The sequence below is a fragment of the Cupressus sempervirens genome, chromosome 1, assembly GCF_028749045.1.
Source record: "Cupressus sempervirens isolate cs-2001-9-10 chromosome 1, ASM2874904v1, whole genome shotgun sequence".
In the NCBI taxonomy this organism is placed as follows: domain Eukaryota; kingdom Viridiplantae; phylum Streptophyta; class Pinopsida; order Cupressales; family Cupressaceae; genus Cupressus; species Cupressus sempervirens.
In genome coordinates, this window is record NC_143118.1 from 33,905,920 (window position 1) to 34,050,098 (window position 144,179).

The 144,179-nt window shown below is 35.3% G+C and overlaps 1 pseudogene; it reads right to left on the bottom strand.

Annotated features, from left to right (window-relative positions):
- Positions 1-38,503: 38,503 nt before the first annotated feature.
- Positions 38,504-110,542, bottom strand: LOC149576035 (kinesin-like protein KIN-14E; annotated as a pseudogene).
- Between the last annotated feature and the right edge of the window lie 33,637 nt (positions 110,543-144,179).

The following is a 144,179-nucleotide window of genomic DNA, read 5'->3' on the forward strand; positions in this document are numbered from 1 at the left end:
TCAAATAAAATGTAGGTCGACCATATTCAACTATTGCTCTGTACTTTTCTTGCTACCTGATTGGTTGAGGACCCTTTACTTTCCAGCTTGAACAAGCAAAGCTCTTTATATTTTCAATCAACCCTGGACTCATGATCTTATGATCATTGAATGAAGTCAAAACCCTTCATATTGCCTTTTAGATTGTAGCCTTGACTTTTATGATCTTACGATCACCAATAAGTCATAGTTTCGATCCCATTATTTCCTTCCTTGGGATCTTACGAACAAAGCCCAAACATATGATCTTATGACAACAACATATCATAACATTGCCAGTTGAAAACCTAGCCTTTACAATCCTTCAATCATTGATTGCCTCATAACATTGAACGAGTTTTTGTTTTGGCTCATGATCTTATGACCATTATGATGTTACAGTAATATGATCTCATGTAAAACAATCTATTATAGCATCATAACTATCCTTAAACTACACCTCCTCTCATAATGTCTTACCCTTGACCATCTTCTACTACAATCTTATGATCATTGATTGTCATTGAACCCTTGAAGACTTCAGAGGGATAATTTGATAGAGTATTTAAAGCTTCATACAATGCAAATCAACACCATGCAATGATGCTAGAAGGGGGCCATTTGAAGTTTTGACCTAATTGGACACATGGCCACCACTCACTTCCTTACATTCATTACACACTACCCATCTTTATAAAGTGGGAAAACACCAACCCTTGATCAATTGTCATCAATGGCTCAGATTCGACTAGAATCATGATGCAATCATTTGACCTGAGTAGTACCCTCAACCAATGAGAAAATATCCACCTAGATAACACCTAACATATCCTTCTTTCATCTTTTGTTCCCTCATGATGTTACAATGACATGATGCTATGATAACCCCTTTATTATATGGTCACAGTCCTTGGAAATTTGCCTTGAGATCTTAAGATGACTGCATATCATTAGATTGTAACATTTTAAGATCAAAAACCCTCCATTTGGCATAGAATCTCACTCTTGGTATATTAACCTGATGATCTCACGATAAAAAAGCCTATCGTGAGATCATATCCTCATATGATCGAAAGCCAAAGGAAACAACCCCTTCCTTTATCATATCATCTTAACTTTTACCACTTCCATCCACAATCTTATGATCATTGATTTTCCTCATAGCATCGAAAAAGCCTTCATTTTGCCTCATGATCATACGATCAATAACTCATCATATTGTCATAAACATACCTTTTTTATTTTAGCTTTGGGGCTTAAACACTTAAGGCATAATTCCTAAAATGAAATACTAGACTTGGGATAAAACAAAATAAGCTAAGGTCAAACCATTTCAAATATTTGAAATATTGAAACCTTTGGTGACTGTTGGTTGTGTTGCTATTTTAAAAACTACTAGGTACCTTAAACCCAATACCAAAAAACATAAGACAAAAACCAACCTAAGCATTAGCCAAATCTTATATTTAGTATGATCAGTCTTAGCTTCTATACCAACTTCAATAGAGTATACAAATACTCCCTTTACTTTAGGCTCTATAGGGCCAAGATGAGAAAACCTTAGGAATTTATGTAATAAATTTTATGATACTCTTCTTTTCAAGATTATCCCTTATAGCAAAAAAATGGTCATAATATTTTTCTTAGATTTGTAATAAAATTTTTGATGACAATGGCTATTTGTAATCAATAGGAAAGCAATTACAAATAAGGGCTAACTAACAACTTTAGTTCTTCATTACTTGAAATGGAAAACTGATTTTGATTGATGTAAATATCTTTCAATTATACAAATAATCAACTTGCAACTGAAATTAAGTGATCAGTGCAATATCCATCATTATAGAGTCAATACCAATAGTCTTGGACCTATTTAACTGACTTCCAATTAAATTTGTCAACAATGAACTTTGAACTTCATTCTTATCATATCCCTCTCATATACCCAAAACTTTACCTCTTATTGAGAGTAGCTACTTAATTCCTTGAACTAAATGCAATTAACATAGAAGATATATAATCCATTTTAATTATAATAAACTGAAAGAACATTTCTCATTTCAATCTCAAAATCATAGATATGTAAGAAATGAGACAAAAATTAGATACATAGATATGCATAAATTCTCTCTTGTATTAATTTCCTTTGAAAATACATACAACACTAGATATAGACTCACAATATAGCTTATAACTTGGCCATTTAATCATTCATATTCATTATTCTCTCAAGTTCACAAATTTGAGCACATTCATACAATTACAAAAGACTAGATGGATTATAAAATAACATAAACTAAAAAATGTACAGACTTCCAACCTCAACTCCTCATCTTAGAAATCCTTAAATAGGATTGCAACAAGCTATAGATGGAAGGAGGACACATGTCATCACTTTAATAAAAAAGAGAAAGGCAAGACATAAAAAATAAGATAATAATAAACATTCTCATGTGCTTGATCCAAAATTAGCAGGGTAGTTGAAAAGTCAGTAGGTGGCACTTTACTACAACAACTTTATCTTTACTCTACTTTGTCTTTTTCTGCCATCCGCTTCCTCAAAAGTTTTAAAATTTGATAGACCTATTTATGAGAGTTTTATCCTTCTGATAAAGTGATCAGTGTATCTAATCTTACCTTTTAATTTCTTATTTTCCTTTAACCTTAATAATGTTTCAACTGCTTCTTTTTGGTAAGGCCTTTACTTCTCCCACCACTTCCCACACATAGATCTCTCACTTGGTCAGTCATTCTGTAGTTTTGATCTCCTCTAGGTCTTTAGTGGCTTTAGTCCACTTGACATCTATAATGGCTTTAGACTCAACAAAAATTTTGTTCAAGTCTATTTTTGCTCTAGACAGGGAGTCAATCAACTTATTAAAAGGGTTATCAGACTTATCTTCAACAATTGCCACAGTAGCCTCCTGAGTCAAAATGACACCAAAGGAATTAGACAATTCCTACCAATCCCTCACTGTATTAGTGGCATCCAAATTTGGTGGTATGTGGTGCTGAATTCCCTAAGATAAAACTTTTATCTTCCCTTGTATGAATTGTAGTTTGCTGGTGAAAAAGCCAATTAGTTCTTTGATTACCTCTAAGCCCTCCTTTACTCTGATTATTTTATTAGGAAAATTTGGCTTTTTAACCATCAATACAATAAGCCTCTCTAAGAACTATGTATATGGTCCACATAGATTGAATATGGGTGATAGCCATGAAAGTGCCTCATTATAAAATTGCTTAGCAGTTTGTAAAGAAACATAAAAAATATGAACCTGTTATGATATATTCTTTAGGGTTTCAACCTTGTGGCTCATGAAAATCTTAAGGATAGTTGTCCTTGTCTTATCTTCTTACTGAGTTGGTGGAGCATCAATGCTCATTCTACTAGGTTCTACTATATCTTTTGCCTCCAGCTCATCTATTTTTGTTGGGGCCTTAGTTGTGCCCTTAGCTGGTTGCTCTTGATCTTTCTATTCTTGGCTCTACTCTGTAGTAACCACTTACTCTACATTTACAAGTTACTCTCTGAGAGATGTAACCTTAGCCTCTAGTGCTTGGACTTTAGCCTCAAGCTCTTCAATTTTCTCTTTGTATACATGGCATTTCCTAAGCTCATCCTCATAGAGCTTCCTCACATCAATGTAATCATGTATAGACTTGGAAAGCTTGGTCTCTATCTCTTCTACTTTTGCCTCATTCATGAAAAAAAATGTTTCATGGCCTTTGAGATTTATGTGCCTAATGTGCCCTATAAAGTCCACACAACCATGTTGCCCTATTTTGTGCTCTGCATATCCATCAATTTAGGCCTATTTGATGTAGGGGCCATTGTTAGAATTTCCAAAGACTTGGTGTCAATGTTGAACCTTGTTCCTCTTTGTAATCCATCAGTACCATACACCTCATATTAGATGGCATTTTCTTGTCTCCTTATCTGATCAAGCATAAATGCTTGCTCCAAATCCCAACTGGGTACCAACAACATTCCACTCCTTTGCACAAGGTATATTTCCTCCTCTAGAGTCATGAATTCACTCTTAGGATCATAGGCCTATAGCTTCTCAACTAGTTCTAATTTTTGCTCATCTGACTCTCTTGGTTTCATCTTCAATACCAACTCACTCTATTTTATTTTATATGTACAAATTTTGAACTTAGCTAATTTAATGAAATCATCATCTTCCATAAATTTTTGGGCTTGGATGATCCTATCATCCAACCTTGCTACTACTAGTTCCAAGTCTAGGAGTGTGCCCTCAGCTGCCTTGGTCTTGCCTTGTATATAAATTTTCCTTAAGTCAGCAAAGTACCAATTATTATGAGGTAGAATTTATAGTGTTCTTTGTTTTACATCTACAGTGATATGGAAAACCTTTTGCCTCTTGTTCCCTTTTGTGACCCACGATGCCTCAACATGCTCATCTTCCTCTATTTATGGAAACACATCAAGTGTTGGCAATATGTCCAATCAATTAGATAAAGTAAGTTATGGTTGTCATTTATGGAAACATATTTTTTTTGTAGATTAGCCTTATTCATTTGCAGAAGAAAATTGTCTAAGTATCAGATAGTGTTATAGCAATAGGAAAATTTTGATGATAACAGAATATTCCCTTTGATATTCTCTTGCATTGTTAACTAAAGATGCATGAAATCATAATAATGATGTATACTAGTGTGCATGTTCATACAGTCAACTGAGTTTGAGTTATGAAGGAACTAGTGATGCAGTGATTACACAACGCAGAACAAAGCATATCAACAAAATGTGTTTAACAACTTGATTTATTGCTTTAATAATTATTTCTTTATGAGCCAACTCTAATGATGATGTGTGAGCTAACTAAGGGAGAATTTAATAGTATGTTTGGTATAAGAAAATAACTTCATTTGCAAAGTTAGAAGAGTGGTAGAGATTGATGATAATGATGTATGATCAGTGATTATGAAATTGATATGATCTTGTGAAATGAGAGTAACAAGTGAATGCGACATCGTGATATATGATGTGAAGCATTGTTATGCTAAGATATGAAGCAAATTAGGTTGTGTACAGTCACTCTTGTATGAAGAATTGTCAATCAAAAGATTTGTTTAGTACAACAAGTATCTTAGAATTGTATGTATACTTATTTCTTGAATATCTCATTGTATAGTTGCATGTTAGGGCAGTGAGCTCTACTTGCACACATTTGTATATGATCCACCAACTCCTAATAGGGTTGAGGCTTCTAACAAGGCCTAGTCTCCTAACAAGGACTTGAGACACTATACATGCTTCATAGACTCCTAACAGGGTCAATATCCTTAACTGGATTCCTTATATTGTAAATCATCTAGTGGGTTTCATCCCCACCAGGGTTTTCCCTTGGCTAGGGTTTCTATAGTTAACAAAATATGGTGTTATGATCTCTCTTTGTGTATTGTTGTGTATATTTTTTAGCATTATTGGTTTACTTTCTTATGCAAGTGGTAAAGTAATTAATAGTATGTAGTTGTAGGCAAAAAGATTAAAAATAGTGATTCACTCCCCATCTTAGTATTATCTATTTCTAACATTAGGCTTGAGGTTGTCAAGACATACCATCTCCTCTTCTCCCATGGGTCCCTCTAGCATTTGAGTCATGATTTTAGCATTGTCAATGACCATCTTCATAATCCTATGAGGATAGGGGATATCCATATTAAATCCCTTAAAATTAGGATCCACTCTCTTCCACTCCCTTTCTACCCTCAAAACATCATCAAGTTTTGCCAATTTATCTGCTGCCTCCCCCTTTACAACAATATTAGGAATAAAATCCTCATGGGGTAACTCCTTGGTACTTGGCAACACATAATTTATAATTTCTTTTAGGGTAGTCCTCATCCAATTATCAGGGTCATAGATTCTATATGGTGCTATTGACAAATTTTAATGGTGGAGGAAAGAATGAATATGGTCTAGGGATTCTTTTCCAATTGAAAAGTCTCCCACCTTAAAACATCTGCACAGAAAAGTGCCCCTATGCACCTTGGGCCCTAAGTACTCTTTGTTTACCATAAGTAGTTGCCATATGAATTCAATAATATCCAACCTAGGAGGAATGAATTTTTGCAATATGTGGGGTGGTTGGGGACAACCTTATACTCTCATCAGGGAAAAGGTTAGAAATAAGAAAATTTCTCCCTAATTATGATCTAATCTCTTACCCTTAGGGAGTAGGGCTAGTCTCAAAAGACTCTTCAGAATATCAGGTGCCCTAAAGTAACCTAGATCTCACATTTTCATTATAACAGTACTAAAATGATTAAAAAATGAGACCGGATTAGAATAGTGATAAGAAGTGTCCCATACCTGTGTTCATAATTGAACTGGAAGCTCTCCATTAGCATCAAGGGTGTGATCAATGAAATCTAAACTAAACTATCCCACATTCTTGTATAGGATCAGATGCATCAACAATGAGTAATGAAGGAAATAGGAATTCTTCATTTCTCCATTTTGAACCATCTTAATATTCTCCTTCATCTTTGCTAGAATGAACTTAACATAATCATATTCTCCACCATGTTAGGAGTCTTGCACATCTTTGGCAATAATAAATTCAACTCCATACACCATGTTTGATCGCTCTTTTCCAACCACCTTGTGGACAGCATACATTGTTTTCAAAAAATAATTCTTGAATTTATCCAAAGGCATCATATTTTCTACTTTTTAAGGGCAATCACCCACACTCTTTAGGTCCATGGGGATATATTGTAGCATTGCTTTCCTGTGTATGCCTTGGTGTTTCTATCAAATTTCCTTTGTAGATCCTCCAAATCTGTTGGCTTGCTCATAACACCATCCAATCCAAATGCTTCAATGAATGAGGCATGGTCCAGAGTGCACAAAATAGTTCCATATTTCCTATGGAATGATTTGGTAGCTAGATTATATGACTTTATTAGGGATTTCATCAAAACCACATCAACCAAGACCTCTGGAAATATCAATTTTGCCATGTTTTTCTTCCAATGGTTGCAAACAAGGAACTTCTTCTCTTTGTTATGGTAGAAATACCTAAAGAGCTCAGAACTTATGAATCCAAGACATGTAGCATCTTTGTAGAATGTGTACAGGTCAAAGAAAGCATGATCATCTGTTGCATTTACATTTGAGGATTCTGGGAATAATTTTAACCATTCTTCAATAAACTAGTTTGGTTTCTTCTGTCTTATTTTTCTTCCCTTGCAATTTCCATGTCTATTATTAGGATCTCTTCAACCTCCTTATTAGACATTTTGAACTAGCTGGAAAACACCATATGAACTTGACTCTCAGGCACTAAAAACCATTATCTGTATGCATTGAAAACTCTACAACTACTCAAAAACTCTTTCTTTATAAATGGTAAACTGTAACTGATTGATAGGATATCTTTGTAGCTCAATGTATATTATCAACATTCATCTTTTGCATTGATTCTCAACATGCTCAAGCCATAAAATTAGTTTATTCTGTCACCTCAGGGGGTGGGGGGGTCGTCATTATTATACAATGTTGCACTTTTTGTTTATTGCTTAAATCTCATTGGTCGAGAACCCTTTGTCATTTCTAGTTAAAAAATTAGAAAACATAATGTCAACTTAGGGTTTACAATCCTATGATCAACCCCTAAGTCAAAACCCTTGTAATATCTCAAGTGGCAAAGAAATGCCCTTCAATCTTACATCACTTGAAGTCAAAAAAACCTTATCACACTATCACAAGGCTTGGAAAAAATCTTTACGATCTCACGAAAGGCAGTTTATGCTGCACATGATAACATCTCATCTCATCTTTCTTTGGCTTATGATCCTATGATCGGGTTCAACTGACTACTTTGTGACTTTGATATTCATCTTCTTTACCCCTATGATGCTATGAGATACTATTACCTCCCCTTTACCATAACATCATCAGCCTCAATTTTTACTTCTACTATTTCTTGATGCATTGCCTATCATAGCATCACAACACCCTTCTACTACTCTTAAGATCTTACAAGACATTAATTGTTGTAAGATAAAAAAATGAAATCTATCAGATTGCAGACATATGTAAAGATATTTTTGGTCCCACTGCTTGATGTGGCATCCACCTTGTACACTTTGCATTATTTGACCAATCAAGATAGAACACCTGTCACATTTCTGACTTGAACTACCAACTTGTTTTGTGATTTTTTGCTTTATGATCTTATGACTACCATCCTTGTAGCATCATGATCCTTAAAATCCCTTTCCTTGATCTCATGGCTAGAGCATTGGTGTAACATTGGAACATCCTTCAAAAACCATTATGATGCCACAATTATCTCTTCATTGTAACATTGTGCCTTCCAAGTTAAAACTTTCATTAGAAACCTATGATACTATGACTGTAGCATAACTTAACATTGGGGAACCTAAATGATCACTTTATAATCATCTGCTAAACATTGTATCATAACATTGGGAGTAGGAAAAAGCAAGCCTACGATTAGATGCCAAGGCCATAATTGTAAGACTGAAGCTCTAGGATTTGAAAAGAGATAAAAACTCTTGCCTAAAAACTTAGGATAAGGGAAAAAAGGTTGCTATTTTGATTAAAATTTTAATGGCTAGATAATAATACAACCTTAAGATACCAAAACAAAACCCAAGGGCAGAATTTTCACTAGTTTGAACTCAGGTAGAATGAAATTTGCTAGGGTTCCTTTTAAAATTTTGAAATACATGAGACACAAAACCCTAACACTGTGCACAACTTCATATCATTTTCACAATGAGGATCAAAACTTTAGTATGGTGCAAAAGAGAGCTATCAGGGAGGGCTAGTCATTAAATTTGAATTGTTTGGTAGTAGGGCATTTTTGGCCAATATTTTTGGTGACTCAAGGGGAATTCAAGCCTACTTGGCATCTGACCAGTATCCATTCATCATCCATTAGGATATGGAGTCTCTAAATCATGAAAATTTTGTCCATCTCATCACCTTTGTTGCATCTTGAAATCATAAGAAATGCCCTTTCTGCCTCTGCAACTTTGCAAAAATCTCCTCAAAACTATATTCCAGAGGAAAAACAACATGTGCACCTTGCACTTCTTGGAAAATAGGAAACAAATAAAAGAAAACTACTCTAACTATATACATAAAAACTTCATCCTTTCATCAAAAGCAAGGTTTAAGATGTATTCCATTGACTAGAATAGATAGAATTTTGCCATTGGGCCTACTTAACTAAAAAGCATTTGACTTCTTGCAACTAATTATCACATAGGGACCACTCCATAAGGCATAAAATTTTGAATGTCTCCCTACCTTTTCTCTATTTTCATCCCACTTTCACACAAGATCACTCTCTCTAAAAATTTTAGCCTTAGCTTTCATATCAAAGGTTTTCTTCATTTGCTATTGATGTGTCTCCAAGGTCTACATCACTCCATTTCTCACTATCATAGCATCATCCTTAGCTAACTCAAGTTGATGAGCCAATTCAAGAGTAGGAAATTCTAATGAAATAGGAAGCCTAGCTTCTTTGCCATACACCAACATGAATGGAAAATTTCCTATAGCTCTCTTAGGTGTTATCCTATCAGCCCAAAGTGTTGTTTTCAACCTCTAATGCTAACACCTCTAATTAACCTCTATGGTTCTTTTCATTATTCTGATCAAACTCTTGTTGGATGATTTAGCTAATCTATTACCTTGAGGATAGTAATTGGAAGATGTACTAAGGTATATACCATGATCTATAACCCATGAACAAATTTTTGCTCCTATAAAATATTTAGCATTATCTGAGATAATGGTAGAGGGAATGCCAAACCTTGTAACAATTCCATCCAAGAACTTGACAATTGAATTCTCAGTGGCATCCTTTAATGCAACTTCCTCTGTTCATCTGGTGAAATAATCTATAGTAGCCAATATCTATTTGTAATCAAAACTAGATGGAGGATTAATAGGACCTACGAAATCCAAACCCCATTGGACAAAAGGATAATCCACTTGAATAGGATGAAGTCGAAGGGCTGCAAGTCTCTATTTACCTAAGAAGAAGGCACATTTTCACACTTCCTCACATATCTATGACAATCATGGAATAGGGATGACCAATAGTAACCTGCCCTCATTATTTTCATCAAAATTGTTCTTGTTGAAAAGTGGCCACCATCAGGACCATCATGTAATTCTTTAATCATCCATTCAGCTTGCTCTGAATCTATGCATCATAGCAAATTTCTATTGAAGTCCCTCCTAAAAAGAATACCATCAATTATGGCGTAGGGAATTGACTACAATCTAATCTGTCTTCTTTTAGCTCTATCCAATCCTTTAGGATATCCATTTCCTAATAAGAAGGTCATCATGTCATCTATCCAACTGTTTGGATTCTCATCTCTTACTTCTTGCTAATCTATCAATACCAAGGCAACTTCTTCATCTAGTTCTTGATATGAGACCACCTACTTGCACAATCCTTTCCCTCTTACCAACTTAATGATTTGGATGTCCACATCATATTCCATTACTTTATTAATCCAACCTACTCTTTTCTCATCGATGTCTTTGCTCAAAAGGAAATCCTTAACACTTGCATGGGGCACTAGCAAGTGGATTTTATTTTAGGATAGAATATGCCTAAATTTCTTCAAAGATCTTATGAATGTAAGGGATTTCTTCTCCACATAACTATAGTTATCCTCATATCCTTTAAGCCTTTCACTAAAGAAGGCAATGGGTTGCTCCTCACTTTTATCATTCAATTGAGTCAAAACAATAGAAACACTTGACTCACCTCCTAAGGTGTAAAGAATGAAATCTCTCTCAAAATTTGGATTGATGAGAGTAGGGGCCGATGCTATGGATACTTTGATTTCTTCAAAACTTGCTTTCCTTTCATTGGTCCATGCAAATACCATGTTCTTCTTGAGCATAGTTGTAAAAGGATTCACCATGGTAGCTAAATTAGGAATGAATCTCCTCACAAAATTTATCCTACCAAGAAAATTTTACATCCCTTTCTTGTGGCTAGGAAGGGAGAGAGCAAGAATAGCCTTAGTTCTTTTAGGATCAATAATTAGACCATCCTTAGATACAATGTGTCCTAACAACTTCCCTTGGTTAGTGGAAAAAAATCACTTACTTGGATTTAAGGACACACCAAACTCTCTGCATCTTAGGAAGAAATGTTTGAGATGACCAAAGTGATCTATCACACTCTTAGAATATACTATAATATCATCAAGATACACCAATACAAAATTTTCAATCATATTCTTAAAGGCCATCTATATTACCTTTTGGAAAGTGGAACTTGAAATTTTTAGCCCAAAAGGCATCTTACTATAAGCATAGGTGCCCTACTTTGTGGTAAATGCAGTCTTATATCTATCCGCTTCTTTGACCAACACTTTAATTATAGTCTAAAATTCCATCTAGGAATGAGAACCTCTTTGAACCACTAACCTTGGACAAGATTTACTCCATGGAAGGAAGGGGATGATGATCCTTAAGGGATGCTTGGTTAAGGTCCCTCAAGTCTATACATAATCTGATTTCCCCAGTCTTCTTCCTAATAGGGACAAGATTTTCTACCCATGATGAGTGTTTGACTGGGAAAATTATATTGGCTTCAATCAATTTGGATAGCTTCTTCCTCATTAATGGATCAATCCTAGGATTCACTGGTCTTTGCTTTTGTCTAACTGGTTGAGCATTTTCTTTTAAGTATGTGGTATGCTAAAATAGGCTTGAGTCAAAACCCTTTAGGTCATCATATGTCCATGCAAACACATCACTAAATTCATGATATAGATGAATGAAATTTGCTTACTCAACTTTAGTACATACCTTTTCCATGTTTAAGGTCCTTCCATTAGCAACCATGAATGGTATATGATCATCCTTACTTGCAATAAGGTTCATGCCTCTATCTTTTTGTTAATCATCAAGGGTGAAAGTAGTTAGCGTGAATGCTGTTGCTGATGCTATGGGGGAGCATTGCAGAACATTGTTTGTCATTGATGACAACATTGAAATAAGATTTATAAGATTGTCAGAGTAGCTGACTAAGACTTATGTATTATAGACATCACATTGTGTATTTGCCTATGCACAGTTATCAACACATACCAAAATATGTATTTGACATGTGGGCAAGTGCATAGAACCTGAATTGACAACATACAAAAGATATTGATAATTTATAGAGAACTATAGAAAATAGAGTAGTGGAAAATAGTTTTTATTGTATGACCAATATAGAGCATTTTATTTGGAATTAAGGGTTATGCAATTAACTGGAGGTAGCACACTAACTCCTGATGACATCAACAAGTGCGCAGGTACAAATATTGCCCATGTGAAAGTTTGTGAATAAAAATGAGACGACAAAATTAATTAAATGTTTATTTCATTTAATTAACTTATAATAAAGAAAGGAATTAATATTGAGTGTAGTATAAAGGAAAATTGTTTTCCAAGTTTTAATTATGATGATTGTGATCAAGAAGCAGAGAGAACTTGCAAATTGCACAGTAGAGGAGCAGAGCAATCTACTATTGCATGTAAGTGACCTCAAGGGTTATTGTTGATGGACACATAGTTCCAGATCTGATTGCATGATCTAAAGGTGAAGTAGTGTGATGTACTAGATAGGGGAAGAAGCAAAATACTATCACACATCTATTATTCTAAAAGGAGTAGTATCGAGATCAATTGGACAGTGGGTTCATTGGTCTTATCCCGAAGCTATTTGGACAATAAGTTCAACTGCCTTCCATAACTCCTAAAGGGTTGGAATCTCCTAACAAAGATTCAAAGTATCCTAACAGGGACTCTTTGTACTAAGTATTGTAACAGACTCCTCACAGGGTCCATCCTCTAACAAGGAATATTTAGATTAGTACATTATTTTGTGGGCATCATTCCCACCAAGGTTTTCCCTCTAATCAAGGGTTTCCCTAGTCAACATATCTAGTGTAATTGTGTATGCACATTTATCTATGGTTGTTATTTTCTTTGGTTGAATGATTAAGAATTGTTTAAGAGGTTTAATTTTTATATTACGGTATAAATGATTCACCCCCTCCTCTCATATATATTGGTGGATTACTATTTCTAACAATTGGTATCAGGGCATCAGGTCCTTGAAGGGAAGTTTAACAACTTTAGGAGATCCATGGTGAATCTATTTAGGAAGGAAAGTCCTATATTTGATGGCACAAACTATGTTAGTTGGAAAGATGAAATGAAGACTCATCTCTTGTGCATAGGTCTAGGATATGGGCTTTTAACCAAGACATCTAAGAACATTGCAAAAAAAGATAATCTTGAAACCTACACCAAGGATCAGAGAGAAGTGTTCATGTGAAACATAAGGGAAAGAGAAGCAATATTGCCAGTGTTACCTAAAAGTGAGTACAGTCAGGTAAAACAACTTAAAACATCTCATGAAATTTGGAAAACTTTAGAGGCTAATTATGAAGGTGATAAACGTGCAAAGAGGGTTAGATTGAAAAATCTGTATTGTGCATTCCAAGATGCTAAAATGATGGAAGATGAATCTATAAGAGGTTATGTTGGAAAGTTATCTAAGATTGTTGCAAGAATCAAATCTCTTGATGGAAAGAATTTGATGATGAAGTAATATGGAAGATCTTGAAAAGTCTAACACCACCCTTCAAGACAGTAACATAGATGATTTGAGTAGTATTACCTTACACCACTAACTTCATCAAAGAAACATTGCTTGGGAGATTGGAATTTGAAGAATTTGATCTAAAATAATCTGAAGAATTAGCAAAGGTTGAGATAGCATTTAGTGCATTAAACATCAAACCTGGTTTAGCAAGGAACACAAAAGTGCAAGGAGACATTATCAGCAGTACCAAGTCCATTGAGGAAAAGATCCCAGAGGGAGTAGCTCTTCTTGTGAAAAGAGAAAAAGATGGTAAGAATATCTTCAAATGTTGGACATGTAATGAATATGGTCATTATGCATCTAAGTGTCCTAAAAGAGATAAAGTTTAAGGGAAGGTTCAAGTCAAGAAGATCTAGAAATTGCTTATATGCTAATGAAGAAGAAGAAGAAGAGGAATCTGATCAAAACATGAGCAAAGACAAATTATGGTTTGTAGCTATAAAGGAGGATGATATTGATAGAGAAATTAGAGAAGAAAGTGCACTGATCTCATAAGTTGAAAAGAAAGATTGGATCATTGATAGTGGTTGTTCACATCACATGACTAGCGATATGAGCAAGTTTGTCAAATTCAAAAACTATGATGGAGGAATTGTTAGAGTAGGGAACAATGTAGCCTATCACATTACAAGAATTGGATCTATCACTCTTGATGGTAAAACATACACTGGTGATATTTACTTTGTTGATGGACTGAAGCATTACTTGTTAAGTGTTGGACAACTTATGGACAAGGGCTATCAACTACAGTTTGATAATGACACATGTGTAATCACCTAAAAATGGTCATCTAGACTATTAGCCCCCTTTTCAACATTTTGGCTAAATTAATTTAATCACTTACCTAAGCCAAATTGCTAATAATCAATTTATTTGATTATAACCTATAGTTTGACTATGCTATCCTAAGTTCATTATTTGATTAAAAGAACATGTCCCCTTTTAATTAAATAAAACACCCCATTCTTATAACCCACTTAAAGTGCACACATAAAGTCCTTTTTCTATTTTGCAATTAAAAGAAAAGGCTTTGTGACTTTTGTCTTATATGACAAGTTAACTTATATTCTATTGGTTGACTTCTGTGTGCACATGGATCACTCCTCTTTTTGAATTCCACCGTTGATCATCCACCATCTTCATCTTGATCTCTACCGTCCATACATCTTTAAAAGGGAGAGAGCTTTCCCCCTCAATCAATCCATATTTGAATATTGTTATGCTGCAGGTTTTCTAACAGGTTTCTTTGGAGCTTTGTGGAGAACTTCTATTTCTTGTCTACATTCTCTCATACCATAGCATCTTAGCTTAGCTTTCATTTTTACATGTAGCTTAATCTCACATAGCTTAATAATGGTATTGTAACACTCTCATTCATATTCTAGCATAGCTGCATTTGACATTCTCATTCTAGCTTAATCTTCATTTGCATTGCATCCTTGAGGAACTCCTTGGGACATTTGCATTCTTGCATCTTGTCTTTGGAACCTCCCATTGCATGGTTTACTAGCAAGAAGCACATTTCTAAGGCTTGGCTGAGAGCCTTCATGCTTGAATAACTAGCTTCTTGCACTCCGTGGATAGGGAGCTCTAAGCCGGCATCTAAGCATTCCAACTCATGGAATCGTTTGGATAGAAGGGTTTAGAGTGTGACACTTTCGAGTGTACATTTTTGGCGCCCACCGTGGGGCTTGAATCAAATTTTCAGCTCCATTTGCTTTCATTTCTTATCTCTGGTTTTTTTACAGCAGCATATTGGGTCTAATCAAATGCTTTTGTAGAATTTTCACTTTGGTTTTAAGGCCAAGCCATAAGTAAATTGGTTTGAAGGCCAAAAACTTAGTTGGTTTAAAGATTTGATCATATCTTTTAAACCGCTTAGAATTTGGTTCTGAAATTTTGTTTGCAGGTTGCGTATATGCTCAAAATGTCTCAGTCCAATTTTCAGAGCATTTTGACATGATTTTCGGAAGTTATGATATTTTCTTTATTTTTCATAAAAAGCCGTTTTTGATCGCAAATCAGCGCATTTTTTGAAAAAACTTACATTTTCAGAAAGCTTTTCGAATTCTAATGGGGGTTCTTTCTTTGTGTTTTTAATTTTGAGATCGTATTAAGAATAAAAAATTCGATTTGATAAATTTGGCCTGTTTTGACAAAATCAATCTCTAGGGAGCAAATGAAGAGATTTTTTAAAATTTCTTGCATTTTTGGAAAGCTCTCTGATTTTTAACAGGGGTCTCTTTTTTTCATTTTCATTTTTGGATACGAAATCATAGCAAAAAAGTTCAATCTTGTTGACTAGGTCAAAACCAAAGAGTAAAAATGAAAGCATTTGTGATTAACTTGCACTTTCTTTGCATGTACTTGGTTGGAGGATAAATTAGATTTTTGAAGCAACTCACCAATTTTTATTGCAGATTTTTATGTTATTTCACACTAAATTTTGTTGCTAACAAGTTGTGATTTCAGGTTGCCATCCTTGTGAAAAAAATTAAAACATTGCATAAAAAGAACGCATGTCAAAGCTTCAAATGCACAAGGGCTACTAACGATTGTTTGCAGGGCTGCCCAAAGCATAAAAACCCAAATTTCTTGCTTTTTTGTTTTCATGTGTGGCATTGAATAATTGTTCATTTTTCATAGGCACATAAAACTTGTGATTGGAGTCTTTTGGTAATAGGAGAGTATGCTCTTCACCCTTGTGGTGAATCAGAAATCTTGACTTGCCATTTGGTTTCAAAAGCAAGGGGTAACTGAATCTTCTTGGCGTGTTTGGGAGAAAATGATTGGAATAGGAGAGTATTCTCTTCACCCTTGTGGTGAACCATAAATCTTGACTTCCAAAATTTGATCCACTTTGTGTAGTTAGAATCCTTTAGAGGGCCTGCTCTCGGACAACCTGAGAGGAACGACCCAAGTGGGAACAAGCCGATTACCTGGCTCTTCCAACCCACTATAAACTCAAGGCTATCAAGGACACAAAACTTTGATAGACGTAGTGTTTGTCTTCGCCTAGTGTGATTGCTTATGGGATTTCGACCATAGGGAGATCACTAGGAAAGAATGCTTAAGGTACTCTTGTGATCGCGAGATCGGTTACTCATCGCAAGGTGAGGTGTCCCGTAATTGGGAGCAAGAGGAACACTATGAACGGAAGCCCTATCTAAAAACCCCAAGTTAGTAACTACCTTTTTTAGCCGCTCAACTTCTTGGTGCAAGGATTGATCCTAGTGGACTACCCGGATCACCCCAAGATTTACACTCACCATATGTGTTCCCTTGGTTATGCTTATGGCATTTCCATGACAAAGCCAATATCTCTTGTGGGAAACCACTTGGTGTGAGGCAAAGGAGCATCAAGCGTGGGCCAAGTTGTTGAGTAATGAACCATGACTTCTAGGTAGATATTGCTTGATGTGTTCTCGAATGTGGTATACTTGTGAAAATCTTTTGAACATACACATGACGATAATTCTAGGGAATTCTTTTGAGACGTCACATATGATTGTATCATGCAAGGTTGCTTTGTCCCTTGCTTGATTGTTTGAAGACTACTCCATGTGTCACTATCTTTCTTGGAAAGAAATTGCTTTTGAACATCAAACTTGCTATGCTATCAACTATTGTCAAACTTTATCAACCAAGTCAAAACATCAAATGCAAACATTTTCTTGTGTTGCTTGCTAAGGGGAGTCTCATCATTTGACTTTGATTTTCTATGTCTCTAGTTTTTGAACATGCTTAAAGTGGCTCTTTGGTCTTAGTGCTCTTGATCTTTTTTTCTTCATGGTCTATGTTTGCTTGCTAGTTATTCTTTTGCTGAAATGGTTTCCTTGATTTCTTGACTACACTCTTGGGTTGGAGAGTTGTTCACTTGTCACCCCGCTTGCTCTATCTATTTGGCTATTTGGGCATCTTGCCTAGCTATTGACTTGAGTCATTCATGTCGTAAGTTTCTTGGACATATTGTTTGACAAGTCGCTTTAATCTCTCTCTACTATCTTGGCAAGTGAACACTCTACCTCCTATAGTTTCAACATCAAGTTATCTTCTAGCCTCTTTTATGCTTGGCTTTGCATCTAAAACTATGGGACCTAAACCTTGTGCTACCAAACTTCAACAAAATCTAGATGATCATGATATCATCTATGTCACTAAAGATTTTCAAGATCTATATGCACAATACAAAGAACTAGAAGAGACAAATGATCTTTCTTACCTTCATCTCTCTAAGCGCATGATGGAAATGAAGTCTAAACTTGAGAAAAGGTTAGAGGAGAAGATTGCATCATTACATGAATCTTCCTTAAGGTCTTTACATGCATGTGAGTCACCTTCTTTGAGATCATCCTCTTCTTCTAGGTCTACATGCTCTACTTCAAGACATCAAATGTCTTCATCTTCTAGATCTAAAGACCTCTTCAGAGAACAAGCAAGTCATACCTTCTTTGAGCCTATGCCAAAATTTCATGATGGACCTATCTTTGATGAAGATAATGATGAAGACATGAATGCATTCTATTCACTTGAGAAACAAACAAAAGACTCTAGACATACTTCTAATAGAACTTTTGCTCCCTTGGAAGATTCTTATGATGACACTTTGCAAAAACTTCTTGGCAATAAGATCATCATGTTACCTAAATCTAGTTCCTATGGAAATCCATTCTTGGATACCTATTGTGCCTATCATCGATCTAATGACCATGCTACTTCATATTGCATTGAGCTAAAACATAAAATCCGAGATCTTATGGATAATGGAATTATTGGAACCTCTAGTGACCCATGTGCTGAGGATACTTCTCTTGAGCAAGATTATGTTGATGAACCTATGTCTAGTAGTGGCTCCATTACATCTTCCACTTCTTCCAACACTCATGCATCTCCCAACACTTCAAAGCTTTCCAACATGCCTCCATCAAATAAAGAACCTAACGCTTTCCACATTGACTATGTGTATCCTCAAGGGCTACCTCTAAAAGAAACTCAAGCTAACCTTCACTTGGCTGCAAAGCTTTTCCATGCTACTAATCCTAAACATCCTCAACCTTCATGCACTACTATGCCTAATCCAAGCACTACTCCATTCACTCTTCATTCTCCCTTGTCCTTAGAAGTGGCTCCATGTCAAGAGGACTCTCAAAAAGAAAAAGTTATAAATGTCAAGAAAGATCAAGATCAAGCACCCGTTCATCTCTTTCAAGATTTTTCCCCTCCATATCCTATATCTTGTCCACCTCCTAAGTATGATGAAGATACCACTTCCATTATCTCCCTTGAGCTTACTGAAAATTATGAGAAAATTTCTCTTCATATGCTATCCAAATCTACTTGTCAAGATCAAAGTGTCCCCTCATGTTCTACTTCTCCATATCCATTTCAAAATTGTGCTCAAGCTTCAAGTGCTCCTATTAAAAATGGTGTTCTTATCAAAGGTACTCATGAGTCTATTGATGGCTTTGACCAAATTGCTCACTCTAAAGATGTTGATATCCCTTCCCACTATCCTTTTGCATCTTCTAAATCTATCCTTGGTCCTTATCCATCTAAGCTAAAACATTCAAACCTTCCATCCATTTTGGGGCCTTATGTTCCTCCATCTCCTACATTCACTCCTAGCTCATTCCCTAGCTCTCCCATCATACCTCAAGATCAACAAAGACAATCATCCTTGATGACTTTTCACCCATCTATCCATCTAAACCAGTCATATCATCCTTATTCATCCACAAATCCCAAGTCCTTTGGAAGTGAGATTAAACATAAGAATCCATTGAAAAAGAAAGATCACTATGTCCCATCTAATCGACATATGAATGCTAAGAAAGAGAATGCACAAAAGAGACCGCAAAGGTCCACTGTTAAGAGAGCTAAATCAAAGCAAATGTGGGTTCCTAAATCCATCATTGAAGAAATGCAATCTCAAGCACCCAAAGAACGAGGAAAATCTAAAGCTATATGGATTCCCAAGTCTATTTTAAAAGACTTGAATATTGAGAATACTTCAAAGTTGACATTCAAACTTCCGAAGGCTTCCATTCCATCTTCTTCCAAAAATATTTCTATAAATATTCCAAAGCCTTCCACTCCACTTTTTTCCAAATCTCTTCTACCACCTCATACATCTAAATCTCAAGCTATTTCATCCATGATTCCTTCGTTGTTCAACCACCCTTCAAGGTGTGTGTCAATGTTGATCTTGTCCAATATTTCAGCTACCCATATGAAATCCTCTAAAGCTTACACCTCCTTTCTATACATGAACTCTTATCCTCCATATATTCTTCCTACTACCATTTCCCTTTCATCACCCTATCAACATCTTTGAGCATACCTTTCTATGGTCTTGGCTTATCATGGCTTATCTTTCCTATAGGAGCACTATCTAAATTCAAAAAGCTTGAGCTCTTTCTAAAAATTCAAAAAAAAAAAAAAAAAAAAGAAAATGTGCCTTGGTGAAAACCACTTCTTGTGGCACCTTGGTAGCAAAAGTAAAGAGAAATAAATGCATCCTATGGTGAAAACTACTTCTTGTGGCACCTTGGGTAAGTACCATGATGAAAACCTGGCAAACAGGCATCATGCGTGATTCTTCCATCATCCATCTATCCCTTCTTCTCTCTTTGATCTTGACAATGTTGAGCTATCTTTGCATATTGGCTATCTTATCCACCAGATTTTCTATTGTACTCTCCCATTCACTCATAGCCTTTATCTTGAGCTTTATTCTTATTGCTCTATCCCATTGCTATCCTATCTAGTTGACCCCTTGGTCTTGATCATAATAAATGAAACATGGTTCTCATAGGTCTCTTGACATGGTTACTCTTTTGGACTACACGCTTTCATGCTATCTTACTCATTAGCTTCCATCGCTTATCTTATATGCTATCACACTTGTTGGCTTCACCACTTATCCTACATGCTATCTTGCTCATTACTTCCATTGCTTATCCAAAACATGCTTCAGATGAGTATTTCACCTCTTTCCCTAGCTTGGGTACTCTTGAGGAGTCAGTCCTTGAGGATCACTTTCACTTGCTTCACATTCCTTTCTTATGCATCTTTTCTCATCTATCAGCTTGTTTCTCCATTGTGTCCTACACCGTGCTAGACATTGGGAGAAAATGACGTGATCTTGCTTGAGAACTAGTGATCTCTAAAACCTTCTAAAAAATCCAAAAAATCATATATGATGCTGAAAAAATCTTAAAAATCAAAAAATGATCATCTTAGTGAAAACCTCACTTTGATGTATCACCAAAAAAAAAAAAAAAAAAAAAAAAAAAAAAAAAAAAAAAAAAAAACTGTCAAAGTGGTGAAAACCTGGAAACAGGCGCTACTTGAAACCCTTGCACCTATGTCTATCAATCTCAATCATCCACTTTGCTACACATTTCCTAGCTTGGAATTGTTTCTTGTCCTCATCTTGGGGGCATAGCTACTTAGCCTATTGAGGTATTCTTGTGGATTAGGGTTTCTTTGACAACTCACAAAATAGTGTTTCTCAACACTTCCCCCACTTTGACATCAAGTGTTTTTTAACACTTTACAGATAGTTTACCTACGGTCTCCGATGTCGCAATATCTCACTATCAGAATCAAGTCTGGAAGAAATGGCCAAGTGACTTACACACACGCACTTTAACACTTAAACGAATGAGCTATGCTGATCTTTATCTACTTTGTGTGCTGTCTATCATGATTTCTTTGCCAGGTGTTCCCTCCCTAATAGTCTTTCAAGGATGTCATTGACTAGAAGACTGGGGGCATGGGACATATTTTCTTGATTTCTGCTTGTGGGTATACTTTTGTTTGTCTATAGTGTTGTAAGCATTCATGCTTGTCCTATTCAACACTTTGACTTATAAATGTATCATCCTTGATTGTTTTTGCAAGATCGCACTCAGGGTTTATCCTGGCGCTTATGCCTTGATATAGGTGTAATCTTGCTAAATTAAACTTAGGGAATCTAATCGTGTAGTTATCTTGACTTACATGTCTCTGATGCTTAGATTGGATTTCCACATACCTATCTAATATCGATCATATTCATATCCTCATAGTTATACTAGTGATGGTTGTATGATCTCATGATGTCCCTAATAAATGCTCAATGATGAAATTAAGAGTCTAAATGTTATGCACTTCTTGCTGGTAAACCACTTTGCATATTAGCTTGCATTTTAGGTTCATTTTCTAGCTTAGTCTTGCATTCTTGCATATGGAGAGAGCTCTCTCTTCATCTTTTTGTGGACATATCAGCTAACTCCTTTCATATATTTCTTTACTTTCTTCTTGTTCATGTCTTTTCACCTTCTTAATCTTTCACTTCATCTCTTTTCTATCTTGTCATCACATTATATAAAGTTTTGACCTCTTAAATAATTTTGATGTCCTAGATTCATTTTCGGGATCGAAATCCAAATTCGAGTTCATCTTGATGGTCAAAATTGTCTTTTAAAATTCTACTTTCTTCTGAGCAGTTAGCTGACCGTTTGAGGTCTAATCTTTGAATTATCGCTGGGGCATTTTCATTTCTTCATGTCTTCATCATTTCTATGCTTCATATCTACTTCTAGTCACCTTTTCACATCTAAATCATCTTTCTACTAGATTCGACCTAATTTTTATGCTATATCCTTCAAGGTCAACTCTAGTCAAACTGGGGCATTTTATCAATTTTTTTCTATAGTCATTCTTGGGTTCTAATCATCTATCTGTCATCTTGGACATTGCTATATTCTAATTTTCTCATTTCTAGCCAATTTTTGCATCCCCTTACCTCATTTCAATTTCGATCCCGAGGGGGCAGAAATAATCTATCACTACTTAGGAGCATTTGTTTGATCTTCTCACTTGCTCTCACTCTATCTGCTTTTCTAAGTGTTAGTATTCTTCTTGAATTCTAACATCATCTCTTCCTAGTGTTCAGTACTACTGCTATCAGGCTGTGCATTCAGGACTTGCTATCTATTTCTGCATTTCACTCTTCGGAATTAGACATCTATATCTATCATCGCCTACTTGGCTTCAATTTTCTTTGACATAATTTGTTCCCAGATCGATCACGCATTAGTCAAAGAGGGGCAAATGTAATCACCTAAAAATGGTCATCTAGACTATTAGCCCCCTTTTCAACATTTTGGCTAAATTAATTTAATCACTTACCTAAGCCAAATTGCTAATAATCAATTTATTTGATTATAACCTATAGTTTGACTATGCTATCCTAAGTTCATTATTTGATTAAAAGAACATGTCCCCTTTTAATTAAATAAAACACCCCATTCTTATAACCCACTTAAAGTGCACACATAAAGTCCTTTTTCTATTTTGCAATTAAAAGAAAAGGCTTTGTGACTTTTGTCTTATATGACAAGTTAACTTATATTCTATTGGTTGACTTCTGTGTGCACATGGATCACTCCTCTTTTTGAATTCCACCGTTGATCATCCACCATCTTCATCTTGATCTCTACCGTCCATACATCTTTAAAAGGGAGAGAGCTTTCCCCCTCAATCAATCCATATTTGAATATTGTTATGCTGCAGGTTTTCTAACAGGTTTCTTTGGAGCTTTGTGGAGAACTTCTATTTCTTGTCTACATTCTCTCATACCATAGCATCTTAGCTTAGCTTTCATTTTTACATGTAGCTTAATCTCACATAGCTTAATAATGGTATTGTAACACTCTCATTCATATTCTAGCATAGCTGCATTTGACATTCTCATTCTAGCTTAATCTTCATTTGCATTGCATCCTTGAGGAACTCCTTGGGACATTTGCATTCTTGCATCTTGTCTTTGGAACCTCCCATTGCATGGTTTACTAGCAAGAAGCACATTTCTAAGGCTTGGCTGAGAGCCTTCATGCTTGAATAACTAGCTTCTTGCACTCCGTGGATAGGGAGCTCTAAGCCGGCATCTAAGCATTCCAACTCATGGAATCGTTTGGATAGAAGGGTTTAGAGTGTGACACTTTCGAGTGTACAACATGCATTATCAAGAACAAGGAAGGTAAACTACTTGGTACTAGTACAAAAATTAGAGGTAATGTATTTTAGTTAAACTCCACTGAAATAACATGTTTAGTAGCAAAGATTGACAACAATTGGTTATGGCACAGAAGATTTTGTCACATTAACTTTGATAACATTGTGAAGGCTAGTAATACACTTGCTATAAGAGATTTACCCAAGATCACTAAGTCCACTAACACTATTTGAATAGAATGTATCTTTGCTAAGTAGAAGAGAGTCTCATTTCCTAGCAAGTAGTTTTGTACTACACAAAAGTTGGAATTGGTTCATACATATCTGAGTGGTCTTGCAAGAACAAAAGGATTTTATGGAGAAAGTTACTTTATGATTTTTGTTGATGATTTAACTAGAATGATGTGGGTAGCTTTTCTTAAAGAAAAATTAGAGGCATTTGAGAAATTCAAGATATTTAAGAACAAAGTTGAGAATGAATTTGGAGTTAAAATCAAGAGTTTAAGATTAGATTGAGGGGAATTCACCTCTAGAGAATTCAATATCTATTGTGAAGAGCATGACATCAGAAGACAACTATCCTCACCCCATACACCTAAGTAGAATGGGATTTTTGAAAGAAGAAACAAATCAATTGCTGAAGAAATAAGAGCCATGTTATTTGAGAATGATGTACCAAAGACCTTTTGGAGAGAAGTAGTTAATACAACAATATACACACCGAACAAAGTGTAGATTAGGAAAGGTATGGACAAAACACCCTATGAATTATGATTTGGAAACTCACCATCAGTCAAGTACTTCAAGATATTTGGAAGCAAATGTTACATCAAAAAAGATGATGATATTGGTAAGTTTGATCCAATGAGCAATGAAGGTATGTTTCTTAGCTATTCATTAAAAAGTAAAGCCTATAGATGTTACAACTACAAAAAAAAAACTATAGTAGAGTGCACAAATATTAAAATTGATGAAAATTTTGGCACCAAGGAAAGGATAATGGATCATAACTCTGATGGAGATGATTACTCTGGAATGACTAACAAAAGTAATGAGCTATTTTTCAAGACTAAAAATGACTTGCATAATAGTGTGCAAGTTGAAGATGTGAGAGAAGAATAGAGCGTAGTACTAGAAATAAGAGTTAAAGTAACAACTCCTACCTCAAATAGGAACTTGATAAGAAATCATCTTATTGATTAGATTATAGGAAGCAAGGAAAAAGGAGTAATGAAATAGAGAAAAATTAATGAAGAACTATGTCTAATATGTCAAGTAGAACCAAGTAGTATAGATGAAGTAATCAAATATGATCATTGGATAAGGGCAATGAAGGAAGAAATCTAGTAGATAATTAAAAATGACACATGGGAATTGGTTCCTAGACCTAAGGACAAAAAAGTGATTGGCACAAAATGCGTATTCAGAAATAAAATGAATGAACTGGGAGAAGTAATAAGGAACAAAGAAAGAATTGTATGCAAAGGTTACTCTCAGCAAGAAGGAATTGATTATGAAGAAACATATGCACCTGTAGCAAGAATGGAAGTAGTTAGAATGTTACTAGCATATGTGGTAAATAAGAATTTTAAGGTATATCAGATGGATGTTAAGTCAGTATTCTTGAATGGAGAACTTGAAGAAGAAGTTTATATTGAACAACTAGAGGGTTTTCCTTTAACAAAAGAGAAGGATATGGTTTGTAGACTAAAGAAAGCATTGTATGGATTAAAGGAAGCACCAAGAAGCTAGTATGCAAGGTTGGACAAATACTTAACAAAGCTTGGATTTTCTAAAGGAACAACAAATAATAACTTGTACTTGAAGAAAATAGGAGATGATTTGATAATAATCATTATATTTGTTAATGACATAATTTTTGGTGGAAATGATGAAGCCAATAACAAATTCTTAGAAGACATGAAGAATGAGTTTGAGATGAGCATGATAGGAGAAATGAAATTCTTCTTAGGACTATAGATTATTTAGAACAAAGAAGGTATCTTAATCTCTCAAACCAAGTACTTAAAAGATTTGCTGAAAAGATTTGGTTTAGAAAATTGTAAATCTGTTGGAACTCCTATGGTAACTAGTCATAAGTTATCAAGAAAAGATGAGATCCCTACTATTGAACAAAAGAAGTACAGATCTACAATTAGAGGATTGTAGTATCTGACTCATAGCAGACCAGATATAGCTAATGCAGTTGGAATGGTGGCAAGATTTCAAGTTGATCCTAAAGAATATCACTATGCAGTAGTAAAGAGGATATTTAGATATCTAAAGGAGCATCAGATTATGGCATTTGGTATGACAGAAGCAATGAATTTACTCTTTGTACTTATACAGATGCTGATTAGGTTGGAGATAGGGATGATAGAAAAAGCATTAGTAGAGGAGCATTTTTCCTTGGAGGAAGACTAGTTTCTTGGCTTAGCAAGAAGCAAGATTGTACCTCACAGAGTACTATAGAAGCAGAATATGTTGCAGAAAAAAACAACTATAATCAGTCATATGGATGAAACAGATGATGAAGAAACCTGGTATTATTTACTGTGATAGCACAAGTACTATTAGTATGTCTAAGAATCCTATTTTTCACTCCAAAACTAAGCACCTAGCAATAAAGTATCATGTGCTAAAAGAGAAAGTCATAGAAAAAGAAATCAGACAGGAGTACATTAATAATAAGGAATAGATTGCAAACATTTTCACAAAGGCCTTACCAAAGGATACCTTTGAGTACTTGAGAGGTATGCTTGGGGTTATGCCCCTACCTAGCTCAGAGTAGAAGATGTAGAAGTGCATCAGTCCAAGGTACATAACACCATTATTAGACTGGACTAAATGTTGATGCTTCCTCTATGGGGGAGTATCTATGATGAACATAGTCAACAAGGACTCTTGGTAAATGATAATTGGTGCACAACAATGTGTTCAAACACTTGTGTTGTTTATAGAATTAAATGCAAAAGTTGTAAAGCAACATACTGGCTTGTGGTCATGTTGATAGATTGTTATATTTTCTATTTATATGCAAAAGTTGTAAAGCAACATATTGACTTGTGGTCATGTTGATAGATTGTTATTTTTTATTTTTGCACTACCTTTGACATTGATGTCAATGGGGGAGAATTGATGGCAATAAAAGATTTGCATGAAGATTTGATTGATGAAGAAAAACTATTGGTATTCTTGAAACTAGATATTTTTCATCTATGTTGCCATCAATGCCAAAGGGAGAGATTGTTAGCATGAATGTTGATGCTGATGCTATGGGGGAACATTGCAAAACATTGTTCGTCATTTATGACAACATAGCAATAAGATTGTATAAGATTGTCAGAGCAGCTAATTGAGATTTATGTATTATAGATATCACATTGTGTATCTGCCTATGTGCAATTACCATCATATACTACATGTATTTGACATGTGGGAAAAAATGCAGAACTTGAATCGACAATGTATGAAAGATATTAATAATTTATAGAGAACTGCAAGAAAACAGAGCAATGGAAAAATAATTTTTGTTGTATGACCAACATAGAGCATTGTATTAGCACACTAACTACTGATGATGTTAGAAAGTGCGCAGGTACAAAAGTCACACATGTGAAAGTTTGTGTATAACTGTGGGCTGAAAACATTAATTAAATGTATATTTCATTTAATTAACTTATAATAAAGTATGGAGCTGACTCAAGAAATTAATATTGAGTGTCGTATAAAGGAAACTTGTTTTCCAAGTTTTAATTATTATGATTGTGATTGAGAAGTAGAGAGAACTTGTGAATTGTGAAGTAGAGGAGTAGAGCAATTTGCTAATGCATGTAAGTGACCTGAAGGGTTAATGTTGATGGATATATAGTTCCAGATCTGATTGTATGATCTAAAGGTGAAGTAGTCCAACATACTAGACAAAGGAAGAAGAAAAAGACCATCACACATCTATTATTCTAAAAGAAATAGTACCGAGATCAATTAGATAGTGGGTTCATTGGTCTGATCTTGAAGCTGTTTGGACACTGGGTTCAACTGCCTTCCACAACTCTTAACAGGGTTGGAATCTCCTAACAAAGATTCAAAGTCTCCTAACATGGACTCTTTGTACTAAGTGTTGTAATAGACTCGTCATAGGGTCCATCCTCTAGCAAGGAATATTCAGATTAGTACATTATTTTGTGGGCATCATTTCCACTAGGGTTTTCCCTTTGAGCAAGAGTTTCCGTAGTCAACATATCTGGTGTAATTGTGTATGTGCATTTCTTTATGGTTGCTATTTTCTTTGGTTGAATGATTAAGAATTTTTTAAGAGGTTTAATTTTTAGATTACTGTAAAATTGATTCACCTCCCTCTTAGTTATACTGGTGGACTACTATTTCTAACAAAAGCACTATTGCCCTACTTTTTACCCTGTAACCATTTTGCAAAAGTGGAAAATTTTGTGTCTTAGTTAAGCCTAGGTATGTCTGGGTCTAGTTTTAATTCCCCTTAGGTGAAAAGAGTCTCCATCTTTCCCTTCTCCCATATTTCATGGCCAGGTGGTTTTCCTTGATGTTGGGAGTTTATGGGTAGCTTAGTACCTAATTCGATGGGGATTCTTGCAACATGCAAAGGTTATTTAGAAAGCTAGGCTTGTTCGCATCTTATCATGTTTTTTTTATCAATAAAAGAAGGAAGCTTGTAGAAAATTGAGCATCAGTTTCTCCTCGACGAGTTTTCAACACATGAAGGTGATTTTCTGGAAAGAGCAATAAATGATGTTTATGGGCCTATGTAAGAAGATGATGAGATTTCTTATGGAAAATATCTATTTTAACTATAATATTCTACCTTAGGAAACATTCAAGATTCATCATGGCACCCATAATCATCTTAGGCAAAAAACTCAAAACTAACTTCTCCTCGGCGGGTTTTCAACCCATGAGGATGATTTTCTGCATTCAAGAGAAAATCAACTTTGTAAGTAGATTGGGCCCACAAATTACACACAAAACATCTTAAGATGATAATGAAAACAATCTAACCATTATGAGAAAGGTATATTGAGAAAAATTCAATTAGGTAGATATTTCCTTATGGGGTACTCTATTCATAATTCTCCAAAACTTAATGGAGAATGGAAAAGTAAGTATGAAAGAAAGGAAAGTTACCATTGGGCCAACAAAAATAGTGAAAAGACACCAAAATATTTGTTAGAGATCCTACATTTACTATTTTAATAGATTTATCCTTTAATTCATTCATGTGGCACAAATCCTAAAGATCAATAGATGGATTGAGACTCCTATATAGATGGAAACATAACAGTTATTCAAACTATCACTTTTTCTTGAACTGATATTCTGTTAAATTGCACAATGCTTTCAAATTATTTGTATTTGTGAATTCAAAATCCTATTCATCATCTACAATTGAAATTTCAATTTACTTCATTCTCAGACATAATGACAACCAGATATATGGGGTTCAATGGGCTAAATGGAATCAAGTCCACATTGCAAAATTTCACAGATACTTCACTCCATTTTTATGATATGCAAGATTTCCAAAGGAGGCTAAAGTTAGAGCTAATTCATCCCATAACTGAGAAACTCTGAGGAACTAGACTAGTAGATGCGGCTAGTTTCTGAGTGGTAGTCCAAGCTCCAAAATTGATTTATGAATGCATAAATTACTACAATCTAGATACCTATCAGATTGTGTTAACTGATCATACAATATTAATCTCCATTGATAGGAAAACTGTGGTGAATTGCCTCCAAGTTCTAGAATGGGAGCAGTTTTCAGACTTGACATTAGGAGGAGCGTTCTCTGAATTCTCCATGAAGAAGATGGTGTGGAGGAGGGAAATTATGCAATCTTAGATTCAAAAGCTATAAAGCTCCAAGAGTAGGGTACCAAAAACTCTATTTGGTACTAACCTCAAACTAGATATTGTAGACATTTTAGTTCTCCTACACAAACTGAAAGGTGAGGTAGAGGCTCTAAATTTCATTGAATAGTATTTCTTTCTAGTACAAGTTATTTTTTCAGATATGCAATATATTGATTGGGCCCATGAGGTAAGTGAAAATCTTTCCAAAGCTCTTAGTGCTACGAAGTTCTACAATACTTTCTATATGTTTTCCTTTCTGATTTATATGCTAGCATCTCTACAATTATGGCCGAGCCTTCCAAGAATAGAAAACTTTCTTGATGATGTGAAGTGTTGAGTTCTATCCATGTTTGCAATTACAAAACAGTTATGCAAAGTATGTCAAATTTAATGACACATTCACAATGAGAATTTACAGGGAACTCCAAGGATACTCGGAGAGGAGATTCAGTCCAGAGGCAATGGTAGCTATTAGTTAGTTTAGAAGCTATTTTATCCAATTCTCATCTTTCTCATATTTGCATCTTGCAACTTTCAATGGATTCCCCCTAAAGCTGCCCAAGTATCCGAGCGACATGATCGTGCTGATAGAGATCATGAGGTAGGTGGTCCAGGTGAATGTGCTAAGCAAAAGCTTGAAGAAGGAATATGATTTCACTATGAAAGTAGGAGCTCACAATTGCAAGTCTTGATCTGATGCAAAAAATATGCTCAGAGTGTTCGAGATGAAAAAAAAATTGGAGATGTATGAGGTCTTGAGACCTATGTTTGATCTGAATGGATATGCTAAGGATGTGTTGCAGATTGGGAGTGTGATCAAACACATTACCACTATTGAAGACTATTGGGCAGATTATAAAGGTGAATTTGAAAGTTGAGATCGTGCTTTTGCCAGGCTCACAGTAGAGTAAATAAAGACATATAATATCAATCTTAATGTTGAAGGATTGGAGGATGATGGGCAATATATGTATAGTAATACATATTTAACTAAGTTAAGAAACACTCCTATAAGTTTAGAGCCTTATGAAGGTGCTGAGGAAGATTTAGACACTGTGATAGCCTAAATCATCAATAGGACTAGGAAATGGGTCAAATGGACGACCAAAAGAAGTTGGAGTAAACGCAAAACCACTCAAGATTCTCCAACAACTAGAACTCTCTCTTCCTCCCAAAGTGCTACACCAGGCATAACACTAACTATCACTCAAGGACCAGCTCAACCTTTAGGATGAGGTGACCAACCCTGAGACAAGAGCATTCCCATAGCTAAGACTTGTCTTGATGGCTCCCTCCCAATTATTGGAACCCAAAATGGTACTAAAGAGAAGAATATAAGGGAGCTAAAGGATAGTGTTGTTACACCAGTTCCATCTCCTCATGTTACACTAGTCCCCTCTCCTCATCATAGCCCAGTTTTTCCAGTAAGTGCTACACTTCTGCAACCAAGTGGATCCCCAATATAGATAGTAGATTTGGGAGATGGAAAGAGTGTTAGTAGTGAATCTACTAAATCTGATGAGGTAGCAAAGAAAACCTCAGAGGTGGAGAAATGCCTGAGCTCTTCCAAGCTCATTTCTCAGGCCCTAAAGAATCCCTTCTCTTCAACAGCAATGACAATCACTCCAGCTAAGAAGAAGATGTTTAGCATAGAATCACTTGAGATGACCTCCGAAGTGATAGGCACTGATTCTTGGTTAGAGGATACTCTGGAGAGAAAGAGAAAAAGGAAAGATGAAAGTGCCCCTGCCAAGGATACTATATCACTTGTAGTTCATTCTGGATATGCATTAACCAAGGTAAAGAAGTAGAAAAATTTGTTTATACTTGGGAAAGATCTAGAAATAGGGCACCTAACAATGGAGATAGCCAATCCCAACAAAGAAGGAAGAATTGAAGATATGACAATTGATGGTTTTACTCTACACTCGGTGGACCTTGGAGAGGCCAGACATGACATCAAGGTTGGCTTGTGGAAGTCAACCAATGAAATAATTAAGGGACAATTGGAAAACCTAAAGTTGTCAAAAGCTAAAAGATTTATCAGATAATTGGTCACCTCATTGGAAACTATCTTCGAAGTATTAGTAACAAGAAATCCTACTACTGTCAAAGTTCAAGTCCTTATCTCTCAACTTTAGGAAGATAGGCACTTTGGCCAAATTGGTAAAAACTGCATTGGGAACCTCAAATTAGAGGGAGTCACTATTATAGAACAAATTGATAATGTTATCTTAATATTAGAAATAGAGAAGGATAACATCTTAGCAAATAGTAGTACTCTAGCCAGAGAAAGAATGAAGTGTGATGATTGCAACTCTCTTCTGAAGATGATCATTCAAATGAAGGCAAAGGACACCATTGAAGCAAAAATCTTGCCAAAGGGAGACAAACCTCTATTCGAATGACTTCAGAGCATGTAGTTCAAGTAAGAAATGATCCTATTAGTAGAAAAAGGACTTAAGGAAACAAAGGATAAATTGAAGAAGACCCAAGATAAAGGAGGGGATACATACAGATTCATAGACTAGTGGCCAAGGGAAAGCACTCATTGGGATAAATGTCATGAAGGAAAATTTCTCCAAATTCTTAGATAGTCTAACTAATGTGTCTTCCAGTAATCAAAATAGAGTTGCAAAACTTTAGAAACTCAGTGGATACATACACGTGGCTACAGAAGAATTGCCAAATCAATTGAATGTTGTGAAGGAGTTGGCCAGGGAGCATTCCAAGTGGCTCTTGAGATATACCAATATACACGTGCCTAGGTATGAAGAGCTAATCCTAATCATACTTACTGCTAAGGCTTATAGAAAAAAAGATGAAAAGGGGAAGAAGATGAAGTGATTCACATTCCACCCCCTTTTCATTTTCTTATGTAATTATTTCAATATGACAAACTAGTTTCTTGCCATTTGTCATTCTTTGAGGAGATGAACCGATTGAGCTTCTATTGTAATGGTCATCTCAAAATTTTATATGTATGAAATTAAAAGATTAATAAAAGGTTGAAGTTGTTTTGGTGTGAAGTACTTGATGTTGTAGAGTCAATTGAATGGTATTTTGTATCAACTATTTTCTGTTCCATTTCTGTTAGTTGTAGTTATATGTTTTCTCTTTTGTCTAGATTGAGGTAAGGAAAGAACATAATTTCATTCCCTTATTTCAAGGTAGTGAACAAATATGATATGTAGTGTCATTGTATGTTCAAAGAGGAATCCCTTAAACATTTTTTCCTTTAGTTAACCTCTTCTTCTCTGTAGTTTAGATTCTAATTAATTCAGTTCAATATTAGTTGTTATGCTATTAAGCTTTGTGGGTCCATAAGATGTGTGGGTTCATAAACTTAATCGATTCTTTAGAAGTCTTTTCTACCTAAGTTAGATCCTATTTAGGTTTGGCTTGGTTTTACCTCTACTGTTCTTAGGTCAAGAACATACCCCCATATTAGTTTTAGAAATAAAAAATAATTCATTGCAAATCTACCATAGGGAGCTGTACCTATCAATTCAGAGAAAAGACAGTCTATCCATAAGAGGCTTTTCAACTATTTGTAATCATATATTGTTCATAATTTGGGTATTCGAGAGTCATAATCAAAGAAGAACAAATCTATTTACCAATATATTTTTGGTGACTCTCTTGGGGAATACGAATAGTCACTTGACTAATAAGCCTACATCATAAGGAAAAATTATAGTACCTAATCAGAACATTTTTCCAGTGCTCCAACCTAACCTTGGTTTTCAAGATGACCAAGAAGACATAATTTCATCCCTTAATACATTTGCTTGGAGACATAGGAGGAATGCTAAACATTACAGGAATGCTAGCCAAGTATTGTAAGAGGAAGAAAGAAGAGCCAAAGCTTTAGAAAAAGCTATTCAAAGGAGTGATATCTGAAGAGGAGAAAGACAATTGAGACGAGAAGCTCAAAGAAAAAACTAACCTAGCACCCTAGAACAAACAAGGTTCCTCAGAAGTACCAAGGAACAAGGTGGGCAAGACCCTATTTTTGATAAACTTATAGAGCTTGGTTTTCCCATCCTAGTTATTCCAAAATGGAAAGGTAAAAATAAAAGCCAAAGTAGACCACCTTCCCCTATTATGAATCAAAGCACTTTGCATACTACTTGCCAGGTACTAGCCCTGCACAGAATCACTACTCCCCTAGTTGTTAATTTCCCACCATACCCTGCCAGAACAATTATGGTTGCTCCATGGGCTATAGCGACAAGACCATTTGCACTAATGACTTATCATCCACTTCCAACTACTTCAAGGAAGAATTTCCCTAAATTTTTAGGTAATGGGAAGGTTACTACAAATGAACACATTAAAGCCTTCTTTTCAGCTACTCACGTCTTAGGAGTTGGACATGAGGATGTTTTCGTAAGATTATTTGTGGAAACCTTGATAGAAAATTTAGTAGACTGGTTCTATCATCTGGATGATGGCTCAATCACTGATTGGGATACAATGAGAATGACCTTTGAGACAAGATTTAAGATTGTGGAAGATGAACATGTTTTGTTGACATAGTTGACATCTATTAAAAAGCAACCTACCATAAGTATGAGGGATTTTGTTGCTAATTTCAATAAGATTATTAGTAGAATTCCAACTACTAATAGACCCACTGCTAGTAATCTCAAAACCTTCTTCATAAGTGCGATGCCCCCAGATATCAATTACGACTTAAGAAGGGCACATCCCATAGATTTGGTAGACACACAAAAGAAGGCAATTGAATTTGAAGATGAATCGATTTCTGTGGGAAAATGGAAGTGAGAACTTCAAACTAAAGGAAGTTCCAGTAACACCACATCATCCGATCAAATGATTCAGAAATTGTCAAATGAGTTGGTAGTAGTAAAAAGGAAATTACCCGGATTCAATAATTCCTACCAACAAAATTATCAAAATTTGCTAGGAAGGAACAATGGTGGAAAATTTCCATAGCTTATAGGCTCACAACCTAGGTTTAAAATTGAAGTAGCACAAAAGAAAGGAAATATGTGTGTCTTTCATTTGACAACAGATCATGATAGTGAGAGCTATCTAGAAATTGCTCGTATGATGTAGTTATTATCCACCAAAGAGTTGAAAAATGCAACCCCTAGTTAAGAATCAGATTCATACTCAAATGGTGACTCTAGAAATTTATTTTTAGAATATGAGTCAGATTGTAAACCAAAGGCTAAATGCTATGCAACTATTGATGGAATTTCATACATAGTATTGACTCAAGGTCAAAGGAAAAAGAATCAATCACTAGTACAAAAACAACAATATATTACTAAATAAGCTACTAAAAATTGTAGATATGTGACTAATTTTGATCATGTGACCAATGGTAGTTTATTGCCAGACATTTATCTCTCGACCAAATTTATGACTAAATTATTTTGATCATTGATTTAGTCATTCATTCTTGTTAGCCGGTAGTCTATTTGGTAGTTTATGCTATAATTTTGGTAGTATATCTAATAGTTTATTTAGCAATTTATTTGATAATTTATTTAGCAATTTATTTGGTAGTTTATGTGTTAATTTTGGTAGTATATATGATAGTTATTTGGTAGTTGATTTGATAGTTTATTTAGCATTTTATTTGGTAGTATGTTTGGTAGTATAATTGATAGTATATTTGGTAGTATATTTGGTATTTTATTTGGTAGTTTATTTAATCATATTAGGGTACAATGGAATCGAACCACCATCCTCCTACTTGTAAAGCAGGTGCTCTTCCATTGAGCTAGTACCCTTTAACGAATAGTGATGTTATTAAATGCATACTATAAAGATCAAGATAATTTTTTCATTATCAAATTTATTACATGTGACTTGTTCCCCTTATTATAATAAAATTGTGGAACAAAAAAAGAATAACCAGTAGTAGTTAAGTGTAAAAACCAACCAATTCATTTCATAACCAACAACTACACTACTCAGATTGTGAACTAGTTTATTTAGTAAATTATTAAGTGTTTATGTAGATGATCTTCATGGCAACACCTTCTTTCCTAAATACTAGCCACCCATTTGTTAGCCTAGCCTTCTTTCTTGATCATTGTTATGGTGGTCATATTCTTCCAAATGACATCTTAGAGGTACAAATACAAATACAATGCTTCTTATTTTATAGAGCCATGATTTAAAAATGAATTAAAAAACCAATTTGAAATGCTTCCACACAATCTTCAACCAGTTCAATTCTTGATTATATTATTCTACATCTTGAAAGTCATCTATGCATTGAAATGAATGCACGACTCCACAATCCATCATTTTCTATCCTCTATTTGATGACAACCACAAAATGTGATTCAAAACACTAATACAAGAATTGTTCAATCTGCCCAAAGCATTATGATATACTTTTGGACTGTCAAAATATTATTTCCTAATAGTAATATCATTGGCACTTTGATGTTTTCCTTTATAGGCACACTATGGGACATACAAACCCAAATGTTTATGTTAAAGCACGAAAACCAATTATAGCATACAACTCCAAAGTGAAAACTAAAAAGCCAAAGGAAGGAGCATACCTTTTTAAGGTTCCCAATCTCATTAGGGATGATACTAATGTTATTTCCTAATAGTGATAGGTCCTCTATATTTTAAATATAGAATAATTCTCTAGGAACTTCACTTAATCTTGTAATATTTCATTGTGTAAGCTAAAATCATAGTCATATATGCCCAAACAATTGCTCCAACTTAAAAAACATTAAATGAGAAAATAGCCATACATGTACTCTTTTGTCATAATTATTATCCATTTATAATGTCTTCATGTGCCCTATAGGAGTTCAAAGACCCTACAGAAGGTGAGAGAGTAAAAGTTGACCCACATATAGGACTTACTAATTTTTAGCATTCACGTGTTGTGTAAGGCCATTATTCCTTCTCCTCTATTGTTGAAGGACATATTTCTCTAACTTATTTTGTAGGTTGACTGCAACATGTACAAGAAATGGTTCCAAGGGAGGAGCCACTTATTTAAAAGATAATGTATTGAGCATGGAAGCCATTATTGTGGTATTGAAATTGCCATATTAGTCGACACTTGGCTCCTTCACCATGTATTTCTGCCCAGAATCCTACACCTAGAAAAGGAGATTTATCAGTCAAGCTCTTGTCTACTTTCATTTTTTTTCAATTTTCTCAAAGGAATTGACATTCACAGGTGGGTCTCATGTAGGGGTGAATTATTCGATAAAAATAGCCTCTTTTTTAGCATTTTTATCATATATATATACCCATTTAATCAAATATGATTTCTGTAATTTCTCAAGTGAGAAAAAGTTTGTTAAACATCTCATGTCAAATGTTGTGTCACATTATGTATAATTACTGATTTTTTTAATGACACTTGTGGATTTGATTTTGCTTGTCACCTTTTGTAGCAAGATAACGAATTCACATGCTAATTTTCTTTAGCACTACAAAAGCAATGATTCTATCGCAACATAATTCTGAGGGAGACTTCATAACTAAGGTGAGACAAAAGATAGTATACTATCAACATCTAGAAGAAGCACAAAATCTCAATTAACACATGTGACACGAGAAGAACAAACAAATCTTTTTCTGCAGACCCTATACATTATGTTCTTCTTATAATTCTGTGGCAGCCATTGTTGGATGCAAATCCATCAGTTACACATGTGCAATATCAAGCTTTGGATACAAATATAGTTTTGTATGTGCTCGGGTAGAGAAGACAAAATGGATGATTTCCAAAGCAGAGGAGATGGTGGGAGAGTCAAAGGCTACGAGTTGACTCTATGGTTTGGTTTTAAATGTTTGACATTTTGTCAAACATTTTGCATGCAAGATCTGTTTACTCATAAGTTTTATATCATCCACTGAATATATACTCATAAGGAAAAGATTCCCCTATGTTATCATAAATAAACGTCTACAGTAATGGTTCATCTTCAAAATTTTCAAAATTTCAATCTTTAAAAGATAGGCAAAGAAAGAAGAATTTCCTAACTCAAGTTTGGCTCTGAGGTATTCAATCTATAAGGCTTTAACTATAAAATGAGATCTTGTCAAAACAAGAAAATACTCAAATGATTCAAAGCTCTGCTATTAATTGAATAGTCAAGTAACAACTACAAAGGAAAAAGTGAGAAAACACATACACAAAGAATACATTATTTGTGGCCAGTGCTATTTCTGAAAAGTTAGTGTTGAAATTTTCTATCCATACATTTCTTTTAGAGGAGTACACTCTTGGATGGTTTCCATTCTTGTCTATGGTTGCTTCTTCTCTTGATTCATCCTCTTTATACTTTTTCAATGGTAAATAGCTCTATGGGGTAGCGAGAAGATGAGTTCCCATTCCATGCTACCTACTCATTTGGTGAGCACATTTGTAATTTACAATTATTTTACTTTATTACCACAACTTATAACTTTTTTTCTTTACATCTAGATAAACTATTATGTAGAACTCATAATGTGCCCACTGATCTAAAAGATGCAATTTTTAAAATATAAATTTTGAAATCTTGTTTGATTAATTTTTTAGCAATTTATTCTCCATTTAAATTTTAAAACTGTATGCTTATTAGGTACTTGAGCAGGTGGTCATTAATATCAGGGATATTATTTGGTTTGTTCAAATAGATAACCAAATAAAGAATTACTGGAACACTCGTTTGAGCACAAACAAATAATTCCAAACTATTGGATTAGAAAAACTATGAATATAAGAAGTGCAAGAAATAAGAAAAAACATTATTGCGATATCGCTTCCGAAAGTGTAACACATATATAACTTTAAAAGCATCAAATAACACTGATTAAATAAGTGACATAACTTTAAAAGCATCAAATTTTCACAATCTATAAAAGTTGTATTCTCTGGAAGCATTTTATTTATAAGCCATAAATAGGGAATACCATCTGTTTATACTTCAAAAGCTCAGTTGGATCAATTTGTTTCCAAGCTGCACCAAGTTCTATGCCTTAAACTCTATTAGGCATAGTGTTTCATTTATATCATTTTCATTAGGATTGATTTGTACAAACATGAGAGTTTTTGAGTCTCCTCCTGCAAATATAATTAATCTCAGATTGTCGTAAGTTGTTTCAATCAGCTCAGGATAGAGTAGCATCTGAAAAAATAAAATAGAAATCCAAACATTTAGAAAGGAAAGGTTCACACCTAATGAATCTTGTAGCAGATGTGTTAACTTGGAGTTTTTGTATCCAAACAATAGATCATAGAAGTTTAGAAAGTTGTGCTCTTTCAATGTATAAAACATAAAACATAAAGAGAGAAAGAGATTTTGTTATCAAACAAACCTGAATGGAATGTGACTATTCTTGGTTGCTAGAGAAGATATTACATCCCCAAGTGCAAAGAGTGATCTGTTAATGTTTTGTGCCTCTTTAAGGTGCTCTCCTTGAACATTAGTTTTAGCAACTCACTCACTACCTGCAAGATCCACAAGCCAAAGCTTGCTTCTGGTGCACTCTCCATTAATCAAATTCTCACCTCTAACCATCACACAAAGTATACTGTAAAATACCAATACACAAGGACTTACTAAAAATCAAACATATGATCCACATCCAATGCACAAAACAAAACATAAAAATTTCAAATGATTTTTCTGTAAGATATTGGAGTAGGATTGAAAAAATTAGAGCAGTTATGTGCCAGGGCATCAAAAACATAATTTATATGAGTGGGACTAAAGCACGAGATACGAATTAAAGCATTAAAAAGTTGAATAAATTATCTTTAGGGGTATCACATACCAGCCTGAATGACTACTATGTTCATTAGCATTAGTTGAGCCAACAACTTGAGCACTACTTCCAATTTGCAACATCTCCCAAACCTCACTCATGCTATGCACTTGAGCTTCAACAAGCCCTGGAACATGATGAACCCCTTTAGCTACCTATTTTACCTCCAACTTATCAATAACACATGCAACAATTTCAAATAATTTGGCTTATTATCAATAATTGAGAGCTATATAATGACAAGATAAATTATGAAGCATTAAATGTGTTTAGGATTTACTTCTTTATGATTTTTCCTAGTTGAGGAGGAGCTCCAAGCAAATCTCAAATTTTCTCATTGTATACTTCTAGAGCACTAACAAAGATATCATACTTCACTTGCCCTTTTCTTTCATGAGCTACTCTGAAGAGCTCCTCCAATGTTCAACAGTTGACACTTCAATTTCTTTTGTTCCTTCCATTGTAAATGTCTTCCCAGTTCCAATTTTCCCATATGCAAAGATGCAAACATTGTACCCATCCAAAACTAAAATGGCAATAGGTGCAGTGTTGGCAAAAAAATCCTCTGCTAGAATAACAATAGTTACAAATGAGTTGTTCCTAAAAATTATGTACTTCTCTGCTTGACATGACAATAAAAATGAGTTTCAACTGAAATATTTACAAATCTTATAGCATCTATAAATAACATTTACCTTGATTGTCCTGTCGGGTAAAAATTGAATCAAATCTGAAGACTTTTTTGGGAGCCCCATTTTGTCGTATGTTGATCTCACAATCTTTGGCAACATCAAACTCTACTATAGAAATGGCTCCTTGCATGATCTCTTCAGTGCTCAATGGGTGGCACCTACAAAAGACTAATGTTTCCTGTAGAAAAACAAAAGTAAATATGACTTCAAAATTTATCCCAATGACCTAATTGTTTCAATGCAGATAATAAGAAACATGAAATTATTTACATGCCTGTGAGCTCCAACAATTTGTTATAGAGTTTCTTGCATTCCTTACATTCTTCTACAAAATTTTCTTTTAGTTCAATGAACTGGACTTTCAAGTCTTTGTGCTAATCAACTAGAAAATAAAAAATTAGAAAAATACCAGCTCCTTGAAGGTTTGCAATAAAAAGTAAAAAATAGTTCAAACATTTCAAATCTTATGTAGAACTTGCACAACAAAAGTCATTCCACTCATATCAACAAATGATGAGACATGAGAATTGGCATCCTTTGATACTTTAACACAATCACTCTTCAGCATCTACTATCCATAGAAACAATTCAAAAGCATGCTCAGATTGCACAGTTGATGCATAAAGAAAAACAACTTTCTGATAATACAAATTATTGTTCTCAATTCCTACCTTTAGCTTGTCACTCAATAGGTGGATTTTGGAGACCCACATTTTCTTCTCACTCTCATGCTTCTCCTGCAGATCCCTTAGCTCATTCACTTGACCCTCCATGACATCACTTGATAAGATCCCTAACTTGATTGCATCAAAAAATTAATACCATTCGTTGAAGCATAGATGTGAATAAGAAAGTTACTATGTTTTAGTATTTATCATAGCTAATCTTAATTTGATACCTCTAACTAGGATAATTAAAAAAAAAAATATTGAAAGTGTAATATCTTAAATGAAATCAATTAGCAGTAAAGCACATTAACAAATTAAAACCATCCATTGGAAATATAATTTCCAAATGACTCATCCATTGTATTTTCTACTAGGAATCATATAAATTGGATTGTACAATATTTGTAACTATAATCTTCTAAAAAGGCCAAAAACTCTTGTAGGTTTGTGTAAGTAAAATTTCCTTGAAAACACAGTAGTCTAAGCACATATGTATTCTCAAAAGCAATATTTTTTTAAGGATTTCTAAAATCTTTGGCTTGTTTAAAGTGGAACAATTATTGTGGCCTCAAATACCTATGGATTAGTGTTTATTTGCAAAGAGTTATTGATATTTGAAGAGGTCCAATTACTATCATGAACACATGAATTTATCGATTCTCAAAGTATGAAATCACTATTACTAAGTAGTCACATTGATTCAAATGTTAATTGTTTCAAAACAATGGTAGTGTAGAATGGAAAAGTAGTGAGAATTATATGAATAATACTATTATTAACAAGAGAAATGCAAGGAATATATTGTGTCAAAATAGTAAGGTGAACGACAAACATATTACTGTGGATGGTTTATCAATTTCAAATAGCTGCAAGATTGACTATTGGAGTCTATACTCTGGAATAAGGGAAACACAGATTCATTGTCAAAAAATAGTGATAAGAATAAAAGATATGATTTTTTTGGTTCCCTTTGTACTAGTTTATTTTCACTACCTTTGGAAGGCTATGCAGCATAACAGGCATTTTGTCATGACAGCGTCAATTGAGAATCAAAGGATGTATTTAAACAAAATATTTTTCTATCCTAAAACTCTTTTTGAATTTCAAAAGTATAATCAATTATTCAAAGCCTGATTGATAACAGTTTCAATATGAAAGAAATTCATTTTGATTTCATGCCATAAAGAAGATCATTCAAAAAAAAAAAAAAACCGCCAGGCACACAAAAATGTAATAGCTACATGCAATGATCAAAAGTTATCATCCAACAAAAATATAAAAAACATACCTTAAAATATAAATATAATCCTTGTTTGTCATTTCCTTGCTCTATCCCCTCAGATCATGGTCACCAACCAAAGAAGTCGCCTTGCACAAATTGTCTTGTTCTCCTCCCCACAAAACCTTTTCTATAAATCTACATTTCACATGTTCGCATGTTCTATAAATATTTCCTTAAGATGGTATCTCTTTGAGATTATTTATTTAAATAGTTCACATGCCTTATCCATGCCACCAAAATGTCTACAAAAGTAGTTAAAATGTCTAGAAAAGATCTTATATCCTTATGCTTTGATAAATGTCTATTCATTGTTACTAGGATCTTATCTCAAGACAATAAGGGACAATGCTACAAAAGGTTGTGAAATTTAGCTTTACACCTATCTCTTATTCTTTCTTAAATGTTTCTAAGGACTTTTCATCAAATCCATTTCATGTACCTGTTGTAATTAGTCCATGAAACTATAATTTTTGGTGGATATTGTGTCAAATGATTCACATAACTTATCTATGCTTCCAAACATGTCTACCAATATAGTTTCATATCAAAGAAAACACATCTACCTTATATATTAGGGAGGATGTCATTTCCCTTCTCCAAAGCTCTCAGTTTACAATGAGCAAGTTGAATACTAGGAAAACTTATTGAGTCTAGCTCTGCACATGAAAACTAGATTGCTTAAAAGTCTTAAAACATTTTCAACAATTCTAACCATTGTATTCAATGCAAGCACTTTTATTTCAGGCATATTAGCAAACAATTCACATACATGTAATGGGTATTCTTCATGGCATCAAAACCTGATAATCGAGAGCCTTTCTGTAATGCACCGCCACTAAGCTCACCACATGATTTTTGGTGTCTTCGTCCGTGACAACATAATATAGGACAGAGGTTCATACGATTGCCCCCCGCGAACTAGAGGCTATGGTGGAAGTCTCCAAATTAATGGTGTTGTTGAGACACAAGAGGTACCTCGAGCCATAGGAAGTTGCATTTCAATTTTTTGTTCTAAAATTTTGTTTAATTTTTGCAGCATTCGGTGAAGGTGGGTTTCAAAACCCGACTTCCATGAAGGAAAATAAAATTGATAGAGTATGAGTAGGTTATGGCACTCTTTTATATCCAAAGGAAGGAAATGACATGCTCGACAAAGAGATGAAATGATTAACAAAAAATAGAGGTCAATCAAGGTATTGGATAAACGTTGTCGTCAATTAGGACATCACTAAAACCCCTAATATCACAGGACCAATATGTAGCTTTCAATCATGGTTATAATTTTTGAAAGAAGGAAAATAATATCTTGTCACTTCTAAATTAGATAGATATAGGTTTAGATATACCTCTTTACAAAATCATAAATAAATAAATAAATATATATATAAACTTCTAATGTTTTAATGGAAGGGATGTAGGATATATTTTTCATAGAAAGTCTAATTGTAATATTGATATAAATATTGTATATTGTTTGAGTTAAATCTATTGACCTATGTCTAATGAGTAGTGGTTCTAATTATATTGATTCAATAGATCTAAATTAAGTAATTATTAAAAAACATTTTGAAATGGATAACTTACAAAAGATTTGAAAAATTAATGTATAGTAAAAAATATCTTAAAATATAACACATATTATTGAGGTTTAAAATTTTCATAAAAATTAATGTATAGACTAGTAGTTCTTAAATCGTTATCCATATCATCTAGTTTAATCAAGAAGTGTATTCATAAATCATTTAATTAGATAAGACTTTTTTGATAGCTAATTATTCATTATCCATGTGTGATTGGATAAAAAAATATTATTTATTACTTTTAAGAGCTCATAAGAGATCAAGATGGATTTTACAAATCTTCTTTTACATTTGGTTTGGTCATAATGTGATGGGAAGTCCCCAAGTTAATGAACCTTCAAACCTTTGTGTGATCTCCCTCACACATTTTCTATTTAGGTCATAAATAAATGCATTTGTAGTTTATTAGTGTTATTTCATATTTTTGTTATGATAAAAGGTGGAGTGCAATTTAAATTTTTAATGACAAAACGAAAAAAATTGTGTATAAAATAAAGAGGAAATGGTTAAATTTTTAAGTTTATTGAAGGATATACAATAAAATATAGATAATTATATTATAAAAAAATCATATTTAAAGAAGACAAATATATCTTATGACTCAAAATTTTCATAGTATTTGTAACAAGTCAAAATGTATTAATTAGGATGGTACTATAAGGACACATCCTTGAACCTTTGACCTATTTTCTAGAATAGGAAGATCCTAGGTACCATTAGAAAGGTACAATACTTACTCCCACCATCCTATGTTGGTCATCCCTTGGATATGTATGTAAGAACACTTCCATCTAGAGAGATTATTTTCATTATTGGCGTTGTTAGTAGATGCCCTAATATCCCTCAACTATCTTAAGAATGGTAAGACCTCCCTCATAATACTGTACAAATTAAAGTCATGTAACATTTAAAAATGTCTAATAGTTAGGATTTAAAAATGTCTAATAGTTATGATTTAAAAATAAAAAATATAATGACCCTAGTATAGAAGCTTGAGTTTCTAAAACAAGTAATTTGGCACTTAAAGTTGTTCTAGACTTCTTTGCCAAATTCTACACCCTTGCTAACCTCTTTCCCTTGAGAACATGCTCAAATTCCTAATTGATGTTGTACAAGACAACTCATAGTTTAGTCAGAATTGGTGTATTTTCTTTTTTTCAATTCATGAATAATCGTAAAGCTCCACATTCATTTTTCATATGATAAATGGTATATTTTTTTTTTATCAAAATTGTGAATTCGTAAATATCAGTTCAATATTAGTTGAAAGGTCATTAGAAGAAGTTAATTGATAATAATGTATTGACAGGGCAAAAACTCCATTAGTAAGTAATAAAAGTTGTAAAAATGTTAAAGAATCTATTAATATGATAAAAAAAGCATTGATCATTCATTTGTGTGGGTGACTAATTATTAGTGACCAATAATTTAATCATTTATTTAGTCATGTATCTTTGTTTAACCTTGTGATTTTACCTTATGACCAAATTAATCATTTATTTAGTCACTTATGCTTCTAAATTGTAAAACATTACTAGAATTGGATCACTTTGAGTCATGTGACTAAGATTTTTAGTCTTGTGACAAAAAGTTTTAGTCGCATGGTCATTTATTTGCCAAAATTCTACTAGTGAATCCTCCAATCATGCTCACAAGAATGATCCCAGTCCTTCAGCAAGTAATGTTCATGTTGATCAAGGAGTATCCACATCTTAGATAGGTAAGGACAAAATATACTTTGATTTCATTTAATTCTGTGAAGGATCAAAAATCCAAATTTCCCCCATAGATTATTTGAAGTCTCATCCCTCTAAGTTGAAAAGGTTGGTAGATTGTTGTAAAGAAAATGCTATAGATTTAAATCACAATGTCATTGTTGAAGAAGGGGATAAAACCCTAACATCTAACTTGTTTAATCAAGAAGATTCTACTATTTTAGTAACCTCTCCTAGGAAAAAACTTGACTCATTCTATATTTCATTGTATATCAATATATGCAAACTAAGCAATTACATAATAGATTCAGGTGTGTTAGACAACGTTATGCCTTATTCTGTAGCTAAGGCCCTGGGTCTCAACCTCACTCAGGTGCATGGATGATGTTATTCTATGGATGCAAAACAGGTTCCTTTTCTTAGACAAATTAAAGATGCTCAAGTAGCCTTAGCTTCACATCTAGAAAAGAAACTCTTATTGACCATTCTAGTGGCAGATATTCTAGTAAGCTATGGACTTCTCTTAAGTAGGAGTTTTTGCCGAGACTTAGGAGGAGAAATAAAACTTGACTGGTGCCAAGCAGTCATAACTATAGGGAATAAGAAAGTCAAATTAGAACTTGAAGAAAAGGCAAAATTTACTATCTTAAAATCAGATGACCCTAAAGCTTAGATCCTCTATCAAGAGCTAGAGTTCAACAATTACATGTTATTTACTGAAGAGGCTCTAGATGAACAAAGAAATGAAAATCTAATTGAAGGAATTCCCAATGAGGAAAAAGATTTAACAAGCATATGGACACTAGAATTTGATGGAAGCTATTCCTCTTCAGGATGTGGTGTAGGTGTAGTGTTAATATCCCTTGAGGGAGAACCTAAACCCATGGCCTTCAAATTGGAGTTTGGGAATATAAATAACACTGCAGAGTATGAGGCCTTATTACTAGGGATAATGACAGTAAAATAAAAATGAATAAAGATCCTTAAAGCTTGAGGTGACATAGAGCTGATTGTAAGACAAATTAAAGGACAATACTCTATGAAGAATCACAAGTTGAAGAATTATAGAAACAGAGCTTGGGATGAAATAGAAGGCCTAGATGTTTTTTCTATCGAAGCAGTACCAAGGGAGATGAATACCAAAGTTGATTCCTTGGTGGTTTCTGCTGCTCTACTATTACCTCATCCAGAGTTCAAAGATAAGAAGTACCAGATTGAGATTGTATATCGAGCCTCTATTCTAGATAATATAGAATCTTGGAAAGTTTTTGAAGATGAAAAGAGCTTGTAATTGTTCTTAGAAAATGACAAGGCTACTTCCAAATATCAATCTAATGAAGGTAATAATGAAGACTCTAATCATGAGCTATAAGAAAATCAAATGGGTGAAATCCAATTACGAGGTAATATCATTCCCCCATACTTTGTGTCTTTGGAAAAGTTGTTTAATAGACATGATGCCTACATAAAGAAAAAGAGGGCAAAAAAAGGACCTACCACTGGTGAGTACGAAGGAATAAATATTGGTGATGCCTATAATCCTAAAATGATCAATATTGGTAAATGCTATTCACCAAAAGACAAAGAAGCTACTAATCTACTTTTTATAGAATACCAAGATGTATTATCTTGGAGTTATGAAGATTTGAAAAGCTATAGAGGCGAGAAGATAAAACATCAGATTCCTCTCAAACCTAATGTAGTCCCTTTCCAAAAGAAATGAAGATATTTTAATCCTAAGGTAGCAGACGTTATATTTTAGGAAGTAGATAAAATGTTGAAAGCAAGAATCATCTATTCCATCCATCACTCCACCTAGGTAGCTAATATAGTACCAGTCAGAAAGAAGAATGAATAAATAAGGATCAACATTGATTTCCATAATTTCAACCAGGCATCTCTGAAGGACAATTTCACTCTCCCAAATATGGATTACTTACTACAAATAGTGGCTAGATCCAAAATGATGTCCATGCTTGACAAGCTTTTAGGTTACAATCAGATTGAAGTAGAAGAGGAGGATCAACATAAGACAACATTCACCACCCCTTCGAGTACGTTTTCATATCACAAAATGTCCTTTGGGCTCATCAATGCTAGCACCACATTTCAAAGGTGCATGAGTAAAATGTTTGCTGATCTAAAGGACTGGATTATAGTTATATTCCCTGGACGACCTCACTGTGTTTTTAAAAAAGAGGAAATATCACATAGAAGATTTGAAGAAAGTCTTACAAAGATGTCGAGAACATGGAATCTCACTTAATCCAAAAAAAATAATTTTTTGTGTAACAAAGGGAAAGCTCCTTTTTCACATAGTTTCTCAAGAGGGTATCAGAATTGATCCTAGATGAGTTGAAGCCATTCAAAGATTGAGCTTGTGATCAAATAAAATAGGAGTTAAATCATTCTTTGGGCAGGTGAATTTCCTCAGAAGGTTTGTATCGAATTTTGTAGAAACCACTAAGTGTATTGTGGACATGATAAAAGGAAATTCAAATTTAAAATGGAGTGAGGCAAGAAAATAGGCCTTTTAGAATATAAAATTTGCTATTGCTAATGCTCTAGTATTATGTTACCCAAATTATAAGCATGATTTCATCATATACTGTTATGCTTCTGAACACACTTTATCGGCAATACTTATGTAAAATAATAATGAAGGGATACAAGTCCCAATAGCTTTCATGAGCATACCCCTAAAAAATAATGAATTGAAGTACTCACAAATTGAGAAACATGCTTTTGTAGTAGTCAAAGCACTTAAAAATTTTCAATTTTATATCTTGCATTCACATTTTGTCATTTATGTCTCAAATGTAGTAGTAAAAAGTGTGTTAACACAACATGATGTAGGGTGTAATGTTAGAGGAACATGGATTACAAAGACACAAGAGTATGATATCAAAAATAAACCTACCAAGTTGGTAAGGGGTAATGCCTTGTGCAAGGTGATTACAAAAAACAAGATTGCTGAAGGATCAGAAGAATTGGGAGAAAAGCAACTAGTTTTGGTTGTAGGTCTTCATGATTCATGGTTTGAGAATATTACTTATTTGCTAACATATGGAGAATGTACAAAGGGCCTAATTGCAAGACAAAGGAGAGATCTTAAATTAAAAGTAGCTAAATATGTAATCTGGGATGACAAATTGTTTAAGAAAGCCATAGATGGCACTTTCCTCAGATGTGTAGACAAACAACAAAAAGAAAAGGTGTTGAAAACATTTCATGATGAAGCTTATGGAGGGCATTTTTCATCCTTAGTTATGACTTTCAAAATATTAAGACAGTGCTATCACTAGCCTAGAATGTTCAAGGATGCCTATTCCTAGGTAGAAAAATGTAAGATGTTTTCTGGGCGTCCTCAATTAGTTGCCTTACCATTAAGACCTGTCATCATCAAGGGACCTTTTCAAAAATGGGGTCTTGATTTCATTGGTCTAATTAACCCAACATCCAGTGTCGATCACCAGTATGTGATAACTACAACTAGTTACTTCACTAAGTGGGTGGAAGCTAAAGCAACTAAGAAAACTACTTCTGAAGTAGTATGCAAATTTATTAAGGAAAACATACTGGTTAGGTTCAGTGTTCCCATCAAACTAGTGATGGACAACATAGCCTATTTCTCTTCAATTGAGATTATAGATTTTTGCTTTGAGTATGGAATTACAGTCAGTCATTCATCTAATTACTTTCCACAAGGAAATGGTCAAGCCAAGTCCAATAAAAAGAATTTGATAAATATTGTTAAGAAATTGGTGTTAGATAATCAAAAGACTTGGCACAAGAAAATTCATGAGGCACTATGGGTAGATAGAGTAACACCTAAGAGGGAAATTGGCATATCTCCTTTTGAATTAGTCCATGGAATTGAGGTTAATCTCCCATTACCTTTGGAATTGGCTAGGAGAAAACTTAGAGCAGTGATTGAAGATGATATCTATAAAGATGGTTTAGAAAAGAGGATTTTGTACTTGAGCAAGCTTGAAGAGGAAAGAGAAGAAATCATGGATCACATCACACAACACCAGATGCAAGTAAAGAATCTGTTCAATAAGAAGGCAAGACCACAAAAATTCATGATAGGAGATAGTGTGTTACTCTAGGATAAATGAAGTGCTCCAAAGGGTATGCATAAAATGTTTGACACCTTGTGGAAAGCTCCATTCATAATTCATCAGGCATTCGAGAATAATTCTTTCAAATTGGCTTATCAAGATGGTGAGGTGCTACCTCTAACCTATAATGTTTAGGATCTGAAGCTTTATCAAATTTCAAACTGAGAATAGGTAACCCCTATATTGTATTATCATTGCATTTATTTCATTTCTGTGTTTTCCTAGTTAGCTTTCCTTCCTTGCCTTTGCTTCCCTATTTTTCCCTATTTTAGTTTTGTTGGGTTGCCACCTTTTATTTTGCAAAACTAGAGATTTTGAGTTCCTTTCTTGGGTATAGTCTACCCAAGTCCACAGTCAGAGCCAACTGTTGCCCAACTTTTCACCCTATAACCATTTTGCAAAAGTGGAAAATTTTGTGTCTTAGTTAAGCCTAGGTATGTCTGGGTCTAGTGTTAATTCCCCAAAGGTGAAAAGAGTCTCCATTAGATTTTCCATCTTTCCCTTCTCCCATATTTCATGGCTGGGTGGTTTTCCTTGATGTTGGGAGTTTATGGGTAGCTTAGTACCTAATTCGATGGGGATTCTTGCAACATATGAAGGTTATTCACAAAGTTGGGCTTGTTCGTTGTTTATCATGTTTTTTTTTTCAATGGAAGAAGCAAGCTTGTGGAAAATCTAGCGTTTCCTTCTCCTCGGTGGGTTTTCAACCCATGAAGGCAATGTTCCACAAAGAACAATAAATGATGTTTATGGGCCTATGTAAGAAGATGATGAGCTTTCTTATGGAAAATCTCTATTTTCACTATACTTGTCTACCTTGGGAAACATTCAAGATTCATCATGGTGCCTAGAATCATCTTAGGTGGAAAACTCAAAACTGACTTCTCGTCGATAAGTTTTCAACTCATGAGGATGATTTTCTACATTCAAGAGAAAATCGAGTTTGTAAGCGGATTGGGCCCACAAATTACACACAAAACATCTTAAGATGATAATGGAAACAATCTAACCATTGCAAGAAAGGTATACTGAGCATAATTCAATTAGGCAGATATTTCCTTACAGGGTACTCTATTCATAATTCTCTGAAACTTAATGGGAAACAAAAAAGTAAGTATGAAAGAAAGGAAAGTTACCATTGGACCAATGAAAGTAGTGAAAAGACACCGAAATATCTGCTAGAGCTCCCACATTTACTGTTTCAATGGATTTATCCTTTAATTCATTTGTGTGGTGTGAATCTTGAAGATCAATTGATGAATTGAAACTCCTATATAGATGGAAACATAACAGTTATTCAAACTTCCACTTTTTCTTGAATTATTATTTTGTTAAATTGCACAACACTTTCAAATTGTCTATATTTGCAAATTTAATATCCTATTCTTCATCTACATTCAAAATTTCAATTTAATTCATTCTTAGATAGAATGGTAACCAGATTTACAGGGTTTGATGGGCTAAATGGAATCAAGTCCACATTGCAGAATTTAACAGATCATTCAATTCATTTTTATGATATGCAAGATTTCCAAAGGAGGCTGAAGTCAAAGCCAATTCATCCCATAACTAAGAAGCTCCGAGGAAGTGGACTAGTAGAGGCAGCTGGTTTCTTGATGGCAATCCAAGCTCTAGAATTGATTTATGGATGCATAAATTACTACAATCTAGATAACCGACAGATTGTGTTACCTTATCATACAGTATTAATCTCCATTGATAGGAAAACTATGGCGAATTTCCTTTGAATTCTAGAATGGGAGGAGTTTTTTGAATTGACATTAGGAGGAGTGGTCTCTAAATTCTTTGCGAAGAAGATGGTGTGGAGGAGGGAAATTACACAATCCTGGTTTCAAAAGTAGTGGAGTGCCAAGAGTAAGGTCCCCAAAACTCTATTTGGTACTAACCTCAAACTAGAGATTGTAGACATTTTGGTTCTCCTGCATAGACTAAAAGGTGAGGTAGAAGCTCTAAATTTTGTTGAACAATATATCTTTCTGGTACAAGTTATTTGTTCAAATACACAATATATTGATTGGGCCCATGAAGTAAGTGAAAATATTTCCAAAGCTCTCAACACTGTGAAGTTCTACAACACTTTCTATATGTCTTCTTTTTTGATTTATATGCTAGCATCTCTATAGTTATGGCTGGGCCTTCCAAGAATAGAAAAATTTCCTGATGATGTGAAGTGTTATGAGTTCTATCCATGTTTGGAATTACAAAATATTTATGTAGAGTATGTCAAAGTTAATGATGCATTCACAATGAGAATTTACAGTGAACTCCAAGGATGCTTGGAGACAAGATGTAGTCCGGAAGGAATGGAAACTATCAATAAGTTTGGAAGCTATTTTTTCCAGTTCTCATCTCTCTTGTATTTGTGTCTTGCAACTTTCAATGGATTCCCCCTAAAGTTTCCCATGAATTAGAGTGACATGATTGTGTTGATAGAGATCGTGAGGTAGGCGGTCTAGGTGAATGTGCTAAGCAAAAGCTTGCAGAAGAGTGTATATGATTTCCCTATGAAAGTAGGAGCTTATAGTTGTGAGTCCTGATCTAATGTAAAGAATATGCTCAAAGTGTTCAAGATGAAATACAAATTGGAGATGTATGAGGTCTTGAGACCTATGTTTGATCCGAATGGATATGCTAAGGATGTGTTGCAGATTGAGAGTGTGATCAAACACATTACCACTGTTGAAGACTATTGGGAGGATTATAAAGATGAATTTGAAAGTCGAGATCGTGCTTTCACCAGGCTCACAGTAGAGCAAATAAAGACATATAATATCAATCTTAATGTTGAAGGATTGGAGGATGATGGGAAATATATGTATAGTAATACATATTTGACTAAGTTAAGAAACACTCTTATCAATTCAGAGCCTTATGAAGGTGCTGAAGAAGATTTAGAAACTATGATGGCCTGAATCATCAAAAGGATTGGGAAATATGTTGAATGGATAGGCAAAAGAAGTTGCAATAAAGGCACAACCACTCAAGCTTCTCCAATAGCTACAACTCCCTCTTCCTCCTAGAGTGCTACATTGGGTGTAACACGAGCTATCACTCAAGGACTAGCTCAACCTTTAGGAAGAGGTGACCAACCTCCAGACAAGAGCATTCCAATAGCTAAGACTTGTCATGATGGCTACCTCCTAGTTATTGGAACCCAAATTGGTTCTGAAGAGAAGAAGATAGAGGAGCCAAAGGATAGTGTTGTTACACCAGTTCCATCTCCTCATGCTACACTAGTCCCCTCTCCTCATCATAGCCTAGTTCCACTAGTAAGTGCTACACTTTTGCGGCCAAGTGGCTCCCCAATATAGATAGTAGTTTTGGGAGATGGAAAGAGAAATAGTAGTGAATCTACTAAATTTGATCTGGCAACAAAGAAAACCTCAAAGGTGAAGAAAGGCTAGAGCTCTTCCAAGCTCATTTCTTAGGCCTCGAAGAATCCCTTCTCTTCAACTATGATGACAATCACTCCAGTTAAGAAGAAGATGTTTAGCATAGAATCACTTGGGATGGCCTCCAAAGTGATAGGCACTGATTCCTGGTTAGAGAATACTCTGGAGAGAAAGAGAAAAAGCAAAGATGAAAGTGCCCCCACCAAGGATACTATATCACTTGTAGTTCATTTTAGATTTGCATTAACCAAGGTAATGAAGCAAAAAATTTTGTCTATACTTGGGCAAGATCCAAAAATAGGGCACCTAACAATGGAGATAGCCAAGCCCAACAAAGAAGGAAAAATTGAAGATATGATGTTGATGATTTTACTCTATACTTAGTGGACCTTGGAGAGGCCAGACATGACACCAAGTTTGGCTTGTGGAAGTCAACCAATGAAGTAATTGAGGGACAACTGGAAAACCTAAAGTTGTCATAAGCTAGGATGAAGGCTAAGATATAAGGGTTGAACAAATTCATTAGAAAATTGGTCACCCCATTGGAAACTATCTTTGGAGTATTGGTAACAAGAAATCCTACTGCTACCAAAGTTCAAACCCTTATCTCTCAACTTTAGGAAGATAGGCACTTTGGCCAAATTGGTAAAGACTAGATTGGGAAGCTCAAATTAGAGGGAGTCACTATTATAGAACAAATTGGTAATGTTATCTTAAGATTATAAACAAAGAAGGATAACATATTAGCAAATAGCAGTACTCTGGCCAGAGAAAGAACCAAGTGCGATGATTGTATCTTTCTTTTGAAGATGATCATTCAAATGAAGGCAAAGGAAGCCATTAAAGAAAAAATATTGCCAAAGGGAGATGAACCTCTATTCATACGGCCTCAGAGCATGTAGTTCAAGTCATAAATGATCCTATTAGCAGAAAAAGGACTTAAGGAAACATACGATAAAGTGAAGAAGACCCAAGATAGAGGATTTGAGCTCATGAAGGGGCTACATACAAATTTACAGAATAGTGGCCAAGGGAAAGCACTCATTGGGATAAATTTCATGAAGGAGAATTTCTCCAAATTCTTAGATAGTTTGATTGATGTGTCTTCTAGTAATCAAAATAGAGTTGCAAAACTCCAGAAACTCAATGGATGCATACACATGGCTATAGAAGAATTTCCAAATCAATTGAATGTTGTGAAGGAGTTGGCCAGGGAGCATTCTAAGTGGATCTTGAGATATACCAACATACACATGCCTAGGTATGAAGAGCTAGTCCCAATCATACTTGCTGCTAAGGCTTATAGAACAAAAGATGAAAAGGGGAAGAAGACAAAGTGATTCACATTCCACCCCATTTTTATTTTCTTATGTAATTATTGCAATACAAAAAATTGGTTTCTTTCCATTTTTCATTCTTTGAGGAGATGAACCGATTGAACTTCTATTGTAACGATCATCTCAAAATTCTATATGTATAAAATTGAAAGATTAATAAAAGGTCGGCAAATTTTTGGTGCAAAGTACTTGATGTTGCAGAGTCAATTGAATGGTATTTTGTATCAACTATTTTCTGTTCCATTTCTATTAATTGTAGTTATATGTTTTCTCTTTTGTCTAGATTGAGGTAACGATAGAACAGAGTTTTATTCCCCTATTTCAAGGCAATGAACATATATGATAAGTAGTGTCATTGCATGTTCAAAGAGGAATCCCTTAAACATTTTTTCCTTTAGTTAACCTCTTCTTCTCTGTAGTTCAAATACTAATTAATTTAGTTCAATATTAGTTGTTCTGCTATTAAGCCTTTTGGGTTCATAAGATTTGTGGGTTCATAAACTTAATCAATTATTTAGAAGTCTTTTTCTACCTAAGTTAGATCCTGTTTACATCTGGCTTGGTTTTACCTCTTTTGTTCTTAGGTCAAGAACACACCCCCATATTAGTTTAAGAAATAAAACATAATTCATTGCAAATCTACCATAGGGAGCTGTACCTATCAATTCAAAGAAAAGCTAGTCTATCCATAAGTGGCTTTTCAACTGTTTGTAATCAAATATTGTTCATAATTTGGGCATTCGAGAGTCATAATCAAAGAAGAAAAAATTTATTTACCAACAAGAACTTTCTAAGGTAATCAAACCCTTAGGGAAATTGTTGGAACTAAGATTAATAATCTAATCCCCATATTGATCAAATAACCTTTACAGATTTTTATTTGAAAATTCTGCTTCGTTCTGTAGGAACCTCACAATTTGTGTGTCAGACTCAAACACTTGCCAATTGACATTATTATTAGGGATAACAAGCCTAACCACCATTCTAATATGCTTCTTCTTCTCATCCTCAAGGCTCTTTGGTACATCATAAGATGCACTCACTGCTGCAAGTCTATCAACATTTCTATTCTCATTTCTAGGGACACTTTGAATATTAAATGCATTGAAACTTTCAAGAAAATCCCACACTCTATGTTCATAAGACTTGAGAAAACTGTTCTTGGTGACATTCTGATTTATCACTTGATGCGCAACTAACTCAATATATTTGAATATAATTAAGGCTTGAATTCCTCTTTTTTGAGCAAGTAGAAGACCTTGAATCAATGCCTCATACTTTGCTATGTTATTAGTGCAATTGAATTGAAGCTTAAAGGAGAAGTAGTACCTTTCTAGTGTAGGAAAAAAAACATCACACCAACCCCTAATCCATTCTTAGTCCTTGACCCATCAAAGTACATGCTCCATAATCCACTTGTATCTTCTTCCTTCTTGATGAGACTAGGAATAGAAGAACCCTTTTCTAATATACAATATGTGCCAAGGCCTATCTCAAGGGTTTCTGATATAGAATCAAACTGACATGCATTAACCCATTCATCTAAGAGAAAATCAAGTATGTCTGCTAGGGAAGTGGCAGGCTCATTCACTATATCATTTTCATCTATCTCTAGGATAATGCAATCCATATTGATGAGATTAGGAGTGTAGGGCTCAATATGATTGAGGGCTAAGGGCTCTACTCTAATTAAAGCTTTAGTTCCATATCTTTTTCTACAAAACATATATGACCAATCAGAGGATATGTAACCACCTATTTGGGTAGTGAAATCTATTGAGAGATAGATGGAAAAGTGTGGCTTAACTTCAAAAACTGATATATCTTGAACTATAGTACAATCGACGCATGCATGTAGGGCCATTTCAAAATTCCTAAGGATTCCTATATTCTTGATAGTACTACCTATTGGAAATAAGAGGAGTAACTAAGAGGGGAGGGGTGAAATAGTTACTACAAAAATAAATCCCAAATCCCTTAGATGTTAGTACAAAATGCATACAAATAACTAAATACTATTGAATCTCAATAAACACATACATAATGTTGTACCTTGGTAATAACTGGATTAGCTCAGTAAATGATTAACATATAAACCTTTAGATGTTATTTGTGATTACCATTACTTTAACTTATTTGAAAATACATAAAAGAAAATAGCATGTACACATTTGACACTAGGATTTAACGTGGAAACCCAATTTGGGAAAAACTACCAATTGCAACTCGTTACTTTTTTACACTCTTCTGAAGTGAGCCCTATTAGGAGCCAACCCTATTAAAGGTTACAAAACACACTGTTAGATGTGACCTTATTAAAGGATTTAATCACCTTGTTAGGAGTGGTTTTGTTAGAGGTCTCGAGAATAATTCAATGGAATTGCCACCTTGTTAGAGGATTTGCAAATAACTATTAAGCCAACTCTGTTAGGATATTTAGATCACTACTAAAATGGTTAGAGAGTAACAATGAGATGACCTAATTTGAATGCAACTAAATTGCTATTTATAGATCTCCATTCTAGCTTGTACTTGATCCTTCTTGATCAAATATATCTTTTCTACTCCACAAGGATATTGTGCTTTATCCTTCAAATTTGCTTCCTCTTCTCATCATTAAATCTTCAATAACATTTTCATTACATGCAAACTTTCAAATCACAACTTGACCTTATACTTATATTTTTCACTCTGTCAAGTCGGCTCAAATACAACTTAGAATAATCAATATTCATCACCTTAGTCGGTTGGAATCAATAGATAAATCAATTAAGCTTAATATGCCAAAATAAGAAAATCCTTTGTTCGTTGATCCAACATGGTAGAAACTCCTTTGTTAGTTGACCCAGTACGATAGAAACTAACTCATAAATGATTTCCTTTGTTAACCAATAGAAGCTTGGTTAACACTACAAACTTTAAAAAATCCTTTGGTAACTAAGTGAGCTCAGTTAGCACTATTTCCATCCAACTTTCCTTTGTTACTCGAGTGAACTTGGTTAACACTCACTTTCTACAACTTTTCCTTTGACACCCAAGTGAACTTGGTAGATACTGCCTTCTAAAATAGGCAAACACAAGAATGCTCGATAGATACTGAGAATTGTCTTTATTTCCTGAGTGAGCTCAACATATACTGACTGATAATGATTATGACATTTGTGTAACATCAAAGATAGCACACAATTAATCAATTATATCCAACAATCTCCCTCTTTGGCATTGATGGCAACACAACATGTCATAGCACAATGAAATTTTGGATTTAGATTGAGAACTCCCTCTATCAACAAACTGCTTCTTTGGAAAAATTCTCCCTCTCTGGTCCCTTACTTTATTTTGGTTCCAAAATTTTTTCAGAGATATGATAGTAAACTTCTCCCTCTTTGACATCACATGCCAAAGACAATAATTCAGTAAATACCAATGTACCTTAAGTACTAATTCATCTATAATATGCCCTTGCTATTTCTACACCAACTTATTGATCTTCAATAGGTTCTAGTTGATGCTTTCACTAAACTTCATTTAGTGAATTTCAGATAGGGGAATGACCCCTATCTTACCTTTTAGATACAAAAATGCATCCTTAGGTAATGGCTTGGTGAATATGTCTGCAATCTATTCTTTTGTATTCACATATTCCAATCTAACTTCTTTATTCTACACTAATTCTCTTAAGAAATGATATTTTATAGCAATATGCTTTGTTTTGGAATGTATTACTAGATTCTTTGATATGTTGATTTCATTGGTGTTACCACAATATATGATCACTGTATCTTTGATCTCTACCTTTATTCCTTCCAATAGTTGTTTGAACCAAACAATGTTAGAATAATTGACTGCTGCTACTACATATTCTTCCTTTGTTGTGGATTGAGATGTACAATTTTGTTTCTTTCTTGTCCAAGATACTAGTCCTTTACCAAGAAAGAATGCTCCACAATTAGTGCTTTTTCTATCACCAAGACTTCCTGCCCAATCAACATTAGTAAATACTTTTCAGTCCAAATTGCCTCCAAGTTTGTACCATAAACCATAGTCTTCAATACCTTAGAGATATCTCATTATTCTCTTGATTTCCATCATGTGATTTTCCTTAGGATTTGCTGAGAATCTTGTAACTATTCCAACTGCTAGAGCAATATCAGGCATTGTGTGTCCTACATACTGTAATTTTTCAATAATTGATCTGTATGTGGTCTTATCTACTTCTTTGAAATCATCAATTTTAAAGAGCTTATGTCTAGTAGACATAGGAGTTCCAACTGGTCTTGAATCTTCCATTCCAAATTTCTTCAGTATCTCCTTGATATACTTAGATTGAGTGATGTAGATACCATTATTGTTCTGCTATATTTGCAATCCAACAAAGAATTTTATCTCACCAAACATGGACATCTCAAATTCTTTACTTATTTCTTCTAAAAATTCTTTGCACAAATCATCATTTCCTATAAATAGAGTATCATCAACAAATATTTCTGCCAATACACTCTTCTTGTCTAGTCCTTCCTTGATATACAAACTACTATTATTATTTGTTCTTTGAAAACCAATCTGTACCATGTAATTATGGAGTTTTTCATACCAAGCTCTAGTAGCTTGCTTGAGACCATATAATGTTTTGTGTAACTTGCAAACCATGCCTCTTTTGGTAGGATCTACAAAACCTTCTAGTTGTTCAATGTAGACTTCTTCATCAAGAATTCCATTCAAGAATGCAAATTTGACATCCATTTGATATACTTTAAATTTGCTATGTGTTGCATATGCTAGTAATGTTCTAACACCTTCTAGTCTTGCCATAGGAGAAAAAGTTTCACCATAGTCAATACCTTCTTGAGAATAACCTTTGTACACCAATCTTGCTTTATTTCTTGAAAGTTTTCTATCTTCATTTAGCTTATTTCTAAATACCCACTTTGTACCAATTACATTTTTATCCTTGGGTTTAGGAACAAGAGTCCAAGTTTTGTTCTTTTCTATCTATTCTACCTCTTCATTCATTGCTTCAATCAAACTTTCATTTTCTAGAGCATCTTTAACCCTTCTAGGTTCAAATTCATCAATTAAACATGTACCTTTTAATTTGCCTCTTGTCATTGCTCCATTTAATTTGTCTCCAATGATTTGATCAGATGCATGATGTCTTCTAAAATAACTTGCTAACATAGGCTCCTTGGTCTTTGAATAAGTTCCACCATCTTATTGAATTTTAGTTTCAAGCTCGGGTCCTTTTGTCTATGACTCAGGTTCATCAGGCTTGGTTTGAACTAGCTTGGTAGCCTCTGACTCGGGTCCTTTAGACTGCATCTTAGGTTGTATTGTCTATAACTCAGTAACTATAGAAGTTTCTAGGGACTTAGGAGATGAAGCTTCTGTTCTCCCAGATAGATTTGGTAGGGTATTAGGTTCATAGTAAATAAATCTTCTATAATCTTTAGGTTCCTTCTTGCTTTCTTCTTCACTCTTTTCTGTAAATTCATCAATTCTGACATGTGCACTTTCTATGATTTTATGAGTAGAAAAATTCAAACATTTGCATGCTTTACTTCTATAGGAGTATCCTAGAAATATGCCTTCATCACCTTTTACATCAAATTTTCCTTTTCTAGATTCTTTTAATATATAACATTTGTTGCCAAATACTTTCAAGCAATTTACATTAGATTTGTAAGCATACCATAGCTGATAAGGTGTTTTGTTTGAATGTTTCTTCAATTGTATTGTATTCAAGGTATGAACTACAGTGCTGATAGCTTCCTTCTAGTATTTGAGAGAAACATTCTTTTCAATCATCAAGATTCTTACACAATCCATGATAGATCTGTTTCTTCTTTCTGCTATACTATTCTATTATGGTGTACCAGGGGCTGATACTTGTCTTTTAATTCCTCTTTCAATGAAAAAATTATTGAATTCATGGGAGATGAATTCACCACCTCTATCTAATCTTAGTCATTTCAATCTCTTTCCAGTTTCCTTTTCCACTCTTGCCAGATATGACTTGAATTTTTGAAAGGCTTCTGATTTTTCTTTTAGATAGATTACAATTATCATTCTAGAATAGTCATCAACAAAAAGAATAATTTTTTTTCTCTACTATAGCTTTCTATTCCAATAGGTCTGCATAAATTTGTGTGAACAATTTCCAAGACTTCTTCTGACTAATAGTCTTTGCTTTTGAAGCTATTTTTTCCCATCTTACCAATTTGACAATTCCTGCATAGACCCATGTCAGGCTTCTTAAAACTAGGAATACCTCTTACTCTTCTATGTTTTCTTATCTTGACCAAATTATCAAAAGTTCACAAGACATAGCCTTTTTTTCTATAACCAAATTTCCTCTACTTGAGCTATAAAACATGAACAATCAATGAGATCAAGATAAAATAGATTACCTTTTGTTTGGTTGCCAGATCCAACCAGTTTTCCTTTCCCATCTAGTAGTTTGGCCTATCCATTCATAAATTTTACCTTGAATCTAATGTTGTTCAATTGTGCCACACTCAATAGATTATGCTTTAGTCCTTCAACCCAATAAGCATTGTCACATACAAGTTCTTTAGTCAATAAAATACATCCTTTTCCTTTTATGTTACAAGGTTCATTGTTTCCAAATTATACAATACCTCCATCATAATATTCCATATGCTCAAATTTTTTTTTGTCACTAGTCATATGATGTGAGCAACCACTATCAATAATCCATATGTAATTTTTGATAACATGAGAGATAAGTGCCATTTTGTCTCCTTTATCATCAGACTCATCTTTCACAACAATATATACCATTTCATCTTCATTATTATCTGAATCTTTAGCTATAAAACAAGATTTTTTACTTTTCTCCTTGAAGTTCTTGTAGCTCTTGGAGTCCTTCTTGCCTTTATTATTATTTCTTTTCTTTTCATCCTTGATTTACTTATTTGGACACCTAGTAGCAATGTGACCAACTTCTTCACAAGAAAAGTAGATTAGAAGAAATTTACCTTTGTATTTTCCTCTTCCTTTGGAATACTTCCTTACAAGTAGGACTTCAAAAACTTCAAGATCACTGTCTAAACTTTCTTTTGATGATCCATATTCTTCACTTGTTGATTAACTAGAATTTGAATTCTTACCCTTTCTTTGAGTGAGAGCTTTTCTTTAAATGTATATTCAATAACCTTTGAACTAGGAACATAGTTATCAAAGTTATCTAACTCAAAAGTTGTCAATCTTCCAACTAGAGCATCCAAAGATATTTATTATTTGGATAAAATTTCATTTCTTGAATACCAAATACTCTAATTACATAAATAGGAAGAAGATCTTGAAGAACTTTACTTACAATAGTTTCCTCATTAATGTCTCCTCCAGATGCTTTGATTGCATTTACACTAGCCTTGATCCTTTCCACATATTTTTCAATGTTTTCATCTTCTCTCCTTCTCATTTGATCAAATTTTCCTCTAAGGCTTTATGCTTTGGCTCTTCTTTCATTTTCATCTCCTCCATAGATATCTTTCAATTTGTTCCACATTTCATAAGCAGTTTTCCAAACCTTTACCTCATCGAATCCAACATAATAGAGAGTAGATGCAATATCAATCATCATGATATTATGATTCTTCTTTTTAGCAATATCTTCAACTGATAATGTTCCAATGGGAGTCTTGTATTCATCATCAAGATACTTGCAACCTAAATCAGTAATGGTAGCTAGATGTAGCCTCATAAGTTCTTGCCATGCTGTAAAATTTTCTCTATTAAGCTTGAGGATCTCTCTTTTGTAAGACATCTCGATCTTTAGCTTAGGTCCTTGAAACCTTCTCTGCAAGCACCAAAAGCTTTGATACCAATTGTTGGAAATAAGAGGAGTAACTAAGAGGGGAGGGGTGAACTAGTTACTACAAAATAAATCCTAGATCTCTTAGATGTCAATACAAAATGCATATAGATAACTGAATACTGTTGAAGCTTGGTAAACACATACATAATGTTGTAACTCAGTAATAAGTGGATTAGCTTGGTAAATGATCGACATATAAACCTTTAGATGTTATCTTTGATTACTATTATTTTACCTTAGTTGTAAACACATAAAATAAAATAGCATGTACACATTTGACACAAGGATTTAATGTGGAAATGCAATTTGGGAAAAACCACCAATTGCAACTAGTTACTATTTTTCACTCTTCTGAAGTGAGCCCTATTAGGAGCCAACCCTATTAAAGGTTATAAAACACACTGTTAGGTGTGACCTTGTTAAAGGATTTAATCACCCTATTAGGAGTGGCCTTGTTATAGGTCTTGAGAATAATTCAATGGAATTGCCACCTTGTTAGAGGATTTGCAAATAGTTGTTAAGCTAACTCTATTAGGAGATTTAGATCACTGCTACAATGGTTAGAGAGAAACAATGAGATGACCTAATTTGAATGCAACTGAATTGCTGATTACAAATCTCTATTCTAGCCTATACTTAATCCTTCCTGATCAGATATATCTTTGCTACTCCACAAGGATATTCTGCTTTATCCTTCGAATTTGCTTCCTCTTCTCATCATTAAATCTTCAATAACATCTTCATTACATGCACACTTTCAAATCACAATTTGACCTTATACTATATCTTTCACTCTGTTAAGTCAACTCAAATACAACTTACAATAATCAATGTTCACCACCTTAGTTGGCTAGAATCAATAGATAAATCAATTAAGCTTAATATGAAAAAAAAAGAAAATCCTTTGTTAGCCAACCCAACACAGTAGAAACTAACTCAGAAGCTATTTACTTTGTTAACCAATAGAAGCTTGATTGACATTGCAAACTTGCAAAAATCCTTTGACAACCAAGTGAGCTCAGTTAATACTAGTTTCATTCAAATTTCTTTCGTTCCCTGAGTGAGCTTGATTAAGACTCACTTTCTGCAACTTTTCCTTGGATTCCTGAGTGAAATTGGTAGACATCACCTTTTGAACTAGGAAAGCACAGGAATGCTCAGTAGATACTGAGAACTGTCTTTACTGCCCAAGTAAGCTCAGCATACACTGATTGATAATGGTTATTACATTTGTGTAACATCAAAGACAACAAACAATTAATCAATTGTATCCAACACTACCATCCAACTACAATACATCCCGAACAATGTGCTCATATTTCATTCCTAAGAGATCAACAACACTCTTAGGCATGACTAAACTACTAGCCCCTAAATCAATCATGCAATTGTGTACTAACTTATATCCTATAATTAGAGAAACATAAAATGGAGGAGGTCTAACCTTTTTACTTATTTCTCCCTCCTTTGATGGTTGTACAAGACTTGTGGCATTCTCCACACTAGGTGGTAGATCCTTTGGTTCAATGCTCTCCAATTCTTGCTGCATCGGTCTCTTTTGCATAGATATGGTAGCAACAACATCCTACATGGAAATATTCACATATTTCCTCTTCATCTAATCTACCACACTAAATGGTGCATTAGGTGCTCTAGTAGAAACCTTGGAAGATGCATGTGTAGGAGGTTGAATTGAAATAACCTAAGGATCATTCACATCTCCTCTGCTATTATTTTTCCTATGCTATTGAAGAAAATTAGATTGATCATTTAATACTTGTACATGAGGTATTATATTTGATGTTGAGGCTTGATTAGGAGGAGGAGGAGAAGCATCTTCAATGGATCTTCTTTTACTCTTGGTGTTGTGGGCTATAACATCTTGATTGGTATGACAATGCTCTTCTGATTGATGATTCATGAAGGAATAATCACCTTGTTGTTGTAAACATGAGGCATCATTAGGTTGGTCCACATTTAATGATTTCCCTGTTGTAGGTTCTTGAGTGGTCAAGGCTAAATAGGATTCAACTTTTTGACACATACATAGGTATATGAATAATTGCAAGAGGGGAAAAAAATCTTGATCTTGAGCCATATTGTTTTGAGGGACTAAGGTCCTACTTTGATTTGCATTTGAGGAAGAAGCATGACCATTCTGCCTATTCTAATTAAAAGAAGTACTTCCTTGCTTCTAATTTGAAGGCCTACCATTCAAAGGATCTTGATATTGTAGTTGAGGAGCCTTATTAACTTGAGCTTGCTACCTCTCCAAAGTCACCACTTTTTTGCTCACCTTTTGAATCACAAATAAGCTATCCTCCAACTTCTTATGTTGAATTTACAACTTTTTCCCAATATCTTGCATTAGGACCTTAAACTCTTCTACCTCACTAGATGATGTGGAAGCTTGAGGGGCTATAGAAAGGGGTTGTGATGTAGAATTTATGGGAATAGGGGCTACCATTGGTTGGTGGTTTTGCATATTAGGGAAGAAGGGAATAAGAGGCCTTGGAGCTAGCTTGCCTCCTTATATTAAAACATTTTCTACCCTTATTTCTATCTCACAAGTATCATGGAACATATCTCCTCCCATGGTTTGGATTGTAGTGGAAATATCACTGTTTAGGGCTCTTAGATAATGCAAGAAAGCATTACCAAGGGTAGGCTTCACTAAAGTTTGTATTCTATCCTATGTTTTTTGGAATCTATAGTTAAAATCTGTCATACATTTGCAAGGGTTTCATAACAGATGAAGATAATCACTCCATTGTCTCCCTCAAGGATACTATATCTATTCTAAAGACTACCTATTCCATCATGAATTACACTTCAATTGTCAACCCAAGGACGTAGGACTTGAAATGGGTCAGCATAGTATGTGCACTAAGTACCTTTAAGAGTCTTAACAACTATGTTGCAAGAAAGTAAAATGGATGGAAGGAATCTACACTATTGTGATAGTAAACACACTTGGACTAACAATAGATAACTATAGAAAGCATTGGAAAATGAGTTCTAAACTAGTTAATAACTCAAAACATCTACCATGATCATTTTTCGCAAGTGCTGTAGGAACTTTCATAGTAACAATGTTGTAGGAGTAATACAATAAATCTATCTTGAAAACAAGAAATTGCAAGGAATGAATCTACTCTACCTAAATCTATTCCACCTCCCAAGTGGGCCCCCTTGGTTGGTTTCAACTAACTAAGAACACAACAAATATTCCAAAATCACTCTTTCATTAGAATCCTTCTTTGATTACATTGATAGAAAAGGAGTAACCTCTGAATCTTAGACTAGTAGTGTCTATTTTCTCCCTCCTTCACTAAGATGATCCTAATCCATTATATATCAGATTGAATACTTATTAAAAACATGATATAAAAAGTCTTGAGGAAACATCACCAGAAAAGAAGGCAGAAGATCAACCATGAATACATTTATTAAGCAACAAAATATCAACCCGCAGTAAATAGAGCAAGTCAAGTCTTCCTGGATTTTTTGGAACAATAATTCCTTTGTAGGTGCAACTTATCCATAAGAACTGAACTACACTTTCCTTGTCATGATTAGTCTCCATCATTCTTCTCCCTTTTAATGCAGCAATCACCACCCTTTGCATTGCTCTTTATTTCCTAAATGTTAGAAACATTCATAACACATACACAAGATAACATTCCTACTCTTATTCAGATATTAGAACATAGCTTAAAATATTTATATGAAATACTACATTCTATTTATAATATTAAGAAAGGTATGTCATAAACACTACCCATAGGTTTAGTAAGTTCTAGTTGTTTCTGGCATAAGTTCACAAGATATTTTAAACAAATGTTTTGGAAATGTTTTTAACAAAGCACATAGAGTAAGTCCAAACTATAAAAACTATATCAAGAGTAAGACATTAAATTGCTTCATCATCTACCCCCCACTATTTGAATGTTTGTCCTTAAGCACTATACTTCTTTGCCATAGCTCTAAAATCTCCCACTGTAGTTTTCTCTTGCTTCCCACTTTTGAAAGTATAGAAGAATCCTCTGGTGCACTTCCAATGTTCACCCAGGTGTTCCTTAACCAATGGATTTAGTTTGGTAGCATTATTATCATAAAGAGGCCAAAGAAGGGTAGGAGGCTAAAAAGTCAATGGCATCCATAATTCCTTTCTAATTTTTCTTCCCAATTGTAGATACTTAGCCAACCTATTAACAAATACCTCATAATTATCAAGGCTATGTGGTTCTACCTTTTTGAAGGCTTCTAGCAATCAATTCCATCAATTCCTAAGCTCTGCAATAACTCTTTGCTGTGTAAAGTTTGGAAGTGTCTGGTACTCTCTATAAACCTTTTCTCTTTCCACAAACACTTTCTCTCTAATCTCTGGTTTCAGTCTTCCATAGGTTAATCTAAACCAGTCTCTTAGAAGGTCACCAAGCTTACATGATTCAACCTATAGTGGTAATGGTTTAGATTTCTCAAGATCTGTATAGGTATCTAACTGCATATCATAATTTATCTCATTGTGCTTCCAGGAAATTAAAGCTTCGAGGTGAACATCTCCTATGTAAAGTGGAGGATTCCACTTTGTCTCATGTAGAATTATAAAATTATGTAAGTTCACACAAAAAATTCTTCTGCCATGAAGGAAAAGTTTGATACACATTGTAGAGATCTTTAGAATTTTTTAATTCATAATCAACATCCCTTATTGTCGTCATCAATTGAAATAGTATAAATTATTCCTTTAGATAAAAGGAATACACCTTGGGTGGTGGCCTGCAAGCTATCACTTGGTTAGCTAACTTTAAAGCTTTATTCATTTGTTGTTTTTGTTTCTTAAGTTTCTCTTTTAGTGACTCAATTTCCTCATCTTTATCAAATATTACTTTCTACATTTGGTCCCTTTCTTGCTTTCACAAGGCCTTTTAAAAAATGAAATGATTATACAAACCAAATAATATATATTGAATTATTGACGAAGGGAATTCTTGCGCCATAGATTTTTTCTTTTGCTCCTTAGCAACTTGCTGAAAGTAATGGGTATACTAGGAGGATCTATAAGGTATGAGAGAAACATTAGAATGTATAGGGATTGGTGGTATGATAGGTTGATCATTGTTAGGGGCTTTTTCTAAGACAACAGTGGGGTCCAACTCACACATTTCCTTACTCTCCTATGGCATTTCATTAACAAGCTCATTTTTACTTGTTTCCACATTTGGGGGTTCCAACTGTATAGGAGATTGATTTGGAATATTCTCAACTACTGATTCTATATGAGATTTTGAAATTGGAGCATTTAGGTTTTAAGTAGAAATTGGGGATACTTGACCTCGCATACTAGGGCTTCTATGCACAGGAACCTCTTTAGCTTCGACCATTTTGTGGGTCCACTTTGGTTTAGGTGTGACTGGGGTAGACACTGTAGGAACACACCTTTTTCTCTTTGATACTTTAACAAAAAGGTTTTGGGATTCCTTTTCAAGATTAGGGCTCTCTTTACCAATTTTATTCTTGCCTTTATCTCTTGAAGAGCTAGGTATATCACCTTCTAAGATAGGCTCAACAGGTTTATCAAAAGAAGGTAATGCTGCTTCTTTTTCTATTTCAGCCGAATTCTGACTAGGCTCTACAATTTCTTCCTCATTCCCTAAATTTTGCGGAATAGGGTTGGCTTGAGGCTGTAAGGTTTTAAATTAAATAATTTATGACCACAAGGAATACCTAAGAGACCTTTCAACTAAAAGTTTGATGAGGGCATGATGAGAAATCAAATTTTCATTTCCTTTTTGAGTTTCCTCAGCACTAATACACATCATATTATAAACAAAATTGGGGACATTAACTTGAATGTTATGTCTTATACAACTAAGTAGCTTAAAATGACGAGCATACAAATTTGAAAACCTACCTTCGTAGGTCAAATACCTGATGATATGGGTTTCCAATTTTGGATATGGAGCTAGAAGAGAGAGTCTTTTACACCCTTGGTTTGAAATGTCCAATTGAGGCTCACCCGACCAAGAGAACTATGCCCAGGATGACCTGGCATCATGTTCATTCGGATAATGCTCCCTATTAGCTAGCAGTCTTGTGACTTTTGCTATCTATTCCTTAGTTGTAATTACTTTTAATCCCCATACCATGGCTTCCCCTTCATCAAATGTTCTCATAAACTCCATTGCTACTTCTTCATTGAGCTTAGTTAGCTACAGAAAGTAGGCAAGCCATCTACAGGCATGAAATTGTTGGACTGCTTCTACATCTACAAGTAAAATGCTATGAAATATTGGCTCATATCTCCACAATTGTCCTCCCATCTTCAAAATGCTTAGTCTCAAATTTTTGTATTCTCACTACCCTGATAAGTTTTACCCCTTTAATACTTCTACAAATACCCTCTTCTTAGAATTTCAAATTGATTTTTTTGAGAAATGTCGATACCACATTCTCTTAACAAGACTCTGTTATGTTTGGCACGTCTAATAATGATGCAATTAATTATGAGGGACATCAAGGTTTAACTGGAAGTGTTCTCATAATAAATCATATTCATTTTTTAGTCATGTCAATCACAAAACATCTTTCCCAAAATCATAATGAAAAGGTATGGAAGATACAAAAATATTTTAAAAATTAAAATCAAACCACCACCAAAGTATAACCTATAACATGGACATGACTAAGGTGACGTGGAGATGACATTTGGAAATTAATACACTTTCTTGGGCCTCCACTAAATTTTGACAAGTTTCCAAGCTTAAAATTTTTGGCATAGGAATGAGAAACTGGCTTAAGTCTTAAATGATACATTTAATATAGTATTATATATAAATATTGAAACCAATGCACTCAAAATGAATAAAGAGTAAAAAATGTTGTACCTAAAATTTGAGAACATACTTTTGCATGCAAACTAATGAGGTGGCAAAGTCTGATGATTGCAAAAAAGGTGTTGATGGTATGGTTTATTGAAAGCAATAAAAATAGAATTTGTGGTGATGTGGAGTATGCATGGATGATAGATAAAGAAATGAGATGAGTTAATATGAAGAAAAGGAAAAATGAATGAAAGAATGGACCTTAGATTAGATGAGGTTTTATTATGATTGCTTAGTGAGGGTTTGTCATGGTATGACTGCAGGAAGAAGGTTTTCACCTTTTGCTGTAGGAAGTATGTTAGCTGGGAAACTGTTTAGTTGGAACTGTTGTAGGTGCTCATCTTTGGTATGTGGTTTATGATAGCAGCACAACTAATGGCCATTCACAAAAAAATTGAACTAGATAGGATTAATGGTTGTCAGTAGGACTGCTCCATTGTTAAATACATACTGAATTTCATAAGGCCCTAGCCACCGAGTCTACAACTTCCCTAGATTCTCTTTGAAATGAGAATCATATAGGAGAGCCCAGTCTCCCACTTAGAATTGTTTATTACTGATATATGGGTTATGCCACTTCTTTTGCTGCTATTGAATGATCTCTATTCTTTCCAATGCTATCTTTCTTATTTCATCCAGTGAGTTCAATTGGAGAAGTCTCACTTATTGTGCTATACAAAGACTGATGTTTAATTCCAAGGTAGTGCACAATGTTTTATATTCAAATTCAATAGGCAAAATTGCTACTTTACCATACACAAGTTCAAATGGAGTAAATCTAGTTTTTTTCTTCCATGTAGTTCGCTATGCCCATACAACTTCAGTTAACCTATTGCTCCAATCCTTCTTGTGTATTTGCACTATCTTGGTTAGAATGGCCTCAATTTCTTAGTTGGTGATCTTTGCTTGCCCATTTGCTTGAGGGTGATAAGGACTAGATTTTCAATGCCTTATGCTATATTCTTTCATAACTTTAGTAATTAAGTTTGATGTGAATTGGGTGCCTTGATCTGTGACAAGTTCTTTGGGATATCTGTGCATACTAAGATGTAGGATTTTCCATTTGATGGTGGGTCAATTGGACCTATAAAGTCCATACCCCACTTTTCAAAGGGTGTTACAATAATCTATGGATTGAGTGGCATCTCATTTGACTTGTTTGGTTGGCCCATCCTTTAGCATTTGTCACACTTGGTGGTATAATTTGTTGCATCCTAATGTAATGTTGGCCAATAATATCCAATTGTAAGTACCTTTAGTGCCATTATTTTTTCTAAAAATAGCCTCCACATGGTTCATCATGACAGACATGTAGTATGTCACATGTCTCATCCTCTTTGACACATCTCCTCATGACTTGATCTGGTCCAGTATAGAAGAGATTGTTATCTATCCATGAATAATAAAAAATTTTCTCTGTTAGCTCTATCTTTTCCTTGTGAGAGAAGTGTGGGGGCATTCTATTTATAGTAAGATAGTTTACTATGTTTGCATACCATGGTGTATGAGTTGCTATGTGAAAAAAGTGCTCATCTGGAAAGGTATTTTTAGTTGGAGTCAGATCTTCATCAGCAAGGTGTAGTCTAGACAAATAATCAACAATGATGTTGGACTTTCCTAGCTTATCAATAATGGTAATATCAAACTCCTACAACAAAAAGAGCCATCTTGACAATCTACCAGTTATAGTAGGTTTGTTCATTAAGTACCTTATAACGGAGTGGTCAGTATGAACAAAAATAGGATATCCAGTTACATAATGTTAGAATTTGTTTAGTGCATAGCCTATAGCTAAAAGTTCTTTCTTAGTTACTATGTAAATCAGTTCAAGACCACAGAGGCTTTTACTAATATAGTAGATTGCATTTTTAAGATTAGTAGGCTTTTTTCCTAATACAACACCTACAACATAGACAGATGTATCAGTATGGATATGAAATAGAATTGACCAATTTGGTCCCTTCAAAATTAGCATCATGGTGAGGAGTTTGTTAAGTTGTAGGATGGATTCATTACATGCAAGTGTCCAATTGAATTTAGTTTCTTTAGTCAACAGTGTATACAAAAGACTAGCTATAATAGCCAACATGACCTAAAAAAGATCTCACATCCTTTGGTTTTGTAGGTATGGGTAATGTTAGAATTACTTCTATCTTAGCTGGGTCCACTTATATTCTTGTAGCTAATATAAAATGACCAAGCACACTCGTTCCTGTATGAGCATAAAACATTTCACTATTGAGTGATAGATTATATTTCTTGCACCAAACAAGAACCTTTTCAAGATTTATTAAGGCTTCCTCAAAGGTGACTCCAAATGCTATGAAATCATCCATGTATATTTCCATGAAGTCATGCGATATATCAACAAAAATGTTGATCACAAATCTTTGAAATGTCACGAGAGCATTAAATAGGCCAAATGGCAAGATAGAATATGAAAAAGTACACCATGGGCATGTAAATGTGGTTTTATCCTGATCTTTTGAGCTGTACTTATCTAATTATAACCACTGTACCCATCTAGGAAAGAAAAATATTTCTTACCAGCCAGAGTGTCCAAAACTTGATTAATGAAGAGTAAAGGAAAGTGATCCTTCTTGGTTGCCTTATTCAATTCTATGTAATCTACACAAATCTTCCATTTTCCTCCATTTTTAGGTACTATATCTAGAGGTGAGACCCATCTACTATTAGATATAGGGTATATAAAACTAACATCAAGCAACTTTTGCACTTCAATTTTATCTATTTCTCTAAGTGATAGATTAATCCTCCTCTAGGGTTGACAGAGTGGCCGGCACCCTTCATTGATATATATTCTATGAGTGTATAGTGTAGGACTTAACCCTTTCATATCCCCATAGCCCCATGCAAAAGCCTTTTCATGTTTTTGAACAATTAATTGTTTCATCTATTTGGGAGGCAGTTTGTGATTGACATGGAGATTATGACCTTTTGACAACTCAATAGTAGTTGTGAGACCAACCATAGTAGCTTCAGATATTGGACTTGTATCTAGCTCATATGGTAAAAGTTGATGGATAATGTCTGACTCCGTAGACAAAAAACAATTCTCATTAAATTCCTCATATGTAGTTAGTTCCAACATAGAACTTTCAAATACATCCTTTTCTACTACATAAGTACTATTAAGAATACTCTGAATTATTAAATCTTAATCCTATAGCTTCAAAAAAGACTATCTATGTAATATCATAAGCTATGTTATAGAGTTTAACTCTTCCTCTCCATCCCCTAAATCTGGCCACACATATGTACTTAAATTTGTTTGGGGTTGTGTTGGAGGATATAGGTCAAATTACTTTGTTGCCTATCCATTTGATATGGTCATACTCCCTGACCTACAATTTATATTTGCATTGACCGTAACTAACCATGGTCATCCTAGAATGATAGGGTAACTAGATAAATTGACTTTTGGGGACATAATCATGAAATCTATAGGGTACTCTAGAGAGTCTAGGGTTACTACTATGTCTTCTATCATCCCATTAGGAGTGGTAGTAGAACTATTTGCAAGCTGCAAAATTGTTCGAGTAGCCTTCAATCCTTCTATATTTATCTTTTTCATAGTATCCTTAGTCGTAATATTTATAGCAACACCAAGATTAATCAAAGCATTTTTAACAAATTGACCATTTAAAATCACATTCACAACTAGACTTCTTGGATTAGAATACTTAGGAATAATCAGTTTTCCTAACATAATATCAGCCAATTTTCCTACAACATGGACTATGGTTGGGTCCCTTTTCTTTCTCCCAGGCTTTTTTTAGATAGGCTTCCCTAATGGCTTTTCCATAAATAGGAACATCTTTAATAGCTTAGAATAAAGGAATTTGGACATGCATGTTATTTAGCTGATCAATGATGCCAAAGGATTGTTCCTTTGTTTAGGTAGTTTTACTTTGGATGAGCTTTTGTGGAAAAGGAGGTTCAACAACTATTTGGGTTTGTGCTAAGCTAGTTACACTAGTTGGGTCAACCATTTGTGGCTGAGAAGTTATGGGTTGTGATGCTACAAGAGTATCTAGTATTTCAATTATGAGAGGTGGTTTAGGTGCTGGTAGGGTTGTCCCAGATCTCAAATGTATATTTGCAACATTTAGAGCATAAGCAGGGTATTGCTGAGCATCAATAGAATGCATGGGTTGTTGTGGCTACTAGTTATTTGGATTTGGCTGCGGTTGTGTAAGCAACTGAGTTTTCTTGTGAGGTCCAAAACTTACAGGTGGTGGCATCCGTGCAGGTTGTTCGACTAGAGGTGGTAATTGTGGATTACTATTATTTTAGTTAGGTCATTGATGAGGTCCTCTCCATTGGTTTGTAGACTTCTAATTCCCTTGGGGTGGCTGCCATTGGTTCTACTAATTCTTCCATTGATTATTTTGCTAGTTAGACTACTAGTTGTTTTGCTGGTTTGGCTAGGAAGGTTGGGAGTTTTGAGGCCATTGAAGCTATTGTGGATTATTTTTCCAAGCATTATTCCAATTAGGTTGACTATATTGTCAAGGACCTTGGATACTATGATTTTTCCATTGACTACCATATAGATTTGAATTTTTTAAAGGGTCTTGAGGCATACCTTGAAGTGAGGCCCATGGTTGGTGTTGAGCAACAAAGAATACTTGCTCATCCTCTCCTTCTATCTTGATGTACTTAGTTTGAAGATGCTGGTTCTCCACACTAGTGACTAGTTTACATTAACAATTTTTCTTCTACTTCTGGCAATGTGGACAGTACTTAGCTAACTACACCTTAGCCTCTGCATGCTTTTTTTTTGTAATCATTGTGTTAAGATGTGTAGTGACATCATTTATGATGTCTTTTTTGAAATTTGAAAGTAGATTAGATATCTCAAGCTTTGAAATATCCTGACTGATTCCTTTAGTGGTTGTGGACCAGTGTCCTCTACCTTTATTCATAGTTGACCTTGAGTAGTTAAAACAAATTTTCTTGAGGTCATCGTAAGAAGATTGATATAGATCACCACCAGCCATCAGGTCCAGTGCTTCTAGACAATTATCATTTTCCCCTCTAAAGAAGACTAGTTTCTATGAATCCTCTGACAGTACATGCTGGGGGTTCTTCTATAGAGTATACAAGAAATGTGAAACATAGTTTTCCAATGTTTCATCCTCCTTTTGTGATATTCTAAAGATATCATCTCCTTTTGAATCATTTTCTTTGAAATATTCTTTGTATTTCTCTAGAAACAAAGTTTGCATTTCATCCCAAGTACCTATTGCATTGTCTCTTAAGCTCATGAACCATCGTAAGGATGATTCTTTCAGTGTTACTAGAAACAAATTGAGCTTATGGGCATCAGTATTATAGTCAAAGCTATGAAAAAGTATGTCAAACTCAAACAAGAAAGTATCAAGATCTTTGGTTGCAAGACCATATAACTTTGGAAGAGCAGCTGTAGGTATATTTTTTAGATTAGCATTGGTTATGAGGCTTGGGAGAGGAAATGGAAAAGTAGGTTGTGCCATTACTAGAGGTATTTGATTATGGGGTTGCTACTAAAAAGGAACATTGGCTATGGGATTGTTAACAACAAGTGGATTTGGACAAATACTCTCAAGAAAGCTGGCCAAAATTTTAGAAAAAGGCTAAAGACCATTTGTCTCCAAGGGTTCTGCTCTAAAGGAAGATCCTATAGGAAAAATAGGGCTTGCATCCTCAAAAGGTAACTCAGCTTCTTCTTCAATTTCTTCATTCAAATTAATAGACTCCCATGGAAGAAATCTCTCATATTCATCTCATTGTCTTCCTCTTCAATGCATGCAATTGAATTGGTGACTTTTTAATCAAGCCCACAACTTTGTAGTTTTTAGCTAACAAACTAATCTAAAAATAAAGGACTCATGAAGGTTCCTAGTTTGATACCATCCCTGGAAATAGTGCCAAAAATGTAAGGGTTTCATAATAGATTAAGATAATCACTCCATTGTCTCCCTCAAGGATACTATATCTATTCTGAAGACTATCTATTCCATCATGAATTACACTTGAATTGTGAACCTAGGGATGTAGGATTTGAAATGGATCAGCACAATATGTGCACTAAGTTCCTTTAAGAGTCTAAACACCTATGCTATAGGAAAGTAAAATGCATGGAAGGAATCTACACTATTGTGAGAAAATATTAAACACACTTGGACTAACAACAAATAACTATAGAAAGCTTTGGAAAATGAATTCTAAACTAATTAACAACTCAAAACATCTACCATGTTCATTTTCCACAAGTGCTACAGGAACTTTCATAGTAACAATGCTATAGGACTAATATAGTAAATCTATCTTGAAAATAGGAAATTTCAAGGAATGAGTCTACTCTACCTAAATCTATTCCACCTCCCAAGTGGGCCCCCTTTGTTGGTTTCAACTAACTAAGAACATTGCAAATATTCCAAAATCACTCTTTCATTAGAATCCTTCTTTGATTACATTGATAGAAAAGGAGTAACTTCTGAATCTTAGATTAATAGTGTCTATTTTCTCCCTTCTTCACTAAGAATATCCCAATCCATTATATATAGGATTGAATACTTATTAAAAACATGACATAAAAAGTCTTGAGGAAACATCGCTAGAAAAGAAGGTGGAAGATCAACCATGACATAGTACATTTATTAAGAAATAGAATATCAACCCATAATAAATATAGCAAGTTAGGTCTTCCTAGATTTTCTAGAACAATAATTTGATAAGAATTGAACTGCACTTTCCTTGCCATGATCAATCTCCATTATTCTTCTCCCTTTTAATGCAGCAATCACCACCCTTTGCATCGCTCTTTATTTCCTAAAGGTTATAAACATTCATAACACATATGCAAGATAACATTCCTACTCTTATTTAGATATTAGAACATAGCTTAAAATATTTATATGAAATACTGCATTCTATGTATAATATTAAAAAAAGTATGTCATACACACTACCCATAGGTTTAGTAAGTTCTAGTTGTTTTTGGCATAAGTTCTCAAGATATTTTAAACAAAAGTTTTGGAATTTTTTTTTACAAAGCATAGAGAGCAAGTCCAAACTATAAAAACTATATTAAGATTAAGATATTAAATTTCCTCATCAAAATCCATGGGGTGCTCTTCTTATAGTGGTCAATTGTTCTAGGTGATCACTCTTGTCTTCAAATTTTTTGCATAGGGCTTCTTCTAACCCATCCCAATCTATTATAGAATTATAAGCTAAACCTCTGTACCATTGTACTGCTTTTCCTTTTAGGGATGAGGCTGAAAGCCTAACTACTACATAATCTTCAGCAATACCATGAATACTGCAAACATTGGATACTTCTTGAATGTGCTCTATAGGGGAAGTAGAAGTCTCACTAGTGAAATTAGGTACACTTGTGAGAGTTGACACTAGAATATCATATCTTTGGGCCAATAAGAGAAGACTTCCACCATTAAAGTTGGCAAAAACATGAGCTCTAGCTTGATCCATATGGAACAATGGCCTATTGATATGAGCATGATGCAGGAGCATCTTGGGTTTTCTTGGTGACTACTTTGGAGTTCATTAGAGGAGGCTCAGTAGTTTCTTTGGAGGGTGCATGGACTGGTACTCAGAATACTCTAGGAGCTCGACATGCTCTGAGTGCTCAACATGGTCTATGGAGCTTGGCATGGTCTTGGAGCTCGACATGGTCTTGAAGCTTGGCATGGTCTATTGTGCTCGACATGTGTTGGAGCTTGGCAATGCTTGTGGGAATTCGACGATGCTTTGGAGTTTTCTATCACTTGACAGTGTGTTGGTGCTGACTAGAGTTCTAAGTGCATTTTGCATGTGATCGTCACATGGATCGATCTAGGAGTTTGTGTGGACCTATGTATGGTCTTGGTCATCTCTTTTATGTGCATTTAAATCTATATGTTAAATTTTGGGTTTGTCCTACGTATTTTGTGTGATGATCACATGTTAACTATAGGTTAACATGAGGGTTAATATTTTGTATTTAATGTTTTTTGTGAGCCAACTTGTGGCTTAAATATGCATTTAATGCAAGGGGTTTATTTATTTATAATTTCTTTGCCAACTTGTAGCTTAGTTGGGTATAAGTAGGGGATCTTATGGAGTCTTTTAGTCATTCATTCATGGAGGGATTCATTCATTTCAGAGGAGTGAGTATGGGGAGTAGCTGAAGGGCAAGTTTTCTTAAGTATTTGGAGATAGTGCCAAATGTGAGGCATTTTACAACAAGATTTTTGTGGAGTTGTGAGTTTGGAGAAGAGCTAGTGGTTGTAGTTTAGAAACAAGGAGGTTGCTTAGTGTCTTGTGAGCACAAGTTGAGATCTTGGAGATTTCTACTAGATTGTTGTTATGTTACAGATCTGGGCTAGCTAGGATAGTGTTGTGAGTTGGATCTTTAGGGATCTTGTAGAACTATTATTGTAATTTCTATTGTATTTGACCCTAACCTAGAAGGCATTACAACTAGGCATATTGCATGTAAACAATTATTTATGAATAAAGAGTTGTGATTTGGTATCAAATCTTGCACTTTTGTTGCATTGTTGTTGTGTTTCCATTATGTGTTTATTTTTTGGGGGCTAGGATATATCCTTTGGAGATTCTCCTACCTTGTACTGCATCAAAACATATGGTATTCTAGGTTAAGATCTATTAGTAGGAGGGGTAGAGATGGATCTTGCAGGTGTATGGATTTCTTCTGTACTCCTAATTGGTGATAGAGACAATCTAGTCTTTTTCCTTCTAGGATTTGAAAATGAAAGTTCAGTATATTGGAAATTACCTTTAGAAGATACCCTTGTGTGAGCTTTGGGCATGAATCACAAAAAAATTGGTTTGAAACCAGATTCATTTGAAGCTTGGAGTTGTCAAGTACTTGGAAAAACAAGCCACTTGAAGGCTTGAATACTAGAGGAAGTACTATCTCCTCAACATGAACATGAAATCTTTCTTTGACACTAGTGAACTTGAGATCTTTTGATCTGAATGAGTCCCACCAGGTGTGCCAAAAAAATTTGTCACCCTTGTCTAAAGTTTTACCTAAAGAAAACCTTGTGAAATATGGAAACAACCTCCAAGTTGTGGAACTTGAACAATGAGGTTGAGGCTCTGGAGAAGGTTAGCTTCCTTTGTTATCAAGATGCACCTAAACTACTCTTAAAGAGGAAAAGAGAGAAGGAATGCATGAAAGAAAACTACCTAATAAATTCTAAGGAGGTGATGCACCAAATTAGAGTGTTTGATCTTATCTCTGCCCATGAATGCATAGTTAACCAATTATGATCTCAAAGAATACAATTTCAAACCTTTCTTAATCCAATAACTACATGTAGATTTTTTTTTATTTAAAAAATACTATAGGAAGAGACTTCACTCAATATAATTCAAATGCCAAAATAGATACAATCAGATAGTTGCACAATATAGACAAAAATGTTAACTAGAGACAAAAAAGTCTTGCACAATATGTTAATGATTGAAAGAGATACAACAGAGAATTACAATGGCTCAGAGGCACATGAAATTATGGTAGCAAGTATATCATACCATATTAGAGAATCATAGAAAGACCAACATTGGAATGGAAAAACAACTTTCTTTTATAGTTCAAGCATAAATTAGATAATTTCAAAGAGAAGCCAGGTACAACCACTACCACCAATGTTGTAGAGAACAATCATGCAAATCTAGAGAGAATATAATCTTGGTACACATCTAGGTAAAATTAAAATCCAATATCTTGCCCAAAAGAATACCTCGAGAAGACATGAATGATGACCATTAATGCACAACTGGGTAGATGGATAGCAAGGTGATGAGTACATGTCTCTTTTTTCATCTAATAGGCATGGAGAACCCTGATACATGGTTGTAGTTGATAGAAGGATTGGATTTTCCATAAAAGAGCTTCTTCTTCTTTGTTACTAGCATGCCAAGTTAGACAAAATGTAGGTCAACCATATTCAACTATTGCTTTGTACTTTTCTTGCTACCTAATTGGTTGAGGAACCTTTACTTTCTAGCTTAGACAGGAAAATCTCTTTATATTTTTTATCAACTCTGGAATCACAATCTTACAATCATCGAATGAAGTCAAAATCCTTCATATTGCCTTTCATCTTGTAGTCTCAACTTCTATGATCTTATGATCACCAATAAGTCATAGCATCAAGCCCATGTTTTCCTTTCCTTATGATCTTATGAACAAAGCCTAGACATACGATCTTATGACAATAACGTATCGTAACATTTCCAGTTAAAAACCAAACCCTTACAATCCTTCAATCATTGATTACTTTGTAACATCAAATAGGTTTCTATTTTAGCTCATGATCTTAAGACCATTATGATGTAATGACAATACGATCATATGACAATCCACCATAACATCAGAACTATCCTTACACTACACCTCCTCTCATAGCATCTTACCCTTGACCATCTTCTACTATGATCTTATGATTGTTGACTACCATTGAGCCCTTGAAGGATTTGGAGGGATAATTTGATAGAATATTTAAATCTTCATATGATGCAAATCAACACCATGCAATGATGCCAGTGTGGTCCCTCTAAACTTCTAACATAATTGGACATGTGGCCACCACTCACTTCCCCACATTCATTAAATACTGCCTATCTTCATAAAGTGGGAAAATGATAGCCCTTGATCAATTATCAATGGCTCAGATTTGACTAGAATTGCAATGCGATCATCTAACCTAAGCAGTACCTTTCACCAATGAGAAAACATCTATTTGGCTAACACCTGACATATTCTTCCTTCATCTTTTGTTCCCTTGCAGTGTTACAATGGCACAATGCTATGATAATCCCTTTATTATATGGCCCCAGTCCTTGGAAATTTTCCTTGAGATCTTATGATGAGTGCATATTGCAAGATCATAACATCATAAGATCAAAACCCCTCCATCTAGCACAATATCTCACTCTTGGTCTATTAACCTAATGATCTCATGATACAAAATCTTATCATTAGATTGTATCCTTGATGATTAGAAGCCTGAGGAAAAAACCCCTTCCTTATCATATCATCTTAACTTTGACCACTTTCTTCCATGATCTTATCATTGTTGACCTTCCTCGTAGCATCGAACAAGCCTTCATTTTGCCTCATGATCATATGATCAACAACTCATCGTGATGTTGTAACCATACCTTCTTTTTTGTAACATCAAGTCTTAAACACTTAAGGAATAAATCTTGAAATGAAATGCTAGACTTAGGATAAAATGAAATAAGCTAAGGTCAAACCATTTTATGAAACTATTTCAAATATTTGAAAGATTGAAACCCTAGGTGACTGTTGGGTAGGCTAGTCATTTAAATTTGAATTTTTTGGTGGGGGGGCATTTTTGGCCAACATGTACTTATGATTCACACTGGGGTTTGCAGTTGACCTCGACGTCCATTTTTTAAAATAAAACAAAGGACATGTGGTTCCCACATTGGAGATGCTGCCCACTTTTTCGATGGCAAGTTTGCTTCTAGTGTATGACATATTTTTGAGATCAACCCTTATTTTTTGAGAAAAATAAGGGTCAATATGTGTATTATAAAGATTAGATATTGTGACCCCATCTTGGAGTAAAATATGTGTAATATAAAGATCAGATATTGTGACTTAGGTCTTGTGTCAATGATAGATCATGGTTTTTGAGGATGCCGAGTCAGGGACACTTTTGTGATGGAGAGCACATTTTGCTTGGCAGTCAATAATGTAATTTTTGGTGATTGGAAGCTGAGCTATTGGAGTTTTTGTGAAGTGCTTTGCCTTGGAGTTATCGCATAATTTTAAAATAATGGGACCTCTTTTGCCACTATCACATCTCAAATCAACAACCTATGGGATTGTTCATGATTATTTTACATCTACCTCTATCATAATGGCCCTCTCTTAGTGTCTTTTGGCATGATTGGTGGATCTTACCAATTTTGATGGATTTCCAACCACAAATCGAGCACATTGACTGTATGGGTAATTTTGTGGGGTGTGTGATCTTTTTTAACAACCACCCTTAATTCTAACTTGGTATCCACCCACATGATGTCTTTTTGAGTTCATCCCACATTTTGGAGTCATGTGCCCATTTTTGGGCCTATGGTTGTGCTCTAGCATGACTCACATGATATTGTTTGGGGAATATTTTGTGGCTTTTATTGGAGGCCTTGTTCTTCGTTGGAGATGGTCTATAATTTTTTTGAATATTTCAATGGTTTGTGCTTCTTTGGCCAGTAAGGAACTTGGGACTTAACAATTTTCATGGGAGTTTATTCTTATTAGAGTGCTTTTTTAAATGCAAAGGATCTAAAGTTTTTATTTGGAGCCTATGACATGCTAGATTTGAATTTGTAGCCAATATGGCTTCCTTAACAGTCAATGTTGGATCCTATGATCTCTGTAATCACCTTATAAACACGATCAATGATAAGCCCTATCTCAACTTGGAAACAATTTGAATGGTGCATTTGTTAAGGCCATTTTTTTTGTTTTTGGTCTCATTGGCCTCCATGCGCTCATGACTGCATATGGAGTAAATTCAGCCCACAATTAACATATTCATTTTTTATGTAAGGCTCAATTTTCATTGAGGCACCTTTTTTTATGGCCCCACTGCCAACCATGTCCAACCATGAAGTAACATATTTGTGTGGAGTTTGACTGCTAGTACTTTGTAGTTTTAGTACTAATCAATTCCTTCTTTGAGCTCCTTTGTAGTGGTGGTTTATTTTATTTAAAAATGCTCTTGTATTTTTGGCATTTTTCTCACCACATGCGATCTCTTGGAAACCAAATTTTAATCTGGTAGATTGGATTTTTTCTTCTGACATCAGGGGTCATTTTTCAGAAGCTTTTTTGTCTCCATGACTGTTTGACTATCAAATTTGGGCTTGCCACTTGCTAATGTTAGTACCATTTTAGCACTGCATCAACATATCTTGTTACCTACTTGGGCTCTATTTTGACCTACCTTCTCTTTTTTGCTCATATCTTGAGCACACAGACTCTGTTTTCCAAAAACAAGACATTGCTGGAAAGCTAGTTCTGATCCTGTCATAATGGTGTAGTTGATTTTAGGTTTTGATTATTTTTGATGGCTTTTTTTGCTATCAAAGTTAGGGGTACAATTTTTCACTCTAGGAGACATATCTTGAGCATCTAATCTATGATTTTGGAATTGTTTATATCATTGGAAATCTCTTTCTGAGATCTTTCTAGTGATGCTGGCTATTTTTCTAGATTTTGGTTGAGGCAATTTCTATTTAGTCTTTTGCATTTTGCATTTTGGTAGATATCTTGTTTTTTTAGGTCTGAGGATCAATTTTATTGCTTCATATGATTCGTCATGACTTCTACTGTCTATTTTATTAGTCATATGTCTCTTTTACTCCATTTAAACATCTTTTGTATGTATTCTTGCAAATAGACTGAGATAAAGTGCCATACTGCATCTGTATTTTTGTTTTAGTTGTTTTTCCTTGTTTTTCCTTCTAATTTGAGCAGTGTCATCTAGGGAAACTCATGTAGAATATTATATTCTTGGGATTCAACATATCTTGTGCCTTATTGTACATGCACTACTCATGATTAAAGTTGTATGGGGGGGGTTGATGTTCTACCTTTGTTTTCCATCTTCCTTTGTCTAATGAGCTTCCCTTCTATGAAATTAGCCTCATGCAGTGTCTGAGATTGATCACCTCAGTACACGCATATGTACTCTTTTGTGCATCTTAATCATGGTTCTTTAAATTGTAGTTCTTTTGGTCCACTTTTCTATTTTCTTGTCATGTCACCCTTGTCTACATTTGGGGGGGGGGGTGGGGTTCTTCTTTTGTTTCTCACTTGGTTCAATGGAGTGAGCTATGTATTTAGTTTTTGTTCCTATGTACTAGGTGGATGCAATGGATGGTGCCTATGTATTTAGGTGAGATAGATCATCTATTATATATATACTCTTCTTTTTGTTCCTACTTTGGTTGTAGCCTTCCATGTTTGATTGATCAACTTGTCAGGATTGAGTGTTTCATGCCATCTGTATTTTTGGGTTAATTTGTTTGCCTTTAGGTGCCTCCTAATTTGATGCAGATTAAAGTCTTCTCTACTTGGTCAGGTTTTATTTCAGTAGAGGTTCTTCGAGTTTAATAGTTACTTTTGATAGAGATTTGTAGCTTCTACATGCTTCAGTGGTGTTCTTCATGATCATCTTGTGTTCCTATTCTCTGGAACATTCCCTAGTTTGGAGTCTTCTTTAGTACTTCACTAGTTTCTTTTAGCATGTTTTCCAACTCTTTTTGGAGTGGAGTTTTTTCCATGTTATTTTCTCTATTTCTCCTCTTTTCAGAGATTTGGTTGTGCTTGGGTACCTCATTAGGCTTTGTTGTTGGGACCCAAATTTACTTTTAGTAGTAGTTTCTAGGTTTTTAGCTACTCCCTAAGTTTATCTTAAAGGGGTGGGGGTGTGTTAGAGTAATTAAATATTTTCTAATGAACTCTACTCTACTTAAGCTAAACTTAGGCATCTAATAATTAATTTATTTTGTTAATTATTATTATCCAAGCTAGGTTAGACATTTTTAGGGTTTTTATCTCCTTTATAAGAATGATATATCATTGTAAACATTCATTGAGAATTGAAATTAATTCATTTTGATTATAACAATATCTTTTTTCTCATCAAGAATGTCTCATCTATGGATTTGGCAATTCTTGCCTCCATAGCTTTTTGCTTCTCTCTTTCTATGATAAGTGTTTATATGCAGGTGATTCTTGGGAGTTGTGGGGTTGAGCTTTTATCAACTTCAACATCTTCCACAACTCCTAATAGGGTTGGAATCCCCTAATAGGGATTCCAAGCCTCCTAACAAGGACTCTTATGTACTACATGTATTCATATACTCCTAACAGGGTCCATCCTATAACAAGGAATATTTATATTAGTACATCATCTTGTGGGTACCATCCCCACCAGGGTTTTCCTTCTAATCAAAGATTTTCCTAGTTAACATATCTAGCATTATTGCCTATGAGTATCTTGTTGTTGTTTCTAACTATATTTATCATATAGTTAAAGTTTAATAAGGTTGATACTTGTGATATTAGTTGGATAACTGATTCACCCCCCTCTCAATTATATTGATGGACTATATATTCTAACAATTGGTATCAAAGAATGAGGTCCTTGAATGATAATCTTAATAGATTTGGGATATCAATAGTGAATCTTTTCAGAAAGGATAGTCCTAGATTTGATGGGGCCAACTATGACAGCCGGAAGGAGAAGATGAAGACTCATATGTTGTGCATTAGTTTGGGTTATTGGATCTTGATAAAGAGTGAGAAGATGATTGTGGAATAAAAATAACTTGAAGAATGCAGTGAAGCAAAGAGAGATCTGTTCATCTGTAAGATGAGGGCTAGAGAAGTTCTACTATCAGCTCTTCAAAAGAATGAATAGAGTCAAGTAAATTCACTTCAAACATCTCATGAAATATGGAAATAATTAGAATCTACTTTTGAAGGTGATACACATGCAAAAAGAATGAGATTGTATAATTGGATATGTGCATTTCAAGATTCTAAGATGATGGAAGATGATCAAAATAAAACTATTCTCACCTAGAACACCTGAGCATAATGGGATTGCTGAAAGAAGAAATAAGTTAGTAGTAGAGGCAACAAGAGCAATGTTGTTTGAAAATGACGTTTCTAAGACATTTTGGAGAGAAGCAGTCAATACAATAGTATACACTCTAAACAAAGTACATATTAGAAAAGGTATGAACAAGACACCTTATGAACTATGGTTTGGTCATTCACCATCAGTTAATTATTTTAGAAAATTTGGAAGCAAACGTTATATAAAGAGAGATGATGACATTTGTATGTTTGATCCAAGAAGTGATGAAGGTATGTTTCTTGGATATTCATTGAAAACTAAGGCATAAAAATGTTTTAACTATAGAACTAAGAAAATAGTCGAATGTATAAATGTAAGGATTGATGAAAATTTTGGAACTAAGGAAAGATGGTAGATTATAATTCAGATGAAGAAGAAGACAATTTTGAAATTGTTATATAGAATGTGGAAGTTTTCTTTGAGATTAACAATGATTTGTAGAATGATGTGCCAACTATTGAGAAAAGAGGAGAGCAAGGATTTGAACCTAGATATGAGATAAGAGTTGAGATATCAACTCTTACCCATAACAAGAATTTGACAAAGAATCATCCTCCTAAATATATAATTGGAAGCAAAGAAAAATGTGTGATGACAAGAAACAGAGTAAATGAGGAGATATGTCTGATATCTCAAGTTGAACCTAAGAGCACATATGAAGCATGTAAAGATGATAATTGGATTCAAGAAATCAAGGAAGAATTAGATCAAATTATGAAGAATGATACATGGGAGTTAGTTCCTAGACCTAAAGACAAGAATGTGATAGGAACCAAATGGGTATTCAAAAACAAGATGAATGAGCAAGCCGAAGTTGTGAGAAACAAGGCTAGACTTGTATGCAAGGGATATTCATAGCAATAAGGCATAGACTACAAGGAGAAATATGTACATGTGGCTAGAATGGAAGTATTAAGGATGTTCTTGGCTTATGCAACAAATAAGAAGTTCAAGGTTTATCACATGGATGTTAAATAAGCCTTCCTGAATGAAGAACTTGAAGAAGATGTATATATTGACCAACTTGAAGGTTTTCTTTTATTAGAAGACAAAGACATGGTATTTAGACTAAAGAAAGCTCTATATGGTCTAAGAAAGCACCTAGAACATGGTATGTAAGGTTGGAAAATTATTTGTCAAAGCTTGAATTTTCTAAAGTTATGACATATAGTAACTTATATTTGAAAGAAGTTGAGAATGGTTTGCTGATAATAGTAATATTTGTTGATGACATCATTTTTGGAGGTAATGATGAAGTACATGACAAGTTTTCTAAAGAGATGAAGAATGAGCTTGAAATTAGCATGATAGGAGAAATGAAGTTTTTCCTAGGATTGTAGATTGTACAAAACAATGATGGCATTTTCATTTCACAAGCTAAGTACCTAAAATACTTGTTGAAAAGGTTTGGATTAAAAAGTTGTAAACCTATTAGTACACCTATGATAATTGGTCCCAAGTTATCTAGCAAATATGAGACACCTACAATAGAGTAGAAGAAGTACAGATCCATGATTTGACATTTTGTAGTATCTGACTTAGAGTAGTCCAGATATAGAAAATGTAGTTGGGATTGTAGCTAGATATTAAGATGATCCTAAGGAGTATAATTTTGTAGTAGTAAAGATAATATTCAAATATTTGAAAGGAACGTCTGACTATGGAATTTGGTATGATAGTGAATATAAAGAAAATAGAATCCTTTCTTAACCCTAATTTCCAAAAGGAATGATCCAAATTGATTAAGCACAAGAAAGTGATCAATGCAAAAATGGATCATGTAATGGAAAATAGGGAGAAAGGGGGTTCAATGGTCTTTCTATTTTGAAGGGTATGTGGTTAAATCTTGAATAGATAAAAGACAAATACTAACCTTGAAGTAGGATAAATCTAGAAAATGCTAATTTCTGATGTTTGTGTACAATTTTAGGGAATTCTATAACATTTTCCAAATTGGAAATGTCAAGATGCAGAAAACCCAATTTTTTTTTTCTTTTTGAAGGGAGGTCGACCTTGATCCTAATAGTAGGCCACAATCTTACCTGGGGCACAATTGTACCCTAAAAAGTCAACCTTGAATTGCACTATTCTAACAAAATTTCTGTTTACAAACCCCACAAGTTCAATGAAAAGGGTATCCAAATATGCTCTTCAATTCATTGTTCTACACCTATATTTGCAAGAAAAATGGTTTTGTTATTTGGATGAGGAGTTTGACTTGGTCAAACCCCAGTTTAGAATCAACCTTAATAATCAAATTGAAATAAGGAATGATAGTAAGTAGTAGAAGTAAATCTAATAATGAAGTTAGGATATTAAATAGATATGCAATTATATTTGAAATGTAAACAAGTATATTGATATGAAAGCTTGAACATAACATTAGCAAATGTAAATAAAAAATTCCATGATTGTATGCTTGGAATCCACCTTAAGAGAAGAACAAATAGATCTTGATGATGAATAAAAGATCTTGAAGGAAGACCACATCACCATGATGGATAGATCTAGGGTTTTGAATGATGAATCTTGAATGCTTGCACCAAATCCCTACACAGGCTTGAATGCTTCTCAATCCTTGATCTTCAATGGAAAACTTGAATGCTTGAATGATAGAATGCTCTTCATAAAAAGTAGATAATAACTTTTCTCCTAGATAGTAGATTGATGGGGACACGACCCAAGAACAGAATGGAACCAACAGAAAGGGAAAATTATATTAACTGAGAAAATAAGCTAGTACAAATAGTACAGAGAAAATAAAATTTAGAACATGCCCTAAGGGCTTACAATAGCATAAATCTGGAGATAATTTCTTCTTTTAGCACCTCCTCTCAATCTCCACTCCGAACTGCCTTTTACAATGCCAGAAATCTCCTTAAATAGACCCCAGAGGGTTAAGGACTAGGAGTACATTCTAGAAAGTGCTATTAGGCATCCACCGACAAAATAGAAGGTTCCAGAAGCTGCGTTAGAAGTCGGTGCAAATCTAGAAGAATCCAGAAATGGTAGCCAAACTTTCGAGAGGCATAACTTTTGAACCGTAGCTCCGATTGACGAACCGTTTACATTTTCGAAAAGCTCTCGAAGCGCTCTATAGCCCTATGGAGTAGCTTTTCTCGTCCCCCATTTTTTGACCCTTTTCAAGGTCATTTAATGCCCCAAACTTGACTTTGAAGCATTCTTAGGAGGTCTCAAAAACTTGAAAAATTGCAATAACTTTCAAACCGTGGGGCCTTTTGACTTGATTCTTTTTTTGGAATGCTCTAAATCACAATTACATTCATCTGGCCAATTCACACCTTCTAGGTCACCAAAATGATGGCCCAAATACATGCTCCTATTTTTTTGGGTGACACAGGATTGCCCTTATACCTCTGGATGCTCCTGAATTAGACACCCAGGGTAGATTGAAAAGTGACCCTGTCACTTTATGGATGGTAGAGGAAATCCCAAATGGGAAACCTCAGCTGCTGAAATCCAAGTTGAGTCCTCGATTGGTCGTCCTTTCCATTTGACCAAATACTCTTCATACTGCCTGTTTTTGGTACTCCTACCCACACGATGATCTAGAATGTCTTCTATCTCCTCCTTTTTAGAAGCAGGAATTGGACATGGCTCTAAAACCAGCTCCTCATCTGCACCATCATCATGATACTCTATTAAATCTGCAATGTTGAAAATGGGAGAAATGTGAATACCATCTGGCAGCTCCACCTCATATGCATTTCCTGAGTTATGTTTCTTCAAAACTTTGCAGGGGCCAAATTTCTTCATTTTCAGCTTGTTGTAAGTACCAACTGGAAATCTTTCTTTTCGTAAGTGCACCATGACTAGATCCCCTACTTGGAATTCCTTATTTCTTCTCCTTTGATCAGCCCTAGCTTTATACTCTTGATTCATCTTGATAATGTGTGCTTGAACCTCCTCATGTAGATGCTTGATGTGTTCAGCAAATTCCTCAGCTTCAGCACTTTTCCTCTCCCCTTGTTCTATCTTCCTCAATTCTGGTGCAGTCCTTGGGCTATTCCCATATACAATTTGAAATGGTGATTTTCTAGTACTCCTATTTACAGAGTTATTATAAGCAAACTCTGCTTGTGGTAGAATCAAATCCCATCCCTTGGGCTTATCTCCAACTAAACATCTCAGCAAATTGCCCAGATTTCTATTTACCACTTCTGTTTGGCCATCAGTTTGTGGGTGATGCATGGAATTGAATTTCAAGTCTATTCTCAACTTCTTCCACAATGTCCTCCAGAAATACCCCACAAATTTAGTATCTCTGTCAGAAACTATACTCCTTGGAAGACCATGTAGTCTGACCACCTCTTTGAAAAACAAGTTTGCAATATGGACAGCATCATGAGTTTTGTGGCATGGAATAAAATGTGCCATTTTGGAGAACCTATCAACCACCATGAATACTGAGTCATTACCCCTTTGTGTCCTTGGAAATCCAAGAACAAAATCCATACTTATGTCCTCCCATGGCCTTGATGGAACAGGCAATGGCTGATATAGGCTAGTATTTTGGCTAAACCCCTTGGCAACTTGACAAACCTGGCAACTCTGTACAAACTTCTTCACATCCTGTGTAATTTGAGGCCAAAAATAATGTTCTCAAAGAATGGCAATGGTCTTATCCCGACCAAAATGTCCTGCCATCCCTCCACTGTGTTTCTCCTTAATCAGATTTTCCCTCATGGAACTCCTTGGAATGCACAATTGACTACCTTTGAAGAACATGCCATCTTGAATCAAATAGTCTAACCACTTGGTTCTATCTACATCAATAGGTTCTTTAAAAGCTTTCCATGCTTCAGCAAAATCAAGATCCTCAAGGTACAAATTCTTGAGTTCATCAAACCCAACTAATTCAACCTACATTGTTGTAAGCAACAACTGTCTCCTACTTAGTGCATCTACAACCCTGTTAGATTTTCCACGTCTATGCTTCAACACAAATGTATAACTCTGGAAGAATTCTACCCACTTCATATGCCTCTGATTCAATTTACCTTGGCTATTCAGGTACTGTAATGCCTGATGATCAGTATACAAAACAAATTCCTTTGGCAATAAATAATGCCTCCATTTCTTTAAGGCCTGAACTATTGCATAGAACTCTTGATCATAAATAGAATACTTCTTCTTTGCATCATTCAATTTCTCACTAAAATATGCAATAGGCTTACCTTCTTGGCTTAATACAACCCCAATAGCACTGCCACTAGCATCACAATCCATCTGGAACACTTTTCTAAAATCTGGAAGTGCCAACACAGGCTGTTCTGTCACCTTCTTCTTCAGCAATTCAAAACTTCTCGCAGCTGTTGTAGTCCATTTGAACTCTTTTCTATCCCCTCTTATTGTATCAGTTAGGGGTGCACATATGCCATTGAAATTCTTAATAAACTTCCTGTAAAAACTAACCAGATCATGAAATGATCTTACCTCAGTAGTAGACCTTGGAGTAGGCCATTCCAAGATGGCTTTTACCTTCTCTGGATCCATTTTGAGACCTTCAGGTGATATAACAAACCCCAAATAGACTAACTCCCTTTTTGCAAAGACACACTTCTTTAGATTAATTAACAGTTTCTCTTCCCTTAGCCTTTCAAGGACACTATGAATATGCAGTAAATGTTCTTCCAAAGTCTTGCTGAAAATTAAAATATCATCCAAATAAACAATAACAAATTTTCCCAAGAACTTCTTAAGTACCTCATTCATGAGCCGCATGAAGGTGCTTGGGGCGTTTATCAATCAAAAGGGCATGACTAACCACTCATAAAGACCCTCCTTGGTCTTGAAGGCTGTTTTCCACTCATCTCCTTCTTGAATCCATATCTGATGATAGCCACTCTTTAGATCTATCTTTGTGAAGTACTGAGCTCCACTCAAGTAGTCCATAAGATCATCCATCCTTGGTAAATGAAATCGGTACTTGATGGTTATCCTATTTATAGCTCGAGAATTTGTACATATCCTCCACTCTCCACCCTTCTTTGGTGCAAGTACTACAGGTACTGCATATGGACTTAGGCTCTCTCGAATAGAGCCCTTCCTCAACAACTCCTGAACCTGTCTATTTAGCTCCTCTGTTTCAGTAGGAGTCATCCTGTGAGCAGCCTTGTTAGGAAAACTAGCTCCTGGAATCAGATCTATCTGATGACTGATTTGCCTTACTGGTGGCAATCCATCTGGAACATTATCAGAGATAATATCTCCAAATTCCCCTAGTAAATCTGAAACTTCAAATGGTATTTCACTACTACCTTCTTTATCTTTCCTAGGAATCAAAGCATAGCACATATGCTGATGTTTCATGCCATATAAAAACTTCCTTCCATCAACAAGACAAATCCTAGCACTGCTACATACCTTTTCACCTTCCTTTTTCATGGGCTTCAATTTGTGGCGAACTCCATCCTTTGTCAGAGAGTATGTGTTTGCATGTCCATCATGTATTGCATGTCTATCAAACTGCCATGGTCTACCCAACAAAAGATGGCAAACATCCATCAAAATAACATCACAGAGAACTTCATCATGGTAACTCCCAATTTTGAATTTTACTAAACATTGTTCACTTACCAGGACCTTATGATCATCTTTTACCCAAGAAATTTGATAGGGCTGGGGATGTTTCTCCCTCTTGAGCTTCAGCTTAGAGACCATCTCTTCTGATACCAAGTTATCAGTGCTACCACCATCAATGATTACATCACAACATTTATCCTCACACTTGCATCTGGTACGGAACAAACTCCTCCGTTGTCCTAGTTCATTCTCACCACTTAGTAGGACTCTTTCATTTACCAAGGTCTCTCCTCTTTCTGCATCCTCTGAATGTGATGATTATGCATCTTCATCCACATGAGCAACCCTAGCTTGGCCCTCAGCTCTCCTATCTGTCCTTCCTTCTTGTTGAGGGCATTCAAAGGCACGATGACCTTCTTCATTGCAATGGAAACAGGTTCCACAGAAGCCTCCTCTTCCTTGTCCACGTCCTCTACCTCTTCCTCTTTGATTTCCAAAGTCTTGATCATGGGAGTGGTTGAAACCCTCATTCCTCTGGTTTCTGCTAGTACCCACATCTTTATTTTTCTTTTGGGTTTCATTGTAGCCTCGAGATGATCTATCACTTCCCCTTCCTCCTTGACTGTGCCCTCTTTTTCTTCCTTCAAACCTTTTATTCAGCTTCTCTTCAACTCGTAGGGCAAACTGGTATGCCTCTTCAACGCTGGTCATTCTTACCAGACTTAATTCCTCCTGGATGCTAGTTCGCAACCCATTGATATAACGAGCAACCTTCTCCTTATTTGCTTCTGCATGCCCCGCTCTAATCAAGAGTCGGTAAAACTCCTCTGTATATTCTTGGACTGATCTTCCTGCTTGCTTTAACCCATGCATCTTCTTAAACAGATCAAGCTCGTAGTCCACAGGAATGAACTGCTTCTTCAATTTGTCCACCATGCGATCCCATCTTGTGATCTTATCCTTTCCTCTTCTAAGTCTTTTTAGTTGAACCTCTTGCCACCAGATTTTGGCATGGCCTTTCAGTTTGGCCTTTGCAAACTTAACCCTATCTGGGTCCCTTATATTCTCATACTCAAAGTATTCTTCCAGTTCATTGATCTAATCGATCAACTCATCTGGTTTCAGATTTCTTGAAAATATACCCACTTCAATTGTAGGTCTTTTCCCAAACTTAGTAATGGCCCTAAAAAGCCTTTCCTCTATAGGATTCATAACTTTCCCATCAACTTCCTCTTCTAGTCCCATTACTTCCTCTTCATTGTCATCCTCACTATTGTCACCTGCGGCAACATTTGCTCCTCTACGAAGCTCCTCTTGCAATGCTTGTACCTACCTCTGGAGGGCTCTAACCTCCTTAGGATCAATAGCTCTGGCCCTTTTGCCACACTCTCTTCATGGAGGCATCTTCTAACTCGAACCCACAACCACACAGTCCTTGTGCAAACTGCCTCACAGTCGGCGCTCTGTCTACACACTCAGGAAAACCCGCTCTGATACCACTTGATGGGGACACGACCCAAGAACAGAATGGAACCAACAGAAAGGGAAAATTATATTAACTAAGAAAATAAGCTAGTACAAATAGTACAGAGAAAATAAACTTCAGAACATGCCCTAAGGGCTTACAATAGCATAAATCTGGAGATAATTTCTTCTTTTAGCACCTCCTCTCAATCTGCACTCCGAACTGCCTTTTACAATGCCAGAAATCTCCTTAAATAGACCCCAGAGGGTTAAGGACTAGGAGTACATTCTAGAAAGTGCTAGTAGGCATCCACCGACAAAATAGAAGGTTCCAGAAGCTGCATTAGAAGTCGGTGCAAATCTAGAAGAATACAGAAATGGTAGCCGAACTTCCGGGAGGCATAACTTTTGAACTGTAGCTCCGATTGATGAACCGTTTACATTTTTGGAAAGCTCTCGAAGCGCTCTATAGCCCTATGGACCAGCTTCACTTGTCCCCCATTTTTTGACCCTTTTTGAGATCATTTAATGCCCCAAACCTGAATTTGAAGCATTCTTAGGAGGTCTCCAAAACCCAAAAAATTGCAATAACTTTCAAACCATGGGGCCTTTTGACCTGATTCTTTTTTTGGAATGATCTAAATCACAATTACATTCATCTAGCCAATTCACACCTTCTAGGTCACCAAAATGATGGCCCAAATACATGCTCCTATTTTTTCAGGATTTTCAAACGCACTGATAGTTGAACTATGAGAGTTGGAACCTTTATTTGAGCCAAATGGGTATCCAAAAATGTAAAGACATGAAACAGAAACTAAGTCTAAGTACATTTTTTGGGTGACACAGGATTGCCCTTATACCTCTGGATGCTCCTACATCATAGATGCACTTAGATGAATTGTAGATGTAGATTACATATTATAGATAGTAGATAGTAGATGTCAAAATGAGGGAAGAAGGCTTCCTTATATAGAGATCTAGGAGAGAAGGTCAACATAGGAGCATTAAATCCATTTTAACCTTAACTATTAGGAATATACCTAGATTAAATGTAATTTAAGAGTCTACCATTCCAAAACTCAAAACAACCAACCTAGAAGAGAGAAAAGAAACTTTTTAAAGCTCAAGATCCCAAAACTTCTAGAAATTGAAAAATGAACCTAGGGTCAGGGACGAGGTCCTTAACCCAAAAGTCAAAGTCCTCATTTTCATAGAGCAAGTAGTTAGAAATAGGATGGAAATAGAGAGAGAGAATCAAAATAGGGGGAAAACAAGAAAATCCATTCAAAGACCCATTCAAGGCACTTGACATGATCCAAAACCACTTACTCAGAGGGTTAAACACTCTTACATGGAAGTGGTTCCATTTCAAGGCAATACATTTAGCCCCCACTTTAGCAAGAGTATGAACTCAATGCAAACTCTTTGTAAAGGAAGAGAAGAAAGAAGAGATCCAAGTGGATTCATAACAAGATAAAATAACACTTAGCTAAGTAAATAATCCATGAGGCTAAGGATTATAACTTAACATACACATATGAGGGTGCAAAAAGAAGAAGAAAAAAAGCAACATAAAAGAAAAGGATTAGTACTAAACAAACCCAAATCAAATAGCACAAGAAATAGTGCTAAGACATATTTCTCACACTAATATCATATTTAGAAAGCTATCATAAAAACATAAGTGATTACATAAGAAAGACAAGAGCAACACTATAAATAGAATAGCTTCATGATTGAGTCGTACTAGCATGAAAGAAAAAAGAGAGAAAAGAAGAAGTGATTACCTCACCTAGTAAGATGCCCACCTTACCTTTAATCACCAAAAGGTTACCTCAAACAGGTGGCCAAACCTAATAGTTCACCCATAAATTGTGCTTGCAATTATAATGTGTCTTCTAACAACTTCTGGAATACCCATAGATCCACCTTCTTATATCACTATGAATATGAAATGTGTGTCTCCTCTAGGTTTAGCAACTTATATTTGTTACCTTCAGAGTATTTAACATATTGAAAATTTAAAAAGTGCATATCTCTTTAGGATTTAACAACTTATGTGCATTACCTTTAGAGGATTTAGCAATGCGTGTCTCTTTAGAATTTAGACACTTATGTGCATTATCTTCCAAGATTTAGCATATATATATAATTGAAAAATGTGTACCTCTTCAGGATTTAGCAACTTATGTGCATTACCTTCCAAGATTTAGTATACAAAATAAAAACTATAGTACAAGGGAGACCCTATATATGCCCCCCTCATCGTGGCTATCTTCTAGACATGATAAGGAAGAAGAAGAGGATCACAATGTAAGGAGATATCCTATTTGACAACAACGTATACCATATTCTTAATGAGGGATATTGACCCTACATCCAAGAGCATAGATAATCATGAAAAGGATATGTCACTTAAGGAAACAAGATCCTCAAAGAAAGATATCTTATCAACAAGACCCCCACCATAGAGGAGTACTTTTAAATAAAATATTAGCTTTGAAAATGGGAATAAAGATTCAATCATCATGCCCCCTATAAAGAAGAGGAAAATGAATCTTTGGAATGAGGAAAACAAATCTAACACCAAAAAAAGGGTAAGAGTTTATAAAGAATGTAATTTGCAACATAAAGAAGAGATGATGACCTAGGACAACAAACTCTCATATAAAAAGATTATCCATAGTCAAAACATCAGTCTATATGAAGAAATAATATTACAATATAAATAAGTACCACTAAGCTAAGGAAAGTAGTTCCCTAGACAAAGAGAAAGAAGGAGGAACCTTTCCCCCTAGGGAGTAAGACAAGGGATACCTTTGCAAAAGATATCTTGAATAGAGCATAATACAAAATCATAGGAAAAAAAAAAGGAGGAAACAATACTAGTTAAGCCCAATAAAAGACATTATGGATCCTAGGAGACTGGATAGAAATACACCTCTTTCCCCTTAGTCTAGATAAAAGAGGAGAATAGATCTATATTATATTAGCATAAGGGGAAACCCCTATATCAAAATTATGAAGGAATTGTAAAATTGCATGAGAGTGTGATATAACTCCTAAAGAAGCTCGTTCATGAACATACAATTTAAAATGCCTACAATCAACAAGTAAGTGTGTATTATGATAATGAAAAGGAAATTTGTACTTAGATAAGGCATATTTTAGTATAGGTTTAAAGATTTCTTATTTGGAATTCATTAATTCAACATACACCTATTTAGCCACCTCTTGACGAATATTAGAGTTATCCACGGTAGGTGCAGAGAGAAGTTTATGAAGAGGAGGACAATGGTTAATAGCACCTTCCTTAAATTGAGATTTTGAACAACCAACACCATGAAAATCTAGTTTAGAGGGTATATGAACAAGATACTTAATACCATGTTCATTAACTCCAAGCTCTAAACTTTTATAACCTTGTTTAGTTAACATATTATATCTTGTAGTGTACATATCATGTAAATCTTCTACAGGAGGTGATTTTTTATAATGTTCATGAGAAAAAGTTTTATAAAATGAAATAATAGGTTTGGAAGAAGTGTCTTTACCCTTTCCTTTAATATCATCATGAAGAAAAGGAGAAGGTAAATCAAAGAAATCTACATTTTTCCTAAGTATCAAACAATGACAGGAAGTCTAGTTTGCAATTGAATATCTTGCACCTAGTAAAGTTTCATGACTTTCCACTTTGACGTGTCTAGTATTCATATCAAAGAACCTATAGTTCAGATTTTGAATCATTTCAATATGTTTTGACTAAGTTTTAAATCCCTCAATGTTGGTTGTTTACTGTTGTCATGCTGATGCATATTGTTTAGAATTTTGGGAAGTCCTATTTAGTTAAAAATTTGACCCAGATGACCCTATTGAGAAATTTCTTTTGTTTTGAATTCTAGGGTTCAAAGATATGCTATGTTCCAGAATTGAGACTATAAAGAATCTGTTTGACTAGTTTTCAAATGTGATTCTAGATGTAATTTCTAAAGGTTTATTGGCAAAAAAATATGTAGATTGGTTGCTAGCCCTGTTAGGGATGTTGTAACATTAAAATTCTGATAGATCAGATCAAACTAGTTATACCACTATGTTTTACTTTGAAAATACTTCAAGTGTGCCAATTTTCAAGTCTTGATGAATCTGTCTGCACACTTTCCCAAGTCCATTCCGTTTGCAAAAATCTTTATTCTGCTAGTGTTCCTAATTTTGTAGTTCCAAGTACCAACTTCATGCAGTTTCCATTTGCCCTAATATTCATCATGAGCCTAAATCATGGATTTATACTATCCAAATGATAGTGAATCAATACACCAAATCTTGTTACCCCATGTGATTATTTGACCTATTTTCAAAGTCAAAACTGAATGCACTTTTATGTTTCTAACCTGATTGTTTGTAGGACAATTTGAAGTGAGCAACTTTAATGATCAATATCTTTGAACCTGTTTGTCATCATTAGACATAAATTTGTAGGATGATAGTATGTTTACTAGAGAATGAAAGTGTAAGGTCCTAGATCTTGGTTGTTTGATTTAGTCAAATTTTAAAGCCATTTTAGAGGCTTCCTGATACAAAAGTCTTAGTTTTCAAAAGGGTTAAAAGTGAGTTCTAATTCATCACTTAAGCTTAGTAGATCATTTTTAACCACCAGTTGTTTGAAATGCATAATATTTTTAGCTAGACCCACTTTGGGGCTTGACTAATTTGATTAGACCGATGAGAATTTTTGTGGATTAGAGATATTTATAAGGATTTGTAATAACCCCAATTTCTATAATTTATAAAAAACATGTGCACAATATCATTTGAAGACCAAATAGGTGTGTGAAATGATACACACATTGAAAAAAAGAGAAAGATTGAATATACTAGGGGGATTCCACATCTCTCACCATGCTAGTGATCTGTTGCAATAATCACTATTCATATGAATTGACTGCCTAAGGCGTTTCTCAATGGATACATTTCTAGACAAATATTGTATTATGTACCAAGATTAAAATAGACTTCCCCATCCTGGAGCACACACATATGAGAATGTATAGCTAAGGAAAGAGGAATGGAAAAGGCACAAAGAAAAGATGGAACACAAATTCTGTAGAGGATAATTGGGTAGCAAATCAAATAAAAGGGAACATCATGAGATTGTATTTAGAGTGTTAGAAGGTCCCAAACATAAATCTACACCAAATTTCCCATAGAGTATACACCCCCCTAATTGAGATCCAAGAAGTATGCCTAGATTGTGCAAGCTTAGAAAATAAAATAGAGTTAGGAATAGACAATGTTGCCATGTTATTGGTACAAATTATAAACTTACCCCTTCAAAGCCTCTACTATTCTAAGACCATGAAGTATGTGCCTACATTGAAAAGATAATGAGTTCAAGATGTGAGGGAAGAGTAATTCATTCCCCTTTTCCATAACCATAATCAAAATTAAGAGTGTTCACTATTGAATTCTCCCCTTGATCTGTCTATGATTTCTACAGAGCTTTTGTGCATTGAACTTACAACAACTTTGGCCAAGGAGGGTTTGTGCATAACACAATCTAAAGATAAGTATGTGGTAATAATTGCATTGATTTCATAAGGAATATGATGATGCAGACTTAGTACCAAAAAGTTGATGTAAAGATGGAGACACAAGGACTTAATGATTAGTCTAAAATGATTCTCTCACTATGTGCATTGGAGCAAGATTTGAAATGGATTTGTTGATAGTATGCGAACCATACTAATTGGGTAGTCATGGCTTTTCCAATAGTTAAAGTCATGTTTTTTAGCTTGCGTTGTCATTATACGATGGTTTATCATTTGTTGGAGATGAATGACTACCTAGTTGTATTTTTCTCCTCACCGAAATTGCAAAAAGTGCCTTTGCATGGAACATTTCTGGACAATAAGCATTGCTGAGAAAATGCACATGCATGATCTAAGAAGATACTGACAAAGATTGCAAGATAATCAAAGACCAAGATCAGTGATGCGTTTCTTAAAAAGGTTTTTTTGCTTGCCCATAAATATTTAGACATTTAGGGGGGAGGATAGTTTGCACATCAGAGAATTAGCGATGAATATTCATGGTAGACATAGGTAAGATGTGACAAAGACACAAAGATACATATAGATTGGTGCAAAAATCTACTTGTACTGGCCATAAATTTTGATAAAATGGTGAAATCAAAGGGATGCATTGTCCCATATTGATAATGTGTTAATTTTCTTAGTCATTTTTATGTGAAAGCACAAAAAGTTATTTTGTCTAAAGCTTTATGCTTTATGACAAAATAGATATCTCGTGTGTAGGCCTAGCCCGGTTGACCATCATTGAAGAAATTTTGACAAGACACATAGATCAATAAGACGACATGACAACTAGTTGAACCAAAGAACACATGAAACATGACACATAGGTGGATGAATAGGAAAATGACACCTAGCATGGAGTTCGAGGCTTGACATGGATTTGAAGGATAGTGACATGCTAGAAGAGGACACTTGTCAAAGAGTCACATTCTTGTAGATTATGTGGCAATTTGTACTCAACATGTGAGAATGTAAGAGGCCACCATGTACTAGGGGTGCTGAGGTGGTGTAGGTGACATGAGATAGATTTTGAGGTATTAAGTTGGACAAGGATGCCACATATCACATTGTCACAATATCGCAATGACGTGGTGAAATGGTATGTATGCAAGAATTTGACAGTGTGACACATGACTGAGGGTGATGACATGGTAGGTTTCAAATGGATGGAATAGATTGTGCCACATGGAAAAAATAGATGACTATTGTAATGTTACTATGGGAAGTTTCTCACCTGATAACTAATGTGACAATGCAATGACCAATAGGATGGTGACACGTGGCAACACATCAGAGGCAAGGAAGTAGTCTATGAGCCAATTAGGAGGTGCTACATAGTGCCTAGGTGGAAGAGGTGTCAAAAGATTTTGATGAAGTAGGATGACTGTAAAGAGTGAAGCAATCATATTATGACACATGTCATAGGCCCGATCAACTGGGTTTGACTTGGGTGAAAAAGAAGGAAAAAATTCAAAATGTCAGAAAATCAAATTTTTAGTATTTTTCCTTCTTAAACATGTAGATTTGATTAAAATAAATTTTGTTTCATATTATGTAGTTCAAAATTTGGTTTAAAATGAAATTTTTGCAAAGTTTATGACTGTAAATCAGTAATAGACCTAGATTTTCAAATGGTTGTCTAGGGCATGTCTAAGAAGAAAATATAGGATTATCACATATCAATAGAAAGCTCTCAGAGTCTACTTTCCAGATTCATTATCAATTGTTTCACATGTGTTAGCTGGAAAAAATTATGATTATATTTTTCTAAGGCCGTCCTTATTGAATTACATTTCGGTATGAGCAATTCAGAATTAGTTTGTGGCAAAACAATGAAATGGGTATGCACCAAATTTGGAAAGGGTCTTAGCAAGGATATTATTTTTCCTCCAAAGTATTTCAATGTGGATTTTGGAAGAATTTTTATAACATATCTAATAGTTTATTAGAAAGGGGCTTTTCTCATCATTATTGAAAGATATTTGTGAGTTTGTTAGGCACAATGATGAGATTTGATTTGATTTTCAGTTCTAGAGAGATGAAAGATGTTTTGTAATAAAAATGGATAAAGATTTAAGTGGAAAAGTATTGATTCCATATCAGATCTAAGATTCCTTCCTTCTTCTATATCTTTCTTTCTTCTCTCATTGTACAAGGTTGGTTCCCAAAGTTTTGAGCAAGTTCTCAACTGCATTTCCACCATTCTTTCAACATATCCCTCTTGTATGAACAAATATTAATGGAGTTATAGTTTTTAGTTCTAGTTTATTGTGTGTTTTGTGATTCTTTCATGCATCTTGAATGTACTTGTTTCAAAGGATTGAATAGAAAGAGCAACAAACTACTTAGTTTCATTATGATTCTTGTCTCCTATTTGTATTGTTTGTAATCTTTTGGGTTTATGGGTAAAGAACATAAATCCAATTACAATTCATTATGGGTTGCATGTCTTGATATTTTTTTCCTTTGATTCAAAGAATCATGTAAATTCTTGATATGTCTTGGTAGGATTGCAAATTTCATTGAAGGATTTGATGAGTATGAGGTTCAATTTGAATGTTGATGTCCGATTCATAAAGTGAGAAGATAGATCATTAATATTTGATGTATGTTATGTGTGGGATATGTAATGGATAGGGCATTGATGAGTCATAGGATTTTCTCATTTCTTGTTGTTTCATATTTGGGTTTTTCTAGTATAAATCAATTAAACAATATCCATTTTGCTTTCATGTTATAAAGATGAAAAGGATACCTGCACTTAGCTTATCAATCTCATAGGTAATGTTATTAGCTATTTCATATCTATGCAATTTGCATAAGAAATAGAATATTTGTGCTTTTAATTTGCTTTGTCCATATTCAGATGTATGCTTTAGGGACTAGTACCATATGAACAATCTGAGGTCTACCTGCCTATGTTTTGTAGAGCTTGAAGTAGAAGGAGTTGAACCTTATAGTTGGCTTGGGTTCTTGAAAATTTGTGTCCATCATAGGAGATATCTTCCCTTAGATGCAATCTTTCCTTGGCTACCTAGTAGTTAAAATCACTATTAAATCAAATTTCAAACCAACAAGAGCAACATGTAAATCCTCAACCATGTCAACCATAGGAAGATCAAGAATATATAAACATGCAGTATCATGCAGATCCTCAACCACATTGACAACTAGTGAATCCACAACAACAACATCTGACTCCATATCAATAGAAATATGCATATGTGAACTCTCACAATCAACAACCTCATCATCCACTATAAGATGCTCTACAATTTTCATGTCATATCCATCTAATTGATCATGAAAAAAAATCCTTTCTAGTCTCAACAAGGTTACGAATCTCTTTGGTAAGCTCAGGTATCTCAACAATGACCACAAGTTGCTTTGTAGGTTTCATATCACACTCTACAAAATAATCAACAAAACCAACCACACATACCTATTTAGCTTTAGCAAAGTTGTCCTTTATATTTTCCTCAATAACAATTTGTTTTATTCTATGAACAATCTTCTTAACTATCCAGTCCACTCTCTTTCATATTGGTATAGTCCAGCTCCAAAAATCTCTATGAAACTCAACTATCCCTTCCTTAACTCAATCGATCAAACTAGCTTCCAATCAAGTAGACATCTCTAAAATTTTCTTCTCCACTACATCAGATTTGCAATCATCCCAAGGCCTAATCTTCTTAGAGGTATCTTTCAAGATCTTTACAAACCCTCTACACAAAATATTCAACTAGTTCTAACCTTCAATCAACCAGATCATCCTTCTATCTTCACAACCATCTCTTCATATTAAATCAGAACCATGATCCATCTACAAGCCCTCTACAATTGTAAATCAGAACCATGATCTACCACCTCACAACAAAGATATCTAAAAATCTAGAAGGAATAATCTACCATAGGATCAAACTCTGCTATGATAATCTTCACCCTAGGTCCTGGTACAAACTACCTCAACTTCAACGATCCATCTACACGCTTAGGAAAACTAGATCTGATATCATATGATGCAGTAAAAGGTAGGAGAAACCACAAAGGATATGTCCTAGTCCCCATCAAATAAAAACACAACAAAAGAACAACAATAACACAAAGATTTAGATCTAAAAGAATGCCAATTCTCATAATATAATCATAATATTTACATCAAACATGCCTAGCTGTAAGGCCTTCCGAGTTACAACCAAATACATAAGCAAATACAACAACCACTCTATATGGTCTCACAAGATCTAAACCCTACCTTTCCTAGATCCATAATCTGATAGAAAACCCCCAGAAGAATCTAAATTTGTGCTTGCAAGCCACCAAGAAACTTTCTGATTTTTCCAAGCCCTAGCTACTAGCTTTGCTCAAACTTCACTCTTCTCTGCTACTCCTCTCTAGTTGAATTCCTCCATGTTGGATCCCATGTTGAATGAATAATAACAAGATAAAAACCTCTACTTATACCAAACCAAGCCACAATTTAGCCTAGCAAGTTACATTAAATAAACCCTCAATCCATAAGTTGGCTTGGCAATAAACATTACATTTTTCTCCTCTTTTCTCCATTTTTTATTTTTTATATAATTTTATGTTTCTCTAATTTTTTGTCACTTTCTCTCTCCAATTTTTTTGAAAATTTATTTATTTTATCATGCCCCTTTTATTTTATGATGCACAATGCTCTTGCATTAGGAGGGATCTAAATCCCTTAGGTGTTAGGGCTCCATCTCTTCCATCATGTTCCCTTTGTGGAGGCATTTCTATACTTATTTCTTAAGCCCACAACCATGGTTCCAGTGTTAATTCCCTCATAGTCAGTGATCTATCTACACACTCAAGAACTCCTAGTCTAATCCAACTTGATGAAGGGTTCTCCTGTTAATCCTAGAAACACATAATATAAATAGAGAAACAACAAAAATTTACAAGTGTATAAAATGGGATTATTCTTATCTCAAAAAGTATGGAATTATAAATTTCAAAAGTAAAACATGTGAAGCCACATAAGCATTTTCCTTACAATACTTTGTAAGCCAGAGCCACCAATAATCACCGAGAGCTACCCTAGAAACCCTGCATGCCTTCTTTATATAAGCTATTTTCTACTACACAAGAAGGTTCTTGAAATTTAGCCATAACCCTTGAGGCTGACCAAGCCTACATTATTTTATTTTTAATGTTTCATTACACTAGAGTCAACCCAAATGATTTTACTTTTATTTTTAGGTAGCCCAACTACATAAGACCATAACTTTTTAATTGTAGCTCTGATTGATTATGATAACCACTTTTTAGAAATGATGTCTCCTGACATTACCCTAACTGCATAAGCATTATTGGATGGGGTTTGACCTTATTTTGGAGGCTCTAACATCTTCAAGTTTAAGTTTAAAGATTTTGTACCAAAAATTTTTAATAAATTTACCAACATAGATTGTATTAGAATGAAATTCAACTGATAGGGTAATATATCTAAGATGAACCTCCACCTATGAAATCAAAATATTTTGAGCTCAACTAACTAGCTTACTAAAACTAGAAATTTTCCATTATAATAACTCTACATTGAAACAACCTTACTGAAAAAATAAAACATAAACATTTTTGGGTGATGTATGATTGCCCTTATACCTAGGATGCTTGTGCATCATATGTCTTGTAATGGGACATAGTGATTGAAAGATTCCATGAAATGTATTCGATTAAAGTACTTTTAAAACTTTAACCAAATACAATTGAATGCGTGGAGATCTAGGAGCCCTTACTTGAAAAACACTCATCACATTCAAACCATCTACAAAAGGCCTCTATTGGTAGCATGAATTTGGTGGAAAAAGATACAAAAAATAGAAACAAATATTTAGATGACATCCTAAATCAAAATTCATGTACCTTTGTCACCATCCTCCTTGCATGATAAAATGGGAGCTTTGTAATAGAGATGAATATCACTTGAAGCAACATGATAGAGGATTTTTCAAACATCATTATTACAATAGAGCCTAGAAATATGTACCTAAAAATTGAAAATATAGGTGGGACATGTGAAAATATTAAAAGAATGTGGTCACATGATAGACATGATTTTAAAATGCACACAAAATCCAAATTTATTGAAAAGGCTTTTAAAACCTTAAATAAAATGACAATGTAAGGTGTAAGTCCAAATATTTTTCCCATGTCCTCTCAACATGTGCAAAAAATTTTGTTTAATGGTTTGTCAAAAAGCCCCAAACAAGTCTTCTAAATCTATATGATGTTTGGTGAAAATTCTTATGAAACTCTCCAATGATGCCACTAGCAAGAGTCTGTCCTTCAATCCCAATTTTAATCATAAATGTTATTGTGCCTTTTCTATATAAGGATATTAATTAATTTTAGCTACATGGACCGAATAATCTTCTCCCTATTTATATAAAAAACAATTATTTAAGGCTAAAATATCCAATAATGTTTTTAAATAAAATTGGATAGAGCCACATATATATTAATAATAAACTAGTTCAAGAGATTCTTAGGGAAATAACTAGTAAGAAAACCCCGATTCCTTGATCAATTAAAAAAAAAATCTAATAATATTATGTGTAAGTAGATGACCTTATTTTTGGTTTTGAGTGATATTAATAGAATAAACAATGAATCCAATATTTCACAAATATTTACTATAACGATGCCCTAGATGAATGACTTTTGTTGAGTGATTAATTAAATAATTTAATGCTCCTATTGATCACACTTCTCTTGATAATCATCTAATGTTACAACTAAACTAGTCATCTCATCATAATTTGAGTTGTCTACCATTCATTACTTATCATATATTCTTTGTTATACTACAATTACATTTATTAGAGTTTTAGTCTTGGTCCCTTTGACAACTATCTTGTGGATGCTACTAAAATTAATTCCTTCATTCCTTGTTTTTAATTGTATTATGTAATTTTTCTTATAATTTATGTTGGATTGTAATAAGTATTTTTTTAATTTTAGTTATTTTAGTCTAGACACTTTACCATTAGTGTAGGATGTGAATTGAACATGTTAATATCATAAAGATGGAAATAAAACTACAAGAAGTCCCACAAAAGGAGCTCATTGTGTGCAAGTTGCCTTATAATATTAGTTTCTTTGAAATTTAAATTTATTTGAAAGGATTCACTTGTGATATTTGAAAAGGTACTTTCTTTATCATAACTAAATTTATAACATGTTGAATGAAATTTTAGATCAACCTTTGTAAAAATTGGTGAAAGATGTGTGTGGCACAATAATATCAAATAGGTATAATAAATACATGGGAAAATATCACAGAGGGGACCACTATGATCATATGAAGTTAATATATTTTAAATACAAATCCACATCAATTTGATATCTTCAACATGATAATTTTAAGTGGTATCCAAGGGATTATATTTTTATTTTTTTATGTTACAAGTGGTTTGGTATATTTGATATCTTATAAGTTAGATCCACAATAAAAACAAAATGAAACTATCATGTCCTTGTTTCTGTTGGGCGAGTTTCTACAAGTTTAACTAGCACGTTATTGCATACATAAAACAAGAGAAAATTTCACTTTATCTTCTTCCTATCTTATAGGGCTTGTCTATAATTGAACTTAAAATATTATTATTTTTGATATATAATCATACATAGTTTAATCCCATAGAAATTTGTACTCTAATCAAATAACTTGTAAAAAGGCACAAAGTAAAATAAATTGATGAAAAATGATAGCCACATCATAATTATTTTGATGTTCAGTTCTAAAGTGCATTGCTTTTTGAAATTAAATTGTACACATGAAATTAAAATAACAATTTGAACTTATGTACACGGCAACATGAAATCTATGCTAATTACATGCAAATAGTTGTTAATTGTCTAATTTTTTAAAAGAATAAAGTAGTTTACCTTGGCAAGTAGTGACTCCACCTATCACTATTGTCAATGTTCTATATGGATGTGTAAACATTTTCATAAAATGTGTAATTTACACTTTTTCTACTCACTGTAATCAAGGATATTCCTTTATTCCTCACATTATTGACATGAAATATAGTAGTTTTTGTTTAGGAAAAAAATGAATGTGCTTTAACAGTATGTAGGCCTCCATTATTTTGGACTAAAATATTCAAATATGTGTGTGGGGAGAAGGAAAATCTACAAGTATGACTCCTTGTTGAATCCAAATTAGATTAGCAAGACCCAAGTGAAGGAAGAGATGCCAATACTGAATTTGAATTTTGGAAAGGAATGCAATACAAGGAAATACTCTTTATCATGTGTGTGATAATGATTATCTAAAATTGAACTAATTGACCAAGTAATGTAAATATAGATGTCAAGTGTATACAATTGACCCATTAAGATACATAATTATGCTAAAATTATGAATGAAAATGAAAGATAAAGGACTCACCTTGAAATATGTAGTTGAAAGGTTATCTTTGCTTTGAAAAGTGCAGATCTGAACCTACAACTAAAAATATGATTGAAGGTCTCTAAACATAAAGAAAAAACCATAAACTAATTTTTTGGTTGAGGCTAAGAGAATAGGTTGACTTGGTGAAAATCTTCCCAAAAGGTTTTCCATAGAGTCACTGTCTTCCTGAGGCACTGTAACAAGGTCAATCCAAATTTTTCAGAAAGATTTTGGAAAGTTATTTCTAGATCTATAATGCCAAATTTGATATCCGACTCCTACACATAGTAAATTAATTTTTTTGGTGTTGGTTGGATGATGGATTATCTTGGTCAACCCCTAGGAATCTCTACCTTGACTTAAAAATGTAAATGTATGTAAATAAAACAAGATAAATGCAAGTATTCGACTTTATTGTACAAACCTTGTCAATAAGAATTTTTCCTTGTTGTATGTTTTAGTTGTTGAATTTGACATATAAAATGTCTAAGATATTTCCACAAGTTTCAATGGATCTACCATAACCACATCATGGAGCCATGGATGTAAATATGCATCAATAAAGAAGATTATGAAAGACTCAATATAGATCTTTTACCCCCATGGCCAATAATATGCTAGATCTTGAGGAGGAAATGCTCATAGAATCCTTCAATGCTCGATAAAAACTCCTTCTCTTGAATGCTTGAATTCCTTGATTGAAAAGTGTAGGTGTCTTATGTAGGTGTAAGTTGAAATTGAAGCCTCCAATTCTCCTTATATACTATATTTAAGGTGGGAAAATTATACAAGATGATTGGAGAACAAATATATTAATTTTTGGAACCCTAAGGTATTTTGGACCTCTCACCTCAATCATATGTAAGTGACCAACTTGGTCAATCTCTTCTAGAATAGGTTAACCTATTATAGAATAGGTAAACCTATTCCCAAATAAGGAAAGAGAAATGGTCTCCCAAAGTTTCGGAGGAAGTATAGATAAATTTAGAAAAGGTAGAATAAAATAGGAGAAACAACACATTGAGCATAAATCCATCCATGGTCCAAGAAGTCACTATGGGATGGGTGCTAAAAGGTATTCAAAGATGGGTGATTTTATTTTAATATGGTACACTTTTCTTCTACTACTTCTCATAAGTTAGTTCACACTATATAATGTTACGTATTAAAATGACAAGATCAATGTTCTGAATGAAAGTAGAGGAGACAATTGCTCATGTGCACAATTGATCACAATCTAATACATAAACATACAACTAATGATATGATACAAATCCTAAGTGGATTTAAACAATGAAAGGAGATCCACATTGTGAAATAGTTCTTCACTATCAATCAATTTTTTGAAATAAGCTTTCTTGTGATACATTGCATAGTAGAACCAAGTTCCATTGAATTGCAACTAAAAGAAACTCACACCATGCTAAGCATTGTATTTTTGCTAGTGAAAATATATACTTTAATTCAAAAACATAGAATAATTAATAAATAAATAAATTAATGATGATTCTACGAAATAAGTCCACATGGGGAAATCTGCTAAAATTGAATTAGATACAAATTCAAAAAGTTTTAAGAAGAAAATAAAATATAAAGGTGTTAGGAAATGTCTGCACGGTCATAATAGGGCAACAATTAGGGACCCTAAATATACAAAAAATTAATGACTTGGATTATTTGGCACAACTAAAGAAGAAGCTAATGCCTATGATAAAGCCACAATGTCCATCAGATGAGTTAGAAAAAACACACATTTTGACTACAAAAATTCAACTCCATGTAGTTTTATCAAACATGATAAATTTTCATCTTGGAAAGTGTAGTCAAATTCTAAAGTAGAACCATTTATGACTCAATCCATAAAGATAATATGAGATCAATCATCTAAATATATGTACATGAATTCAAGAGAAACACTAGAGACAATGATGCTTAAGAAAAACTAAATTTGCATATTTAAAAGAGTCTGCACTTGTAGCAACACGTGATAATAGAAAAACTTGTATTCAAAATGAAAGTAGTTGGACCAAAGAATACTTTGACAATCCTACTATAGTAAAAAATGTTAGTTCTCAACTTGCATCTAACTATCTTGATCCTCAACAATCCTACAAAAATATTACATTCAATAACTATACTAGTATCACTTCAATTCCAGATCAATATTTTGTCCTTCATTCTAACCACAGAGCTTATCAATATCTTTAGTGGACCTACTTACACAATTCCTAGTTTTATCCTTGCAAGACAACCTTGGCTACTTACATTAGCACTAATTGTATTGCTCTGTTATCTAGGAATGCTAATTGCACAATGCCAATAAGATTTTCTAATTTACTTTTATCAAATGTATTCAACTCATAATTCAAACATATTTTTACAAAGAATACTTATCCGCATATAGATGTACTTGACCAAATAGTCAAGGAATAAATTTCAATCTCAAATCCAAGCGAGCAAGTGAAAAAAATCAAAAAAACTATGCAAACCATATTACCACTCAATACATGCTTGATGCAATAATTTTTTATGTGATGTTAGTGATTGTCCATCTAAACTTTCAACTTCCATTATAGACAACTTGATAGAAATGAAACCCATGTGGCCACAAGTGAATGAATTCACTTGTATGAACTTATAAATTATTGTGGTTTCACAACACATGCCCCATTTTGACTAGAAATGGGGACCCCCTACTTTATTTTTTGGGTTTTCTAGAACCCTAGTCCATGGTCTAAGTCTTTTAAGGGTTTCATTTAGTGTTTCTAGTCAGATTTGGGTTCTGGATCAAAAACCTAGAGTCTGAATTTCATTAGTCAGAGGGGATAAGTCCTTTTTTCAAAGAAAAGGTGCACCAATGCATGTAATTAGGTGCGCTAGTGCGCCAAAAAAATTAAAAAAGGAATCACCCCTCTTTTGGTGATGTGCAGCAGTGCAACACCAAAGGTGCATGGGCGTCCCCGTGTCTATAAAACTTGGGGGGCATGCTCCCCTTCTTACTTTATTTTTTCCTTCTAAAGATTTTAAGGTGTAGCTCTGCACATGAACTAGTGCACTCTTCCTTTGATCCTTGCTTTGCCTTCACCTACCATCACACACGAACATTAAAGCTAACCTAATATAAGGTGTACAGTAGCACACCTAATTAGGTGCACTACTGTGCACCTTTACAAAAAGAAAAAAGCTAAAAACCCTTAAAAAATAAAGAAAAAATCCAAGGTTAGGGTGCACAGTAGTGCATTCTTAAAAATGAGACACTTTTTTGTGCTAAGTTAAAAGGGTGTGCATCAACACACCCCATGAGGTGTGTGTTGTGGTGTCCACAACACACACCCCATTCCTCAATAGGAATGGGGAACCCTACTTTTTTTGACTCCCAAACTCACAGTTCGAGAGCTGGGATTAGAAAATTAGAAAAAAACACAAAAAATTAGAAAATTAGAAAAAAACACAAAAAAATAGAAAATTAGAAAAAAAAAAAAAATTAGAAAATTAGAAAAAATACAAAAAATTAGAAAATTAGAAAAAATGCAAAAAATTAGAAAAAAAAATATTAAAAAAAAATGAAATGACGAGCGCACATTGCGCGCGCGCATGGACGAAATGTGCAGCACACACCAACATGCGTGCCAAGGTGCACCACGCACTTCACCCAACGCGCCTGGCTTATAAAAGCCCCCTCCCATCACCCATCTCTTTTTCATTTCTATTTTGTTCACCACGTTTTGGCAGTCTGCTCCCAAGATAAACTATGCACCTTTTGTCTCCTGTGCTATGCGCACTAACAATGTCGTGCATGATTTATGGAGCCGTGTGTGCCATGAAACCGCACCTGTGCCTGATCCATGGTGCCACGCTTGCCCATAAAACCGCGCGTGCCTAAAGACTATGGCGCCGCTTGCACCCATAAAACCCCCATTCTATCGCATGCGACGCAACATGTGCCCACACCAAAATTTCCTCCATACAGCACAACGTGTGCCCGCACTTGTGTCCGCTTGCTTTCCGTAGCGCTCTTCCAACACTGCACGCCCTCATTAAAAAAAATGATGCTACGTGCTTGTGTGTGCACGTGCTTACCCAGCACCATGCACTGCGCCTCCAATAATACGCCACGTGCTTCATCCAATCCACCGCCACTTTCAAGCCCCCGTGTGCCTACTTGAAACCCTTGCCCCGTGCCTCTTGCGCATGCATCCACCTCGTAACCCCACACATTTTTAAAAAAAAATTATTTAAAAAAAATAAAAATAAATAAAAAGATAAAAAATATTCAAAATACCTAAGGGGACATTTTTTTTCCCCTCTGCTTTTTTTAATGTAATATTTTACTCTTTATCTATGAACTAATGATATTTTTTCTCATTGTGTGCGTGTAGGTGATTAAATGGCGTCAATATTTGGAGTAGCACCCAAATTGATAGTCTTCAAATTCCAAGGCATACCATCCAAATTGAGATTTCATGATGATTACATAAAAATTAGAGATACTAACCTAGGGCACACTGACTTAGGAGAATTCCTGAAAACCTGTAATAAGCCAACTAAGAGGTCAGATCTAGTATCCTCCTTGATATGTTCTGGGTTGGTGAACGTAGCATCACATCCCATTTTAGTGTAATCAACATAACTAGTAATGACATTGGCACAACATTTTGTTCCTGATGAGAGAGTGGTAAAAAGTGTGACAGGAGAAGTGGTCCTTGATCTTCGACCCGACAACATTGAGAGGGTCTTTCATCTGTCAAGAGAAGATCAATTCATTAGGCTCTCCTAAAAATCAACAAAGACATGGTATAGGGAACATACGAAGTAGGTGACAAATATTATACAATCATCTTATCTCATTGAGAGACCTCCTCGAGGAAGGATAACAAGAAAAGTGGATATGACTCGGGGATATATGAAGGAGGATATTGGTTACTCCATCATCCTTTTGAGAAGAGTCATGGATTTATCTGTAGCAAGCCACCTTAATACCTTCATGATCAACTTTATTGAGACCATCAAAACATCAAAGGTACCATTGGACTGGGCCACCACACTAAGTGAAAACTTGTGTGAGCAATTGAGGACAGTGAAAGACAAGAAGAAGTTTTATATGATGTCTTACATAGTATCCCTACTTGTAGCAAGGGCAACATATTATCTTGGATTGTATAGAAAGGGCAACATGCAGGATCCCAATGCCTGGCCTTACATAGTCTACCCTCAACTGGTGAAGAAGAAACTATCTACTCAAAGCAAGGAATATAGAATCATGAATGATGCGTTCATTTTTGTGATCATTCAATTCATTGAAGGACATTATGGAAAGAGGCTATCTGATGAAGAAAAAGCACAGATAACAACTCTTGAGGCCTATTTAATTTAGTTTAAGATGTTTACATACTTGCGGGTAGGTGGTGCCACTATCAACCCCAAGAAACTCCCCAGATATCCGAGTGACAAGCTGGTGCTATTGGAGATTTCTCGGCAGATTAAATCTACATATGAAAGGGTGAAGAGACAAAGAAGACTTTGTTAGACATGGCCTCTCGTCATTGGACCATACCAAGTAAAACATAAGCAAGACATTCCGACTTTCAAATGGGAATGGGAGAATTATCCCCTTGAGGAGTATAATTCCCCTAGGATACATTTTGATAATGTTGGGAAAGTACAGAGTATGGCTGGAAAAGAGTTTCATCATGAAGATGCTATTGAAGATCATTGGATGAACGCAAAAAATGACTATGATATCTGCATTAAAGATTATTCTAGGATGACTTTGTATCTGGTAGAGAAGACCCTCAATCTAAATATTCTAGAGGAAATAAGGCAACAAGATTCTAAGGAGCCATTTGACCCCCTGTTCAACTTAGACAAAATCGAAGAAAGACCCATTATGAATGCAGAAGTTGATAGGGAGGAGGGCAATGATATCAATCATTAGGCAAAACATGTGGTTAGAATGATGAAGGAATGGATCAAGCAGCCTTTTTCACTTGATCCCATACTTGACACTATAGTCTTCCATGCTCAAGCCCGCCCTGGGAAAGGTAGAGGAAGGAAAGTTATAGTTCCTACTTTTGTGCTCCAATCTCCCATCAGGCCAGAGATAGTATACCAACTTGAGCACCCAATTAGATACTATCATCCTCTTGAGAGGATAGGAAAGAATAAAAGGAAGAGAACTTCCCCACAAAGCATTCAAGTAGAATAGGGTGAAGTGCAAGCGCCTTCCCATTAGCAACAAGAAGAGGTACAAGGATCTGAGGATATCAGAGCTTCTCAAGTCTAGGATAATCCTCCACTGCCTCCCTTTGTGCCTACTCAATCAGAAGAGGAAGAGAGTCAGCAAGTTTCTATCCCTCTGACATAGGAAGAACATGCTTCCCCTTCTGTCTCTATAAAATAAAAGAAGATTAAGATCCGAATGAAGAAAAGGAAAAGGGTGACTAAGAGAATGGTCCCTTTTCCTTCTGTTCTTGAAACCATCCTAGAAGAAGAAGAAGAGGAAGCAGAGGAGATAGATGAAGAGGAAGAAGTTACCATACAAAGAAGAACCTAGCTAGCTAGAGATATGGAGGAAGAAAGGAGAAGGAGTACCTTGAGCATATCACCATCCACTTAGGCAATACCCTTACAAGTCTCTTCTTCTAAAGATGAAGTGAAACAATGGGTAGATGAGCAAAGTGAAGAAGGGGATGATGTATTTAAAATGTTTGATTTTGACTTCATGCCTATGGGAATGACATTAATTGATGGAAATATTAGGCATACTCCTACCAATCAATCTCAATTGGAAGGCTGGACATAGATACCACCAAGCACACAAGGTCTCGATCTTGCTCACCCATCTTCACCACTAGCTATGGTGGTAGATAAAGGTTTGGTTACTCCCCCACTTCAAGGATTAGAGGAACAAGTTCAGAAGGAACCATTGCAAGAGGAGCAACTAGAACAATTGATAATCGATGAAGCATCAAAGGAGAGAAAAATAACCAAATATTCTATTTCACCTCCCCAAGATACTAAGGTGCAAGCTACTAGATCCATTGAGACTAAGCAAATAGAAGGAGAGTCCTCACAGATAGAAACAACTCTGAGAAGGAGTGATAAGGGGAAGAAAGTTGCATAACATACTCCCTCATCTTTAATAAGAAAACCTCTAGCTAAACACACTCTAAGGTGGCTACAAAAGGAAGTGATAAGAAGCTCCAGACCTAGATTCCAAGCCTTAGAGGAAGACATTTATGAGATTATGGAAATTTTGAATAAAATTGAGTCACTGACACGTGAGGCAATACCATTGGCATTTGTTACAAGTACACAGAATAGCCTAGAGTTGTTTGCATAGGTAGCTATTCCTCTTGGAGATACATACATAGAAAGCCTTGGTCCCAAGGATTATCAATTGGAAAATGTCATGTTGGGAAAACCCACATGGGATGCATCCCAAGTAATGGTGACCATGGGAATTAAGGAAATCATGAAGAACATGGGGGAGGATGAGATGGAAATTCAAGAACTTCAAAGGCAGGTTGAGACCCTAAAGGGATATTTGGCCGAAGTCATTGGTCCTCTTGATCCTAAGCACCTTGAGGAGACCTTGAATACTATTCTTAGAGAAGGGGGAGCAATCCATATGGATCCATTTTGGAGAGCCTGACAACAATGGTGGGAGATTTTTGAGGAAAAACTAGTCATGATTATCACAACAAACCTAAAGATGCTGCATGCTACACAAGAAAATGTGAATAAAATGGTGGCGATTTTGAAGTAGGACTTCAACATTATTGATGAAGTACGGGCCTAGAGCAAAGATTTACAAACTCTACAAGCCATAAAGGGACAAAGGTACCAAGTTTTGATTGATGTATATATAGGAGATGAATTAGATATGATTAATGACTGGATAGAAAATATAGCAAATAGAAACAAGGTAATGGAAACATTACATGATGAAATTCATCGGCTCAACGATCAGGCCTGAGAGCAAATTTTGGAAGCAGAGAGACACTATAGTGATGCCTATTTGGATATTTTTGAAGATGAGGAACATGAGAGATTGCTACCTATAGATATAGTAGTGGATAATTTTAAGAAGATTTTTGTGAAAGTTGATGATGAGGAGGACATTCGACAAGCCTTCGAAATCGAGGAAGCATTGTTAGAGTTGGATACCAAACTTGGGGATTTTTTTGATACTCAAATTGAGGTAGAAAACTACAGACTAAAGGTCAAGGACAAATATAAGGCTTTGGATTTTCTAGATGTGGCCAAAATCACTGAGGTTATAGAGAAATTCAAGGGCAAACATCCAAACATACCTTTGGGATGAAGAAGAAAAAAACCTAGATGCTAGAATTTGAGTTTTGACACTTAGTGAAATTTTGAGATTTTGACCCAGTCGAGGTCCGCACCTTCATAGCTCCATAGCTATGTAGGTCTATAGCTATGTAGCTTTGCAAGTCAGTAGCTTTGTAGGTATGCAGCTCCACAACTTTGCAGCTCTGCAAATCCAGAAGTGCACTGACAATTAACTGTTAGTTCCAAAAATAGAGCTTTCCATGCATTGGAAACACATTTTGACGATATTTTAACTTTGACTAACACCCTATGAAGGATTAGCTTCTAATTTTGGCATCTCCAGACACTTCCACTTTGACTTGGAGCTTTCACATGCTTTTCTCTCATAATTTCTTTATTTTTTGACATGCAAAGGCTCATGCATCCAATTAATGAATATAAAATGGATGGAGTTCTACTAAGCACCAGTTAGATAGGTAGTTTGTATATAATTAGTTTGTTTTATTAGTTTAAAAGAATCTTATTGCATGAAGATATCTCTAACTCTCAACACAAATTGAGGAGACAATTTCTTATAAATACCCTATTGTAATATGTAATCATGGTCGCCATTATTTTGTAATAAGATTATGCTTTTGGTGCTTGCATTTGGAGTGTAGTTATTCTTTCCTGAATGTGTCATTGTTTTGTGAATTCTATTCATGAGATTGTGATTGAGCCAAAGGTTTATTGCGTTGTTTCTGGTTGTGCGAACTTTTAGTTCTGGTATTTGCTACAAATTTAGGAATTCCGCTAACGTACCAAGGTCGAGGAGAGATCACCAAATTGTGCCTGCATAATTATTTGTCTCACATGAGCACACTTTTTGTGGTGTTGCGATTTGATCAAGAGTGAAACATCATTCAGTTATTGAAAGTTTCCATCAAAGATTGCATCAGTGGAATTTAGGAAACGTTGCTCTTGTTTTCATTGGTTATCTATTGATTTCTTCAAAAGCTTAACTCGCAGCGTGTTGTTTTTTGTGGTTTATGTTCATTAGGATTTCAATTTCATGTTATTTGCTTTTAGTTCTCATTATTTTCTTTATTAACCCCCTTATTAGAATAGGATAGGATTTCATATTAGTTGCATGGTTAGATTGCATTCATAAAAAAAACATAAAATGAAAAAACATAGTTCTTTTAGTGTTATTTTGAAATAGTGTGCAGATTCTTCATTTCATCCAAAGTTAGAACAAACCAGCAAAGGCTTCCTCATGAACAATCACATTTATCTTCAACTGAGCAGATTTAGTCCGTCGTAAGACAACTCGAAACCTTGGAGTTGATCCACAAGATCGACTCTTCAAGAGAGGAATTCACAAGAATTCTTATCGTTTAGCATCGTGTAAAATGACAGCTCAATAGAAGTGGTGCTAGAAGTGCAACTTTGCAGGTCCGCAGCTACACAGCTCTGCAAATACATAGATCTACAAGTACGCTGAATTATGTAGTGTGCTTCTTTTTTTAAGAAAGTGTGCTTTTGCAGAGGTGCGCTTTTTCCAAAATTGATGCAAACTGGAGGATTTTGATCCAGAGTCCCCATTTCAGCGAGCATTAAGATCCTCACCAACCGCACACAAGTTTCTCGAACTTACCCATTTCCATAAAACACATAGTGATAAAGGAATCCCCCGAGTTCAACCACTTCCATTTGATCTTTCATCATCTTCTTCAGTTTCACCTCCACTCCAACCACCTGGTGGACCACTACATATTTCAATAGTCCCACCACTGCAACCACCACCATTAGGTCTGCCAAATCCTCCAATGCCCTTTTTTGCAAATGCTGTAGACTCACCCATCAACTTGAGAGGTGCACTTCATGACCTTCCCAAGAATCTTGAGAAGTTTTGCCCAAGGTTCATTTATGGAGAAACATAAACTGCCAAAGATCACATCAAAGTATTCAAAGAAATTTGCAACCGAAAGCAGATTGCCAACAAGGATGTGGTTCTTCGTTTATTCCCTTAATCTTTACGAGAAATTGCCTTTAATTGGTACATTAATCTACCACATGGATGCATTGGAGATACCTTCAAAAAATTGTTTTTAGAACAATTCAAAACTTTCATCAATCCGGTTGTGATACATCAACAATTCATATCTATCAAAAAGGACCTAGCTGAGACAGTTTCACGCTTTAACCATCGCTTTCATATGGCATACCACAAGTTAGAAATGCCATACACTATACCAAAACTAGCTACTATCCAAATTTATTTCAATGTGATGGACCATCTTACAACTATCTTTCTAAGAAGACTTCCTACAGTGAATATTGATACATTGGATAAAGTTTTCACGAAAGAAATCACCTTCACCAAACAAGCCAATCCCAATGGAGGAGGATTGATGCTTCCCACACAAGCTATTATAACAACATCGACATACCTAGCTGCGACACCCACGATGCCTAGCCAATTCATACCTATGAATCCAGTTCCAATATAGTAGGTTCCTGCTCCACAAAATTTGAGTTTGACATATCTAGGGTATGAAACCCCCGAAAGCTGCTTTCTTTGAAAAAAGGACAACAGTTCCAGCTGAGGCAGACAATAGTTTTGCCTCCGAGTTCGGCCCGATGAAAAAGACTATGTCACAAATGAATAATGAGCTAACTCACCTAAGGTTGTCACAAGGACAAAATAACAACTTTCAAAGAAACAATGCCGGTCCTTACAACAACAACATTTACAATCAAAATTACAATTGGAATTTTGCTAGAAACAACAATGTTGGAAACAACAACAATGCAGGAAACAATAACGGGGGAAACAACTTTAACTATGGCTTCCAAAGATAGAATCAACAGTGGAACACACATCTGAATAATGGAAGCATTCCTGCAGATAACAACAACAACAATGTTCAATAAGTTGATATCAATCAGTATGATGACAGTCAAGATGCCCCCAACAATGATGGTTCGTACTATAATGGAAATCAAGACATGACTCAGAATCAACAAGCAAATGACAATGCTCCTGTTGTGTAGTTTAATGCTATGCTATTAGATTCTTACGAGTCCACACAGGTTGAACAACCAACTAGTGAGGATTTTTCTTTCCCATTAAGCCTGGAAACATATATTCAACATCATGAGATGTTTTCTTTGCGCAATGATAATTGAAACACTTACAATCTATGAAATAGAAAAGAACCTTTGCAAGATGGAATTCCTCCAAGATTACAACCAACTCCTCCTGATTTGAGAGCAAGCAATAATCTGGCACCAATCAGGCCCCCATATGGAGGACAACAGAATTAGAATCAAATAACGGTTCCTACAATCTTGAAAAATCCAGCGTGGTCTACCGAGAAATACAATGCAGTAGAAGATTTAAAATGAACTAAGGCCAACATGTCTATGTTTGACATGTTGCAAAACTATCCTCAACAATGGGAAGCATTAATTAAGACCTTGGATCATACAAAGGTACCTCAAAACATGAATACTATTTCTCAAAAAGTAGTACTTCAACAGGTCAATGCTTCGAAAGCAATGCCGACTATGTTTAAAGACAAGGTTGAGGTGTCTCTATTTCTACTAAGTATCAGGATATATGGAAAAAATTTGCATAATTGCCTAATCAATTTAGGAGCCTCATGTAATGTGATGCCACTATCGATAGCACCAAGGTTGGGAGTAAATCCCCAGCCTTACAATCGAATAGTAATACAACTGGATAAGACTGAGGTGAAAGTGATTGGTGTGCTAAAAGATGTCTATATACAGTTGACAGTCAACTAGAGGATTTAAGATGTAATTGATGTACATGTGGTTGATATACCTGAGACATATGGATTGCTACTAAGCAAGGAATGGACAAAATTCCTAAGAGGATGGTTCTCTATGGACTTCACTTAGTTATGGTTACCATGGAAAGGATTGAACAACCAAATCAAGATAGATGCAGAACCAAAGTTAAAAACTATGATTACTGAATACAATACTCCTAATGAAGTAGCATTCTTGCAATTATATTTGGGTTCTTACAAAGTGATGGCTTTCTCAACCAAAATATTAGATGATCAAACTGAAAAGTCCAAGGTTTCAATTCCAAGTCAAGCAGTTGTAACACAGTTTGTAGACAACATGGTGGCTAATCTACAATGTTTAGGAGAGGAAGTTGACCCCAGTATCCTACTTCTCCAAGGATTTTGTTGATTGCATAAAGTTAGCCATTCAGATTTTGAATGTTCATCATGCCAAGAAGCAGTTGCTAAGGTATTGACACAAATGATGGAAACCAAAGGTGATAACACTCTGAAAGATGAACCCATGAAAGATCAAGCCCCTGTAAACATATCTAAATCTATTAAAAAAGTTGAAGAAGAAATCAAAGACTTGAATGCATCATATAGTGATACCACTTCAGATGGTGGAGGTTTGTCTTCTCCTCCACCAAGGATGATCAAAATCAAAAGGAGAAGACTGCATGTGAAAGGGAAAGGATGGACTTCAGTAGTTGTTCATCCAATAGCCAAGGTGGATGAAATCAAGGAATTGATAGGGGAAATCAAAGATAAACAAGAAAAACATGCACTCTCGATATCAAAGAGCGATAATGGAAAATCAGTAAGTCCACCCCGAGAAAGATTAAAGTGGGTACTTAAGAGACAATCTTTTCAAGCCCAAGTAAAGGGGAAGATGAGAAAAAATAAACACAAAGTTAGAAAACCCAAGGAATTCCCAATATGGACACTTCATTTCGATGGTTCCAAATACAAATCAGGAGCCGACAGAGGTATTGAGTTGGTCAATCCTAAAGGTAAGTCTTTCTATGCTACATATCGATTATAGTTCAGATGTACTAATAATGCTGTAGAATATGAAGCATTGATTCGATGACTCCTTTTTGCTTTGGAAAAGGGGGTTAAAGCTCTCATCATCAATGGAGTTTCTCAATTATTTGTGAGACAAGTAAAATCGTTATACTCCTATAATGATAAGAGGTTGCTTGCATAGTGGACAAGAGTATGAGATTCAATGGATGATTTTCAAGATTTGAATGCGAGATCTATTTCAAGAAGGAAAAACATGGTAGTAGATGCTCTTGCTATTTCAGCTAGCACATTACAACCAATTGAGAGAACCAAATTGAAAAGATTTTCAATCAAATTGGTTGTTGTTCCATCCATCTTAGATAATATCATGAACTTCCAAGTCTTTCAAGATGATCAACATATACTCAAATTTATCATGAGCAGTGGCCACTTTAAGAGGCAAGAAATTGATGACACTCTAGATGACAAACTTGAGAATGATGAAATCGAAGATGAGGATGAGATTCTGAATTTAAAGACCAACACTATTCCTAAGGGGATGGTTGAGTTGGAGCGCATCTTTGATTGTGACAAATCGGCACTTAACAGAAGAAAAACTAAAGAAAAGGGAATAGAGGAATGCGACTATACAATTTGGGCACTGATGATGATCCTAAAATAGTAAGGGTTAGGAAAGCATGCACTCAACAAGAAAGAGAAGATATGATTAAATTACTCTCAGAATATAGAGATGTCATTGCATGGAGCTACGAAGAGCTAAAAACATATGATCCTAAGATTATGACACATGACATTCTGTTAAAACCTAATGCAAAGCCTTTTTGTCAAAGGCAAAGACCTGTCAAGTCTATTATTGAACCATTGATAATGAAAGAAGTTTAGAAACTTCTCAACACCAAGATCATTTTCCCTATTCATCATTCCACATGGGTGGCCAATTTGGTGCATGTATGGAAGAAGACTGGAGAAATTCATCTTTGCGTTGACTTTCACAACCTAAATCTAGCATCTCAAAAGGATAATTATCCTTTACCTTCACTAGATGAGGTCCTACAAATCATAAATGGTTCAAAAATGATGTCCTTCTTGGATGGATACCCAGGATACAATCAGATAATGGTTGACGAAGAAGACAGACTAAAGATAACATTCACAACTAAGTGGGGAACTTTTTCCTATAGAAGGATGCCTTTTGGGCTGATCAATGCAGGGGCTACATTTCAATGAGCCATGGATGAAGCTTTTAAAGGATTGATAAATAGATGTATAGTCATCTATATGGATGACTTGATGGTATTTTCAAAAGATCAAACCACTCACATTGCAGATTTGAAACAGGTATTCAACAAATGTCGCAAGTATGACATATCTCTCAATCCTAAGAAGTGTTCATTTGGTGTCACTAAAGGAAAGCTTCTGGGTCACATCATCTCTAAAGAAGGGATCTCCATTGATCCTGGTAGAATTGAATCTATTATGAAGCTATCACCTCCCCAATGTTAGAAGGAACTCAAGTCTTTCTTTGGGAAGATCAATTTTGTCCGAAAGTTCATAAGTGGATTTGTAGAAATAGTCTATCCCCTCAATGACTTACTCAAAAAGGGGGTTAAGACAGAATGGGCTCCAAAAATTAAGAAGTCATTTGAGGATATCAAAGTGGCCATTTCTATGGCCCCAGTATTGGTTAGCCTAGATTATGGGTTACCTTTCAAAATATATTCTTTTGCCTCAGAACATTCATGTGCTGGGATCCTTACGCAAAAGAAAGAAAAGGAAGATGAAAGGCCTATTTCTTTTATGAGTTGTCCTCTTAAAAATTCTAAGTTGAAATACTCTAACCTTGATAAACAATCCTTTGCATTAATCAAGGCAGTGAAGAAGTTTCATCACTATATACTTAGAAGTAAAGTGTATGCAATAGTACCTAATCCAGCAGTAAAGATGCTTTTGATGTAGAATGAGCTTGGTGAAAGGAGAGGCAAATGGATGGCGATACTTCAAGAATTTGATCTAGAGATTCAACCTATGCAATTGGTTCGAGGACAAGGATTGTCTAAAATGATAGCTGACAACCAAGATGGACTTAAAAAGGAATTCAAGTTTGACAATGAAACAGATGACAAAGATCAAGAGAAAAGGATTGTAATATCTCAAGTTGACATTGACCAGGGTATGGTGATAGATATTTGGTACCAAGACATTGTTTATTACCTCCTATAGAATCAATATCCCAGTTGGATGAATAGCTCGCAGCGTAGAGGACTCAAAATGAAATGTGAGTCTTATATGCTACGTGATAGAAAGTTGTACAAAAGGAATTATGAAGGGATATTTCTCAAGTGCTGAGGTTATGAGGAAGCTAAGGAAGTCTTAGAACATTTTCATGACAAGTATGGTACAAGACATGGTTCGACAGAAGCAACTAGTCACATGATTCTAAGATCGAGCTATTTTTGGCCCTCGATATTTAAAGACACTTTCGAGCATGTACGTTCTTGCCATATTTATTAGACTAGTGCCAATAAAGAAAGGAATACAACGATGCCCTTATAGCCTGTATTTGAGATACGCCCCTTCGTAAAGTGGGGGCTAGATTTTATTGGTCTGGTCAACCCACCATTGTCAACGGGACACACATTCATTCTCATAGCCACAAATTATTGTACGCAATGGATGGAAGCATAAACCTTTAGGAATTGTACTGATAAGGTGGTGATTGACTTCTTAGAAGAACATATTGTCACTAGGTTCAGGATGCCATTTTCCTTGGTATGTGATAATGGGTCTATTTTTGCATCAGCATTCTTGACCCAATGGGCATTTGAAAATCAAGTCATTATCAAGTTTTCTTTGAATTACTACCCACAGGGAAATGGGATAGCAGAATCCACAAAAAGAAGTTGATTACGGTTATAAAATGATTGTTGGAGGAAAACTCTAGAGATTGGCATACGCAACTTAAATATTCTCTATGGATAGATCAAGTAAGGATCAAGAATGCTTTGGGAACTTCTCCATACGTGCTTGTCTATGGACAAGAACCAGTATTTCCGCTCAACCTCAGAATTCCTATTTTGAAGTTCATAAGTGGATATTCTCAAGATGCTAACAAAGTACAAATCATACTGATGAATCTTTTAGAAATGGACAAGAAGTGGACAACTGCACTAGAAGACATGGCTAAACATCAAGTTGTTGTCAAGAGGTAGTTCAACAAGAGGGCCACAATAAAATCCTTGAGGATTTTTGACATTGTTCTACTTTGGGATAAGGAAAAAGAAAAGTTGGGCAGCCATACCAAGTTTCAACACTTGTGGACGAGCCTATATTAGATTATGAAAATTCTTGGTGAAATTTTTTTAAATTTAAGTTCCTTACAGGGGGAATTTCTACCTTTGCCTCTAAATGGGCAATTTCTGAAACATTATTGTGAAGCCTAAATTTTTTTTTTAAAAAAAAGAGTTAGATTTCATTTCTGCATCTAGGTTAGATTTTCATTTCTACAAGTGTGTTTATTTCTGCAAGTGCGTTTCCTTTCAATTGTGTGTTTGCTTTAGTTGTGTGTTTTTTTTTCAAAGTTGTGTTAGTCTTATGGGGTAAGGTGTACTTGAGATTTTTTTTCTCAAGATTTTACTAACCACTCTTTGGTTTTCGATTTCAAGAAGGGGTATTTCTTTGTCAAAACATTTGGATAATTGTGTGTCTTATACCAACTGAACAATAGACATTTCTTGTGGAAATAATGGATTTTTAGTCAAAGATCTCTAGACCAACAAGTTCTCAACACTTTGAAAATTTTAAAATTTAATCATTTTTGGTGTTGTTGAATTCAAGTCAAAGATGACGAGAGATGATCCAAACTTCAATTGGTTCAAACAGGAGGGGTCTCCTTGAAAGGTTCCTAAGATCATTGATTGGTGTGAGAGTTTCTAAAAAGTTCTAAAAGAGGAACGTAAGGGATGTTCACTAGAGATCGAATCCAAGAAATGACATCAATGTCCTAACTACACAGTCTAAGTGTAGTTAGGATACAGAAGATAAAAAAGGGAAAAAAAGAATACGGTGTTAAGACTGAAGGATTCCAAAGATCTGAAATGGAAAAAAGATACATTCTCAAAATAGAGTATCTTATATTCAAATTACCGCTTCATCAAAAGTAATATTCTGAATGGCATGGAGCAACTATTCAAATGGTTAGAAAATTAAAAGAATGTGGCATCTCGCTAAGAGCCCTCAAACTGATTCTCTCATCTGGTTAAGCAATTGATTGATAAAAAGTCCTCGTGGAGATTCTGAATGAATAAGCTAGGGGGAGTGGAAGATTGTTTTCAAGTTATCAAAAAAATTTGGTAAACTACATCCTAAGGCATCAAAAGGAACGAATACACATTGCACACATTGAGCTTGAAGATTTTGGGTCCTGAAGTTTTGACTGTGAAGTCATTCAAAATAAGCTTGAGATGTTCAGAGTTTGGTTGTTGTTTGACACACGTTGGAGGAATGTTTGCCGATGAAGAAATGCCTTAGACATTTTTTCCTTTTTTCGGGGGCTATTTTTTGTGGTGTCCACAACACACGCCCCATTCCTCAATAGGAATGGGGACCCCCTACTTTTTTTCGACTCTCGGACTCACAGTTCAAGAGCTAGGATTAGAAAATTAGAAAAAAACACAAAAAAATAGAAAATTAGAAAAAAAAAAACAAAAAATTAGAAAATTAGAAAAAAAACAAAAAATTAGAAAATTAGAAAAAACACAAAAAATTAGAAAAAAAACAAAAAAAAACAAAAAAACAAAAAAAATGAAAGCTTATAAAAGCGCGCTGGCTTATAAAAGCCCCATCCCCTCACCCATCTCTTTTTCATTTCTATTTTGTTCACTGCAGTTTGGCAGTCTGCTCCCAAGGTAAACTATGCACCTTTTGTCTCTTGCGCTATGAGCACTAACAACATCGTGCACGATTTATGGAGCCGTGCATGCCCATAAAACCATGCCTACGCCCGATACATGGCGCCGCATGCACCCATAAAATCATGCGCGCTCAAAGACTATGGTGCCACTTGCGCCCATAAAACCACCATTCCACTATGTGCAGCGCAACACGCGCTTGCACCACAATTTCCTCCACGCGGCGCAACGCGCACCCGTGCTTGCATCTGCTTGCCTTCCGTAGTGCTCTGCCAACACTGTGTGCTCTCATAAATAAAAAAATGACGCTACGCGCCTGTGCGCACATGCTTACCTGGCACCATGCGCTGTGCCTCCAATAATGCACTGCGTGCTTCATCAAATATGTTGCCCTTTTCAAGCCCTCGCGCACATACTTGAAACCCTTGTCCCACATGTCTTGGTCATGCATCCACCTGATAACCCCACACATTTTTTAAATTTAAAAAAAAAAAATAAAAAAAAAATAAAAAAAAATAAAAAAATAAAAAAATAAAAAGATAAAAAATATTCAAAATACCTAAGGGGACATTTTTTTTCCCCTATGCTTTTTTTAATGTAATATTTTACGCTTTATTTGTGAACTAATGATGTTTTTTCTCATTGTGTGTAGGTGATTAAATGGCGTCAACATCTGGAGTAGTGTCATGTCCCCTTTTCAAATAATTAAAAAATAATAATCTTTGCTAAGGCAAGCAGGCCCAAGAAAGTGAAGTTTCGGAAAAAGGGGGTTAATCTTTGGAAACTGTTGGACTAATAAATGAAAATTATTATTAAAAATTTGTTTCATTAACCTCTTTTGGACGTGAGTTACAGTTATGCCCTCTTTTAAGGGGTTTGGAGGCATTTTGGGCGGATTGCAGAACTTGATTTTGCTCATTCTTTGTTATTCTTTAGAGGCTGCCAAACCTGTGGAGAAGGAGACCCAAGAACGAGAGTTTGCAGGTTTCCAGGGAGACCCAAGAACGGGAGTTTGTAGGTTTCTAGGAAGGCTAAGGATGGGAGTTTGAAGCCATTCCATGTGCATGCTCATACAGAGTTTGCCTTTGTGCTGAACAGTGTAGATTTGTGGGTTTTTGGTGTGTTTTTTGCATGAGTTTGGTGTTTTCAGTTGAGCATTTCATATCAGTTTTGGTTGCTGCTGTATTTCAGACTTTAAGCTATTAAAATAGAGTTGAATATATGTACTGGGGCGTGATTAAACTTCTGAGATAGTTTATTAGTGTTTTGTGGTGTTTCCGAGCATTTTTGTGTTAATTTCGGGAGCTCGATGAGCATAGTTTTTGTCCTAAATTTGTGAGCTGTTGTGTAAAGGCTATATAGATCTGGAAATGTCATTTTGTAGGCTGTTATGCTGCTGAAATTTCTGTAAAAATATCCATTTTCAGATTTATTAATAATAGGTGAAGCTGTGAAGCTTTTGGCACCATTTCTGGCATACCCGATTTGGGGTTTCTTGAGAAATTTGGAGGATCTTTGTGATATTAGTTGTTTGATCTTAAAGATCTGATTAAAGGTTGGAAATATCATACAAAATCAGAAAAGGGACATTTCAGTGGTATTAGAGCCATGATCTTGCGAGCCCGAGGGTTTGTAGAAGTTGCATGTCAGTTTTGACAACTACCCAGATCTTGCATGTCATAATTGATGATTGCATGTTGCTTCTAATCAGCTGCATGAAAAAATTTATGGTTGCATGCTACTTCTAATCATTTGCATGTTAGTTCTTGGTGAATTTGGTGGTTGCATGTTGCTTCTAATCAGTTGCATGTCAAAATCTATGGTTGCATGCTACTTCTAATCATTTGCATGTTAGTTCTTGGTGTTTGAAGATGTTATATCCTATTGGGGTTACACTCTACTTTATCCAGAATGGACAGGTATAGTACAGAGTCTCAGAGGACACGATCTTGGACAATTGATATCCAGAGTCAAAACAATAGAAAGGATGGTTATTTAGACATTCGAGATAAACTTATGAAAATAAGCCATGACATGTCTGAACAGTTGATTGAGCACCACCGTATAATGAATGACATGTTGTCTGACCCAGCTAAGGTGGATAAGTTGATTGGATTTCTATTTGGCAGATTTTCTCATAGGGTAGATGACACAATTACCAAGAAATTGCATGAGGAGTTTGAGAAACTAGCTGATAGCCAGGTAGAGGTCTCAGATTCTACTCTGCCACAGGAGGTGGTGGGAAAGGATATTACACAGATTGATAGTAATGGTCAACTTGATACTCAAATTGAGACAATTGTTTATAGGTTGTCAAAGGGTGATGCCACAGGTATTTAGGATGGTATAGTTATAATAGGCAGTGAATACAATGTAGTGGGTTCAGATGATGATTATGAGGATGTTGTTGTGCAGGATGGTGAGATACCTGGTAGAGATGAGCAGACATTGAGCATTCATGATTTTGCTGAGAAAGAGTACCAGGCACAGTTAGATGCTTCACCACATGAGGTTGAGGCTAGTAGTACTTCACATGATTTGTCCAGCCAGCTGAAGGTGAACAAAGATAGTATTGTGACTTCATTATCTCATCATGAAAGGTATGTGAAGTTAGTTGGTATTGGTCATATTACTCAGGTGAGGAGTTTGCTTGAGTTACTAGTTGATTCTAGTTTACAAATATGGACTCGAGATTGTTATATTGGCATTTGGGATTCAGTTGACTGGAGATCTTTACCACTTTTTGGTAGTAGTGTTTGTTTGGGTGCTATCATGGATTTGATTAGCAGGTTACATGGTGTTGTCTTCTCTTGTGCCAGTATCTTGTTTGATTTTGGTATTAGTTTTTATACACCGATGTTGGGCTTTGTTCATATATCCAATTGACCATACTTGCTGGAATGTGTTGATGATCTTTCATATTTGGTAGTGTGTACAGATGAGTCCCAGGATCATATTGGCATTGATGACATCCAGGAGGATGTAGTGGGCAGTTTTGAAAACTTAGTTTCCTTGGGTACAGAGGAGTTGGACAACAGTGCTAATGTTTTTGATACTCCGTATGTTGATATGAGATTTAGATTTGATTCACAGGATATGGATTGTAATACTCTAGAGACTAGTGACTTTGATTATACTCCTTTAGACAGTGCATCAGAGGAGGTTTGTAGGAGACAGTCAAGCCAGTGCCATCATGTGTCTAATCAGTTGAGAGTTAGTGACTGAGACATTGCTATCACTTGCCAACATTTTGATGTTGCTCATCAGTTGTTAACAGTTTATGGATGGGGTTCTCCTACTAGCGATGAGCAGGAAGGAAGTTATCTTTCCTTGACAGAGATCCACTCTTTATGGGAGGCTATTCGAATTTTGAGACAAAACTATATGCAGTTGGTAGCCGACAAAGATTATCTTATGGAGTGGGGTAGTACAGCATATGATGCATTGTTGGCCAAGGAAGATGAGGTGAGTGAGCTTATTGAGGAGCTTGAGGTGACTTCTGAGATTCTTGAGAGTACACAGTTGGCTTTCAAGGAGTCACAGTTTCATTTGGCTAAGGTGACCATGGAGTTAGAGTGACTACAGCCTTTACCTGATTCTATACAGTCACAAGCTATGGTGTTTGGTGATCCGAGGATGTCCATGGCCGAGATTGTCAGAGACAGTGGAGATGGGGATGCATCCATCCTTGATACTAACATTGGCATATCAAGTTCATTCCCACTAGAGTCAAGTTTAGTTGAGTTGGGTGTTGTAGCAGATTGTTGTATGCCTGACAGGGTGGTGGCCTCTAGTACTGAAGGCACGGAGACTAGAGATGTATCAAAGATCATTTGTGATGTTGGTGAGTCGGCAGTTGGCATGGTTCCTGCTAGTAATACTACTCCCTTGGTGATATCTTCAGAGGTAGTAGTTAGTTCCAACATGGTTAATGATCAATTGTAGTTAGTTTCATCTAGATTATAGTCTGAGCCACTGACTGAGATTGGTGCATTCTATCAGCATTACACTATGAGGTACACTCATCAATTTACCTTTGATGACCATGTTGATGAGATAATGATACAAAGATGTACTTTGGTTCCTAGTGCTTGTCATCAGTTATGGGATAGTTTGACACCTTAGGATGAGGGTTGTGATGGGCATGACATGGTGATAGGTTCTACAGTTGACAGCTTGATAATACATGACTTAGAGCAGGAGTTTCAGAGTGATGCTTCAACGGGTGTTGTTATTGATTCTACTCCTTTGGCTATGACATCTCCTGACTTAGCTGGTGATCAGTCACAGTGGGTTGTATCACTTGTTCATGGTGAGCTGTTGACTAAGGTTGGTTTTTTTTATCAACATTATATTGCAAGGTATGTACATCAGTTAGCATTTGATCCTTGTGTTGAGGAGTTGATGGCAGGAAAATTTGGTTTGGGTTCCAATTCTTGCTATTTATCTTGTGATGGCTTTTCACCATCAGGGGTGCATGGTAGTTATGGTTATGAGATAGTGGTCAGTGATCTACAGAGTTGTGTTGACTGTAGGCATTGTATAGTGTGTGGATTCTCCATACTTGGTACAATTTCATTCGGGAGCATTCACCATTGTTGCAGAGTTGGATTGTACATTCCGTATCGGCCAGTGGAATGCATTGATGGTATTTACTATGTTGGTAGTCCACTTTACTTGGGTTTTGATGTTCTAAGAGTTTGTGTCTCATGGGTTTTTGACTGTGGAAGTTGTGACTTTGGAGTTTGGTTGAGCAGTAATTGTCAGTTTGATTACAGATTCCTCTTGGTTATATTGCAGAGGATATTGCAGGAGCCTGTGTTAATTGACAATAGTATAGTTCATGACTACATTTGGGATCTAGGTGGATTGATTGGTTTATTGTTCAGCCATTTCTTGAGGACAAGCAATGTTTGGGAGGGGAGGACTTGTCATGTCCCCTTTTCAAATAATTAAAAAATAATAATCTTTGCTAAGGCAGGCAGGCCCAAGAAAGTGAAGTTTCGGAAAAAGGGGGTTAATTTTTGGAAACCGTTGGACTAATAAATGAAAATTATTATTAAAATATGTTTCATTAACCTCTCTTGGATGTGAGTTACAGTTATGCCCTCTTTTAAGGGGTTTGGAGGCATTTTGGGCGGATTGCAGAACTTGATTTTGCTCATTCTTTGTTATTCTTCAGAGGCTGCCAAACCTGTGGAGAAGGAGACCCAAGAACGAGAGTTTTTAGGTTTCCAGGGAGACCCAAGAATGGGATTTTTTAGGTTTATAGGAAGGCTAAGGATGGGAGTTTGAAGCCATTCCATGTGCATGCTCATACAGAGTTTGCCTTTGTGCTGAACAGTGTAGATTTGTGGGTTTTGGGTGTGTTTTTTGCATGAGTTTGGTGTTTTCAGTTGAGCATTTCATATCAGTTTTGGTTGCTGCTGTATTTTAGACTTTAAGCCTTTAAAATAGAGCTGAATATATGTACTAGGATGTGATTAAACTTCTGAGATATTTTATTAGTGTTTTGTGGTGTTTTCGAGCATTTTTGTGTTAATTTCGGGAGCCCGATGAGCATAGTTTTTGTCCTACATTTGTGAGTTGTTGTGTAAAGGATATATAGATCTGGAAATTTCATTTTGTAGGCTGTTATGCTGCTGAAATTTCTTTAAAAATTTCCATTTTCAGATTTATTAATAATAGGTGAAGCTATGAAGCTTTTGGCACCATTTCTGGCATACCCGATTTGGGGTTTCTTGAGAAATTTGGAGGATCTTTGTGATATTAGTTGTTTGATCTTAAAGATCTGATTAAAGGTTGGAAATATCATACAAAATTAGAAAAGGGACATTTCAAGTAGCACCCAAATCGGTAGTCTTCAAATTCCAAGGTGTACCATCCAAATCAAGATTTCACGATGATTATGTAGAAATCAAAGATACTGACCTGGGGCACACAAACTTAGGAGAATTCTTAAAAACCTATAATAAGCTAATCGAGAGGTCAGATATGGTATCCTCCTTGATACGTTCTGATTTGGTGAATGCAACATCACATCCCATATTAGTGCAATCAACAAAACTAATAATGACATTGGCCCAACATTTTGTTCTTGATGAGAGAGTGGTAAAAAGCGTGACAGAAGTGGTCCTTGATCTTCAACCCAAAAACATTGAGAGGGTCTTCCATCTCTCGAGAGAAGATCAATTCATTAGGCTCTCCTACGAATCAATAGAGAGATGGTATAGGGAACATACGAAGTAGGTGTCAAACATTATACAGTCATCTTATCTCATTGAGAGACCTCCTCAAGGAAGGATAATAGGAAAAGTGGATATGACTCGGGGATATATGAAGGAGAATATTAGTTACTCCATCATCCTTTTGAGTAGAGTCATGGGTTTATTTGCAACAAGCCACCTCAATACCTTCATGATCAACTTTATTGAGACCATCAAAACATCAAAGATACCATTGGACTGGGCCACCACACTAAGTGAAAACTTGTGTGAGCAATTGAGGACAGTGAAAGACAAGAAGAAGTTTTATATGATGTCTTACATAGTATACTTGCTTGCAGTAAGGGCAACACATTATCCTAGATTGTATAGAAAGGGCAACATGCAGTATCCCAATGCTTGGCCTTACATAGTCTACCCTCAATTGGTGAAGAAGAAACTATTTGCTCAAAGCAAGGAATATAGAATCGTGAATGATGCATTCATTTTTGTGATCATTCAATTCATTGAAGGAGATTATGGAAAGAGGCTATCTGATGAAGCAAAAGCATAGATAACAACTCTTGGGGCCTATTTAATTCAGTTTAAGATGTTTACATACCTATGGGTAGGTGGTGCCACTATCAACCCCAAGAAACTCCCCAGATATTCAAGTGACAAGCTGGTGCTATTGGAGATTTCTCGGCAGATTGAATCTACATATGAAAGGGTGAAGAGAGAAAGAAGACCTTGTTGGACATGGCCTCTCAAACAGAGACTGAGAAAATAGAAGGAGAGCCCTCATAGATAGAAACAACTTCGAGGAGGAGTGATAAGGGGAAGAAAGTTTCAAAACATACTCCCTCATCTTTAATAAGAAGACCTCCAGCTAAACACACTCCAAGGTGGCTACAAAAGGAAGTGATAAGAAGCTCCAGACCCAGATTCCAAGCCTAGGAGGAAGAAATTTATGAGATTGTGAAAATTTTGAATAAAGTTGAGTCCCTAGCATGTGAGACAGTACCATTTGCATTTGTTATAAGTACACAAAATAGCCCAGACTTGTTTGCATAGGTAGCTATTCCTCCTAGAGATATAGATGTAGAAAGCCTTGGTCCTAAGGATTATCAATCGGAAAATTTCATGTTGGGAAAACCCACATGGGATGCATCCCGATTAATGATGACCATGTGAATTAAGGAAATCATGGAGAACATGGGGGAGGATGAGATGGAAATCCAAGCACTTTGAAGGTAGGTAATGGAAACAAGGTAATGGAATCATTACATGATGAAAGTCATCAGCTCAACAATTAGGCCTCAAGAAAATTTTGGAAGCAAAGAGACACTATAGTGATGCCTGTTTGGATATTTTTGAAGATGAGGAACACGAGAGATTGCTACCTATAGATACAATAGTGGAGAATTTTAAGAATATTTTTGCGGTTTTAAGAATATTTTTGCGGAAGTTGATGATGAGGAGGACATCTGACAGGTCTTCAAAACCAAGGAAGCATTGTTAGAGTTGGATACCAAACTTGGGGATTTTGTTGATACCCAAATTGAGGTAGAAAATTGTAGACAAAAGGTCAAGGACAAATACGAGGCTTTAGATTTTCTAGATGCATCCAAAATCAATGAAATTATAGAGAAATTCAAGGGAAAACATCCAAACATACCTTTGGGATGAAGAAGAACAAAACCTAGATGCTAGAATTTGAGTTTTGACACTTAGTGAAATTTTGAGATTTTAATCCAGTCGAGGTCTGCAGGTTCATAACTCTGTAGCTATGCAAGTCTGTAGGTCCATAGATTTGCAGGTATGTAGGTCTATAGCTTTGCAATTCTAGAAGTGCACCGATAATTAACTATTAGTTCCAAAAATAGAGCTTTCCATGCATTTAAAATGCATTCTGACAACAATTTAACTCCCACTAACACCCTGCGAAGGATCAACTTCTAATTTTGTCATCTCTAGACACTTCCACTTTGATTCAAAGCTTTCACATGATTTTCTCTCGTAATTTCTTTATTTTTTGACATGTAAAGGCTCATGCATCCGATTAATGAATATAAAATGGATGGAGTTCTACTAAGCACCAGTTAGATAGGTAGGTTGTATATAATTAGTTTGTTTTATTAGTTTAAAAGCATCTTATTGCATGAAGATATCTCTCACTCTCAACACAAATTGAGGAGACAATTTCTTATAAATACCCTATTGTAATATGTAATCATGGCTGCCGTTATTTTGCAATAAGATTATGCTTTTGGTGCTCGCATTTGGAATGTAGTTATTCTTTCCTGAATGTGTCATTGTTTTGTGAATTCTATTCATGAGATTGTGATTGAGCCAAAGGTTTATTGCATTGTTTCTGGTTGTGCGATCTTTTAGTTCTAGTGTTTGCTAAAGATTTAGGAATTTTGCTAACATACCGAGCTCAAGGAGAAATCATCAAATTGTGCCTGCATAATTCTTTGTCTTGCATGAGCGCACTTTCTGTGGCCTTGCAATTTGATCAAGAATGAAACATCATTCGGTTATTGAAAGTTCCCATTGAAGATTGCATCAGTGGAATCTAGGAAGCATTGCTCCTATTTTCATTGGTTACCTACCGATTTCTTCAAAATCTTAACTTGCAACATGTTGTTTTCTATGGTTTATGTTCGGTAGGATTTCAATTTCCTATTATTTTCTTTGAGTTCTCATTATTTGCTTTATTAACCCCCTTTTTAGAATAGGATTTCATATTAGTTGCACGATTAGATTGCATTCATAAAAAAATAGAAAATACAAAAACATAGTTCTTTTAGTGTTATTTTGAAATAGTGTGCAGATTCTTCATTTCATCTAAAGTCAGGAGGAACTAGCAAAGGCTTCCTCATGAACAATCACATTTATCTTCAAATGAGCAAATTTTAGTTCATCATAAGACAACTCGAAACCTTGGAGTTGATCCACAAGATCAACTTTTCAAGAGAGGAATTAACAAGAATTCCTGCCATTTAGCATCGTGTAAAATGACAGTTCAATAGTGTGCTATTGTGCACCCAACACTTTTGAACAAAAGAAGGTGCATCAGGTGCACCTATTAGGTGTAGCTAGTGCACCATTTTTATTGCATTCTAGGGGTGTAAATTAGCTTTTCTAGCAATTTTTGAGCAACTTGGTTTTCAGGTTTTATTCGTGATAATTCTAGGATCTGATTCAATCATTTTCTCTTCAAAATTATGAAATAACAAATATCATTTCTATGCAGATTTAATGGCTTCCTCATCATCCTCCCTCACAACAAAGATGATACCAAAGCTCGTAGTGTTCAAGTTTTAAGGTGTTCTAACAAAGTCATAGTTTTAGGATGATCATTCAGAGATCCAGGACACCAAATTGGGTCACACAGATTTGGGCACATTCCTAGAATTATGTGATAAACCCATAGAAATATCACCAATGATATCCACTCTGATTCACTTTAGACTAGTAAATGCAGCATCACATCAAGTTTTGGTGCAATCCTCGGAATTGGTCATGACACTAGTAGAGAAATATGTTCTTGAAGAAGGGGTCATGAAGAACATAATTGGAGAGATCATCTTGGATCTCTGACCCAAAAAAATAGAGAAGGCATTCCATCTCCCAAGGGAAAATCAATTTATCAGATTAACTTATCACCAAGCCAAGAGATGGTGCATGGAACATATTGACGAAGCTTCTGAGATTATATAGTCATCATACCTCGTCGAGAAGACTCCTTTAGGGTAGAAAGCAAGTAGAGTCGACATGACTTGAGGATATATGAAGGAAGACATTGGATATTCAATAATACTCTTGAGCTGAGTCATGGGTCTACCCACTTCTAGACATTTGAGCATATGGATGGTCCATTTCATTGAGCCTATTAAGATGACAAATATGTCAATTAATTGGGCTTCCATTCTCAGTGAGAACATGGGTGAGCAGCTAGTGGCGATAAAGAATAATAGAAAATTTTACATGCCATCATACTTGGTGTACTTATTAGCCACAAGGGAAATGGATTATCCAAGGCTCTATAAGAAGGGTAGCATGTAGGATGCAAACACATGGCCCTACATTGTATATCCTCAGCTAGTAAAGAAGAGGCTTTCAGAGTAAAGAAAGGAATATAGGATTGTAAATGAAGCTTTCATATTCACAATAATCTAGTTCATCGAAGGAGATTATGTGAAGAGGATGTTAGAAGAGGCAACTACAAAGATCTCAGAGGTTGGAGCCTATTACATCCAATACCAAACATTCACATGTTTGAGGGTAGCAGGCACAACTATCAATCCCAAGAAGCTCCCAAGATATCCAAGTGATAGGATTATACTCTTGGAGATCACTCAACAACTCTTGTTTGCATATGATAGAGTAATGAGATAGCACAAAGTAACTTGGGTATGGCCTATTGCAATGGAACCATTCGGTGTGGATCAGAGACAAGACATTCCATCTTTTGAGTGTGAATGGGATCAATATCCCTTAGAAGAAGATAATTCTCCATGGCCTTATTTTGATAACATTAGAAGGGTCCAACATCTAGCTAGTAAGACATTTTAGCACGAGGATGTGATTGAGGATCATTGGATGAATGCAAAGGATGACTATGATATCCGCATAAGGGATTATTTTAGGATGAATCTATCTCTAGTAGAAAGGATTTTAAAGATGAAGATTCCATTGAAGATTGTACAACAAGATACAAAGGATATGCTCGATCTATTGTTCAACATGGACTAGAGTGGTGATAGACCTATTATGAATGTTGAGATTGACAAAGAAGAGAACTTGGACATTAATCACAGGGTGAGGCACATCATCAAAATGACAAAGGATTGGATCAAGAGACCTTTCAAACTTGATCCAATTGGACTCCAACAATAGCCTTTCATGCTCATGTCCACCCAACTAAAGGTTGAGGAGCTAAGGTCATAGTGCCTACATTTATAGCCCAGTCACCATTGAGACCTGATATAGTACACCAACTTGATAGACTAGTTGGGTGTTATAGGGCTTAGAAAGGTAAAGGAAAGAGGAAGAGGACTTCTCCTCAACAAACTGAGCCAGAAGAAGAAGTGGCTTAGGCACTTCCACAACAGGGGGAAGAACATATACAAGGGATAGAGAATGGGGAAGCCACACAAGCTCAAGATGATCCTCAATTACCACTAGTTGAACAAGGCCAAGGAGAAGTTGAGGTTGAAATACAAGAAGTGCCTTCACAAGAAGTACAAGCCTCCACCTCTGCACCTAAGAAGAGAAAAATCAAGACTTTGATAAAGAGGAGACAAAGGGTTATTAAGAAAGTGATTCCTTTCCCATTAGCCCCTGAGCCTATTCTAGAAGAAGCAGAAGAAGAAGATGATGAGGATGAAGAGAACAATTTACCTTTGAACTAAAGGACTTGTCTCACAAGAGCTAAAGAGTCTGAAAGGAGAAGAAGCTCCACAATCACACTGCTATCTATCCTTGAGCAACCCATTCAGACAACAATATCAGAAGATGAAATGCAATAGTGGATAGATGAGTAGGATGTGGAGGGCATTGATGTCTTTCAAATGTTAGATTTTGATTTCATGCCCATGGGTACTGAATTGGTTGGGGATAAGATAAGAGATATTCCAACCAATCAACCTCAATAGGAGGATTGGAGTTAGTTGGTAGGTCCAATATCCTAGTGCAAGTTACATTTTTTGTAGTCAAGGGATCAGCTACCCCTCTACCTCCAAGTACTGAAAAAGAATAGGTTTAGGTAGGGCAAGAGGAGGAGCCACAACAAGAATCTACTGAGGAAGTGTCAGAAGAAGAGAAAATAAGTGAACAACCTCAAAAAACTTCCCAAGTCATTGAGGTAAGAACTATGGACTCCACAGATATAGAGGCTCTTGGTGTAGATCTTGTACAAAAGGAGAAGACTTTAGAAAGGGGAGATAAGGGAAAGGGCATAACAGAGTAGACTCCTTCATCCTCAAAAGGAAAATCTCTATTGCAACATATCCAAAGGTGGTTGAGGAAAGAAGTAATAAGAAATAAGAAGCAACAATTCACCATAAAGGAGGAGGATAGGATGGAATTGATTGAAGTTTTCAGGAAGCTTAAATCACCTCCAAAGCATGCATGGGCATTAGCATTTGTCATGAGTGATAAGGACTAGGACCTATTTTCTCATGTAGCTATCCCTTCTCCACATTCAAACATTGAAGAATTGACTCCACAAGATTATCAAATCAGGGAGGTTATGCTTGGGAAGCCTACCTTGGAAATTGCTAAGCTAATGGTTACAACATGAATGAAAGAGGTATTCAAGAGCTTAGAGTAGGATAGGGTAGAGTTGATAACACTTTGATGAAAAAATGAAATCCTAAAAGGATATCTAAGAGAAGTTTTTGGTCCCCTAGATCCTAAAAACCCCAAGAAAACCTTGAATGCAACACTCAAGAGAAGAGATAGGGGTATGAGCTACTTGGATCCATTTTTGAGTGCTTGTCAGTAGCGGAGAGAAATTTTTGAGGAAATAGGTGTATACATCATTCAGGGAAATCTAAAGTTGTTACATGTCATGCAAGAGAATGTGGATAGTCTAGTAGCCATTTTGAATCAAGATTTCGGTCTGATGGATGAGATACATACTGTAGACACCCAATAATTGGTAAAGACTTGAATTACACAATTCTGATCAATCAATGCAAATTGAGGAGAAAATAAAACATACACAATAGACTTTCAAATCAAAATCACATCAGGTCATTAATTATCTATCAAATCAAGAAGAACTAAATCAACTTTAAAAGAGAGAAAAAAATTCAAATTCATAAAATGAAATTCAAAAAGGGAGGAAGAAAAAGATAAAGTGTTGGAAATAAATAAATATTTATTAAATCAATTATCCTCACAAAAGAGAAAATCTCCCTTTTTCATTTAAAAGAATTAGAAATATTCCCATTTATCCTCAAAACCAAGTATGTTGGATTCTTCCTCTTGGTCTCTGATGAGATATTTTTAGTTTCCCTTTCATCCACCAGTCAAAGGTGAAAATTTTAATTCTTACCCCAACCCCTTCTGAAATCCTATAAATAGGAGGGAAATCCAACAGCCAAAAGACCCCAAGTTTTATGCATCTACACTATAGGTACACTCTGAGTTATCATTTTAGCATTATCATTCTAGAAAATTCATAGCATTTTAGCATTGTTTTTATGTCATTTAACATCATTTATTACATGTTAGATCATTGTATGTCCATTGTCATAGCATTTTAAGGGTTTTTATCTTCATATAATATGCATTATATTCATAGATCTTGCATGCATTCTTGTAGATTTGCATTCTAAGCATACTCCCATTCTAGAACTATCACTGAGATGCTAGGTCTGAGAGCTTTCTCAGTAGTTGTAGTTAGGGAAACATGAGACATTTTTAGAATTTAAGTTTTTGATAATGATTTCTTGGGTTTGGTCTAGTTCATTGTCAATTTATCTACATTCTACATTAAAGTTTCATGAATACATGTTTATATCGTGTTCAAAAATCTCAAAAACATACAAATATCTATCAAAAATCCCAAAAACATTCACATATTCCTCAAAACATTAAAAATGTCCAAATATATTCCAAAAATACCAAAAAAAAACATGCCAATATATTACAATCAACAAAATTATTTTGGCCTCCTTAGAGGAGGGGCAAAATAGGGTGTCCAATCAATGGTGTTTCTTCCAACCTAGCTACAGAAGAAGAAGCTCCTAGTGTTAGTCCTCTATGTACCTACACATTGCATCTATGCAAATTGGAAACCTCCCACCATGTAATTGTGCATTTGACAGTTGGATGAATTCCCTATCCACGAACTGCATCTCTCGTCGATCATCATTCAAGAACGCTTGATGAAAATGCCCCATATAATAAGCAGCTTCTCAGTGTACTTTTATCATCTGATGCATCTCCACAAACACATTCTCCACCAACTTGTTTACTCCCAATGTAGTGATCACTCATTGGGCCACATCCCACTCCTATTGCATTTTATTAGTCGCCATTCACCAACACTCCACATTTGCTTTTGCCTCACCCAAATGCTGTTGCAATTGTCTAACTTTCTATTGTGTTATCCACAACACATGCCCCATTCCTCGCTAGGAATGGGGACCCCCTACTTTTTTTTGAATTTTGGACTCACAGTTCGAGAGTTGAGAGAAGAAAGTTTTGTTAGAGTTAGAATTTTAGAGTCAAAATTCGAGAAAATTACAATTTTTTTTTTTGAAAAAACACAAAAACATAGAAAAAATTAGGAAAAACACAAAAAAATCAAAAAAATCAGAAAAAATAAAATAAAATTTGGAAGCATGCATGCCCATTTTCACGATACACTACACATCTGTGTGCCATGCACCGCAGGTCACACCACACCATGCCACCGCATGCATGAGCACCTCACCACTGCAGACGATGCATCGCGAGATGCACCATAGCACTGCGTGTGCGAGCACCTTGCCCTTGTGCACGATGTGCTATGGGCCGCACCACACCATCGCACTACTGCACGTGTGTCTGTGTGTGGTGCGCCACAGGACGTGTCGCACACTCAAACACCTTGCCAAGATCACCAAGATCACCTGCATGCAAATAACTTGTTGAAGGGAAACCAAGAAGGAAGAGGTGGAGCTTGGAAAAACCCTAAATGGACATGAGAGAGAGATATTGCAAAACAATGAAATTGTATTTACAATGAGAATGCTTGAGAAAATACAAATAGAGAGTTTGAATATAAAGGCCTCATGGAAGCTTGTAGAACAAGCTAGAAAGTGGTAGAAGATAAGATTGACAACAAAGCACTCTTTCACAAAAAAGTGGAACATGCTAGAAGGGAACAAACTCTTGTGTTGTCAACAACTCATCACTACATGCATTAAATACTAAATATTAAATGAAAGCATTAACCAAGAATGATGAGAGAGGAAGAGGTACAAATACCTATAAAGACATGGTCACACCGACGCTACATAAGAAAAAAAAAGGAAGAAGGCCTAAAATGAAAAACAACTATCCCCCCCATGGTGCTTTATAAAAATAATGCAAGTACAATTGTCTCAAAAATAATGTTCATGAACTTGAATGCAAAAGTGACACTTTATCTCAGGGCATATACAAAAGAGCTTACAAATGATGTCTACAATGATTAAAATAGGAAAAAAGCTGACACAAAAGATAAGATAGCCCAAAACAAAAGAAACCATACCAGGAAAATGATCCTCGGACCTGAAACACCCAAGATATCCACCATAGAGGAAAAATGCCAAAAACATGATAGAAAGAGCATGGGCTAGAATCTAAGGAAAAAGACTACATTTTTGAAAAGGTGACAAAACTAGCTTTCTAAAAATATAATGTTTTCAAAAATAGAACTTCGGACTTCAATTGAAAAAATGGGCAACAAAACTACATCAAAATTTTAAAATAACTACGCCAATGTCTCCGTTTCAAAACCTACTTTCCAACACTTCTTTTAGATTGGAAAAATACCTCTGATGCTCAAGTTATGGCCAAAAAATTGAAGATAGGTCCAAAATGACCTTGGAGAGGAGCAAGGAGGTGTTGATGTAGTGCTGACATTAGCATTTCATGAGGAAAATTTTGATGGATTGAAGGCCGTCATCACAAAAAAAGAGGTCATGTGGATGCCACATGGTAGGTACAACTAACATGGCAAGGGCCATGTGGCAAAGTGCCACATGGTAGCCCTACCATGTGTCACATGTAGAAAATGTGTCGACTGTGCAGTAAAGCCACATTGGCTAGTGACATAAATGATTGATGTGGACTATACAAACCATGTGTTAGAGGCGCCACAAAGGTTGTGGATGAGCGTCAACTACTAGCAGAGTCATAGAAATTAGAAGTGGAGGTGGTGTTGAGTAGGAAGCGCAATTGGGAGGGGCAGCAGAGTGGCTATGGAGGAGGCCGAGCACTACAACAGTGGTGCACTTGCAACTGGTCGGGCATGAGTGAAGGGTGGACGGCCCCATGGTGGCCGCTAGGCAGTGCCATAGTGGCATGGCTTGAAATTGATTTTTAAAATTTTTTTAACACCAAATTTGTCCGTATAGCCAAATAGAACCTCCCGCAACTTTTTTTTTTTTGCCTCCTAGAGCCCTGTCTCCAAAATTAAAAAGTTTTATATGAATCCTTACTGTAAACAACCTTACGGATCCAATGGTAGTGTCCATTTGGGTCCAAAGTGCTCCAAAAAATGCTCTTCCCCAGATTGAAGAAAAATGCATAAACAAACTAGGGTTTGTGTCTTTGAATCTCGGCTTCAAAAATCTTTCAATGAAGTAGCAGTAGGGAGGCTCTGATACCATGTAGGAGTTACTAAAATCCAACTCCACAGTTGGCCAAGATCACCTGCATGCAAATAACCTGTTGAAGGTAAACCAAGAAGGAAGAGCTGGAGCTTGGAAAAACCCTAAATGAACATGAGAGAGATATTGCAAAACAATGAAATTGTATTTACAATGAGAATGCTTTAGAAAATACAAAGAGAGAGCCTAAATATAAATGCCTCATGGAAGCTTGTAGAACAAGCTAGAAAGTGGTAGAAGATAAGGTTGACAACCAAGCACTCTTCCACAAAAAAGTGGAACATGCTAGAAGGGAACAAACTCCCGTGTTGTCAACAACTCATCACTACATGCATTAAATACTAAATATTAAATGAATGCATTAACCTAAGTAAGCTTAAGTAAATAGAATAATTAATTATTTAGTCTAACACCCCCCCTTAAGTGAAACTTAGGGGAATGTCTTAAGCTCACAAAACTAAGATGAAATGCAAAATGGGTCCCGACAACGAGGCCATGTTAGGTACCCATGTATAATGCAAGGAGATGCAACCTTTGAAAATGGAGAAAGAGAGAAAACCACATGGGAAAACCCTCCTTCAAAAAGAGGTAAGAACCTAGTGAAGAATTGAAGAAGCCTCCAACTACGAAAATGTCCCCTAAAATAGGAACAAAGAGAGATCATAAAGAGCATCATTGAAGCATGAAGAAGCTGCAAAATTTACCATCTGAAAGAAAATTGCTGATCTGAAGAACCTCCATGGAAGAAGAAGCCACGAACTGAGCATGTCTATATGGTATATGATCCATCCCACCAAAATGCATAGGTAGCCACTGAATACATAGTTCACACTATCAAACCATTGAACCACTTATGCATTAGAACAATAGCAAACCACGCCCCCCCCCCCCCCCCCCCCTAATGTAGATGGGTTGAGATGATAGGCAACTAAGAAGATGGGCCAAAATATTTTATAGATAGGACTAAGAACAATGAGAGAGGAAGAGGTACAAATACCTATAAAGATACAGTCACACCAACACTGCATGGGAAAAGAAAAAGAAGGCCTAAAAAAACAAACACCTATCCACCCCATGGTGCTTTATAAAAATAGTGCAAGTACAATTGTCTCAAAAACAACGTTCATGAACCCAAATGCAAAAGTGGCACTTTATCTCAGGGTGTATACAAAAGAGCTTATAAATGATGTCTACAATGATCAAAATAGGGAAAAAGCTAACATAAAAGATAAGACAACCCAAAAAAAAAGAAACCATGCCAGGAAAATGATCCTCAGATCTGAAACACCCAAGAAATCTACCATAGAGAAAAAATGTCAAAAATATGATAGAAGGAGCATGAGCCAGAATCTAAAGAAAAAAACTACATTTCTAAAAAGGTGACAAAACCAGCTTTCCAAAAATATAACGTTTTAAAAAAATTGACATAGGACGCAAAAGATATACATGCCAGAGTCAAAAATAGAACTTTGGACTTCAACTAAAAAAGGGCAACAAAACTACAACAAAACCTAAAAATACCTACACTAATATCTCTGTTTTGGAACCAGCTTTCTGACACTTCTTTTAGATTGGAAAAATACCTTTGTATGCTCAAGTTATGGCCAAAAAATTGAAGATAGGTCTAAAATGACCTTGGAGAGGTGAAAGAGGTGCTGATGCAATGCTGATGTCAGCATTTCATGAGGAAAAATTTGATGGCTTGAAGGTTGTCGCCACAAAAAAAGAGGCCATGTGGTAGTGCCATATGGATGCCATGTGGCAAGTACAAATGACATGTCAGAGGCCACATGGAAAAGTGCCATGTGGCAGCCTTGCCACATGTCACACATAGAAACTATGCTGACTGTACAGTAAAGCCATGCTGGTCAGTGATGTAGCTGGCTAATGTGGACTATGCAAACCACATGTTAGAGTCAACATGGAGGCTGTCGAGGAGTGTCAACCACTGGTGGAGCAACATAAATTAGAAGCAAAGGCGACGCTGAGCAAGAAGCACAGTCGGGAGGGGCGGCGGAGAGGTCGCGGAGGAGGCCGAGCACTGCAATGGTGGCATGCCAACGACTGGCTAGGCATGAATAGAGGCTAGGTGGCCCGTGGTGGCCACTGGGTAGTGCTATAGTGGCACGGCCTGAAATTGATTTTAATTTTTTTTTAACACCAAATCATCTGTACATCCATACAAAACCTCCCGCAACTACAATTTTTTTGCCTCCTAGAGCCCTGTCTCCAAAATTGAAAAGTTTTATATGAATCCTAACTATAAACAACCTTCCAGATCCAATGGCAGCATCTGTTTGGGCCCAAAATGCTCTGAAAAATGCTCTTCCCTCGGATTGAAAAAAATGCACAAACAAACTAGGGTTTGTGTCTCTGAATTGTGGCTTCAAAAATTCTTCAATGAAGCAACAGTGAGGCTTTGATACCATGTAGGAGTTGATGAACTCCAGCTCCACAACTTACCAAGATCACCTGTATGCAAATAACCTGTCAAAGGGAAATCAAGAAGGAAGAGGTGGAGCTTGGAACAATCATAAACGAACATGAGAGAGAGATATTGCAAAACAATGAAATTGTATTTACAATGAGAATGCTTGAAAAAATACAAAGAGAGAGCCCAGATGTAAAGGCCTCATGGAAGCTTGTAGAACAAGCTAGAAAGTGGTAGAAGATAAAGTTGACAACCAAGTACTCTTCCACAAAAAAGTGAAACATGCTAGAAGGGAACAAAATCCTATGTTGTCAAGAACTCACATGCATTAAATACTAAATATTAAATGAATGCATTAACCTAAGTAAGCTTAAGTAAATAAAATAAATAATAAATAATTAATTATTTACTCTAATAATATCTTTCTGTTATCCCTCTTAGTTTGATGATTTTTAATT